The sequence below is a fragment of the Oryctolagus cuniculus genome, chromosome 20 (assembly GCF_964237555.1).
Source record: "Oryctolagus cuniculus chromosome 20, mOryCun1.1, whole genome shotgun sequence".
NCBI lineage: Eukaryota > Metazoa > Chordata > Mammalia > Lagomorpha > Leporidae > Oryctolagus > Oryctolagus cuniculus.
The window spans coordinates 47,212,881-47,343,908 of NC_091451.1; the positions used below are offsets into that span (position 1 = coordinate 47,212,881).

The 131,028-nt window shown below is 67.1% G+C and overlaps 7 protein-coding genes across 35 annotated transcripts; all 7 read left to right on the forward strand.

Moving 5' to 3' along the window:
• The first annotated feature begins 2,152 nt into the window (after window positions 1-2,152).
• PACS2 (phosphofurin acidic cluster sorting protein 2) lies at window positions 2,153-49,790 on the forward strand. Of its 13 annotated transcripts, none has more exons than XR_011384992.1 (25): window positions 2,153-2,417; window positions 23,383-23,470; window positions 25,947-26,036; window positions 26,515-26,640; window positions 26,901-27,063; window positions 27,404-27,477; window positions 27,636-27,716; window positions 28,986-29,045; window positions 33,766-33,923; window positions 36,884-36,974; window positions 37,145-37,219; window positions 37,630-37,772; window positions 38,539-38,674; window positions 39,649-39,753; window positions 39,847-39,953; window positions 40,531-40,685; window positions 41,005-41,115; window positions 41,412-41,520; window positions 41,914-41,946; window positions 44,846-44,888; window positions 45,637-45,679; window positions 45,962-46,097; window positions 46,932-47,016; window positions 47,220-47,333; window positions 47,833-49,790. XR_011384992.1 is itself a non-coding variant. In XM_070065465.1 (25 exons), exons 1-25 carry the CDS (start codon window positions 2,299-2,301, stop codon window positions 47,949-47,951), a joined length of 2,538 nt encoding a protein of 845 aa, XP_069921566.1. In that variant the 5' UTR covers window positions 2,157-2,298; the 3' UTR covers window positions 47,952-49,790. The 13 variants fall into 13 exon arrangements, 11 of the variants coding, with proteins under 11 accessions (XP_069921566.1, XP_069921558.1, XP_069921560.1 ...); XM_070065465.1 differs by having other exon boundaries at window positions 2,157-2,417; window positions 45,962-46,071; XM_070065457.1 differs by having other exon boundaries at window positions 2,160-2,417; window positions 28,989-29,045; window positions 46,790-47,016.
• A 203-nt stretch (window positions 49,791-49,993) lies between these two features.
• Window positions 49,994-59,033, forward strand: TEX22 (testis expressed 22). Of its 2 annotated transcripts, XM_070065471.1 has the most exons (4): window positions 49,994-50,177; window positions 50,474-50,668; window positions 58,624-58,752; window positions 58,837-59,033. In XM_070065471.1, the coding sequence occupies exons 2-4, from the start codon at window positions 50,513-50,515 to the stop codon at window positions 59,014-59,016; spliced, it is 465 nt and encodes a 154-aa protein (XP_069921572.1). In that variant the 5' UTR covers window positions 49,994-50,177; window positions 50,474-50,512; the 3' UTR covers window positions 59,017-59,033. The 2 variants fall into 2 exon arrangements, with proteins under 2 accessions (XP_069921572.1, XP_069921571.1); XM_070065470.1 differs by lacking the exon at window positions 49,994-50,177 and having other exon boundaries at window positions 50,211-50,668.
• Window positions 59,034-62,541: 3,508 nt separating this feature from the next.
• MTA1 (metastasis associated 1) lies at window positions 62,542-88,296 on the forward strand. Of its 8 annotated transcripts, XM_070065466.1 has the most exons (22): window positions 63,127-63,357; window positions 65,315-65,370; window positions 70,923-70,990; window positions 74,193-74,286; window positions 76,434-76,484; window positions 76,879-77,008; window positions 77,541-77,604; window positions 79,736-79,853; window positions 81,860-81,962; window positions 82,321-82,420; window positions 82,594-82,782; window positions 82,937-83,011; window positions 83,243-83,301; window positions 83,578-83,693; window positions 83,958-84,109; window positions 84,207-84,396; window positions 84,475-84,564; window positions 85,303-85,455; window positions 85,574-85,609; window positions 87,338-87,369; window positions 87,526-87,677; window positions 87,766-88,296. In XM_070065466.1, exons 1-22 carry the CDS (start codon window positions 63,257-63,259, stop codon window positions 87,914-87,916), a joined length of 2,280 nt encoding a protein of 759 aa, XP_069921567.1. In that variant the 5' UTR covers window positions 63,127-63,256; the 3' UTR covers window positions 87,917-88,296. The 8 variants fall into 8 exon arrangements, 7 of the variants coding, with proteins under 7 accessions (XP_051684138.2, XP_051684139.2, XP_051684140.2 ...); XM_051828178.2 differs by lacking the exons at window positions 63,127-63,357; window positions 65,315-65,370 and adding an exon at window positions 62,547-62,718; XM_070065467.1 differs by lacking the exon at window positions 85,574-85,609.
• Window positions 88,297-90,244: 1,948 nt separating this feature from the next.
• On the forward strand, window positions 90,245-95,205 carry CRIP2 (cysteine rich protein 2). 3 transcript variants are annotated; one of them, XM_051828182.1, is made up of 9 exons: window positions 90,245-90,285; window positions 90,472-91,153; window positions 93,581-93,742; window positions 93,826-93,883; window positions 94,033-94,173; window positions 94,260-94,328; window positions 94,402-94,496; window positions 94,708-94,765; window positions 94,854-95,205. In XM_051828182.1, exons 1-9 carry the CDS (start codon window positions 90,260-90,262, stop codon window positions 94,916-94,918), a joined length of 1,356 nt encoding a protein of 451 aa, XP_051684142.1. In that variant the 5' UTR covers window positions 90,245-90,259; the 3' UTR covers window positions 94,919-95,205. The 3 variants fall into 3 exon arrangements, with proteins under 3 accessions (XP_051684142.1, XP_051684144.1, XP_069921570.1); XM_051828184.1 differs by lacking the exon at window positions 90,245-90,285 and having other exon boundaries at window positions 91,020-91,153; window positions 93,648-93,742; XM_070065469.1 differs by lacking the exons at window positions 90,245-90,285; window positions 94,402-94,496 and having other exon boundaries at window positions 91,020-91,153; window positions 93,648-93,742.
• Window positions 95,206-99,783: 4,578 nt separating this feature from the next.
• On the forward strand, window positions 99,784-101,091 carry CRIP1 (cysteine rich protein 1). Of its 2 annotated transcripts, XM_070065472.1 has the most exons (5): window positions 99,784-100,169; window positions 100,503-100,597; window positions 100,668-100,725; window positions 100,867-100,913; window positions 100,990-101,091. In XM_070065472.1, the coding sequence occupies exons 1-4, from the start codon at window positions 100,130-100,132 to the stop codon at window positions 100,905-100,907; spliced, it is 234 nt and encodes a 77-aa protein (XP_069921573.1). In that variant the 5' UTR covers window positions 99,784-100,129; the 3' UTR covers window positions 100,908-100,913; window positions 100,990-101,091. The 2 variants fall into 2 exon arrangements, with proteins under 2 accessions (XP_069921573.1, XP_051684150.1); XM_051828190.2 differs by having other exon boundaries at window positions 99,909-100,169; window positions 100,867-101,091.
• A 1,041-nt stretch (window positions 101,092-102,132) lies between these two features.
• Window positions 102,133-108,044, forward strand: TEDC1 (tubulin epsilon and delta complex 1). Of its 4 annotated transcripts, XM_051828187.2 has the most exons (9): window positions 102,133-102,771; window positions 102,867-102,945; window positions 103,300-103,502; window positions 103,590-103,736; window positions 104,197-104,273; window positions 104,926-105,024; window positions 106,234-106,320; window positions 106,525-106,704; window positions 107,503-108,044. In XM_051828187.2, the coding sequence occupies exons 1-9, from the start codon at window positions 102,625-102,627 to the stop codon at window positions 107,645-107,647; spliced, it is 1,164 nt and encodes a 387-aa protein (XP_051684147.2). In that variant the 5' UTR covers window positions 102,133-102,624; the 3' UTR covers window positions 107,648-108,044. The 4 variants fall into 4 exon arrangements, with proteins under 4 accessions (XP_051684147.2, XP_051684148.2, XP_051684146.2 ...); XM_051828185.2 differs by lacking the exon at window positions 104,197-104,273 and having other exon boundaries at window positions 102,148-102,771; XM_051828188.2 differs by lacking the exons at window positions 103,590-103,736; window positions 104,197-104,273 and having other exon boundaries at window positions 102,134-102,771.
• A 7,507-nt stretch (window positions 108,045-115,551) lies between these two features.
• On the forward strand, window positions 115,552-118,477 carry TMEM121 (transmembrane protein 121). 3 transcript variants are annotated; one of them, XM_051828192.2, is made up of 2 exons: window positions 115,552-115,659; window positions 117,086-118,477. In XM_051828192.2, exon 2 carries the CDS (start codon window positions 117,258-117,260, stop codon window positions 118,212-118,214), a length of 957 nt encoding a protein of 318 aa, XP_051684152.1. In that variant the 5' UTR covers window positions 115,552-115,659; window positions 117,086-117,257; the 3' UTR covers window positions 118,215-118,477. The 3 variants fall into 3 exon arrangements, with proteins under 3 accessions (XP_051684152.1, XP_069921574.1, XP_051684151.1); XM_070065473.1 differs by lacking the exon at window positions 115,552-115,659 and adding an exon at window positions 115,863-115,927; XM_051828191.2 differs by lacking the exon at window positions 115,552-115,659 and adding an exon at window positions 115,957-116,582.
• Window positions 118,478-131,028: the final 12,551 nt, after the last annotated feature.

Consider the following 131,028-nt stretch of genomic DNA (forward strand, 5'->3'; position numbering starts at 1 on the left):
GTGGGCCGTCTGTGGGCAGCCTCTACGGCAGGCAGTCAGCAGCTTGGGATTCGGGGCTGCCCCTTGCCGGCTCCCTGGCAGGGTGCCTGTACAGAAGACCCCAGCTGCCATGCTGGCCACGGGGCTCAGGCTCTGTCGGGCGGGGGGCAGGCATGACATCCAGGCAGATAAATCAGGCGGGCACTCAGGCATCTGTGAATCTGCCCTCACGCTGCATTCCAACAGGCGAATTACTGCTGCTGTCCCAAGGAGCGTCCACCTTCATGGATGTGGCCTTCCTGCCCATGGCCATTCCATGCACATGGGGTCCTGGTCACCCCACCCCTTCTCCAGGCCGCTTGTTGGGCCTGCAGAGGCCTGTCCCAGCAAGGACGGCTTTCCCAGGGAGCTGAAGTGCTTAGGCCCTGGCTGCTGGAGAGCTACAGCCACCCTGGGTGCCATGCCACGCGGCACGCTGGCCTCCCCAGCGCTTGTCCCGGGCTGTGCAGTCTGCGGCACCCCTGGCGCGTGGAGAGGCTGGCCACGGGCTGCAGGGCCCTGCACCCCCATGCCCGGTGAGTCATCTTAGCCCAGGCTGAACAGACTACAATGCTCCCGGGGAGTCCTGAGTGCCTGGGCAAGACCACTGGGTCTGGGCTGCAGCCTCGACCCTGTCCCACGCTCGGGGTCAGCACATTTCCCTTCGACACTGCAGAAGCCTGGCAACCCGAGGCTTTTGCTCCTTAAAGCAAGCAAAGCCAGCCCGGGCAGGCAGGCAGCCGTCCTCCTGGGATCACCTCCACAGGCCTCCTGTCCAGCTGGCCAGAGAGGTTCCTCCTGAAGTGACCCTAAAGAAGCGGCCAGCCGCTGGAGCTGAGGGCAGCACCATCATACCACTCCCTAGCGCATGCCGGACCTACAGCAGGGCAGACCCTGGGTAAGCCAGGAACTCGGCTCACCAAAGCTCTGTCTGTCCACAGCCACATTCCACCCCCAGCACCTGGGCATCTGTGGGACCCGCCTGTCCACAAGGACCTGTGGAGGCACGGGGTGGGTTCCATGCCGCCCGGTCCACGCCCTGACTCCTCTCCCTGCCGTGGCTCGAGTTCGGGCGGCTCAGTTCCCTCCGGCACCGAGGCAGAGGGTGGAGTGAGCCCAGGTGCCCCTGCAGGGCGCACACCGGTGCCTGGTGCGGGCAGCTGCGGGCAGCTTCCTCACTGGGCGCGGGCGAGGCGCTGTCGCTCAGTCAGGCGCTCCATTCATCCCCAGCAGTCTCGGCCTTCCTTCCGGCCCCTGGCACTGCCCGCCACACGCTGAGGTCAGCGGACGCTGTCCCGCGCCCCGTCAAAGGCAGCCTGTCCACCATCTCTGAGCCCGGCTCCCGCACCCCCATCTCTGAGGTGCGAGACCCGCAGGCCGCGGGATCGGGGCCCAGGTCAGACGCCACGCGGTCGGCGGCGCCAGGACGCACGGGCCCTGCCGCCTCCAGCTGCGCCTCCGCGGGTGGGACGCAGGGCTCCCTCGTCCCCCTCTAAGCGGGGCCCGCTCCGGACGCGGGCCGGGCTCCGCACGCGGAGCTACCCCGCGCCGCGGTTCTGCCCAGTTCGTTTCAGTCGAACCGCGCGTCCTGGACAGCTGGACACGCAGGGTGGCTCGGGAGGCCTGGCCCTGGCCGGAGGGGTCGCGCGAGCAGGACACACGCAGGGCCCGGTCCCCGGCCCGCCCGCCCGCTCCCATTGTCTGCAGAGACCCTCGCGAAGCCGGCCGAGATAGGGCCGGGGGCCCCACATCCGCGAGGGCCCGGGCGGGCTGGGACGCACACCCCGGGGACCCATGGCCGCGGCCCGCGGACACTCAGCTGGGCGAGCCGCGGGGACACCGAGGGCGGCTCCCAGGGGGCGCGGCGGGGCGGGGCCTTTGCGCAGGCGCGAGGGCGCGCGCTCCCGCCGGCCAGCGGGCGGGGCCGCGGCGAGCGCGGGGGCGCGCGCCCGGCGCCTCACTTCCGGCGGGTTGCGATTGGCCCCCAGGCAGAGAGCGCAGGCCCCGCGCAGCCAATCGGCGCGGCGGGCGCGGCCGGGGGGCGGCGGCGGGCGCGCGCGTGCGGGCAGGCGGCCGGGCGCGCGCGGGGCGGGCGGGGCGGGGCGCCGCGGCCACAGCCTCGTCGCCGCCCGCGGGCCTGTCCGCCGCCCGGGCCCGGCCCGTCCCCGCTGCCGCCCGGCCATGTGACCGCGCCGCCGCCCTCCGCGCGCCCGGCCCGCCCGCCGCGCGCCCGCGGCCCGGCCGCAGCCCAGGCCGCCGAGGGAGCGGGGGGCCGGCGCCATGGCCGAGCGGGGCCGCCTCGGCCTCCCCGGCGCGCCCGGCGCGCTCAACACGCCGGTGCCCATGAACCTGTTCGCCACCTGGGAGGTGGACGGCTCCAGTCCCAGCTGCGTGCCCAGGTACACCGCGCCGCGCCCGGCACCCGCGCACCTGCCGGGGCCGCCCCCGCCGCAGGGCCTGCGCCGGCCGCGGGGTCCCCGCCCCGACGCGCGCGCCCGCGTCCCCGGGCGCACCTGAGGCTGCCTGCGGCGCCGGCCGGGCCGTGCCCAGTGCGCACCTTCGCACCTGCCCCGGTGCGTGCGTTTGGGTGGGCTGGGGCCGGCCTGGTCCGCCCGAGGCCGGGTGCCACGCGCGGGGCGCCCCGCAGGGCGCGCAGACGTGGGGCCGTGGTGGCACTGGTTCGTCCGACGCGGGTTTCGTGGGTTCCTGGTGTCGGGCTTCCGAGGCGCCCGGCCAGCCCCGGTCTGCACCATGGCCCTGCCGAGGCTGGGGCGTGCGCCGCGCACCCGGGACAGCGCGGGACGCGCTGCTGCCCGCAGGGTTGTGCCCGGCCCATGGGTTCTCGGACTCGCGGCTCCCGTTCCTCCCACTCAGTTTGAAACTTGTGTGAGTTCTCCGGGGCTCGTGGATGCCCCCCAATCGGGCCAGACGCCCCGCAGCCCTGCCCCTGGGACGGACTCGGGTCGGGACCCCGGCCGGCGCGCAGAGCGCGGCCGCCTTCACGCGAGGGGCTTCGGGCGGGCCTCTGGCCTTCAGCAGGGTGCCGGGCCGCGGGGCCTGGGCCGCAGGGTCCTGGCGCAGCTCCCGGTCCCGCCAGGGCCTCCGGGAGGGCTCGGATCCGTGTGGGACAGGACGGTCAGCATTAGCTGCAGGGTCGAGCCTGGGTTTCCGGACCCACCCCCCTGCCTCTCCTCTGGGGAATGCGAAGCCGACCCCGCGGCCCCCCCCATCCACTCCTTTGCCCCACTCCCCAGGCTTGTGCGGGTCAAGTTCGCCGGCTCGCAAGCCCCAGGGCAGAGCACGGCAGCTGGGTCCCAGGCTGCCCCGCGGGTGTTGAGAGCAGCAGGGGCGAGTGGCAGGGGCGGGACGCCTGTGGCCCGCAGTAGACCCCACTGGGTTCCGAGGGTTCAGAGAGCCCCCAGGGGGAGGGCATGTGGCTGGGCTGGCACAGCAGGCCGGACATCGCTGCCCTGGATGGGGTATGGGAAGCGGGCTGAGGCCTGGTTCTTGGGGTGGATCTGGGCACCCCCTCCCTGTGCTGCCGGCTCTGCTGTTGGGGCCCGCGAGGGGAGCCGGTCCTTGTCCCTGGCGCTCTTGCCACCCTCAGTTCCGGAGCTGTACTGCTGCTGACCACTGTGAACGTATCCGCTGCTGCATGGTCCTCTCGGGCCCTTGCTGTGTGTCCAGCTTCTGGCCACCCAGGAGCATGCTGCCGTGGACGCGGTTGGATGCGTCTTGCGCGGGAGCAAGTGCCCCGTGGCCTGCAGGGTCTCCGCCGAGCACCTGCCAGCTCCCCACCAGTCCCCAGGGCCGGGCTCCGGCCAGTGTTGGGTTAGGGTCCGGCCTCATTGCCAGGCCGCTGGGTGCACGGTGGGGCTGTGACTTGATTTGGATTTCTCTGATTACTACGTTAAGCCACATGTTCTTTGTCAGTGAAATTTCGTTCCTTTTTTTTTTTTCCCCGATTTTTCTCTTTTTTCCCCACTGGAGTCTGCAGTTTCTTTAGGGGACATTTCCCCCTCGATGTGTGTGTTGAAAACGGCGTCTCTTCCTGCTCGGGGTTCATTTGTCAGTTCTCTGTCCCGGCACCTGGGGCTGTGACCCAGACAGGGTGCAGAGCCCTGGTCTCCTCCCGCAGTGTCCTCGGCCAATTGCCGAGTGACGTTTGGATGTGGGGGCAGCATCGCTGGTTTGCACCTTTCCCCGGAGCCCGGCTGCTCCCTGCAGTTTGAGTTGTGGCACACGTGTGCCCCGGAAGGCACAGAGCGTGTCTCGTCACCCTCACTGTTCCTGCTGGCTCTTGCAGCTAAGGCTGTTAGAGTGACCTGTCCTGGGGTGTGTGTCTAAATAGATTTGTTTATGTGAAAGGCTGAATGACAGGGAGGTGGAGACGCAAACCCAGAGATCTTCGGTCTGCTGCTTCACTCCCCAGATGGCTGTGAGAGCAGGGGCTGGGCCAGGCTGACGCCCATGTGGGTAGCAGGGGCCTGAGCACGTGGGCCATCCTCTGCCCTCTGCGCTCCTGCTCCCCAGGTGCCTTGGCAGGGAGCTGAATCAGAAGCAGAGTTAGCCCCGGCTCAGCGCGGCACGTGGGTGTCCCAAGGGTGGCCTACCCTGGACGCCCACCCCAAGCTGCCAGTTTTGTGGTGGCTGCCTGGTGGGGGGTTGCAGTCTGCCCCCGCCGGGGGACCCCTGCTCTTCCTGGGGCTCGGGTCCCTTTGTTTGGTTAATTGGGCAGCTCTGATGAGCAGAAGTTCTAACGTTTTTATTCACTCACTTATTTGAGAGGCAGAGAGAGCGTTCCCCTCTGCTGGTTCACTCTCCAGGTGCTTGCAAATGCGGGGTGGGCTGAGCCCACGCCTGGAGCCTGGAACCCCATCCAGGGCTCCCGCGGAGGGGCAGGAAGCCGTGCGACTGGCCGGCCCAGGTGCCGCAGCAGAGGTCCGGGCTGGGCTCTCTTCCCTGGCCTGTCGCTGTCGGGTGCTGCCTGAGCGGCCTCAAGTCGTGGACGGGCTTCTGTGCGTGGTTTCTGGGAGCTTCCGCGCGGCTCATCGAGCCGTAACTCAGACGCCGCCTGAGGTGGGGCTGAAGTTCGGGCGTTTGGCCCCCGGTGGGGTTCTGTGGCTCCGCAGAGCCAGGTGGGGACAAGTGGCCTTTGTGTGACATCAGCTTGCAGGTCATAGTTCACGCCTGGCTTCTCCTAGCTGCCGCTGCCATTTACAAATTCAACTGCTTTAAAAAAAAAAAAAAAAAAAAGCTTTATTTGTGTATCTGAAAGCGAGCTAGCCGATCCCCCCACTGCTGCGACAGCTGGGGCTGGGCCAGGGCTCCCCTTGGGGGTGGGGCCCAAGCAGGGAGCCTCCAGGGTGCCTGAGCAGGGCGCTGGACTGCAGGCGGCGCCCCGGGCCTCTTGAGGGCGGGTGCTGGGGTGGCGCTAAGCTGCCCTCGGTGCGGTGCTCTGAGGCTGCGGTGTGGAGACGTTCGGGCTGCTTCCTCTTTGGCTGTGCCGTGGGCTCGCCGTACCCCGAGTGCTGGGCAGAATTCACCCTGGGACGCTTGGAGTCCTCCAGAGATTCCTGGTCAGCTTTCCTGCCGGCTGTGCGGCGCTTCCCGCCCTCAGTGCGGCTTGACACTGAGTTTGTCCATTTCATCCAGATTTTCAAGTTTATTGGCATAAAATTGTCCATATTCTTAAGGGTTTTTTTGGTTTATTTTCACTTTACTTGAAAGGCAAAGAGGAGGTCTGTCTGCTGGTTCACTTCTCAAACGTCTGCTACGGCCTCCGCGCTGGAGCCAGGAGACTGGAGCTCCACCCGGCTTCCCCTGGCGGGCGGCAGGGACCCGAGGAGCCGCCCGGCTGCCTCCCGGGTGCACTGGGGCAGGAAACTGGGGCCAGAGCAGAGGAGCTGTCGTGGGGTGCGGCGCCCCGGGTGGTGTCTCTCGGCTGCACCATGTGCCTGCAGCATCTGTCCTGGTGGCTTAATTTTATTGGCTTTTTCTTTTTTTAGAATTTAAACATTTTAAATTTTACTTAAAAGGCAGAGAAACAGAAAGGGGGTAGGGGATCTCTTATCTGCTGGTTCATCCTTCAGATGCCTGTAGCAGCTAGGCTTGGGCTGGGCCAGGGCCAGGAGCCAGGAGCCCGTTGGCTCTCCCACGTGGGTGCAGGGGCCCGAGCACCTGGGCTGCCCTCCGCTGTTTTCCCAGGCTGCCAGCAGGGAGCCGGGTGGGACTCGTGCCCCAGGAGCCAGGGTGTTTGGTGTGGAACCGGCCCTGGGGCTCCGGGGCAGTGGCCCCTCAGCTGGTGCTGAGGGTGTGGCCTCTGTGTGACCCCCCTGCTGGGGGTGGTGGCCTCTGCGAGCTGTGGAAGCCCTCGGCCCCCTTCCCTTCAGTCGTGTCTCCTCTCTGCTCCGCGGGCCTTGGGCACGGCCGGGGGGTGGTCAGCTCTGTCTCCCTGTGGGCACCGTCCCCTCACCTTCCCTGGGAGCACACGGGAGTCACTAGGGCTGTGTTTGGAGAGCAGCGTCCAGGTGTGGACGGTGCTGCGGGGCACATGGGGCTGTGTGTGTGAGTGGAGGCCTGGCCCATCGCCCTGGGCAGTGCTGGAGGCCCACGGGCACCACCGGCAGGAGTCAGGCTTGGAAAGCTACCCCGTGGCCGCCTCTCTGAACCTTTGCGGACACCCTGCGGCCCACGCCACTTCCGAGAGTGGTCATCAGGTGCCGTCTGGCCCAGCAGTGGCTGGAGAGCCGGTGTTGCGCCCCAGGGCCTGGCTCTGAGTGCCGCCTCCTGGCTCCCGACCCCAGCTGCCGCTGGGCATCCTGGGAGCAGCAGTGTGGCTCAGGTGCCGGCACGGAGCTCTGGGGAGGCAGCAGCAGGTGGGGGCTTTGTCTATCAAATAAATAAATAAAAATGCAGAACAAAGAAATGCTGCGCTAACAAGCAGCCGGGCCAGGTGCGACCCTCTGGCCAGCTGTGGCCTGGTGTTGGCTGACGTCCGCTCTTGTCCTTTCCGGGGAGGTTCGGTGGAGCAGGTGGCAGCCAGCAAAGGCCGTTGCATGGAGTGGCCCTGGTCGGCCCTGTGGTGGCGTGTGGAGCGGGCAGGGCAGCGTCAGACCTTGGGGGTCCAGACGTGGCGCAGCCAGGGTGATGGGTGGCTAGCAGGGAAGGGGGCGCTGCAGGCCTGGGAGCATCCGCCCCGGCCGCCGCCTCGGGCGTCCTCCCCCAGGGCCGCTGGTCCTTGGGAACTCACCGAGGTGAGTGAGAGGCGTCTGCCGGTGGGTGCGGCCGTGGGGACGGTGCGGGTAGCAGGGCGTTGAGAGCTAGCTCCTAGTGATGGCCTTGTGCAGGGGTCCACGAGGAGGCCCTGCTGCCTCCTGCCGTGTGGGTCCCCTAGGGTGGAGGTACCAGAGCCCTTGGGGCAGAAACGGGCAGTGGCGACGCCAGGCGGTGGGTGGGGCTGCCCTTCCTGCACTGCACGCGGCCTGGGACAGCGGTGCCTCCTGGGGCCTGGCTGTGCCATCTCTAGGGTCCAGCGGCAGCGCCAAAGCTGCATTGTCTGCACCCCTCCCCCGGCGCCTGCGCTGACCGGCACTCAGCCCCTCGGCCGGGCTCCTCCCCCCAGCTGTTCACTGTCTCTTCGTCCCGTCCCACGTCGTCCGTGTTAGGAGGGACTGTGGGGGCCAGAGGCCCCTCGACAGCTGGGGACGCCGTCAGCGTCTTGTGTCTTAGCGTCTTCTCCGGCTGCCCCGCAGCTGCTCCTGGGGCGGCTCCAGCGGACTCGTGGCGCACACGCCCAGGGCTACTTGCGTAGGAGTGGGAGGAGCGTGCCTGCGGGGGGCTCTGTGCCACCGGGTTGGGCCGGGGTCCCTGGTTCTGGAGGGGTTTGGGTGAGGGCTGTTGTACCGCCCAGGAGCCCCGAGAGTGCCTGAGAAGGCGGCCGGTGCCTGTGACCAGCTGCTCCTGCCGTAGCAATGGCTTCTGCCTCCTCCTGGGAGTGCCAGGGAGAGCGTCAGCTGGACACAGGCTGCGGGCAGCACCCACTGCAGGGCCCAGGGCAGGTGTGCGTGGGAGCAGGCCCCCAGGAGGGCCGCCGGCTGCCCTGCCCACCTCGCCTCGCCTCAGCCCGGGATGCTGGTGAGCCTCTGACACCAGCTCTGCTGGCTTCCAGCCGGGCCTCGGGGCTTCTGGTTTAGACCCCAGGGTGCAACCTAGTGGAAGGTCTTGTACTTGACAGTCGAGTGGGCCCACACGTCCTCCTGGGCACAGCCCGTGTGCAAGCGCCACACCCCTCAGAGGGGCTGGGCACTGTGGAGCAGCAGGGCCAGGGCTGGGCGAGGCCTGGCCCGGTGCCACCCAGCCCCGAGTGAGCCTGCAGAAGTGGAGTGGATGTTGGGGGGGGGTCAGTGCCAGCCAGACTGTCCCCAAAGACGGCCCAAGTGCTTGGTCCCCTGCACCCACATGGGAGATCCAAAGGAGCTCCTGGCTCCTGGCTTCGGCCTGGCCCAGCTCTGGCTGTCGGGGCCGTTCGGGGTGTGAACCAGCAGATGGAAGAGCTCTCTCTCTCTCTGCCCTGCCCCTGCCCCCGCCCCCATCCCCGCCCCCGTGACTCTGCCCTCAAATAAATAAATCTTTAAAAAAAAAAACAACTCCCCATCAGGGGCTGTGGGATGGTAGGGCAGGGGTCACCTCATGGCTCCTTGGACGTCTCCTCCAACTTCTCAGGCCCTGGGGTGGAGCCAGGGCCCCTGGCCCTCATTTGGCAAAGAGCACAGGGCCGTGGTCCCGCTCGTGCGGATGGGAGGGAAGTCTGGTGCCCGCCCCTCACTCACCCGCACACGCCCCGGCGCAGGCGCTGACTGAGCTGCTGCGCAGAGATGGGGCTGGCCTGGGGCCCCCGGGCCCCAACCTTTAGACAGACCAGGGTCAGGGGTCGGCTCTGAGGCCGTCCCCGGGGGACTCCCACACAGAGAGCCAGTGGCAGTGAGACTGGCGCCTGAACCAGTTTCCCCGTGGCCTGAGAGGGGTGGCCAGTGGATGTGCTGCCCGGCCTGGTCCCCTGCCCGCATTTGTCTTCCGTAGAAGGGGCTTTGGTGACAGTGGAGGAGAATGCCCACCGCCCCAGGGTCATCCCGAGACTCAGCAGGCCCTCAGGCTGGGCTGCCCAAGACTCGACATTCCAGTGGCCAGCATGGAGCGAGTATGGCCCGGGGCAGGGACGGCACGCGTGACGCAGACCCGGCCCGGGGACACTGTTGCTGGATGGCTTGGCGAGTTCTGCACATGCTCTGTACTGAAGCAGGGGCCAGTGTCCGGTCAGCAGGGTGGGGGTGGCCTGGACGCTGTCTGTGCTCCAGTGGGGGCGGTGAGGCCGCCGTGAGGGGACAGGTGCACGGTGGTGGGCTCCTGGCGTTCAGGGCTTCTTGGGGTCCCTTAGAGTGCTCGTGGGTCTCTCGTCTTTCTGGTTTCCTTCAGGGGTGAGCACGGGTGCTCTCTGCGCAGAGTCCGGAGTCCCAGGCCCTGGCTCTGTTCTCCACCAGGCTATGGAGTGTAATGGGACCGGGGCGGGGGGGCGGTCCAGTGCCCATGGCCCCAACGCTCCTCCCACGCCTCTGGGTGGCTGTAGCTGGACTTGGCATGTGGCTGCCCTGCAGCCTTCCTGGGGCCCCACCCTGGTCTCCCAGGCCCTGTGTGCCTGGCCCCGGACTTGGACATCTGCCCCTGATGATGGTCTCCTTCCCACTGGGGTGAGAAGCCCCTAGAACCTGCCTGCTGTCTCTGGGCAGCACCGTCCTGGACACCAGACTGGCTGAAGGTTGAGCTCGGACTCCCGGCTGAGAAACAGGGCCCTGTGCCGGTGCACACAGCCCCAGGGGCTCCTCGCCAGGGTTCACGGCTGGCAGCTGAGCAGGCCGTCACGCACCCGACTTGGGTCAGCGCAGCCTCGTGGCCCAGACTCTCACATGGGCGGGGCCCACTCTCACCCCCGCAGTCTGCACCACCACTCAGAGGCTCGCTGAGCACTGGGGGGCTGGGCTGCAGTCTCTGAGCGGCCCCAGGTGGCACAGAGCAGGGACAGGAAGCCGTGATGGGCAGGCGGAGCTGCCCTTGCCTGGTGAGGCGGTGGGGGTGGGAGGGTCCCTGTGCATGGGGTCTTCCTTCGGAGCTCCGATGCCCCAGGTCAGCCCTGCCTCAGCCTGGTGAGGTATCCCTTTGTCAGCCGTTGCCATCTGTGCGGTGAATCTTGCCTTTTGCCTCAGCTCCGTCCCCGAGGTCACCGCCATGCACATGGTATCCCGCGGCTCCTCCCAGTCTTGGCCTCACCCTTCGACCTGGGCTGGCTTAATTTTTTAAAAACAGTTTTTATTTATTTAAAAGACTAAGAAAGAGAGAGGTCTTCCATACAGTGGTTGACTCCTGGATGTCCACCGCGGCCAAGACCGGCCCAGGGACAAAGCCAGGGGCTGGGGAGTCCCACCCAGGTCTCCCATGTGGGTGGCAGGGACCCAGGCACTTCGGCCGTCCCCTGTTGTCTCCCAGGGTCTGCACTGGCGGGAGCTCAAGGCAGGCACTGCGGTGTGGGGTGTGGGGTGTGGGTGTCGAGGCTGCTGGGCCAGCATTCCAGGGTGGAGGAAGCGAGGCCTTGGGCGCAGGCCTCCTTACGGGGGTCCGTGGGCTCGGCCGTGCATATGGTGACTCCTTCCATGCACAGCCTGGACGCCAGCTGCGACGGCTTGGGACCTTCCGCGCCCACTGCGACTCCGCGCAGGTGCCTGGTGGTGCCTGGAGAATTGTCCCCTTCACTGGTGTGTGCAGGGGCGACTTCTTCCCAACTCTGTCTTCATCCTCCGCGGGCTCTGTGTGAGCTGTGAGCATTTTGCAGAATTCTCACTCAGCACCTGACCTGTCCCCTGTCCTGGGCAGCAGCCACTCGTCACCCCCACACCATGTTTCTGCAGAGCCCGCTGAGGGCTGCAGGTTTGAGAGGTTTCTTTAAAAAAACAACCACCTGAAAGGCGGAGAGAGAGGGAGAGACAGAGAGACTTCCCTCCTCTGGTTCACTCCCCGGATGCCCACAGCAGTAGCGCCTGGGCCAGGCTGAGGTCAGGAGCCAGGAACTCAGTCTGAGTCTCCCGCGTGGGTGGCAGGGACCCAAGCACTCGGATCGTCTCCTACTGCTGTCCAGGCCGTCAGCAGGGGGCTGGATGGGACGCGGAGTAGCTGGGACTTGAACTGGCGTTCCGGTGTGGGATGCAGGTGTTCAAGTGGCAGCCTGAGCCCCTGCCATGGGCCACCCCTCTGGGCTTTCTGAGCACCCTGCTCCCCCACGCGGGCCGAAGTCCTGCCACTGGTCCCCAGGTCCCCAGGGTCAGCCCTCCCCTCTCGGCTCCGTGGTCATCAGTGAGGAGCAGGTGGGCCTTCCCACCCAGAGCCAGGGTCTCGAAGGAGTGGGTGGAGTGTGGAGGCTCAGAGCCTGCTGGCGTTGACATTTGACGTGGTTTTGACATCATTGTGCAGGTGCAGGGAGTGGAGGTGGCAGGCGACCCCGGTGCCTGGCGCCCAGCTGGGAAGGTTGTGCCTGTGGCCCCTGCTCCAAGTGACACAAACGTGGGATGGGTGTGGGCAAAAGTCCCTTCCCTGCAGCCCGCAGACAGGTTCTGGACCTGTCCTGGGCAGGCTCTGGGGTCTGAGTCCCCCCAGTGTGCCCCCGACAGTCCCACCGCTCTCCAGCCCTCCTGCGGCTTCTCGCCTCTGCGGGCCCCGGGCCAGGCCCCGTGGAAGGGCACATTCCCAGCCTGCTCTGTGCGGCGGCCAGTCCTGGGGTCAGGGAGGGATGGAGGTGCCCTGCTCCCTGCCCCCTTTCACGTGTGTCCAGGTGGCACCACCCTGGTAGCGGCACAGTGCAGGCACTGTGTGGTCAGCCCAGAGACCCACCCCACTCCTACCACAGGTTGTTCTCAGCCGGGAACTCGGCACCCCGGAGAAGGTTCTGGCTCCTTGATGGTGCACCCTGGCAGGAGGACAGGTCCTCCCCGGGACAGGCCTGGGACAGGCTGGGCGTTGAAGATGCCCGTACTGGGGGCTGCTTCCTCCCAGGCCCGCCCCTAAGTGGGTGAAGTCCCTGCCCACCATTCGCCCTTGTGGGCCCTTGGGGGAGGGGTGGGAGGCAGATTTTGGCAGAGAAGTTCAGTTCCCGATGAAACCCCAGACTGGTGGCTGGCCTGGCCCCCACCTAGGCAGGGTCACCAGGAACAGTGGCTGTACACCCTGAGGTGAGCTGCACGAGACCAGGGACAGTGGCTGTACACCCTGGGGTGAGCTACCCAAGACCAGGGACAGTGGCTGTACACCCTGGGGTGAGCTGCACGAGACCAGGGACAGTGGCTGTACACCCTGGGGTGAGCTGCGCGAGACCAGGGACAGTGGCTGTACACCCTGGGGTGAGCTGCGCGAGACCAGGGACAGTGGCTGTACACCCTGGGGTGAGCTGCGCGAGACCAGGGACAGTGGCTGTACACCCTGGGGTGAGCTGCGCGAGACCAGGGACAGTGGCTGTACACCCTGGGGTGAGCTGCGCGAGACCAGGGACAGTGGCTGTACACCCTGGGGTGAGCTGCGCGAGACCAGGGACAGTGGCTGTACACCCTGGGGTGAGCTGCGCGAGACCAGGGACAGTGGCTGTACACCCTGGGGTGAGCTGCGCGAGACCAGGGACAGTGGCTGTACACCCTGAGGTGAACTGCACGAGACCAGGGACAGTGGCTGTACACCCTGGGGTGAGCTGCACGAGACCAGGGACAGTGGCTGTACACCCTGGGGTGAACTACGCAAGACCAGGGAGTGAGATCCCACCTCCGTGGCGAAGACGCCACGGTGGAGGCCAAGCTGTGGCTGGGGCTGTTCCCAGGGGAGACACAGCCACAGCCTCGCCTGCCAGGGCCAGAGTGTGGCGTGTCCAGCTCTGGACGCAGCTGTGGGACATCGGGGTCCCGACTTGTCTGTGGTGGGGCCACCCACAGGGCAGCGGCCGGCTGGCTAGGACGCTGCCCTTCTCTCCTCACTAGCAGGGAGCAGGCTTGTGCACTGGGGAAAGCTAAGCTCGGCCAGGGAGAGCTGGTGGCCAGCCCGGCCGCCCTGGCACAGCTTGGTGACAGCTCAGAGCCCTCAGCCCTGCAGCGTTGCACACAGACCTCTCGGCAGTCGCTCAGCCGCGTGTGGACAGCCCCGAGGACACCTGCACCTGGCCTGGTGCGTGGTCTTCCTCTGCCTGCAGGGCCGCAGCGTACAGAGGACGCCTGGCCAGCTGCTGGCACGGCTTGACTGCCTCGGGGGCGGACGTGCAGCCCCACGGAGGGCAGCTCCTGGAGACAAAAGGCCACGGTCTCCCTGCTGACGCAGTGCACGGTCAGCAGGTTTGGGGCCCACAGCTGTGGCCCTGAGGGCGGCTGTCGCTGTGCTGCCCCTCGTGCCAGACGGGCAGAGTGGGCATTGGGGGTCTTGGAGGGAAGTTGCTTTTGGGGATCTCATCTTCAGGCTCTGTGCTGCCACGGGCCCTCCTGGGGTCCCAGAGCCCCCTGTGTCTGGGGTCAGCATGGTTTTCTTGTGAGCCTACAGGTGCACTGCTCCTCTGTGGACACTGAGGGCTGGCCCGTGCAGGCTGTCACTGCCATGCAGTTGCCACCTCCTCGGAGGACAGTGTCGTCGGGGGCTTGGACTCTGCTTGCCTGCTGCTGGGCCGCAGGTCCTCTATGGCAGGGCAGACCCCCAACCTGGGCCCTGGGCCCTGACCCGTGTCCTTGGTGCTTTGTCCCTGTCTCCTGGGCGTGCTGTCCACCAGCGAGGCACATCCTACAGCAGTGTGTGACGCTTCCAGGAGGTCACCTCTGGCTGGGCAGGGGGAAAGGGCCGGCAGAGTCCAAGGGGCAGGGGAGGCTGGGGAAGGAGGCTTGGGGTAGGTTCTGGGTGGACCCAGGGACGCTGGGGAGGGGCCACCGTTGAGCCTGGGCTTTCTGTCTTAGAGGGAGCTTGTCAAGGACAGCAAAGGGTGGGGCCGGCATCCCAGTGCAGAGGGTTACGCTGCAGCCTGCAGTGCCAGCATCCCACATGAGCCCTGGTTTGAATCCCGGCTGCTCCACTTCTGATCCAGCTCCCTGCTAGTGCAGCTGGGAGAGCAGCAGCAGATGACCAAGTGCTTGAGCCCCTGCATCCAGGTGAGATACCCAGGTGGAAATCTAGGCCCCTACCTTTGACCTGACCCAGCTCCAGCCATTGTGGCTGTCGGGGAGGGAACTAGTGGATGGAAGATCTTTCTTTCCTTGTAATTCTGCCTTTTAAATCAATCTTAAAAAAGAAAAATGAGAGCAGAGGTGGAGAGGTGGTGGTCACACAGAGTGCTGTGCACACATGGTGTTTCACACGCAGACCTGGGCCTGTGCCCCCTCCTGGAGATAAGCAACGGCTGGACGCCCGGCCACAGCCAGCTGCCACTCCAGCTCGCACGGAGCAGTGTGGGTGCGCAGTGCTCTGGGGTGAGCAAGGCCTGAGTTTTCCAGCGTCCAGCGTCCTGGCCCTGCACGTGTGTCCAGTGCACATCTTGCCAGGGCCTTGCGACTCCAGTGATCCAGCTCTGCCTGACTCATGTCCTGCTCCGCTGTGAGATGGGGAGGACATCCGGACCTCTCCACGGTCTGTCCATCTCCCTCCCCGCCCCCGACTGTTTCTTAATCTTATTGTTTTCTTGTTGCATGGTAGCTGTAAAGTAACACACGGGTCACATGTATACGGTTGACTTTGTGATGTGCGGTACAGGGGTTAATGTACCTGGCTGGCATTCAGTGATGTGTACATGGTGAAGTGTATGTTAATGTGTGCACGGTTGGCATTTAGTGGCACACATGGTCATCAGCGTGTCCATGGTTGGCATTTAGTGGCACTCATGGTCATCAGCGTGTCCACGGTTGGTGTTGGGTGGCACTCGTGGTCGTCAGCGTGTCCACAGTTGGTGGTGGGTGGCACGCGTGGTCGTCAGCGTGTCCACGGTTGGTGTTGGGTGGCACGCGTGGTCGTCAGCGTGTCCACAGTTGGTGGTGGGTGGCACGCGTGGTCGTCAGCGTGTCCACGGTTGGTGTTGGGTGGCACTCGTGGTCGTCAGCGTGTCCACGGTTGGTGTTGAGTGGTCAGTGCTCAGTGGTGCTGAGTGGTCCACAGTTGGCACTGAGTGGTGTGCGGGGGTATTAGCGTGAACACGGTCCATGTGGACTGGTGCTTGCCCAGTCGCGTCCTTACCAGCTCCGCCCAACGACTGCTGAGTGAAGCCAGGGTCCCAAGGTTGCCGTGGCACACGCCGGGGAGGACCTGTTTCTTACAAGTCAGCCCTGTTTGCGGCGGCTGGTGGCCAGCAGGGGAAGCCGAGGACTGCACAGGTGCCTGGTGCCCAGGGAGACAGTCTCGCGTCTCCTCGCTGGCCCTGCTGCCACTGCGGGAGTGCAGAGGTGTGGGGGTGTGGGTGCTCAGGGGCGGTGGCTGGAAGAGAAGGAGGTGGCGTGCACATGGGGCGCGGGGCCCCGTCCTGGGAGGACTGAGTGGAACCCCCATTCCGACTGCCTGCCGCTCGGATCCCCTCCCCACGGGCCGTGCGCCCAGCTGGCAGGGCGGCTCTGCGCTCCAGGGGTGAGTGGATGAGGTGTCCGTGCACCCCGTGTTCCTGAGAGGCAAGGGGGTCGCCGGTGAGGGCCACTCCTTCCTCCTGCCCCGGTGCTCGTTGGTGGGAGCGTGGCCGGCCTCTGTGGCAGCTGGTCAGGGAGCAGCCACGTGCGGCAGCAGCTGCACTGGTGCAGGCTCAGAGGAGCCCCGAGCAGGGGCTGGGAGAGAGGGGTGCACCCCGGATCACAGCATCCCCACTTCCAACGGCCAGACTGGGAGACAGAGAAGCAAGGGGCCCCCATGGTGTGGCCCAGTGAGTGAGGGAAGCCATGGAGGGTGCTGGGGGCTGGGCCGCCGCCGCCAGGCAGTGTCGGATGAGGGTGCTGTAGGAGGCAGGGTGGGGGCGCCTGTGTGCTGTCCCGTCCCCGGGCTCTCTGGGCACAGTGTCTGTCCTGTGGTGCCAGGCCCAGCAGTGCACCGCGTGTGGGGTCTGCAGGGGCTAACAGGACTGGTCACCTCCAGAGTGACCTGGTGCTCACTGAGCACACAGGACTCCCCTAGGACCCCCTGCCCTCGGCTCTGGCCCTCAGCCTCTGGGTGTCCAGGTGCCCAGACCGCAGCCGGCGGCTCCGCCTCCCTCCCCCTCCCCCTCCCCCGTGTTCACAGCGGCTGCCTTGAGAAGTTGGGGAGGAAAGCACATGGGGACCAGGCTTGTGGAAGGGCGGGGACAGCAGGGCCGCGCTGCTCATGTCTTCGGGCTGTGACCACCGCCTGCTGCACCCCCACCCAGCTAGGACATGGGGAGGGGGCTGTGAGGGAGGGGATGGAGCTGGTGACAGCTGGTGGCGTCAGCCACTCGTCCACACGCATCCTCCTGATGGCGTCTTCAGAGGCAAGGGTGGGGACAGTGCCTCCCTGCACTCCTGCTCCTACGTCTCCTTATTTATTTATTGTAAGATTTATTCATTTATTTGAAACAGAGTTAGAGAGGTCTTCCATCGCTGGTTCACTCCCCAAATGGCCACAACAGCCAGGGCTGTGCCAGACCAGAGCCAGGAGCCAGGAGCTTCTTCCAGGTCTCCCATGTGGGTGCAGGGGCACAAGGACTTGGGTCTCTTCCACTGTCTTCCCAGGCCACAGCTGGGAGCTGGATCGCAAGTGGAGCAGCCGGGACTTGAACTGGCGCCTGCATGGGATACTGGCACCATAGGAGGCAGCTTTACCTGCTACACCACAGCAGCCCCCCCCATCTCTTTAAAGAAATTGGCTGATGTGTGTCTGGGATGTCACCGTGTGCCAGTGAGAGGACAACGGTGATGCCGGGTGTGGGCGTCTGCTGCTGCCGAATCCCTCACAGCCACCAGGGCCTCAGGCCTGGGCCCCGGCACAGGCGCAGGGCAGGTGGGCTTCCAGGCATTCCCTCGCGTTCTCCGAGAGGCCCTGCTGGCGCACGTCAGCTGAGGCGTGGGCCCTTCCTGGAAACTAGCCTGGGGTGAAGCACACAGGTGCAGTTGGCCAGGCCCTGCTGCACAGGGGGCTCTGCTGCCTCGGTGCCGCTGGCTGCGGGCTCCCGGGACAGATCTTAGGTTACGGCAGGGAAGTCAGACCTGGGGCTCCCGGGACAGACCTTAGATTATGGCAGGGAAGTCAGATCTGGGGCTCCCGGCACAGACCTTAGGTTACGGCAGGGAAGTCAGACCCGGGGCTCCCGGGACAGACCTTAGGTTACGGCAGGGAAGTCAGACCCGGGGCTCCCGGCACAGACCTTAAGTTACGGCAGGGAAGTCAGACCCGGGGCTCCCAGGACAGACCTTAGGTTACGGCAGGGAAGTCAGACCCGGGGCTCCCGGCACAGACCTTAGGTTACAGCAGGGAAGTCAGACCCGGGGCTCCCGGGACAGACCTTAGGTTACGGCAGGGAAGTCAGACCCGGGGCTCCCGGCACAGACCTTAGGTTACGGCAGGGAAGTCAGACCCGGGGCTCCCGGGACAGACCTTAGGTTACGGCAGGGAAGTCAGACCCGGGGCTCCCGGGACAGATCTTAGGTTACGGCAGGGAAGTCAGACCCGGGGCTCCCGGGACAGACCTTAGATTATGGCAGGGAAGTCAGATCTGGGGCTCCCGGGACAGACCTTAGGTTACGGCAGGTAAGTCAGACCCGGGGCTCCCGGCACAGACCTTGGGTTACGGCAGGGAAGTCAGACCCGGGGCTCCCGGCACAGACCTTGGGTTACGGCAGGGAAGTCAGACCCGGGGCTCCCGGCACAGACCTTGGGTTACGGCAGGGAAGTCAGACCCGGGGCTCCCGGGACAGACCTTAGGTTACGGCAGGGAAGTCAGACCCAGGGCTCCCGGGACAGATCTTAGGTTACGGCAGGGAAGTCAGACCCGGGGCTCCCGGGACAGACCTTAGATTACGGCAGGGAAGTCAGATCTGGGGCTCCCGGCACAGACCTTAGGTTACGGCAGGGAAGTCAGACCCGGGGCTCGGGGACAGACCTTAGGTTATGGCAGGGAAGTCAGACCCGGGGCTCCCGGCACAGACCTTAGGTTACAGCAGGGAAGTCAGACCCGGGGCTCGGGGACAGACCTTAGGTTACAGCAGGGAAGTCAGACCCGGGGCTCCCGGCACAGACCTTAGGTTACAGCAGGGAAGTCAGACCCGGGGCTCGGGGACAGACCTTAGGTTACAGCAGGGAAGTCAGACCCGGGGCTCCCGGCACAGACCTTAGGTTACGGCAGGGAAGTCAGACCCGGGGCTCCCGGGACAGACCTTAGGTTACGGCAGGGAAGTCAGACCCGGGTCTCGGGGACAGACCTTAGGTTACGGCAGGGAAGTCAGACCCAGGGCTCCCACTGTCGCTCTGTGGGGCGGGGTCTAGTGGGGTGTCCTGTTTGCAGCTGCTCAGCCCCTCGGGTCTGTAAACAGCAGCCGCGGTAACGTCCTGGCCCGGCCTCATGTCCACCCTGCAGCCCGGGACACTCCACAGGTCCCCACACCCGCTCTGCGTCCCGGGGAGCCGGCCGCCGTGGGCGTCCAGGGCACCTGCGCTCTCGCTCCCTCAGCTGCGTTGCCGGGGTGGCCGTCTGCCGCCCTGGTTCTGAGGTGGCCGCTTCTTCACCAGCACTTGGTTTTGGCTTTCTTGCTGTTTATCTTTTTTTTTTTTTTAAAGCCATTCTTTGGGGGCAAAACAGCATTTATTTATTCGAAAGGCACAATGGTAGCAAGAGAGGGAGAGACAGAAATGTTCCATCCGCTGTCTGCTGATTCAGATGCCCACAGCAGCCAGGTCAGGGCCAGGCCAAAGCCAGGAGCCAGGACTTCCTCCTGGGTCTCCCCTGCCAGTGGCAGGGACCCGCGCACTGGGGCTGTCGCTGCTGCCCCCGAGCGGCCTCTCAGGAGCTGGATGGGCAGCGGGAGCCCAGCACTGGAGCGTGGGACGCACTCCCAGGGCCTCGCTCTTGGTGAGGGCTGCTTCAAATATCTTGGTCACTTTGTATTAGGTGGCTGCTTTGAGAATTCTTTGTCGTCTGGACAAAACCCTTTGTCCAACACGAGGTCTGCAAATATTTCCTCCCACACTTAGCTCGTCTCACATAACAGGGTTTTTCACAGAGCAGAAGTTTTGCATTTTTAGAGCCCGAGTTACCGCTCGCTCTCTGTGTTCGTCTCTGGGCCGCTTTGTCCTCCCCGCGCTGTCCGGACTCTCGTAGGCTTCGAGTCTCGGAATTTGCTCCCTGTCCGTGCTGGGATGGCTGGCGTTCTTTGGCTTTCCACGTGTGATCCGTGCGAAGTCTTGCTGGGGCCTGACGGGCTTTTGCTGGCTCTGCCATCAGTGTGGGCACCTGAGCAGCCCGGCCGCTGGCACCTCTGGCACCTGCCGTCAGCGTGGGGGCGCCCAGCTCGCAGATAGATGGACGCACCGCTCCCTTGCCGCGTGTGCAGCTGCTGTGGGTGCACCGAGGCTGGTGTGGGCTGTGTGGCCCTGCTGAGCTCCTGGAGGGGCTGTTCTCACATACCCCGGCCCCGAGGCTCTGGATGTCTGCAAGGGGAGGGTTTATTTTTCTCCCTGCCCTCACTGCGCGAGGCCGAGGAACGGTTCCGGGACCATTTGCCTGTGCCTGGTCCTGGGGACAGCACGTAGTCCGTCGTTATTCAGTGTGGTATTAGCCCTAAGCTTTTGCTTTTCTTTGTAAGATTTGTTTATTTGAGGGCCGGCACTGTGGCGTAGCGGGTAAAGCTGCCGCCTGCAGTGCCGCATCCCATACGGGCGCTGGTTCGAGTCCCAGCTGCTCCTCTGCTGATCCAGCTCTCTGCTGTGGGCTGGGAAAGCAGAGGAAGGTGGCCCAAGTGCTTGGGCTGCTGCACCTGCGTGGGAGACCGGAGGAACTTCCTGGCTCCTGATTTCGGATAGCACAGCTCCGGCCATTGCGGCCATCTGGGGAGTGAACCAGCTGCTGGAAGACTCTCTGCTTCTCCTCTCTCTGTATAACTCTGACTTTCAAATAAATACATAAATCATAAAAATTAAAGATTTATTTATTTGGAAGCAGAGTGATAGAAGGGGGGGAGCTTCCATCTGCTGGCTCGCTCCGCAAATGGCTGTAGCACGTACGGCTGGGCCACGCTGGAGCCAGGAGCCTGGCACTCCACCTGGTCTCCTGCGTGAGTGGCAGGGGCTGGCGGGGTTCGCAGGGAGCTGGATCACAAGCAGAGCTGCCAGGACTGAAACCTGGGCTCCAGTGGGGTTGGGGGTGTGGCAAGCGCTGGCCGTGCTCACGGGCCTCCCACGATGGCCATCCTCACGGGCCTCCCACACTGGCCATCCTCACGGGCCTCCCACGCTGGCCATGCTCACGGGCCTCCCACGCTGGCCGAGCTCACGGGCCTCCCACGCTGGCCATACTCATGGGCCTCCCACGCTGGCCATACTCATGGGCCTCCCACGCTGGCTGTCCTCACGGGCCTCCCACGCTGGCCGTGCTCACGGGCCTCCCACGCTGGCCATCCTCACGGGCCTCCCACACTGGCCATGCTCACGGGCCTCCCACGCTGGCCGAGCTCACGGGCCTCCCACGCTGGCCATCCTCACGGGCCTCCCACGCTGGCCGAGCTCACGGGCCTCCCACGCTGGCCGAGCTCACGGGCCTCCCACGCTGGCCATGCTCACGGGTCTCCCACGCTGGCCATGCTCACGGGCCTCCCACGCTGGCCATGCTCACGGGCCTCCCACGCTGGCCGAGCTCACGGGCCTCCCACGCTGGCCGTGCTCACGGGCCTCCCACGCTGGCCATGCTCACGGGCCTCCCACGCTGGCCGAGCTCACGGGCCTCCCACGCTGGCCGAGCTCACGGGCCTCCCACGCTGGCCGAGCTCACGGGCCTCCCACGCTGGCCATCCTCACGGGCCTCCCACGCTGGCCGAGCTCACGGGCCTCCCACGCTGGCCGAGCTCACGGGCCTCCCACGCTGGCCATCCTCACGGGCCTCCCACGCTGGCCGAGCTCACGGGCCTCCCACGCTGGCCGTCCTCACGGGCCTCCCACGCTGGCCGTCCTCACGGGCCTCCCACGCTGGCCGTCCTCACGGGCCTCCCACGCTGGCCGAGCTCACGGGCCTCCCACGCTGGCCATGCTCACGGGCCTCCCACGCTGGCCGAGCTCACGGGCCTCCCACGCTGGCCATGCTCACGGGCCTCCCACGCTGGCCGAGCTCACGGGCCTCCCACGCTGGCCGTCCTCACGGGCCTCCCACGCTGGCCGAGCTCACGGGCCTCCCACGCTGGCCATGCTCACGGGCCTCCCACGCTGGCCGAGCTCACGGGCCTCCCACGCTGGCCGTCCTCACGGGCCTCCCACGCTGGCCATGCTCACGGGCCTCCCACGCTGGCCGAGCTCACGGGCCTCCCACGCTGGCCGTCCTCACGGGCCTCCCACGCTGGCCATACTCACGGGCCTCCCACGCTGGCTGAGCTCACGGGCCTCCCACGCTGGCCGAGCTCACGGGCCTCCCACGCTGGCCCTGCTCACAGGCCTTCCGCGCAGGTGTCCGCCGTCTCCTCCAGCCACGTGGTCACTCGGCCGCTGTCTCACTCCCCGGGACCTCGGGGCCTCCCTGCCAGCTTCTGTGATGGTGCCCGGGTCACTGGGTCCAGCATCACACTGAGAATTCTGGAAAGGAGCAGTTCCTAAGAAGTGGCATCGCGGTGAAATCTGCGCCTGCCTCGGACTGCCCGCCGTGGGCCGCTGGGCAGGAGGGCGCCTGTGTGCGCAGGGGCCACACGGCCGCTGGGGTCTGGGGCTGGGCCCTGCCTTGATTGCCGGCCTGGCTCGGGACGTGCTGGGAGGGGTTTCGGCTGAGCTTTCTCGTGAGCTGACGGCCGCTGGTGCTGGAAGCAGCTCGCCATCGCTCCTCCCACTCGCTGGGGCTGGGAGAGGGCGCCCGCAGGTGGAACGGGCAGTGAGGGCGTCCCCTGCACACGCACACGCAGGGTGGGGCCTCTGCCCTGTGTGGGAGGCCCTGGGGGCTCTGCGTGGCCGTCAGACCGCCAGGCCCTGGAATTCTGCTTCGTCCCTGACGGCGTTCTTGTCCCTGAGAGCGCACACGAGTGCGGCGTGTGCCCGGGCCGGGGCCGGGCGGGTCTCTGCACCCTGATTTGGCGCTCCCGCTGTTTGAGCTTCAGTCCTTTTGCCGAGGAGACCGGGCTTGGTCACATTCAACTCCACTCCAAACACGCGAAGCGTCTCCAGGGCTCAGACGCTGCACTTGGGGCGTTTCGGGGGCTCCCTGCTTGCCTGGTGCCCTGCGGGAGCCCCAGCCCCCAGCCCCCAGCCCCCCGCCGTCCTCTCGGGGTCTCAGAGACCGCCGGGGGCACCTTCATGTGCCTCCTGCCTGCTGCGGAGCCAAGGCACGCCCTGCTGGCCGAGGCCTCGTGTCTGCCCGGGCCGTCTCCAGGCTCAGTGCGACACAGATGGCCTCCTTGCTGACACCAAGTGGCCGCGACGGGCCTTTTATGAATGAGTGGACAGGTGCTGAGGAGCCCCCGGCCCGCCTGGCCCCCTGTGCCTGCTGCCTGTGCCAGGAGGTTGAGGCTGCTTCGGTATCCCGTGTTGCACCGCACGGCTGCTCAGATGGGTGTGGAGGCCCAGGCCTCTCCGAGGACGTGCCGCTGTGCCAGGCAGGCAGGACCCCCACCTGTGCTGCATCCACCCTGTGGCAGACGTCTGAGACCGGCCTTTCAGGAGGAATATGAGCCAGGCTACCTCTGGAAGGCTGGCGGGCGCTGCGTCGTCTTTGGAGCCCGTGGCTGTCCTGGTGTCTCACTGGGTCACGCAGGGCACATGGTCGGGCCAGCGCTGTTGGGGCGATGTGCGCCCACACAGGGCCGTGGGGAGTCCCCTATCACACACGGAGGCTCACTCCAGGGTGGGGGCATCTGGACCTGTGCTCCAGTGGACGCCATCTCCCTGGTCTGTGTCCTGCAGTCGGAGACACAGGGCAGCCTGGCGGGGCTGGGGGTGGGCACCTGGGGGGGCTGGGCACCAGGCTGAGCGCCTGTGCTCTCGACTCGCAGTGTGCAGCCTGGGGGGGCTGGGGCGGGCTCCTGGCGGTCCTGGCACCAGGCTGAGCGCCTGTGCTCTCGACTTGCAGTGGGCGGCCTGGCGGGGCTGGGGCGGGCTCCTGGCGGTCCTGGCACCAGGCTGAGCGCCTGTGCCCGGCAGGTTGTGCAGCCTGACCCTGAAGAAGCTGGTGGTGCTCCAGGAGCTGGAGAAGGAGCGCATCTCCGTGGTGATCGCCGTCAAGATGCAGGTGAGGCCCTGCCTGCGCCCAGGCCGCCTGCGGCTGAGGCGCACAGGTGCTGGCAGTGGGCGTGGCCATGCCCTCCAGGGAGCGCAGCTGCTCCCATGCACAGCCCCGCCCAGGGCACCTGAAGCCAGGCCTGCCCCTTCCTCGCACTTTGGAACCTCTCGAGTGGGAGACGTGGGAGGGAGGAGCAGGGAACTCTGGGAGGTGGCCCCACGCGGGGCCCCTGACCTCTCACAGGCCCTGTCCTTGAACTGTCACATTCGGGGTTCCTTCGAGGCTGTGTTGAAAGGAGACATGGGGGTCTGCCGTCCGCACCCCACGCCTCCTGGGACAGCGTAGCTGAGACCAACCCAGCTGTGGGCCACCTTGGCCTTTCCGAGGGCCACAGGGATGGCTCTGGCCCGTCTGCCTGGCAGTGCCCTGCGCATGTGTGGGGTCCGTGGGAGCTGACCTCGAGCAGGTGCGTGTGGGACCACCTTCCTCAGGCAAGGGTCTCAGTACCTGACCCCAGCCCTGAGCCCATGAGGACACAGCCCTGTAAGCAAATTACCCCCCCAGCACCACACGCACCCCTGCTGAGCGAGCCCACACCCCAGCATCACACGCACCCCTGCTGAGTGAGCCCATTACCCCCAGCACCACACGCACCCCTGCTGAGTGAGCCCACTATCCCCCAGCACCACACGCACCCCTGCTGAGTGAGCCCACACCCCAGCACCACACGCACCCCTGCTGAGTGAGCCCACTACCCCAGCACCACTCGCACCCCTGCTGAGCGAGCCCACACCCCAGCATCACACGCACCCCTGCTGAGTGAGCCCATTACCCCCAGCACCACTCGCACCCCTGCTGAGTGAGCCCACTACCCCCAGCACCACACGCACCCCTGCTGAGTGAGCCCACACCCCAGCACCACACGCACCCCTGCTGAGTGAGCCCACTACCCCCCAGCACCACACGCACCCCTGCTGAGTGAGCCCACACCCCAGCACCACACGCACCCCTGCTGAGTGAGCCCACTACCCCAGCACCACTCGCACCCCTGCTGAGCGAGCCCACACCTCAGTACCACACGTACCCCTGCTGAGTGAGCCCACTACCCCCCAGCACCACACGCACCCCTGCTGAGTGAGCCCACACCCCAGCACCACACGCACCCCTGCTGAGTGAGCCCACACCCCAGCACCACACGCACCCCTGCTGAGTGAGCCCACTACCCCAGCACCACTCGCACCCCTGCTGAGCGAGCCCACACCTCAGTACCACACGCACCCCTGCTGAGTGAGCCCACACCCCAGCACCACACGCACCCCTGCTGAGCGAGCCCACACCTCAGTACCACACGCACCCCTGCTGAGTGATCCCTCCCCCCAGCACCACTTGCACTCCTGCTGAGCGAGCCCACTACCCCAGCACCACATGCACCCCTGCTGAGTGAGCCCACTACCCCCAGCACCACACGCACCCTTACTGAGTGAGCCCACTACCCCAGCACCACACGCACCCCTGCTGAGTGAGCCCACTACCCCCAGCACCACACGCACCCCTGCTGAGCAAGCCCACCCCAGCCTCTTGGCAGGCCGGGCCAGCGAGTGCCCACCAGCCTGAGGGCCTCCTGAGCTGCAGCGGGTGAAGGCAGGGAGGAGGCCATGGTGGCGCTGCCCTGGGCATTGAGGTCAGGGTGCTGGCCACTGTCACACACCCGGGCCTGGTCTCCCCGGGCCTCCAGAACTGCAGAAAGCCACAAATGCGTTTGAACCTGGTGCTGTTGACCCGTCCACGCTGGCTTCTCAGCCCCTCCCTCCACTGCCTGTCTGCGGCTCTGCCAGGCCCTCAGGTTGCCCAGTGCACAGCCCCCCAGGCCTGCGTCCCCAGCCCACCCCACCCCCCTGCCTATCCTTTGAGCTCCGCGGCCCCTGCAGACCCTCAGACCCTCACTTGCTCCTCTCTGGGCTCCCTGCTGGCCACCTGCCCGGTGTGCCGGGCCGGGTGGGACAGGGGGAAAGGCACAGTGCTGCTCCGCCCCTCAAACCAACCTCACGGGGGTGCCAGGCTGGCCGGGTCCTGAGAAGCCGAAGCCAAGATGCGACTTGAGATCTGCAGAGGTGGGGGGACGTGGGGCCCCTGCGGCACTGCCGCTCCCCTGCCCCGATGAGCAGCTTATTCTGGGGTCCTGCCATGTCCGAGACAGCCCACCGCCAGCCCCCGGCTCCCGGAGTGTACTTTCAGGGCCTGGGGTCTCCGTATTTTAGGGTCTGTGCTGCGTGTTGCCTCTGGGAGGGGCCCAGAGTGTGCAGTCCAGGCCCTGTGCCAGTTGCTGTGTCCTTTAGGGAATGGCTGGAGGCCGGCAGTCGCGTTGCTGCTCTCCCACTGCGCAGGCAGGTGGCTACGGGTGGATGGGGCCAGCTGGTGCCCCCTGCTGGCAGTTGCAGAGAGTGCGGGCACAGCCGGCCTCATCGGAAGGTGCTCTGCTCCCCAGGGCTCCAAGCGGATCCTGCGGTCCCATGAGATCGTGCTGCCCCCCAGTGGACAAGTGGAGACCGACCTGGCCCTGACCTTCTCCCTGCAGGTGGGCCCGCGCCCGGGAGAGGGCGCGCGCGGGAGCACCTCGCGTGCTCTTCCTGAGGGCTTCCTTCGCTTCCTTAGATTAAGTGTTTCCTCGCATGTTCGTGATCAGAGCATAGTGATGGGGCCGCAGTCTGACGGCCGCGTTCAGGTCATCTAAGGCCTTCTGGTTCAGGGGAGGGGGAGGGGCTGCAGCCTTCGAATTCTGAGCGCGGGAGTTGAGCGGGACGGAGAAGTTCCAGGCTGCGCGGAGCCGTCGGGAAGGCCCAGGGCGGTCCCCTGCCGCCCGTGCACCTCAGTAGCCTTTGGAGGGCGAGCCTGGGGTCTCGCTGCTCAGCCTGGAGGGTGCACGGTGCTTCCCGCAGGAGCGCCTGCGACCCCACGTGGGCGTCGGCTCGCGCCCGGGGTTTCCTCGTCCCGGGAGCTGGGGTGGGCGCAGGGCTGGGTGCACCCCCAGCTCTGGCTGTGGCCTCTGCCCTCAGTATCCGCACTTCTTGAAGAGAGAAGGCAACAAACTGCAGATCCTGCTGCAGCGCAGAAAGCGCTACAAAAACCGCACCATCCTGGGCTACAAGACGCTGGCCGCCGGCTCCATCAACATGGCCGAGGTGAGCCGGAGAGTCTGCGGGGCCAGGGAGGAGCCGCCCTCGTGGCCACAGCGCTGCTGCGGGTCTGCGCTGGGCTCCCAGAAGTGCCCCTCCCTGCCCGTGCGCTTCCTCCCACGTGGCTCTCAGCACGGGCCCACGGCCAGGAGAGCAGGCAGGGTCCCGGCTCGGTGCTGAGCCCGGCGTCCCTGCTCCCCGGCGTCCGGCTGCGGGCTGCAGCGCCCCTGCCCTGGCGCTCAGCCTCTGGCCCTGTGCCTGCCCAGGTCATGCAGCTGCCCTCCGAGGGCGGCCAGGTGCTCAGCCTGTGCAGCAGCATCAAGGAGGCCTCGGTCAAGGTGGCCGAGATCTGGATCGTGTCCTTGTCCAGCCAGCCCATCGACCACGAGGAGAGCGCCATGCAGGCCGACCCCAAAGCCAAGTCCACGGGTAAGTGTGGCTGTCACGGGCCCGCCCCCCTGGGTACAAGCTTGGTGGCACAGCCACATCCGCGGGGGTCCGGGCTGCCCTGCGGCAGTGGCTCCTTGGTCATAAGACCCGTGTGCGGGGCCCCACAGTGCCACAAGGGTCCTGCACAGGGTGGGGCCCAGCGGGGTCAGCTGCCACCCTTGTCACAATCGGAGGCACCGCCCCTCCCCACCCCAGGGGCCCCGGTCAGCGCTCCGGGCAGGCAGACACGCCAGGCGGCCCCTCCTTGCCGGGCGGGCGCAGGGCGGCAGCGCTGGTGGCCGGGCCTGGCGGACGCTCAGGGAGCCCCGTTCTCGCACAGACAACTACTCCGAGGAGGAGGAGGAGAGCTTCTCCTCCGAGCAGGAGGCCAGCGACGATGCCGTGCAAGGCCAGGTGACTGGGGCTGGCGGGCGTCCTGGGCCTGAGGGCCCGGCTGCACCTGTGTGTGGCCCGTGCTGGGTGTGGCCTGCCTGGAGGGACCCCCGACCCTGCACGGGGTCCGGGGCAGGGCAGGACAGGGCAGCCCGTGGCCTCAGCGTGCGTCTCTGCAGGACCTGGACGAGGACGACTTCGACGTGGGGAAGCCGAAGCAGCAGCGGCGCTCGATAGTAAGGACGGCGGCCATGACCAGGGTCGGTGCAGACCGGTTTTGCTAACACTGGGGCTGGTCCGGGTGGGCAGGGGCATGGGTGTGGGCATGGGCGGCCCTCTCTGGTGGCCCCGGGGTTTAGGTGGGGAACCTGCCCCAGGTTGGGGCAGACCTCGGAGGCCAGGGCCAAGCGTTGTCAACCAGTGCAGAGCCCTGCTGCCCACCCCCACCAGGTACGTTCTGCCTCCGGCCCTGGCCGGCCACGAGGGCTCACCCGGGACCCTGGCACGCGGTCCTGGCTGTGGAGACAGCCGCTCGCACCCTTTGTGTGGGCCTCCCTGCTCCTGCTCAGGATCGAGCCCTCGGGCCCTGGCGACTCCAGGGCTGTGGTCAGGACCACCAGTCTTCTCCCAGAACCGTGGGTGGGACCAGTCCCTTCTCACGGCCCCACCTGGTGCAGGCACCGAGTGGCCACCACTACCCGAGCCCGGGGAGTGCACGGTGCTGTGGCCGCCCCCACTCCATCAGCAGCTGAGAGGTGCATGTGTGGTGCCAGCCCCCACTCGTAGGGTCAGCTTGGGAGCGGGACTGAGCCAACCAGCTGGTGTCCACCCCGACGGGTACACAAACAGCCCCTCTCTGCTGGAGTGGCCCAGGCCTCTGTGGGAGGCTGAAGAGGTGGCCGAGGGCAGCAGGGGCCACAGTGCCCAGTGCTCGTGATGTGCATGTCAGGGTACACGCGTCGCCCGAGCGAGGGAGGGGCCGTGTGCCCATGCGCCGAAGCGAGGGAGGGGCCATGCAGGTGCTGACCGGAACGAGGGAGGGGCCATGCAGGTGCCGACCGGAATGAGGGAGGGGCCGTGCGCGCCATCGGCGGGGGGGGAGCGTGCGCGCCATCGGCGTGGGTGGGGCCGTGCGCACCATCAGGCGAGGGGGGGGCCGTGCGCACCATCGGGGGAGGGGAGGCCGTGCGCGCCAACGGCGTGGGTGGGGCCGTGCGCACCATCAGGCGAGGGGGGGGCCGTGCGCACCATCAGGCGGGGGGGGGGGGGGCGTGCGCACCATCAGGCGAGGGGGGGGCCGTGCGCACCATCAGGCGAGGGGGGGGGCCGTGCGCGCCATCAGGCGAGGGGGGGGGCTGTGCGCGCCATCGGCGTGGGGGCGGCCGTGCGCGACATCAGGTGAGGGGGGGCCGTGCGCACCATCAGGCGGGGGGGGGGCCGTGCGCGCCATCAGGCGGGGGGGGGGGGCCGTGCGCACCATCAGGCGGGGGGGGGCCGTGCGTGTGCTGACGGCGCCGCTTGTCTTGCAGCAGCAGAACTTCAAGCAGAAGGTGGTGGCGCTGCTGCGCAGGTTCAAGGTGTCGGATGAGGTGAGGAGCGCCCTCTGGCTGCCGGGTGGGGTGCGGGCCTCCTGCTGGGGCTGTGCCTCACCGCTTTCTCTGGTGGAGTCCCCAGGGACCCCTCCCACCGTGGGCGTGCCGGGGGCTTTAGCCTTCCTTGTCCCTGTCACTGGCCCCCAGATCTCCACGTTGAGCTTAGCCTGCGTGAAACAAAACCTCGGCCTGTTTTGAACGGCCAGAAGCAGCCGCTCCCTGGGCCCTGGGCCCGCGGGGGAGAGGAGGCACCTGGGCGTGGGGTCCTGAAGCAAGGTCACCACTCAAGCTCCCGACAGCCGCACCCCTGGAGGCAGCAGGGTCTGGGGTCAGCTCCCAGCAGCTACGCCTACGGCTGCTCCTCCCGGGCACACATGGTGGGTGGTCTCCAGCCTGCCTTTGCCCTGGGCGGTGGACCAGGCGCCCAGCCTTTTGGCTCAGCTGAGATGGGGCCTTCCTAGGTCCACGTGAAGAGGGGACATGCAGCCTGGCTACCCCCGCCCCCGCCCCCGCCCCCCGAGTGCTTGCTGCTGCCTCTTGACTCTGGCACTCTACTTGCCTGGCCAGCTGGGCCAGACTCCTGAGCAAACCCCAGAGCTGTGTCCTGGAGCCACCACAGAGCCGTGTCCCAGAGCCACCCCAGAGCCGTGTCCCAGAGCCACCCCAGAGCTGGGCCACAAAGCAAGCCCAGAGCCGTGTCCCGGAGCCGTGTCCCAGAGCGCGCCGAGAGCCGTGTCCCGGAGCCACCCCAGAGCTGGGCCACAAAGCAAGCCCAGAGCCGTGTCCCGGAGCCGTGTCCCAGAGCGCGCCCAGAGCCGTGTCCCGGAGCCGTGTCCCGGAGCCACCCCAGAGCTGGGCCACAAAGCGCGCCCAGAGCCGTGTCCCGGAGCCGTGTCCCAGAGCGCGCCCAGAGCCGTGTCCCGGAGCCGTGTCCCAGAGCGCGCCCAGAGCCGTGTCCCGGAGCCGTGTCCCAGAGCGCGCCCAGAGCCGTGTCCCGGAGCCGTGTCCCGGAGCGCGCCCAGAGCCGGGCCCCAGCACAAACTGCACTGACACAGCTTGGCTCCAACTGCCAACTCGGCCCTGTCGTGGGGAGCTCAGTGGCTACAGGGGCAGGAGTCTGTCATTGGCTTGGCTCAGGCTCCCACTTGCAGGCGGCAGTGGCACAGGCGGCGCACGCCTTCCCTGAGCAGCACCTGTGTGCCCTGTTGGCCCCGGAGCCTGGCACAGGGGGCAGTCCTCCTGGCCACAGCAGCTCCCTGCCCGGGTCGCAGCCGTCTCGGCCTGTTCCCACTGCTTTGGCAGACGGCCTGGCTGGGGTGAGCTGTGGACAAAGGACGCACTGCGGCCCAGGTGTCCGTGCTGCCTCCTGCGTGGCAGCCCTGCAGCCGCCTCGGTGCCATCACCTGGTGTGGGGGGTTCAGCCTGGGGGTCCTGGGGGAGACGCCTGTCCCTTGCCTGAGGCTCACGGGAGCAGCACAGCCACAGCCCAGGGCAGAGCGCACAGGAGCGCACCCCTGGGGGAGCCAGCACCCCTGGGGGAGCCAGCACCCTGGGGGACCAGCACCCCTGGGGGAGCCAGCACCCTGGGGAACCAGCACCCTGGGGGACCAGCACCCTGGGGGACCAGCACCCCTGGGGGAGGCAGCACCCTGGGGGAACCAGCACCCCTGGGGGAGCCAGCACCCTGGGGAACCAGCACCCTGGGGGACCAGCACCCCTGGGGGAGCCAGCACCCTGGGGGACCAGCACCCTGGGGGACCAGCACCCCTGGGGGAGGCAGCACCCTGGGGGAACCAGCACCCCTGGGGGAGGCAGCACCCTGGGGGACCAGCACCCCTGGGAGAACGAGCCTGGAGCTCACTCCTCGGGGCCCTGTGCCAAAGCTGAGGCTGCGTTGTACTTCCCACTCAGCACAGACGGTGCTGGTGCCAGTGCCCGGGACACAGGACTGCCTTCAGCAGAGCTCTGAGTGCTGACCCACAGAGCACCTGTGCAAAGATGAGCTGGGGGCGGTGCTGTGGCGGAGCGGGTAAAGCCGCCAGCTGCACTGCTGGCATCCCATATGGACGCCGGTTCAAGTCCCAACTGCTCCACTTCCAATCCAGCTCTCTGCTGCGGCCTGGGAAAGCAGTAGAAGATGGCCCAAGTCCTTGGGCCCCTGCACCCATGTGGGAGACCTGGAAGAAGCTCCTGGCTCCTGGCTTCAGATTGGCACAGCTCCTGCCATTGCAGCCAATTGGGGAGTGAACCAGTGGATGGAAGACTCTCTCTGCCTCTCTGTAACTCTGCCTTTTAAATAAATAAATAAATCTTCAAAACAAAACAAAACAAAAACAAAAAAACAAGCAGTGGAGCTGGGCATGGGTCACGCTCCATGTGCGCAGCCTGACCCTACGTAAGTCCCACACTGGCCGCCGAGAGGCCGTGTCCGTGGGCAGCCGCGGCCTGGGGAGATGCGCTCTGGAGCCGGACGCTGTGGCTGCATGGTGCCGGTTGTGCACTCAGAGATGGCAAGTGCTGCGTGCATCTGACCACGGTTCTAAAACAGGAATATGCTCTCAGGAAGATTTAAGAGAAAGCGCAGAAAACAGAAGAAAAAGAAACCAGAGGATGTGCACGTATTTGGGTGCCACATATCGAGTTAGGTGGAGAACTCTCAAAACCCAGTAAGAAAACATCCCCAAGTTACAAACCAGCAAGAGTCACGCAGCGGATGCAGCGCTGGTGAGGGAGGGGAGTGGCGGCGCCCTGCCATCCCCCACCGTCCCCCACCGTCCCCCACCGTCCCCTGCTGTCCCCTGCCGTCCCCCACTGTCCCCAACTGTCCCCTGCCGTCCCCCACCGTCCCCCACTGTCCCCTGCCGTCCCCCACCGTCCCCAACTGTCCCCCACTGTCCCCAACTGTCCCCTGCCGTCCCCCACCGTCCCCCACTGTCCCCCACTGTCCCCTGCCGTCCCCCACTGTCCCCCACCGTCCCCCACTGTCCCCTGCCGTCCCCCACCGTCCCCCACCGTCCCCCGCTGTCCCCTGCCGTCCCCCACCGTCCCCCGCTGTCCCCTGCCGTCCCCCACCGTCCCCCTCCATCCCCTGCCGGCCTGCGCCGTCCCCCCGTCCCCTGCTGCCCCGTGCCATCCCCCACTGTCCCCCACCCCTCTACTTTCCCCCGTCATCCCCCACTGTCCCCCGCCGCTCCCCACTGCCCCCCCACTGCCCTGTGCTGTCCCCCACCGTCCCCCACCGCCCCCTGCCGTTCCCCACCGTCCGCTGCTGTCTGCATCAGGAACCCAGCCTGAAAATTAATGTTTAAATGCAAGGGCTCCAGGCCAGGGCTTGACAGAGCGTCTTCTGCAGGTAAAGTTTACATAAAGCAGAGTGCAGAGTGGTCCAGAGGCTGGGGTCAGGGCTGAGTCTGCGCCCCTCTGCAGGGCCATCAAGCCCACACCACGGGGAAGGACACTTGTCTCTCTGACAGAGGCTGCTGGGACAGCTGGATGTCCACGGTAGACAGCGGGGCTGGACCCTTCCTCACCGCACATCCAGAAACCAGCCCAGCGTGGATCGGGGACAAAAACCCAAGCCAGTGTCTCACTGTGCAGGGGGCAGTGATGTCACGCACGTGGCCATAGAAGGGACCAGAGAAAAATAAGTTGGGCTGTGCCGTGTTGAACACCCGTGTTGCGTGCCCGTGGGAGGACACCTGTCTGCTGTGCATGCCTGGGGCTGGCTCACCCCCTGTAGTGCCGGCATCCCACATGGGCACTGGTTCGAGTCCTGGCTGCTCCTCTTCCGATCCAGCTCTCTGCTGTGGCCTGGTAAAGCAATGGAAGATGCCCAAGTCCTTGGACCCCTGCACCTGCATGGGAGACCAGGAAGAGGCTCCTGGCTTTGGATTATGGCCACGTAGGGAGTGAACCAACGGATTGAAAGACTTCTCTCGCTCTCTGCTTCTGCTTCTCCGTGACTCTGTCTTTCAAATAAATAAATCAAGCGAAAAGGAAATGAGTCATGCAGCTCAGAAGCAGACAACGGCTCTGGAGAGACGTCTCTCCAGGGCGGAAGTGCGTGTAGCCACCAGTGCCTGGCTGCTGCCGCTGGCCGCCGGGGAAACAGGCCTGCTGGGGGCTGGCTCTGGAACACGTTCAGAGCAGTGACCGACGCTGCTCGGGACGTCCTGTCCCACATCGCATTACTTGGTTTCAGTCCCAGCTGCTTGTGTGACGCCAGCTTCCTGTGGTGGGCCCAGCGCGTGGGTCCCTGGAACTATGTGGGAGACCTGGATGGAGCTCCTGGCTCCTGGCTTCGGCCTGGCCCAGTCCTGACGGTTGTGGGCACCTGGGGAGTGGGCCAGCTGTCTCTCTTTATCTCAGACACTTCTGAGAAACACAAAAGGGGAAGCAAGTGCTGGGGCTGCGCCGTGCACTCCCTGTAGGAGCCCCAGCCCCAGCCGAGTGCACCCTTCGAGGGGAACCAGAGTGAGGGCGGGGAGTGCACTGAGCAGCAGCCCCACGGTGGCTGCCAGGGCCAGGAGGGAGAGGTGTTTTACGTCTGACCTTGGTGGCCACGCTTCACACCTGAAGGACTGGCCAGAGCAGGCGCCCAGCCAGCCTGCGCCTCGGGCCACAGCTGTGCCCGCAGGGCCTCGCGAGACGGCTGCTGTGTCAGGAGCAGGCGGGCAGCCTGAGAGGAGGCTCCTCACCTGTGCCCGGCCCCCTGCAGGTCCTGGACTCGGAGCAGGACCCCACGGAACATGTCCCCGAGGGGGAGGAGGACCTGGACCTGCTCTATGACACGCTGGACATGGAGAACCCCAGCGACAGTGGCCCTGACATGGAGGACGACGACAGTGTCCTCAGCACCCCCAAGCCCAAGCTCAGGTGGGACCGCCCTGGCACCTGGCTAGGAGGGAGCCCACCCCTGCGCACCAGGCCACCTGCCCGGCCCTGGGGCCACAGCAGGCAGACAGGAGGTGGCCTGGGGCTTCCTGTCCCCCCGGGCGGTTATGGGTAAACTGAGCTGGGCAGCTCCCCATTCAGGCCAGGCGAAGGGAAGGCCGTGCGGGGCGTGGGGAGGGGCCTTGGGGCGGGGCACCAGAGACCCACAGGGCAGCCAGTCTGCAGTTTCTGTGCAGGGCAGCGTGTCCTCCGGTGAGTGGTGGCAAAGCCTCGGGAGCCCATCTGCCTTCGGGAAGGTTCTGTCTGGAATCCACAGGGAACGTGGAGGCAGATGGCTTCCTGGCATTTTGGCTAAGACCGAGGGACAGACGATGGCATGGGGACGGGGGGCTGTGTGCACTGTCACAGGACAGGGGCTGCCGGGAACCTCTCCCCAAGGATGGGGGGGCAGGAGGCGGGGCTGGCTGAGGCCGGCCTGGAGGGAGGGTTAGGCTGTGGACTCAGGAGCCCAGGTCAGCCACGTCGCTGGTGTTCCCAGGCTGCTCTTTCCTGTGCCGAGCTCCGAGCTCCGAGCTGCGCTGTGCGCTCGTGTTCCCCGCCCCGGCCCCAGGCGGACGGTGGAGCCGCACCTCCAGTGTCGGGCGGTCCAGTCCCTTGTCACCGCAGCGCGCACCTGCGGCAGCCAGCTCTGAAAGGGGAAGGTTATTTAGCTTGCAGTGTGGGAGGTCGAGTCAGAGGCCGCACTGGCTGGCCGTGGTGAGGTGGCAGCAGTGTGGGAGGTCGAGTCAGAGGCCGCACTGGCTGGCCTTGGTGAGGTGGCAGCAGTGTGGGAGGTCGAGTCAGAGGCCGCACTGGCTGGCCGTGGTGAGGTGGCAGCAGTGTGGGAGGTCGAGTCAGAGGCCGCACTGGCTGGCCGTGGTGAGGTGGCAGCAGTGTGGGAGGTCGAGTCAGAGGCCGCACTGGCTGGCCGTGGTGAGGTGGCAGCAGTGTGGGAGGTCGAGTCAGAGGCCGCGCTGGCTGGCCGTGGTGAGGTGGCAGCAGTGTGGGAGGTCGAGTCAGAGGCCGCACTGGCTGGCCGTGGTGAGGTGGCAGCAGTGTGGGAGGTCGAGTCAGAGGCCGCGCTGGCTGGCCTTGGTGAGGTGGCAGCAGTGTGGGAGGTCGAGTCAGAGGCCGCGCTGGCTGGCCGTGGTGAGGTGGCAGCAGTGTGGGAGGTCGAGTCAGAGGCCGCACTGGCTGGCCGTGGTGAGGCGGCAGCAGTGTGGGAGGTCGAGTCAGAGGCCGCACTGGCTGGCCGTGGTGAGGCGGCAGCAGTGTGGGAGGTCGAGTCAGAGGCCGCGCTGGCTGGCCGTGGTGAGGCGGCAGCAGTGTGGGAGGTCGAGTCAGAGGCCGCGCTGGCTGGCCGTGGTGAGGCGGCAGCAGTGTGGGAGGTCGAGTCAGAGGCCGCACTGGCTGGCCGTGGTGAGGCGGCAGCAGTGTGGGAGGTCGAGTCAGAGGCCGCGCTGGCTGGCCGTGGTGAGGCGGCAGCAGTGTGGGAGGTCGAGTCAGAGGCCGCGCTGGCTGGCCGTGGTGAGGCGGCAGCAGTGTGGGAGGTCGAGTCAGAGGCCGCGCTGGCTGGCCGTGGTGAGGCGGCAGCAGTGTGGGAGGTCGAGTCAGAGGCCGCGCTGGCTGGCCGTGGTGAGGCGGCAGCAGTGTGGGAGGTCGAGTCAGAGGCCGCACTGGCTGGCCGTGGTGAGGCGGCAGCAGTGTGGGAGGTCGAGTCAGAGGCCGCGCTGGCTGGCCGTGGTGAGGCGGCAGCAGTGTGGGAGGTCGAGTCAGAGGCCGCGCTGGCTGGCCGTGGTGAGGCGGCAGCAGTGTGGGAGGTCGAGTCAGAGGCCGCGCTGGCTGGCCGTGCTGAGGTGGCAGCAGTGTGGGAGGTCGAGTCAGAGGCCGCGCTGGCTGGCCGTGCTGAGGCGGCAGCAGTGTGGGAGGTCGAGTCAGAGGCCGCGCTGGCTGGCCGTGGTGAGGCGGCAGCAGTGTGGGAGGTCGAGTCAGAGGCCGCGCTGGCTGGCCGTGCTGAGGCGGCAGCTGGCGGCACGGTGGGCGGGAGCCGCTGCGGGAGCACACAGGGACGGAGGGGAGCTCCTCAGTTATTCTTCCAGTGCTGCTTTATTTTCATCTGCGAGAGAGCGAGAGAGAGAGCGCGAGCGAGCGCGCTTCCGTCCACCGGTTCACTCCACAAATGTTCCAGCAGCCGAGGCTGGGCCAGGCCACAGCCAGGAGCCTGGAGCTCCGGTCTGGGTGTTTGGCATGGGTGGCAGGGGCTGAAGCTGTTGCACTGCCTCCAGGAAGCGTCAGCAGGAAGCTGGATCGGAAGACGAGCGGCCGAGACGTGGGCCGGTGCTCTGATGCGGGACGTGGGCTTAACCCGCGGCACCACCACAGCCGCCCCGACTTGCAGGACGGTGCCCCAGGCACGCGCAGGCGTGTGGCACAGCAGTTAGGCTGCTCCGGGCGCCGCGTCGCGTGTCCCTGTGCCAGCTTCACTTTCCGGTGCGGTTTCCCGCTGACGTGCACCCTGGGAGGCAGCAGGTCTCGCCCAGCTGCTCGGGCCCCTGCCCCCACATGGGAGATCTGGGTGGGGGTTGCTGGCTGCAGCCTCTTGGGTCCCAGCTGTTGTGGGCGTTCGGGGAGTGAACCAGCAAATGGGAGCCCTCCCTCCCTCCCTCTGTCTCTGTCTCTCTCGCTCCCCGTGTGTGAGTCTGTCTATGTGTCTCCTTATTTCTCTCTTTGCCTTTCAAATAAAGTAAATATAAGTAAGTAAAATGGAACTCAGCTGTCTCCCGCCAGCCGTGACCCAAGGGCCCCTGCTCGGCCTCTCCTGCTAGTGGCTGCCCTGGGGGCTGAGCCTCCAGCCCCAGTGGCACCTCACGGGTCCTGGCAGACACAGCCTCTTCCCCGGCCAGGCCCTACTTCGAAGGCATGTCCCACTCCAGCTCGCAGACCGAGGTGGGCAGTGTGCACAGCAGCAGGAGCCACAAGGAGCCCCCGAGCCCCGTGAGTGCAGCCCACGCCTTGTGCCCGTAATTCAAGTCACGGGGCCGTCCCCCGGGCTGGGTCGGGGGGGCCTGACACCCCCAGCACAGCCTGGGCTCAGGGTCCTGCCAGGAAGCAAGGCCACCTCGGCAGCCGCAGCTGGTGGACCTGAGTCCTGTCTCGTGCCCCAGGCCGACGCGCCCGAGAAGACCCGGTCCCCGGGAGGCAAGCAGCCCAGTGACAGCGTCTCCGACACCACAGCCCTCGTAAGCCCCTGCACTGGGCCCCAAACCCAGGCCTCACACCCCCTGCCCTGAGCACCGGCTGTGCAGACGCAGGCTCAGTCCTGGTGTAGCCGCCTGCCCGCGGCCAGGGATGCCAGGTCCACCCCCACCTCGGAGCCCTGGCAGGCCCCACGGCACCTGCTTTTGTCCTGCTGCCCTTGTTTGGGGTCTTGGGTCAGGCGGGGTCCTCAGCAGCTCTGGTGCTGGTCTCCCGGTGTCTGGGCCCAGGGCTCTGTGCTTGGAGGCTGAGGTCAGCCAGGCCCCCACGGGCAGCCTGTGGCCGTCCACATGCAGGGAACTGCAGCCCAGGAGAGCCAAGAAGCACCCAGCAGGGGAGCGTGGTGGGCACGGCGGCCCAGGGCCTGTGCGCACGCTCCCCCCTTGCTTGGCAGAGCGTGCCAGCCCCTCGGGAGCAGCCAGGGCAGGCCGAGGACAGCCCCGAGGCCGAGACCCCCACCCTGGACGTGTTCACCGAGAAGCTGCCACCCAGCGGAAGGATCACCAAGACCGAGTCCCTCGTCATCCCCTCCACCAGGTGATGGGGGCCCCATGCTGGTGGGGGTGGGGGCTGCGTGAGGCCACAGCAGCCTGTGCTGGGGGTGGGTGCCCGTGGGATGGGGCCTGCAGGGAGCCGAACTGGAGCGGCCAGGATGCCATATGGGCTCTGCCATGGGCTGGCAGGGAGGGCAGGGTCCCGGCCCTGGTCAGCCGGCCTGAGAAAGGGACAGGACTGGGTCCTGGAGCTGCGCCTCCGTCAGCTGTGTGTTCGTGGGTGTCCAGTGCCGGCAGGTAGACAGTCTTTCTCGAATGAGCACAGGTGGCTTCCTGGGGGGTTCCCCAAGGGTTTCTCAGGTCATCTGCCCCCCACGACCCTGCCCAGGTCAGGCCAGAAGTAGTCTCTGAGCAGCGTGTATAGGGATGGCCAGGACCACTGCTACTGCCCCGTGCAGCCCCCACCCTGCCCAGCCTCTGCTGGCCTCACCCTCTCCAGCCTGGACTCCCAGCTTCTGCTGATACCCACGTGACCCCTCCCTGAGTGGTTAGAGATATGCCCAGCTATTGTCTCCACTGGCCTCGGGCCGTGTGATGGCCTTGGTGCCCAGCCCTGGCCTGTACCCCCATGCAGGACAAGAGGTTGAGCTCAGCTTTCACCTTGAGCCACAGGCCCCTGTGCCCTCCGACGAGAAAGCCGAGCTGGGGGCCAGGGTCTGACCCGGGGCCCTGGTCTTGCAGTGCTGCCGCCCCCCAGGGTGAGTGGGCCCAGGCCCCGGGGCCCCCATCCCAGTCTGTGCTCATCCCAGCAGGTCCGAGGGGAAGCAAGCCGGCCGCCGGGGCAGGAGCACGTCGCTGAAGGAGCGGCAGCCGGCACGGCCGCAGAGTGAGCGAGCCAACAGCCTGGATAGTGAGCGCTGCCCGGACACGCGGAGCCAGCTGCAGGTGCAGGGCAGGGCCTCACACAGCTGGAGGGCTGCAGGCTGCCCTGCCCCTCCCTGTCCGGTGTCTGAGGGCTGGTGTGGACGCCTTTGTCCTCTCCGGTGTCCGAGGGCTGGCGTGGACGCCTTTGTCCTGTCCGGTGTCCGAGGGCTGGTGTGGACGCCTTTGTCTGGTGTCTGAGGGCTGGTGTGGACGCCTTTGTCCTGTGCAGTGTCCGAGGGCTGCTGTGGATGCCTTTGTCCTGTCCGGTGTCCAAGGGCTGGCGTGGACGCCTTTGTCTGGTGTCCGAGGGCTGGTGTGGACGCCTTTGTCCTGTGCGGTGTCCGAGGGCTGGTGTGGACGCCTTTGTCCTGTGCGGTGTCTGAGGGCTGGCGTGGACGCCTTTGTCCTGTCCGGTGTCCGAGGGCTGGCGTGGACGCCTTTGTCCTGTCTGGTGTCCGAGGGCTGGCGTGGACGCCTTTGTCTGGTGTCCGAGGGCTGGTGTGGACGCCTTTGTCCTGTCCGGTGTCCGAGGGCTGGTGTGGACACCTGTGTCCTGTCCGGTGTCCGAGGGCTGGTGTGGACACCTGTGTCTGGTGTCCGAGGGCTGGTGTGGACGCCTTTGTCCTGTGCGGTGTCTGAGGGCTGGCGTGGACGCCTTTGTCCTGTCCGGTGTCCGAGGGCTGGCGTGGACGCCTTTGTCCTGTCTGGTGTCCGAGGGCTGGCGTGGACGCCTTTGTCTGGTGTCCGAGGGCTGGTGTGGACGCCTTTGTCCTGTCTGGTGTCCGAGGGCTGGTGTGGACACCTGTGTCCTGTCCGGTGTCCGAGGGCTGGTGTGGACACCTGTGTCTGGTGTCCGAGGGCTGGTGTGGACGCCTTTGTCCTGTGCGGTGTCTGAGGGCTGGCGTGGACGCCTTTGTCCTGTCCGGTGTCCGAGGGCTGGTGTGGACACCTGTGTCCGGTGTCCGAGGGCTGGTGTGGACGCCTTTGTGTCGCAGATCCCCAGGAAGACCGTGTACGACCAGCTGAACCACATCCTGGTCTCCGACGAGCAGCTCCCCGAAAACATCATCCTGGTCAACACCTCTGACTGGCAGGGGCAGGTAGGGGCGGGGCCCTGGTCCCCAAGGTGCTGGGGGCTGGGGCGCGGTGGGCCGGGCCGCGTGCCGAGGGTCACGCGTGTCTGCCGTGCCCAGTTCCTCTCGGACGTCCTGCAGAGGCACACGCTGCCTGTGGTGTGCACCTGCTCTGCCGCGGACGTCCAGGCGGCTTTCAGCACCATCGTCTCACGCATTCAGAGATAGTGAGTCGAGCCCGCACCCTCGCCGGCCGCGCCTCCGCCCGGCTGTCTGTTCCCGAGGCGCCCACGCGGGCCCCCACGGCCCAGCCAGCCTGCGGGGGGCAGGCTCCCCTCCTGCCTGGGGAGTCCTGCCCCTGGGGAGTCCTGCCCCTGGGGAGTCCTGCCCCTGGGGAGGGTCCTGTCCTGGGGGAGGTCCTGTCCTGGGGAGGGTCCTGTCCTGGGGAGTCCTGCCCCTGGGGAGTCCTGCCCCTGGGGAGGGTCCTGTCCTGGGGAGGGTCCTGTCCTGGGGGAGGTCCTGTCCTGGGGAGGGTCCTGTCCTGGGGAGGGTCCTGTCCTGGGGGAGGTCCTGTCCTGGGGAGGGTCCTGTCCTGGGGAGGGTCCTGTCCTGGGGAGGGTCCTGTCCTGGGGGAGGTCCTGTCCTGGGGAGGGTCCTGTCCTGGGGGAGGTCCTGTCCTGGGGGAGGGGTCCTGGCAGCTGCACGAGGGGCAGGTGCCTCAGCACAGCCTCCCAGGACCGGTGCTGGAGGCCCCGCGCCCAGGCCGGCTCCGCTGAGCGCCGCCCCCTCCCCGCTGCCGCGCAGCTGCAACTGCAACTCCCAGCCGCCGCCGCCCGTGAAGATCGCGGTGGCCGGCGCGCAGCACTACCTCAGCGCCGTCCTGCGGCTCTTCGTGGAGCAGCTGACCCACAAGACACCCGACTGGCTGGGCTACATGCGCTTCCTGGTCATCCCACTGGGTGAGGCCCCAGCGTCGCACACTTGGGGTGTTTTGGACGTCGCTGTAGTGGGGGGGAAGCTGCCACGGTGATCCTGCAGCAGTGGCTGGGGGCGGCCCGAGCCAGCCCTGCGTGGCTGCGCCGCGTGAGCGCCTGGTGCAGCCCAGGTCTGCGGACGGGCAGGTGTCACTCTGCCGCGTCACAGCTGCTGGCGGCCGTCCCCAGGGGAGGTCCTGGCCCCCTCGAGGGGGCTGCACAGATCCTCAGCAGGGCAGGTCGGGGGTGCCCAGGGAAGGGGGTCTGTCGCGGGTCTCACGTGACGGCTCTCCCCGGCACGCAGGCTCGCACCCTGTGGCCAGGTACCTGGGCTCCGTCGACCACCGCTACAACAACTTCTTCCAGGACCTGGCCTGGAGGGACCTGTTCAGCAAACTGGAGGCCCAGGGTGCCGGTGAGGGCCCCCCGCCCCTTGAACCTCTGCCCGGAGTCGCCAGGGCCAGCACATGGCCAGGGGATGGCAGGGCTGCAGCTAGGGGCTGCCCTCTCTGGCCTGGGCCAGAGCTTGTGGGGTACATGGGGCCAGTTTGGGAAGAGGCAGGGTGCAGAGCCGGGGAGCTGCCCTTCAGGACTGGGGAGGCCTTGTGGCCCTTTGCCGCCCTGGGCGGTCATGGGGCCCTGGTGTGGTTGGCAGGGAAGCGGGAGGCCCTGGGCCGTAGGCCCGACCACTGTGGCCACCTCCTCTTGCAGTGCAGGACACGCTGGACATCGTATCCCGCGTCACACAGTACATCTCGGGGGCCAACTGCGCCCACCAGCTGCCCATTGCGGAGGCCATGCTGACCTACAAGCAGAAGAGGTAACACGGGGACCTGGGCCCGGGCCTGGGGCGGCAGAGGGAGCTCTGGTCTCGCCCTGCGGCGTGGGCTGGGGGCACAGGTCAGAGCAGGGTGAGCCTTCTCCGTGTGTGCTCAGGGCCGAGAGCCAGTGCCGCGTGTCGGCACTGCAGGCCTGGCGTTCGCGGGGGTCCGCGGTTTCAAGAGTCCACTCTTGTGGGTTGGCCGTCCTGGTGCCTGCTGGGATGGGAGAGCACAGGGCGGGGCTGGATCTTTTCTGGGGGGTGCCCGGTGGGCAGTGCGTGAGCCCACTGCCCCTCTGTAGCCACCTCAGCAGCCGTCGGCGAGGTGCCGGGGGCTGCACTCCTGAGTGTGTGCTAATCGTCTCTCTTCTCTCTTGGTGGCTTTCTGCAAAGGAAAAAGCACTTTCATTTTGACTTTACCCTAAGGTACGCTCCCTGGCCCGCGCCCGCCCGTCTGCCCCGGCTGGTCTTCAGGCTTGTTTAGCAGTCACCGCCCGGTGTCCCTGCCTCCCAGCACAGGCCCTTCAGCCGGGCGAGGCCAGGGCAGAGCTGAGCCCCCACTGGGAGGCCCCCAGGCCCAGGCCCAGCTGCAGTGGCGTTCCCGAAGCCAGGACGGGCTCCAGGCCGGGGACTGCAGGGCGGAGGTCGGGGCTGGCTGGAGGACATGACAGTCAGTGGCCACGCCTCGAGCTGCCTGCGGTGCTGCAGAAAGTGCCCCCTCACACCCGAGCAGGGGTGTGCAGAGGCGGCAGAGGCGCACAGGATCCCACAGTGGCTTCTGCGGCTCCACTCGGAGATGCGGCCTGGCACTGAGCCCCGATGGGGTAAAGCCCTGGATCACAGAGGTGCCGCCCCAACCCCAGATGTCCCCCACACCCCCACTGTGCTGGAGGGGCCACTGGCCCAGGGCCTGCTAAACAAGCCTTCGCAGGTCCCAGAAAGACCAGCCACAGCCCTCCCTGCCGCCGCCGGCCACAGCTTCTCTGTGCAGCAAGCAGGGCTGAAGAGAGACCCTGACCCTCCGCTCCGACCCTCTGCCTCCTGCCCTTTCTCCATGTTACAGTGGTGACACCGGCCCCCCCCGGGGGAGTGGGGGCCCGGATACCCTGGGTGGAGTCCACTGAAGACTTAGTCACTGCACCAGAAAAAGTGCCGTCCACCAGGGAGTGGAGGCCAAGCAGGGGGCCCAGAGGGGGCTGTGAACATGGCCCCTTGAGCCCGTCTCAGGCCCCTCCCCACCCCGGCTCACCCGCCTGCGTTCTTCCTGTAGCCTGCCCGCGCTGGCACAGGGACGAGGCGCTCGGCCCAGCAGCTCCTTGGGTGCCTGTACCTCCATGCCGTGGCTGGGGCTCCGGAGCCGCGGCCAGGGCTGTGATCCTTAGCCACTGAGCACGCCAGCCCTCCAGGAGCAGGCGTGTGCTGCAGGCGTGGGCGGCCCTCTGTCCAGGGCTGGGGAGCTGAGTGGCAAGCCGGTGTCACCCCTGTTGCTGTGTCCAGTGCTGGGTGTCGTCTGCATGGCCCAGCTGCAGCTTGGCTTTGAGTCCCAGCCGTAGCCCCGTGGCCATCGTCTGCGATGCTCCACCCCTGCCATGTGCTCTGCTCAGGGCCTGTGACCAGCGGCTGCCCGCCTGGGTCGGGGGGCTTGGGGGGTGACCTCCGCCTGTGACGAGCAACTTCCCACCAGGGTCGGGGGGCTTGGGGAGGGGTGACTGCCTGTGACGAGCAACTTCCCACCAGGGTCGGGGGGCTTGGGAAGTGACCTCTCCTGTGACAAGTGGATGCCTACCAGGGTCGGGGGGCTTGGAGGGGGGTGACCTCCCCCTGTGACGAGTGGCTGCCCACCAGGGTCAGGGGGCTTGAGGGGTGACCTCCCCCCTATGACAAGCGGCTGCCCACCAGGGTCGGGGGGCTTGGGGGGTGACCTCCGCCTGTGACGAGCAGCTGCCCACCAGGGTCGGGGGGGCTTGGGAAGTGACCTCCGCCTGTGACGAGTGGCTGCCTACCAGGGTCAGGGGGCTTGAGGGGTGACCTCCCCTATGACAAGCGGCTGCCCACCAGCGTCAGGGGGCTTGGAGGGGGTGACCTCCCCTGTGACAAGTGGATGCCTACCAGGGTCGGGGGGCTTGGAGGGGGGTGACCTCCCCCGTCCTGGGGACCACCGCCCTGCTTGCCTTCTGTAGCCTCCTGGCCGGGAGGACCTGGCGCTCACAGCTGTTTCTCAGCCCCTGGGTGTCCCTGCTTGAGGGTGGGGGTGGGCAGGGAACGTCCTCAGCTGCCACAGGGCCGAGGCAGGGCCCAGCCGGGATTCGCAGGTTCTTGCTTATTTGGAAGGCGCACAGGAGGGCAGGTTTGTCTCACCCAGCTCTGCTCAGCACAGGAAGGAGGCTGGGAGTTCACTGCTCCTCAGGGCCCCCCAGGCATCTGCCCAGTCCCCTGCGTTCTGGGCTGGCCCCGGGAGAGACACTCGTGCAGCTGTGGGCACACGTGAGGGCACTCAGGCCACGCACTGCCCCACCCCAGGCTCGGGGACGTGGGGACGCTGACCGTGGGAGCGGTGCGCAGGGCAGAGGGCCGGGCTCCAGGCGGGGGCGGCTCCCCTGCTGCCCCCAGTGGCCTGGCACCCGTGATCTCAGCACCACACGCGTGTGCACGAGTCTCCGTCTGCAGGCGGCAGGCTCCACGCTGGGGAACGGACACGGACGTGGAGCTGCGTGCTGGCCCCACGCCCTGCAGACCAGCCAGCGAGGAGCCTGCTGCAGCGACGGCCCCCGCGCAGCTCCCGCGTGGCCAGGTGCACTGGCCAGGGACCACGAACAGGTTTTCACGTCCGCGTCTTCTCCGTGGTGGTGCAGATGCTGGGCAGGGCGGAGTCCAGACCAGCTGTCACCACCCACTGGGCACCAGGAGCTCTGGCCCTTCCTGTGCCTGGGTGTGAGTCTGGTGGGACGGCACCACAGCCAACGCTGGGCCTCCAGAGCTCGCACCGATGTTACCCAGACGGCCTGGGAGGAGACCTGGGGAAGCCCCCCCGCCCCGGCTGAGCTGGGAACCAGGCAGGATGGTGGCCACGCGGGACTGGGCTGGTGCCCCATGCAACAGACTCGGGTGTGGGGCTCTGTTCGCTGGCCACCCCTCGCCACCTGCGGGCTCCCCGGTCCCTAGGTGCTCGCCCTGGGCCCAGGCAGTGTCACGGGAGACCCGAGCGTGGGCTGGAAGCCAGGCTGGGCTCAGGGTCGGGAGAATGCCGAGCCCACCTCGGTGCTGCAGCCTGGGGTGGGTGGCGCATGCCCCCCAGAGACCCTAACTGTGTTCTCTCTGCTGCTAGCCCGGATGAAGAGTCCTCCCAAAAGTTCATTCCCTTCGTTGGGGTGAGTACCACCGGGGAGAGACCCTTGCCAGACGTGCGGACGACACTAAGGGCTGCTCTCAGAAGCAAGCCGGACTGGGGCCCTGAGCTCGCCTGGCTCGGGTGGGGAGTGGGCTCGAGCCCTTGGTTCTCCAGTTCTGCTGGGGGCTGCAGGTAGACGCACAGGCTGAGTCTGGGTGGGACGTCCGATGGCACCAGCTCCAGGAGGGGACCACAGTCCTTTGAGAGCCGAAGGCTATGGGAGCTCCCAGGGGTGCTGCCCCCCCATACCCCTGTGTCTCACCCTGTCGGGTGGCCTCCCACCAGCCGAAGCGTCTGCTGTGAGACCTACACGGCAGCCTGACAGGTGGAGCCGCCAGGCCGGGCAGGGCCTCTGGACCTGTTTCCCCACAGTGCACCGTGCCGTGGCTGGGTCCCTGGTGCAGGACCTGGGGACCCTCTGGGAGGAGTGCCATCTGTAGGGCACAGCCCACTTGAAAGAGCTCTGTGTGGTAGCGACTGCCCGTGCTCAGCACCCAGGCCCGTCTAGCAGCTGGCTCGCTCCACACTGCACAGTACGCGTGCCCGTAGCTACCATGCTGGGCTTTGCTGGCCACACAGCCCTGCGGTCAGTCCCACAGGCAGGAGGGGCAGGTGCAGATGCAGGCACGCGGGAGCCGGCCAAGCAGGGCAGGGCAGGGCAGGGCAGGGCAGGGGGACTGGCCAGCACCTCTGTGGCCCCCAGCAGCCGGTGTCCTGTTGCCTTCTAGGTTGTGAAGGTGGGCATTGTGGAGCCATCCTCCGCCACGTCAGGTAACCCCGACCCCCTCAGGGCCGTGTGAATGGCACTCAGGACACTTCCCAGGGTGTAGGTGTCCTGGGCCAGGAGCCTCGTCCCTCTGGTCTGGGGGACCAGCCCAGCCCTTGGGCCTGAGAGCAGCCCTAGGCTCCTCCCGCTCCACTGCCGCGGGGTGCAGCCGGGAAACCTGCCCTCCCACCCCACCCCACCTGCCCCAGGCTCCCACGGCTGGGTCCGCAGCCCTGGCCACCAAGGTAGAGCAGCAAATGGGCTCACTGGTGCCTGTGACCCTACAGGTGACTCAGACGACGCGGCCCCCTCAGGCTCCGGAGCACTGTCCTCAACCCCGCCGTCCACCTCTCCCGCTGCCAAGGAAGCCTCCCCCACACCCCCCTCCTCCCCGTCGGTGAGCGGGGGTCTCTCCTCCCCCAGGTAAGCGATGCCTGGCAGGCAGGGCAGGCAGAGGCCCTGGCTCGCTGCCTCCTGGTGTCTTGCTGAGTGTGGTCACAGGAGATGCGAGGGGGCCACACAGGGCTGGGGCGGACATTGGGCGCAGCAGGGAAGCCCCTCTGGGGACGCCTGCATCCCACGTCAGAGCCTGGGTTGGGTTCTGGCTCTGCTTCAAATCCACTTCCTGCTGCCGTGCACCGGGGGGCAACAGTGATGGCTCAAGGGCTGGGTCTCTGGCGCCCATGTGGGAAACCTGGACGGAGTTCCTAGGTCCTGCCCAGCCCTCGTGTTCCGGGCATTGGGGAGTGAAGCAGCGGACAGGTCTCCCTGTCTCCCTGCCTCTCTGCCTCTCACGTGGAGGGGCCGACAGCAGGAGGAGCAGGAGACGGGGTCTGCAGATGGCCGCGTGGGGCCAGCTGTCGCACCACAGTGAGCTGACTCAGTGGGCAGCAGTGCGGGGGTGCAGGCTGTCGCTCCACAGGGGCCAGGGCCCCGAACACCTGCCCTGGCTCCCCCGGCCTCTGCTCTGGGCCCTGCAGGCTCCAAAGGGCAGCTCAGGGTCAGGTGGGCATCGTGCGGTGCACACAGAGCTGCAGGCAGGACCGAGTGTCCCAGGGCTCTGGGACACCCGGCCAGCAAGAGCGCACAAGGGTGCCAGCTTCTGCCTTTCCCAGCCAGGGCCTCGGCGCCGAGCTGATGGGGCTGCAGGTGGACTACTGGACGGCAGCCCCGCCCGCAGACAGGAAGAGGGACGCGGAGAAGAAGGACCTGCCTGCCGCCAAAAGCACGCTCAAGTGCACCTTCCGGTCCCTGCAGGTCAGCAGGCTGCCCAGCAGTGGGGAGGCCGCAGCCACGCCCACCATGTCCATGACCGTGGTCACCAAGGAGAAGAACAAGAAGGGTGAGGGGCCTGCGTTGGGCAGCAGGAGCGGGGCGACCTGTGGTACAGGACAGGAGGCCAGGCTTGGCCTCAGCCCCAGAGGGCAGGGGCCCCAGCCCGAGGCTGCCTTGCCCCGCTGCGGGCTGCTCCCGGGCCAGCCGGCTTGCTGCCCGGGCTCTGGCCAGCCCGCTGGAGGACTGGGTGACCGTGCCTTCTCTTCCCAGTGATGTTCTTGCCCAAGAAGACCAAGGACAAGGACCTGGAGTCCAAAAGCCAGTGCATCGAGGGCATCAGCCGGCTCATCTGCACAGCCAAGCACCAGCAGAACATGCTGCGGGGTGAGCCGCCGAGGGGCGGGGCTGTGGGGGAGCCGGCCGAGGGGCGGGGCTGTGGGGGAGCCGGCCGAGGGGCGGGGCTGTGGGGGAGCCGGCCGAGGGGCGGGGCTGTGGGGGGAGCCTGCCGAGGGGCGGGGCTGTGGGGGGAGCCGGCCGAGGGGCGGGACTGTGTGGGGGAGCCTGCCGAGGGGCGGGGCTGTGGGGTAGCCGGCCCCTCCTGCGGCCTCGTGGCTTTGTCTGCTTGCTGTGCACCTGGGTCTGCACCCCAGTCCCTGCCGGTACTGTCCAGGGTCTCCCCATCCGTGTGAGCCCCTGCCAGGCGGCCCGCGGGGGTCGGGCTTCAGTGGGGGGCGAAACCGGCAGTGTCTGCGGTGGGGGGAGAGCAGGCTAGAAAGCAGCCCTCGTTCTCTGGGGTCCCCGGGGTGTCGGTGCTGAGCTGTGGGCAGTCCTGCTGCCTGCCCGCTGGGTGGGGTGGCCGGAGCTCAGGCGCCTTCTCCCACAGTCCTCATCGACGGCGTGGAGTGCACGGACGTCAAGTTCTTCCAGCTGGCCGCTCAGTGGTCCTCCCACGTGAAGCACTTCCCCATCTGCATCTTTGGACACTCCAAGGCCACCTTCTAGCCCAGCCACCCCGCGGCCAGCGCAGGACGGAGGGGCCCGCGCCCAGAGGGCGTCCAGCTGACCGCAGACGGGCCGGGAGACAGCGTGTCCTAGGGCGGACGTGCTCTGCCTGCCGGCCGGAGCGCCTGGCCAGGGGCTGGGAGGGCAGCCGCCCAGAGGCTCGCAAGAAGAAGGGCTTAGCTTTCGTGTCCTGCGTCCTCAGGGAGCCCAGGGCAGGCGGAGGCCGCGGAGCTCGGTGGCCAGAGGCTGAGGGCCACAGGGCATGGACCGCCCTCAGCAGCACCCGTGCGTGGCTCCCAATAAACTCCAGCCTGGCGGTGGAGGTTTTCTAGGAACAGGGTTTGATGCTTTGAATCCGTGTCCTAACGCAGCTGCCAAGCATGCTGCCCCGCGCAGGGCCCCAGGGAGGACAGGCGCCTCTGCCCGCCGCCCGGACCGCCAGGGTTTGACAAATCGCGCTGCAGTCCCAGAGTCCAGCCTGGGAAGCGGGAGGCAGTGGGGGTCAGCCTGAGGCCGGCTCTGCCTGCCTGCGCCTACCCCCACCCCCCACCCCCAGCCCTGCCAGCTGGGAGCCTCCAGGGCCAGCCACGTGGCATCGGAGTTGGTTTGGGATGATAAGGACAGGTGAACAGGGATGTGTGTGTGCGTGTGTGTGTGCACGTGATGTATGTGTGCGTGCATGTGTCTGTGTGTGCATCCATGTCTGTACACACGTGCACATGTGTGCCTGGCTTCTGGCACTGTGTAGCCAGGGCAGGCTCGGGCAGGTGGGTGAGGGGTGTTGGATCTCCTCCCGGGGACTGGCCGCCCGGCCCTGTGCATTCCCTCCCAGCAGGAGAGCGGCACCCTGACCTGCCCATACCTGCCCTGGCAGATGGGCCTGGGGCACCTGCCCAGCGCTGCCCGCGCCCCAGGGCCCCGGAGGAAGAGCCGCCGGGTTGTGGGCCTCGCGCTCCTGGGCTGCCGATGTCCCGTTCTTCCCGGGAAGTCCCTGCTCGCTTGCTCCCATTCAGGCGGCTGCAGGGCCCGAGACTGGTCATGGCAGCTGGGGTGGCCGCAGCCTCTGGGCAGAGCACCGCTTTGCTAAAAAGCCCCAGCTCTTGTTGGGCTCGTGCTGTGACTGACCGGCGGCCAGGGCGCTCCCCGGGGAGGACACTGGCCTCCCTCCCTCCCCCCCCCCCCCCCCGCCGGCTTCAGAGCCCTGCTGCACTCTGGCGTCTCTGCAGAGGCCAAAGGTCACAGTGGAGGGGTGCTGACAACACCCTCGTCAGGGGGTTGCCCCTGCGGCTGTGAGGGGTCGCACGGAGGGACCCTGGGCCTGAGGCTCCCGGTGGGTCCCCGGCCTACCTCCCGGAGCACTGTGAGCAGCCAGGGTGACTGGCAGCTGGGGGCTGCGGGGACGAGAGTGAGGAGGGGTCACAGGTGCAGCCCCGCCACTGCCTGCCCAGTCCCACCTGTGGGCCAGGGTCCTGGCGGTGCTTGGAGGAGCTGGGAGGAGGAGGGGAACCCTGGGTGAGGGCTCACTCCCAAATAGCACGCGGTGACCACCCTGGGCCTTCCCCCAGAACAGCTCAGAGGGCCAGGCCTGCCCTGTGCTTGGGAGGGGACTGAGGGCTGGGGTCACTCTGACCTGACCACCCCAGCCAGTTCCTTGCGCATCGTTTGGTTTCTAGGGTGTGTGTGTGTGGCTAGTTTATGTGTGTGTTTTTTTTTTTTTAATGGAAAACAAGATTAATGTAAATAGCTTTTGGGGGAACAGATCCTAAACTGTCACAAACGTGACCACGTGGATTTGACGGTGCTGATGCTACACTAATAAACCGCAGGGGCACTCCCGGACCGCCTGTGCCCCGCGTGGTTCTTGCTGGGGGCCTGGCCGGCGCCAAGCTCGCCTCCCCCCGCCCTGCGTCCTGGCCTTGCTCTCGGGGCCCCACGCGGGTTCTAGGGGTCTAGGGGCACCGGGCGACCCTCGCGTCCCTAAGGCAGAGGCCCGGGACAGGTGGCGCACACCGAGGTCGGAGGGCGCAAACTGAGCATGCGGGGCGCGCGCGACAGGCGAGGCCAAGGCGCAGGTGCGACGCCGGCTGAGGCACAGTTGCCGGGCGACACCTGCCTTGCGGGCCCGCCAGCCAGAGCAGGCATCTGTCCTCTGTCCCCTGTCCCCTGGGCCGGCCCCCACTGTCCCTCCAGAAAGGGCGGGCCTTGGGTGCGGTCTGGGAGGTGGAGGTGAGGTCACAGTGCACAGGGGCGGGCGGGGGTCCCAAGAACGGCCACTGAAAGCTGAGGGTCCGAGGGGTTGCCCTAGGCTGCGGGGAGGGGGGGCAGGGGGCGGGTCCCTGGACGAAGGGTAGTAGGGTCAGGGGGCGTGGCGTCCGTTTGGTTGGGGCGCTGGCGTGGAGGAACGTGGCCGCGAGCGCTGGGGGCTACCCTGGAGGCCCCGGCCCGGGACCCGCGGACAGCGTCTGAGCAGCGGCCGGAAGACCGTCTACCCGAGGAGCCGCGGGGTCCTGCTCCTTCCCCAGAGTCGCAGCCGTGCGGACCTGCGGCCTGCCTGGGCAGAGATGGACATCAGGAAGGCGGCCCCCGGCGGCAAGAAGGCAGAGGTGCAGCCCCCCCGGGAGCCCGGGCAGTCCGCTTCCTCCGTGCCCAGGACGGCTGCCTGGGGCCCGCCCGGGGCCCAGAGCAGCGCTCAGCAGGGACTGCAGATGCAGGATTGGGTAAGCAGGACGGAGCCGGGCGCGCGGCTGCTCTCCGCAGTCCCCAGGAGCTGGCCCCGCGACCCTGGCGGCCTAGCGGGCCTCAGGAGGATAGAGTGGGAGCCGCCCATCTGCCTCCCGCGAGCGTGGGCGGCTCCCTCTGCTGGGCACTGCGGAGCAGCCAGCTGAGGCCAGGAGTAGGGCTCCGGAGAGCTGCCCGGACCCTGCCCACAGCACCCCCGGGCCTCCCCATCGGGAGCGGTCAGAGGGAAGCTGCTCACGACAGCTCCAACCTGGACCTCAGGGCGGGGGCGGGGGCGGGGGTGTGGTGCTCTCCACCAAGCCCCACCTTGCTGGGCTGAGTCTGCAGTGTCTGCCTTGTGTCCCCTTGCCAAGGGGCCCTCAGGGGTCGCCTCCCAGGAAGCCTCTGGTTGGCTAACAGGGGTCCTGAGCCCGCCCTCTCCCAGCCTGGACCCCAGGCATCCGGAACAGTGCCAGACCAAGGTCCCTGACCCCCAGCCTTCACAGCAGGGTGGGACTGAGGAGGGACCACGCCTGCATGGGGGGAGGTGGCAGCGCAAGCCTGGTCCCTGACTCCCAGGCCCTGCTGGGCGCACAAGGCCAGTCCATCCTTCCTCCTCCCCTGGCTGTGCAGGAGCGGGGCTGAGAGGGTGTGACTGTCCCACAGGGAGGGGTGCAAGAGCTGTGCAGAAATCGGTGCTGTCTGGCTGGCGCTGTGGCGGAGCAGGTGAAGCCCCACCCTGTGACGCCAGCGTCCCATATGGGTGCTGATCCGAGTCCTGGCTGCGCCACTTCCCAGCCAGCTCCCTGCTATGGCCTCGGAAAGCAGCAGAGGGTGGCTAAGTGCTTGGGCCCCTGCGCTCACGTGGGAGACCCGGATGAAGCTCCTGGCCCAGCCCTGGCTGCTGCAGCCATTCGGGGGTGAACCAGCAGATGGAAGATCTCTCACTGGCTCTCCCCACCCAATTTCCCCTGTCCTCTGCCTTTCCAACAAATACATTTTAAAGAAATTGGTCTCGGCCGGCGCCGTGGCTCACTAGGCTAATCCTCCGCCTTGCACACCGGGTTCTAGTCCCAGTCGGGGCGCCGGATTCTGTCCCAGTTGCCCCTCTTCCAGGCCAGCTCTCTGCTGTGGCCAGGGAGTGCAGTGGAGGATGGCCCAGGTGCTTGGGCCCTGCACCCCATGGGAGACCAGGAGAAGCACCTGGCTCCTGCCGTCGGATCAGCGCAGTGCGCCGGCCGCAGCACGCTGGCCATGGCGGCCATTGGAGGGTGAACCAACGGCAAAGGAAGACCTTTCTCTCTGTCTCTCTCTCTCACTGTCCACTCTGCCTGTCAAAAAAAAAAAAAAAAAAAAAAAAAAAAAGAAAAGAAATTGATTGGTCTCTTCGGAGGCAGGCTGAAAGCTCTAGAAGCGAGGCTCTTGCACTCGGCTCACAGGAATAAACCGGAAAGGTGGGGGCGCTTCCTCTGTCTTGTAAAGATTTGGAAGGCAGAGACAGGGAGCCTCCATCTGTGGTCCACTCCCCAGAGGGCTGCGCCGGGTGGAAGCCAGGAGCCTCATCTGGGTCTCCCACGCAGGTGCGGGGACCCGAGTGCTTGGGCATCTTCCATGGCTTTCCCAGGCGCGTGAGCAAGCAGCTGGGACTGGAAGTGGTGCTGTGTTCCCAGATGCCGCGTGCCAGGCGGCGGCTTCACTGCGTGTGCCACAGCACTGGCCCCTCGAAAGGAACTTCGGTGACAGCCCTGCGGGGCCTTGAGCAGCAGGACAAGAAACCCAGCCTGGGGGCTCCAGGGGCACCGTGCAGCTGCTGATGGGCGACACAGGCAGAGTTCAGGGCAAAGGGGCCTAGGCCGGTGTTGGGCGGTGAGGACCGGGCCCAGGAGCAGCACAATGATGGGAAACCAGGAGGCCGCCCACCTGCCTGCAGACCCCAGTTACGCTGTGGCGCTCTGTGCAGAAAGCCGGGGCCACGTGTCCCCCACGAGAAGCAGGCTGAGCGCAGTGCGGGAGAGGCTGAGTTGCAGCACATCCGTGAGTTCCGAGCCCTGGACGAGACCTTTCGTGAGCACGGGGTCCAGGTGGCCCGGATGAGGGCGATGCTGTGGCCCGTGTGAGACAGCAGGCTGCCGTGAGCAGCGGCGAGAGGAGGCACCAGGCCGCGCGCTGCTCCACAGCGGGAAGGGTGGCCCTTGCAGGAGGCAACCGTGAGGGCTCCAGAGGCCGAGTCCCGGCCCACACAGGAGCCCTGGGCTGTGTTCCATGCACGGGGGTCTTCCTGCTCCAGCCCTGGCTGTTGCTGGCATTTGGGGAGTGAACCAGTGGGAGGGAGATGTCTCCCTCTGCCTCCCTCTCCCCCTTTCCTTCCCCCTCCCCCTTTCCCCTCTCCCTCCTCCTCCCCCTCCTTCCCCTCCCTCTCCCTCTCTCTCCCCCCTCCCCCTCTCTGTCTCCCTCCCCTTCCCCTCTTCCCTCTCCCTCCCCCTCCCCTCCTCCCTCCCCTCCCTCTCTCTCCCTCCCCTCCCCCTCTCTGTCTCCTTCCCCTTCTCCCCTCCCTCCCTCTTCCCCTCCCCCTCCCCCCCTCCCCTTCCCCTCCCTCTCCTTCCCCCTTTCCCCCTCTGCCCTTCTCCCCCTCCCCCTCTCCTCCTCTCCCCCCTCCCCCTCTCCCCTCCTTCCTCTCCCTCCTCCTCCCCCTCCTTCCCCCTCTCCCCCTTCCCTTCCCCCCTCCCCCCTCCCCCTCTCCTCCTCTCCCCCTCTCCCACTCTCCCTCTCCCCTCTCCCTCCCCCTCCTTCCCTCTCCCTCCCCTTCCCCCTCCTTCCCTCTCCCTCCCCTTCCCCTCCTTCCCTCTCCCTCCCCTTCCCCCTCCTTCCCTCTCCTTCCCCCTACCCTTCCCCCTCTCCCCTCTCCCTCCCCTCCTCCCTCCCCTCCCTCTCTCTCCCTCCCCCTCTCTCCCTCCCTCCCCCTCTCTGTCTGCTTCCCCTCTCCCCCTCCCCCTCTCCCCCTCACCCCTCTCCCCCTCCCCCTCCTCTGTGTGTGTGTGTGTGTGTTCATAGCTCCCCCCCACACACTGTTCAAATAGGTAAAGGGTGGACTGAATCAGCAGCACCTGTAGGCTGCATTGTGACACAGTGGGTGCCACCGTGACGCCTGCACCCCGTGTTGGAGTCCCGGCTGCTCCATTTCCAATCCAGCTTCCTACCAGTGTGTGCAAAGGCCGTGGAGGATGGCCCGAGTGCTCGGGTCCCTGCCCCCCGTGGGGACCCGGATGGGGCTCCGGGCTCCTGGCTTCTGGCTGGCCTCTACAGAGAACCAGCAGATGGAAGAGCCTTCTGTCTCCTCTGTCCCACAGCCTTTCAAATAAACATCTTTTTAGGAAAAGCCTGGAGATTCTGGATACACTGCGGGGGGAGGGGCAGGGCAGCCATCACCACAAGGGCGCCCGGTAGCGCCATGATGACAAATCCCAAGTCAAGAAAAGGAAATTGTCATAAACATCTGAACAGGCGATGTTTGCAGCCAATGGCTGCCTGCCGGGAAGGGCCACACGCGCCAACTGAGAAATAAGAGCAGGAGTGCAGAGACTTGGGACAGAGGATCGCCCTTCAGGGCCCGCCCGGCTGGGGCGGAGAGCTCGAAGCCCTCCCTGCGTGCTGCACGGCGCTGCCGGCGCTCCCGAGTGTGCCGGGGCCTCTCAGCCACGGTCCGGGTGCCGGTGCCGGTGCCTGTGAATGAAGCTGCCAAGTTTCCCAGAAGTAACTGGGTGCGACCCGCATTCTTAAAAAGCAAACTCGGCAGGAATCTGGAACATTTGTTCTGAAGGTGCGCAGCACTTGTGGCCGTGAGCATCTGTTGCTGCCTGAGAGACCTCAAGGCTGGCGGCATCAGCAACAGGTAAAGCCGCCGCCTGTGCTGCCAGCACCCACAGGGGCGCTGGTTTGAGACCCAGCTGCGCCACTTCCAATCCAGCTCCCTGCTAATGCACCTCGGATAGCAGCAGAAGATGGCCGGAGTGCTTGGGCCCCTGTGGCCACTGGATGAAGCTCCTGGCTCCTGGCCTCAGACTGGTCCAGCTCCAGTCATTGCCATCATTTACAGAGTGAACCGGCAGATAGGAGACCTCTCTCTCTCTCTCTCTCTCTCTCTCTTTCAAATAGAAAATAAATATATCTTTAAGAAAAGGATATGGGGCCGGCACCGTGGCTCACTTGGCTAATCTTCCACCTGTGGTGCCAGCATCCCAAATGGGCGTCAGTTCTGTCCCGGTTGCCCCTCTTCCAGGCCAGCTCTCTGCTGTGGCCCGGGAGTGCAGTGGAGGATGGCCCAGGTGATTGGACCCTGCACCCCATGGGAGACCAGGAGAAGCACCTGGCTCCTGGCTTCGGGCCGGCGCAGCGCCAGCTGTAGCGGCCATTTTGGGGGTAAACCAACGGAAGGAAGACCTTTCTGTCTCTCTCTCTCTCTCTCTCTCTCTCTCTCTCTCTCTCTCTCTGTCTATAGCTCTGTCAAAAATTAAAAAAAAATTAAAAAAGGAAAGGAAATTCCCCGAGTTCAGTAGCGTAGACCAGCGTCGTCTCCGCCTGCAGCCCAGGGACTGGGAGCTGTGGAGCAGGTGCTTCGGTCGTCTCAGGTCGCAGTCCTCTGAGAGCTTAAAAAGTGGGTGACTCTGGGAAGGACAGGGTGACGCAGGTTCTTTCCTCCTCCACTGCCCAGGTGGCCACAACAGTGGGCTGGGAGCCCCAAACTCCATGGGTGTCTCCAGCAGGGGTGGCTGGGGCCTCTGATCTGCTGCCTCCCAGCTGCACCGGCAGGGAGCTGGGTGGGCTGCGGGGAAGCCGGGCTGAGTGGCAGCTTGGCTGCAGCGGTGCTGCCGGGCGCCACCTGCCCCTCGGCTGCGATCTTGAGTGAGGCGGGGCCCGTGCTCTGGGACGGCCAAGCACCTGCCACCCTGCCCAGCACAGCAGCCTCACGGGCACCCTCAGGATGGCGGCTGCCGTGGGGGAGCGGGAGTGGGAGCCACACTCCAGCACTGTGCAGTGTCCTTCCCTACTTAGCTCAGGCGGGGGGGCTCCTTGGTGGCCTTGAGGCTGGGCAGCACAGGTGTGACTGCGACTTTGATCTTGAGGACTGTGCCCCTGTGGCGCCAGACACAGACCTGAGGGCACCTTCACGGTGTGACAGACAGGCGCCTGTCACAGAGGGCGGCAGTGTGTGTGCAGGGGAAGGCGTGCGCACCCAGGACCCTTTTACAGAGGACAGGAGTGGTGGACATAAAGGTGCATTTGCCCTGCTAGAGGACGGGCCTCTGATGGATGAGGAAGTGGGGAGGGGGACCGGCACTGACCCGCTCAGACTCCCGGGCCGGCACCACTCACCCACCACTGTGCCTGTGGGCGGGGCTCAAGCGCTGTCCAGGGCAGGGGAGGGCTGCGGGGGTACAGGAAGCCGCCCTGGGCCAGGTGCTGTGACAGCCTCAGAGTGGGTCAAAGCAGCCGCCTGGCCTGAGCAGGAGGACCCGAGTGGCTGGAGCGGCCCCCCTCAGCCTGGCCCCCCACGCTTGAGTGCCGCTTTGCTTGGGTGAAGAATCTGCAAAAAATCCTTGTCTTTCAGGTTTTTTTTTTTTTTTAAGATTTATTTATTTGAGAGGCAGAGTTAGAGAGAGAGGTCTTCTTCTTCTTCTTTTTTTTTTTTTTTTTTTTTTTACAGGTAGTGTTAGTGAGAGAGACAGAGAGAAAGGTCTTCCTTTTCCGTTGGTTCACCCCCCAAATGGCTGCTATAGCCGGTGCGCTGTGCCGATCCGAATTCAGGAGCCAGGTGCTTCCTCCTGGTCTCCCATGCGGGTGCAGGGCCCAAGCACTTGGGCCACAGCAGAGAGCTGGACTGGAAGAGGAGCAGCTGGGACTAGAACCCTGCGCCCCAACCGGGACTAGAACGCAGGGTGCTGGTGCCGCAGGCGGAGGATTAGCCTAGTGAGCAGCGGCGCTGGCAAGAGAGAGACGTCTCCTATCCACTGGTTGACTCCCCAAAAGGCCACAACTGCCGGGGCTTGGCTGATCTGAAGCCAGGGCCAGGAGCTTCTTCCGGGTCTCCCACACGGTGCAGGGGCCCAAGCACTCGGGCCATCGTCCACTGCTTTCCCAGGCTGAAGCAGAGAGCTGGAGAAGCCAGGACACGAACCGGCGCCTGTGTGGTGTGGCAGTGAGGCAGATGGGCTTGCCCACTCGGCCACAGGCCGCGCCCTGGGGGGGTTTAAGGCACCCCCCACCCTGCTGGCCTCGGCCTCCCTGCTATGAAGGCTTCGGGGCTGCTCCTCCTCTCACCTGTGTTCTGCTCTGTGCTTCACCGGCTCGGCGGGCGTGGGGGGGGGGTCTCCTTTACCTGTGGGCCCTTTCAGCCTGGGGCCCTGTTCCTTCAGCTCCGGGAAGAGCGTGTCGTGTGTGCATGTGTGTGTGTGCGTGTGCAGAGGTCAGTGTTGGACCTGCATCCGGGTCTCCAGGTGGGTGTGGGGGCCTGAGCACCTTCAGCTGCCTCCCCAGGCCACAGCAGGGGCCTGTCTGCCCAGGCTTGTGTTTTGGGGTGGGCCTCACTGTTGGGGGTCTTCCCCAGAGGCCGGTTGGCATCTGTGGGCAGGGAAGTGGAGGAGGGGCTGAGCCCTGGGGGCTCAGTGTCACATCCCTGCTGGAGCCCACTCCTTGTCCCCATGGCCTTCCCCCCACCCGCCTCCTTGTCCTCTGAGAACGGCGGTGATGGTGTGGGAGCCGCTTCCTCGCCTGGCTGGTTGCTCTGGGCTCTGCCTTCCACAGCCGCTGGTGGTCCCTGGGCAGAGCCCGGCTCCCTCCTGCTCAACCTGTGGTCTGCAGCCCGGCCAGCCGGAGCTGTGGGGGCTCAGCCTTGGCGCCCTAGCCTGGAGGCCGCAGGCCTCTGCTCTGCAGCCTGTCCCCTCCTGGAGGAGCATCTGTCTGCACCCAGTGCCAGGCTGCACTGCCGCAGCCCATGATGGGAGGGCAGGGGCTGCAGTGTGTGGCACTGACTTTTTGAACGTAGTTATTGTCTCAGTTTGAGAGGCCACAGGTCGCGGAGCGAGGGGTCAGCAGGCTCAGCTACAATGCCCGGCACACAGTGGGTGTCTTACAGGTGGAGGAGGGGCAGGTGCAGGAGCCGAGAGGGTCAGTGTCCAGAGAGGACCCTTCTGCTGGGCCCCCACATGGGCATGGCCAGCTGAGCCGTCTGCAGGCCCACGCATAAGCGCTGCCTCCTGATCTGGGACCCCACCTCCTGCATCAGCCTGGGGTGGGGAGGGGCTCCGAGTGCACAGGGAAGGGTGGGTGACCAGACCTCCAGCACCTGTTCCTCTCGAGGTCCCCCCACTTCGCAGCTCTGTGCACGCGAGGGCTTTGTGCTGCTGAGACTGGCTGGCTGCCTGCGCTCATGTGTGCCCAGAACCCACCTGCCTCGGCCTCCCCGCCTAAGGCCCTGAGTGTTTGGACCCCTGCTGCCTCGGGCTGTGGCCCAGTGTTCAGGCTCCGTGAGCGGTGAGCGCGCCTCCTGGAGCCCTTGCTTCTGGTGACTTTGGGGGTGCACCCGGACCCCTAGCTTCGGGCAGCCTATTTTAAATTTTGGGGTCATCCTGCAGGCCTCGCCCAGCCTCCTCCCGCCTCTCTGGTGCCTGCTCTTTTGTCCCTGGGGATTCATGAGTCTCGGTGCTTTGTACCCAAGCCCTCCCCCACTCCGCGTTTCCAGGGGCGCAGAGCAGGCCGCCTCCCCAGTCCTGGTCGGGGGTAGCTGCTGGACCGCGAAGCGCGGGTCCGCGCACGGAGCCCCCGCGGAGCAGCCACCCCGCCGGCCGCAGGAGGCCCCGCGGGTCCCGGGGCGCCTGCGCGGACCGCGGCGGGCGCGGGGAGGGGCCGTGCGCCCGCCGCCCGGGCCTGGCCGCGCAGGACCCCTGCCCTGTCCCCGCAGGTGTGTGAGCCGCCGCCGCGCGGGCGCCCGAGCCGCCACTGGAGCGTCAGCATCGACGAGCGCCGGCGGCTGGCCGTGTTGGGCGCCCGGGAGAGGCCGGACGTCGCCAGGGACGCCTCCCGCTGCACGGTGCGCTGGCGCGGAGGCCTTTGCCCCTCCCTGCGGCCGCGCTTCCCGGCCTCGCGCGCGCCTGACCCCTTCTGCCACCCGCAGGACATCGCGCAGATGGTGGCTGAGCTGGTGTCCGAGGACGTGGACAGAGACGTGCTGCTCCCCCAGCCGCCGCGCTCCGCGGCGTCCACCAACGCCTTCCAAGCCTTCCTGACCCGGAGCGCGCCCTTCTGGCAGCACGCGACTGTCCAGGCCCGGACCTCGAGGCCGCCCCCCCCTTAAGAGCCCGCTCAGCCCAGCGTCTGGCGTCCGGCGCGTTTCCTTGGGGCCTAGGGTGGGCAGTGGGCAGCCCTGTCTGCGTGGCACCAGGGAGCACTGACGGGGGTGGGGGGAGCAGCAGGACAGAGAGGACCTCTGGGGACCCTCCTCCGCCCTCCTCCTCCACGGCTGCACAGGGGGCGGAGCGCTGAGGGGGGTGTGGGGGAAGCTTGACCCCCAGGCAGCCGAATCCCGACCTCCTCCCCAGGGGGAGGCGGTCCAGTGATGACTGCCCAGGGTCTGTGTCCTGAGGCCCTGCTGCGGGGGGGTGTCTGGCCCAGGGTCCCTGTGTGCCCATCTCAGAGGCTCCCTGGAGAAGGCCACACCTCCCAGCCTCTGCCATCAAACCTGGTGGTGGGCGGGGCCGGCGGGGCCCAGGCCTGCGGTGGTGACTTGTCTGCAGGTGGTGGCCCTCAGACGCTCCGGGGCTGGAGGGGACGGGGGGGGGGGGGGGGGGCGGGGGTCCTGCAGTCAGTGAGTGCCTCTGCAGACACTGGGACCCCCTACACCTGCCTGCCTGCCAGGGCCCACACCCCTGCTGGCCCTGGACACTGGATTCCCAGCCCCACAGGAGTCCCCTGCTCCTGCCTCCCTCCCCTCCTCCCCCCATGTCTTGAGGATGGTGCTGCCTCCTCTAGGAAGCCTTCCAGGGTCACACAGCTGGTGCTGCTTCACCCCATCTCTCTGCAGCGTCCTGCTGGAACCTCTCGGGCCCCCTGGGGCTGACCATAGAGACACGGCCACTGTGGGGACGTCCTGAGGGATGGGGGAAGGAGGTGGGGGGCGTTGGGCAGGGCCCCAGAGGACATCAGGGCCCCACTCCCCTCCTCGGGGGAGTAGAGTCGGGGGCCTGGCGGGGCCTGTCCTGCCAGGTCTGGTCTCACTTGGGCACCCCCGAAGCTGGGGTCAGTGGTGGGGCACTGGGATGGCCCTGAGGGCTGCTTTCAGGGAACCTGCCCCTGGGCAGCAGCAGCTGACCCCAGCGCCCCTCTGCCGCCCTCTGGTGGTGGAAGTGGCCACCCTCCTCAGTAGGAAGGCTGGGTCTCTGGGACCACTGACAGCACCGGTTCTTCCAGCAGAGTGTGGTTCTGGGGACGGGGATGCCTGGAGACTGTTTTGGTGTCACAGCTGGGTTTGTAGCTGCTGCCAGGACACGGTACCCAAGGTACCTGGGCGAAGATGGCGATGCGGGCAGAGCTGTGTCCCGTGAGTGCTCAGGGAACCCCACTGGACCATGCCCAGTTTGAGGCTGACCGGCGTCACCAAGCACAGGCTCTGGGCACAGTCCTGTGGCTCTCGGGCAAGGAGCGAGCTGCTCCCACAGGATGGTGCCTGGCGGGGGAACCCTGGGACGGAGCGGCCGGGTCACCCTAGGATATGCAGAACGGGGCTTCGCAGCTTGTGGAACCGAGAGGAGCTGGAGACCCAGCCAAAGTCCACGGCACGGTGTGGTGAGGGTGTTGCCTCTGCCCGCTGCTGCTGTGTGACCACACGGCCGTGCCGGCCAGCCAAGCCTGCTCCCCAGACGCGGGGCTGCTGCTCGGGGGTCCTCGTGGAGCAGGGGTCCCCTTGGCAGGCGCCCTGAGGCTGGCCCCATAGCCCACTGGCCCCTGAGTGCCCCGAGCCACCAGCCACACTGGCTCTCTGGGAGAGGACACCTGTGGCCTCCTCCAGGGCCACTGGGTGGTGGTGCCCAGCGCCGCCGTTTGTTGGCTTTGCAAAAATACTTGTTTACTAGTAAACTAAACGACAGAGCCAAGGACGCAGTTGGTAGGGGCTAAGCCCCCTCCTGGGACGCCCCCTCCTGGGACGCTGGCCTCAGGCACCCTCAGGCACCCGCAGGAGCGCTGATTTGAGTGCCGCTGCTCCTCTTCTGATCCAGCTCCCTGCTAATGTGCCTGGGCCTCTGCACCTGTGGAGACCCGCAGGCGGCTCCCGACTCCTGGCCCGGCCCAGCCCCAGCCCCAGGCCATCTGGGAGTGAACCAGCAGATAGATGGAAGATCTCTCTCTGTGTAACTCTGCCTTTAAATATATAAATAAATCTTAAAAAAAACCTCACAGTTCATAAACACACACCCAGAATTTGATCACTATCACTGGAGTAACGGCTGTGAAGATCGCTCCAGATATTTCTGTGTCTAAAGGTTTTATTTATTTCAGAGGTAGAGCCACAGGCAGAGGGAGAGGCAGAGAGAGCATCTCCCAGCACTGGGTCACTCTCCGGATGCCCACAAGGGGCTGGGGCTGGGCCGGGAGCTGCAGGGGCTCTCCCACGGGCTGGCGGGGCCCAGGCACTGTCCAGGCCTCGTGCCGGGAGCCAGCTCTGAGGCTTGGACGCTCTCCCGAGATCTGAGCCCCTGCGTGTTGAATTTGGGCACCGAAGACCCCAGGACCAGCGGCACTCACGCCTTGCTGGGGCCGCTTGCCCAGCGCGTGCACAGCTGCCTGGCTCTGGCCATGACTGAGGGCAGGGCCGTGGTGTGGGGTGCACCTGGGTGCCACGTCCCTCAGGAAAGCGCCCGACTGGGCAGCGGCCTCTGGGCACTGCCCTCTGTGGCCTCTCTCCAGCGGCTGGCCTGGCCCTGCAGCAGGCCTCTCTCCCTCAAGCTGGGAGCAGGGACTGCTGGTCGCCGCCTCCGGGCAGCTTCCGGCGGCGGCCCTGGGCCTTCGTGGGGGGGGGGGCTGGTGGAGGGGCCCTTGGGTGCGGCTTGAGGCCTGTGAGCAGGACGCGGGTAGCGTCCCACCTGCTCCCCCCACCCAGGCAGCTCTTCGGCCAGCCGTGAAGGAAGCACCCCGGGTCCCACCCAGCAACTCAACTCCAGGCCCGCTGGCCGCCTCTCCAGGACTCCCACCCCAACGGCCCTGACTACACCAGCCCCGGGGCCCCAGCCTCCCTCCAAGCGTCAGCTCCCCATCGCGCCCCCCAGGCCGGACCTCGTCTCCCTCCCACCGCAGCCCGGGCCGTGCGACCCTCAGGCCTTCCCCGAGCGCGGGGCACGCAGTCACGTTGCGCCGGGCGTTGCGGGAAGCCCCGGTGCGGCGCCCGCTTGGCCCCGCAGAGCGCAGGGAGCGGCCTGCACCCCGGGCGAGACCCGGCCGCCGAGTCCGGGGCTGCCCGCGGGGGCTGCCCGCTGAGCGTCGGGGACACAGAAGGCTCAGCACTGGCGCCAAAGGCTGGGCCCCGCGGGGCGGCCGCCTCCAGGCCAGACCTGAACCCCCGAGCTTCGGGGCAGGCCGGCAGTCGTCCCCGGGGGTGCTGGGGGTGTAGACCCCGCCGGGGCAGGCGCGGCGGGAGGCTCCGGCCGGGGCGCGGGGGCGAGCTCCGCCGGGCAGGCGCGCGGCCGCGGCGGCGCGGGGTCGGGTAACGGCCCGCGCGGTGGGCGGCGGCGCCCGAGGCCCCTCCCCGTGCGGCCGCTCCTCCCCTTCCTCTCCCGCCCGCGCCGCGGCCCTCCCGTCCCTGCGCGGCCTCGGCGGCCTCGGCGGCGGCGGCGGCGGCGGCGGCGGCAGCGGCAGCAGCGCGGCCCCTTTAAACCGCCCGCCCCGGCCCGCGCCGCCCCCGCCCCAGCCTCCATTTTCCGGCCGCCCGCGCCGCGCGCCGCGCCCGCCCGCGGCCCCGCCGCCGCCGCCGGCCCGGACATGGCCGCCAACATGTACAGGGTCGGAGGTAAGGCCCGGCGCCGCCTTTATGCGCCGCGGCGCGGCCCCGCCGCCCCCCGGGCCCGGCCCGCGCCCCCGCCCCGGCCCCGCGGCGCGCCGCCCCTCCCCCACCCGCCCCCGCGGCGCGGCCTCGGCCGCCCCCGCCCCGCCGCACCCCTCCGCGCGGCCCCCGCCCCGGCCGCCCCGACCCAAAATGGCCCCGGGCCGGCCCGGCCGGGCCGGTGGGCGGGGGTGGGCGAGCTGCCCGGGCGGCGGGGGCTGGCCCACCTGTTGGGCCGGGGGCGGCTGCGGGGTGCGGGCCGGGAGCCGTGCGCGGCCCTCGCCGGCGCGGGGGCCTCCTCCGGGGCCCGGCCTGGCGGGAGCCCCCGAGCGGAGCACGTGGCCGGGCTGGCGCGCGCCGCCGCGGGAGTTCGGGGGCGTTGGGCTGTGGGGGCGCCGGGGCGCCAGCGCCGCGGAGCCGGGTTTCTCCGGGGCTTGGGGGCGGCCTCCCCGCGAGCCGCTCCTGCAGCTGGGCCTGGGGCCGTCCCGTGGGGGCCGCGCTGGGGATGGGGGCTCGTCAGCGGGGACCCTCATCCCCAGTAGCCTCCAAGTCACCCCAAACTTTTCGCTGCCTCCTGCTCACCCCAGCCCAGCGAGGCAGCGCCGGGTGAGGCCTGGGCGGGGGGCGGCCGGTTCTCCTTGGGCCCGGGCCTCGCCCCAGTTTGCGTGTGCGTGTGCGGGCGCGGGCGGCTGCGTGGGGTCCCGCGTTGTGCCTCAGGTAGGCCCTTCCCAGCCCGGGGTGGCGCCCCCCCGTCGTGAGCCGCCCTTCCCACCGCGGAGTGACCCCGCAGGGCAGGCATAGCTGTGGAAGTACCCCCCGATCCTGTCTGCACCCCCCCTTCTCCACCGAGGCCTGAGCCGGACATGGAGTCTGGGTTGAGCGTGGTCCAGCCAGGCCAGCCCTGCAGCCTGGGCCCGGTGTGCCCGGGGCCCTCTGGTGTTCGGGGTGGGCAGTGACCAGCTCACACCTTTGCCCGCGGGGCCCTGGGTGGACACAGGCAGTCCACACTCCCTGCCAAGATGCTGGGGGACAGGGGCCCTTCGTCCACCTCCCTGGCCCACGCTGCTGCCCCAGGGAGCTCCTGGCTGGTGACTCCCAGCCCCAGTGGAGGGACGAGTGAGGGAGCAGAATGGCACCTCCCAGCTTTGGTGGCCATGCCATGCGGGGGGTGGGGGGGTGGGCTCTGGAGGGAAGGACCCCTGCCCAGGCCCCCAGCCCAGCAGGCGGGACACCTCCTGCCTGGGATGTGCCTGGGGAGCTTCTCCCTCTGCCCCCCCAGTCCAGGCTGGACCCTGTCGTGGTGGCCCCTGCACAGCGTGCCTCAGTTTCCCTGTGCCCTGCAGCAGCTCCCCAGGGCCCACCTGGGTGCCTTGAGGGCGGGGTGGCTTGGATCTGGAGCCCACGGTGCCGGGTGGAGCCAGCTTCTACTTCCTGTCTGTGGCTGGGGTTGCAGAGCCTGAGGCAGAATTGGGGTCGTGGCCCCAGGAACCCCAGAGGTGGGCCCCATGCCATCTACACGGAGCCGCACATGCCGTGTGCCCATGGTGGACGGCTGTTGGCATCTCGGCTCAGCATTGCCTGAGCCCCCAGGTGGGGGACAGGAAGGCGCTGCCCCTCTGACAGCGGGCCTCTCGTCCTGCCGTGGCCTGGGGGAGTGGCCAGTGAGGGACCGGCCCTGGGCGGGGCCTGTTCCTGTGGTCTTGTCCTGGCCCAGCCTCCTGGGAAAGGCCAGGCCCATGGGCCTTTCAGAGCGCAGAACTGGGGTCTCAGTGCGTGGGACATACGTGCGCTAGAAAGTTCTAGCTGACATCACATTGCCCGGAGTCCTGTGTCTTAGCTGGGGGGCTGCAGGTGCCACGGCCAGGTTTTGTGCCAGCTGCCTAGGCAGAGAGGCCTGGCCTTGGACAGGGGCCCTGGCCGGGGTCAGGGTTCCTGGACCTCTGGGCAGTCTTCTGCCAGTGTGATTGGCGTGTGTCCCGGCCGCTGTACCCACCGCTCCTGCAGTTTGGGGTTCTGTTCTCTGTTCCCCCACCCTGGGCAGCTTTCGCTCGGTCCTGATGTCCTGTGCTTGCAGAAGGGGACAGGGCCCGGAGCTGCAGGGGCGTGAGGCCGCGTTGGGCCCTGCTTTTGCACCCTGCCTCCTGCTGGTGCGTGGACTTCTTTTGTTGTAGCCCTGGTGTTTATTTTTCCATGGACGCTCTTTGGTCAAGTAAGGCGTTCCCCAGGATGGAGACCCCGCCTGGGACAGAGACCGTCCCCTGTGTGGCTGTGGTCGCCCCGCCCCCTGCACAGGGGCGGCCTCTGGAAGCTGCTGGCCCTCCTCCCTGGCAGCGAGACGCGGAGTCTGCCGTCCACAGTGGGGACCTGGGACGTGGGCCGAGGGGCACGGGCGGACCTGGGGGTCTGTCCGGGGGGACAGCTGCCAGCCTCCGTCTGGGCGCCCCTACCCCCAGCAGCAGGGGGCCTCTGTGCCTGCTTTGGGGCTGTCTTATTGTTTTAAGAGAAACATTTGGCCGCTGAGCTCTTGGGTTAATAACAAAAGCAATTGGAGCGAATGGTCTAGGAAGCAGTCTCTGGCCGTGGCCGTGGCCGCTGGACGTCATACTCCGAGCCCAGCAGGTGAGGAAGGACTGTTCTGGGGACCCTGGCACCCAGTGTGCCTTCTCTGGAGGGTGTTCCTCCTCGTGTCCCGCTGCCCCTCGCCTTGTCTTCCTAGTGGCAATAAGGCAGAGCTGGACAGGGGCGTGGGGGTCACAGCCCATCCCCCAGGCCCGAAGGCCCAGCTCTGCACCTCCTGGTGCCAGGCTGTGCCACAGCTGCTGCGGGGATGAGCTGGCCGGGGAAGGACATGGTGCTGCCCCCCCTGAAAGCTGCTTAGCAGCCTGTGAGTGCGGGTCGCGGCCCCTGACCCACTCTGCTTTCTGTCCCTGACTGGGCTCTGCAGAGGGCCTGCATCTGGCTGACCCCTGGCCGGGGCCACATGCTCTCTTGCAGAGATGAGATTCCTGGAGCCGGCGTTGTGCTGAGGGTCTCGGTTCTGCTGCCGTCCGCCCTGTGTTGACCACAGCACAGCGTGGGTGAACGAGGGGCTGTGGACAGCCAGGGAGCACGGCCCGCAGGCGTCCCCCCAAGAGGGGAATGTGGCTCAGGTGTCCTGAGCTCTTGCTGGGGCTGGGGAGTGGCAGGTGGAGATGCTGCACCTGCGCGCAGACGCTGGGCCCAGAGCTCCTGGGTGCTTTGCCCTGCTTTTCCCGGGTCTGCTCCGTCGCAGCTCCTGCCAGTAAGAGCTGCTGTGTGTGAGTGAGGGGAGAGGTCTGCCACCCACTGGTCACTCCCCAAATGGCCGCATTGGACGGGGCTGGGTCAGGCCGGAGTCAGGAGCTTCATCCGGGTCCCCCATGCACCTGGGTCAGTTTCCCTGCTCTCCCAGGACGTCAGCAGGGAGCTGGGTCTAGCCCGGGCTCCTGTGCGGTGGCAGCACCACAGGCCCCTTGGTGAGGGTTCTGGGCGTGTTCTTCACGAACGTGCACAGTTGTGTGGTTTTTGGCAAATGTGCATGGGTATGTGACCACCACAGGTCCTCATCACGTGCCAGTAATGCCACGAGTGCCCCGTGCCTCTCCCAGCAAACATGGGTCCATTTCCTGTCCCTGCAGTTCCCCGGCCAGGACACCGTGTCGGAGTGGAGTCCCACAGTCCCAAGCCCCTCTTGCTCCCGCGTGTGGCTGCACACAGGCGGCGTGGGTGAAGGTGCCCATGCTGGCCATTGTTGGGTCCAGCGGCTGCCACCCACCATGATCCCGCCAGGCCCTTGCCGGCAGCCACGGAAGCACCTGTGCCCGTGTCTTGGGCCATCCCCACGGAGGAGGCTGCACGCACCTTTGAGCTGTTGTATTCTTTGTGATGTATTTTCACTTCTTGAAAGGCAGAGCGGCAGAGAGATCTTCCATTCTGTGGTTCATTCCCCAGATGCACACAGCAGCCAGGGCTGGACCAGGCCCAAGCCAGGAGCCAGGAGCTCTGGCCAGGTCTCCCGCGTGGGTGCAGGAACCCAAGCACGGGCTCCCCGGCGTGGGTCGAGGGCCCAGAGAGCTTGTGAGTGGCAGTGCTGCAGCCGACGGCGCTCGTGCGTTTTGTGCAGCTGAGAACTGCCCAGGCCGGCGTCATGTGCTGTGCACCTCTGGTGCGGGCTCTGCCTTCATGGCCCACGGCCTGCTCGAGTCGCGGGGGCTCAGCCCAGCCAGCCCAGGGGCTGTGGCTCCCCCGACTCGGCTGTGCTCTGTGTCACTGACCTGTTCTGTGGCTTGCTTTTCTCAGAAGGTTTGCAATTGGCTCGCTCATTTCTGTGAAACAGGATGAATGGAGGTGGGTGGGGGCCACGCAGAAGCCGTCGTGGGAGACGGCGTGGCCGAAACCGCTGTTGTGGCCCGGGCAGCCCTCTGCCTGTCTGGGTGACACGGGAAAAAAGAAACTTTCGTGAAATGTAGACTTCAGCCCCCGCCAGTAACGCCTGGTGGGCAGAACCGAACGCGCGCGGTCACTCGTGTTCCAGGCGGGGCCTTGCACGTGTGATGGGCACGACTGGTGCCTCTGAGCACGGGGAAGCCAGACCGTGCTGCTCATTCTCAGCCCAGCACACAGCAGTCCCTGGTCCCCAAGCCTTGGGCCTTTCCCCTGGCCAGCCACGGTCCGCCCTCCAGGGGACGCTCTTGCCCAGGCAGCGCCGTGAGGCTGAGGCGGAGGTGTGGATTCCAGGTTGTCACTTGGCGCTTCTGCCTGCCCGGTGACAGGTCGGGGTTTCCGCCATCCCTGCCTTGGCTGTGATCACCTTGGGCAGACACTTTCCTTGGGGTTCCCTGTTTGTCACAGGGCACGTTACAAAGGACACAGCCGTGCAGGGTGGGGCTCCCATGCCCCGTGGTGCAGCCCTCCACAGGGTCCCAAGCCTCACTGAGCAGCTGTGGGTACAGTCCCCGACTCGGCCTCCAGTCCCCTCACCTCCCCAGGGGCTCTCCCGGGCTGGTCTCAAGCCTCGTCCTGCCTCTGCCTCAGCACATGGAGCCAGGGGCCAGGGCAGAGGCTGAGGGTCTGTCTGCACTGTCCCCGCCGCAGCTCTGCTTCCGCAGGTGAGACCCTGCGTGCGTCACTGGCAGGTGCGTGCGCCACCCCTGGTGTGGTGGGGTCTCGCTCCTCGGCTGGCAGGGCAGCATGGACTGGGGCCCAGAGTTCCCGAGTGGGGAGCCGGTGGGAACGCGTCCAGAGAGGCTGGGCAGGCGCTGGGCAGGGCCGCGGGACGTGGCTCGGCTGCAGGACGACTGGGAGCCCAGGTGCCCGTTCCTCCCCATCCGACCGTCAGTCCCGAGGATTTTTGTCAAAGTTTCTTGACTTTATCATGAGCAGCTGGACGACTTGCTGTGTCTTATTGTTTATTTTAAATGATTTTTTCTTTGAAAGGCAGAATTACAGAGGGAGAGAGGAAGGTCTTCCATCCATCCTGTGGTTCAGTCCCCATACGGCTGCGATGGCCAGGTTGGAGCCAGGAGCTCCATCTTCTGCTGCCTTTCCAGGCCATAGCAGAGAAGCCGGAACTCAACTGGTGCCCGTGTGGGAAGCTGGTGTCGTAGGTGGTGGCTTAGCCTGCTGTGCCCTAGCACCAGCCAAGGCTGAGTAGTGTGAGAAGAATTGTTCACCACGGTCAGCCACCACCAAGTGAGCTCGGCAGCTTGTCCGCGCCTGGCCTGCTGCTCAGGGATCCCTGGTGGCCGCAGCCGCCCAGGGCGGGGAGTGGGCTCATGGCAGGCTGGCCTGCAGGGCCGCTGCCAGCTGAGCACTCTCGCTTCCGCCGTGCCTGGAAGCCGCTGGTCGTGGGGTGAGGGTCTCAGACGCCCTTCAGGTCCAGAGGTGTGCTGGAAGGGGTCCCGGAACTCCGCGCAGCTGTTGGGCACGTGGCTGCAGTTGAAGGCGGGAGACGGTTCGGGGAGACCAGTGTGGGCTGCAGGTGCTCTCGCCCGGTGCAGGTTCCCAGCCTCAGGTGGTGTCAAGGTTTCTGTATTTGAAGGGGAAAGTGACAGAGAGGGAGAGAGGTCTGTACCTGCTGGCCTGCTCCACAGATGACCGCAGTGGGTGGAGCCAGAAGCTCCGCCAGGTCTCCCGTGCAGGTGCAGGGGCCCAAGCCCTTGAGCACCACCCGCCGCCTCCCGGGGTGCCTTGGGAGGTGGCTGGGACGGGAACTGCTCTCACACAGGATGTGGGCGCTGCAGGTGGTGGCTTGGCTGCCTGTGCCCTCGTGCTCATCCTTCCAGTATTAAAAACCTTTTTGTGGATTTTTTTTAAAGATTTATTTATCTGAAAGGCAGAATTATGGGGTGGGTGTTGGAGATCCTTTGTCCCTTGGTTCACTCCACAGATTGCCACAACGACCAGGGCTGGGCCAGGCTGAAGCCAGGAGCTTCTTCCCGGTCTCCCACATGGGTGCAGGGGCCATGCACTTGGGCCATCAGCAGAGAGCTGGGTGGGAAGCGGATGTGGCCATGAGGTGAGACGTGCACCAAGAGCCTTTCTCGGGAGCAGGGCTGGGGTTTCTCTGACCGCCCCGTGACACGTGGGTGGTGGCCCTGTGGTCTCTGCTCTGGCTCTGAGGGCTGGAGCAGCATGCGTCCCGATCAGCTCGGGCAGTCTGCCTCTCAGGGCCCCTGCTGAGCTCAGAGGTTCGGGGGAGCTGCAGGGGAGCTGGCGTTGGCTGTCGCCACACCCCGACCCAGTCACAGCGGAAGCCCCTCGCCCCTGGGTGTGTGGCTGCCGTGGATTTGTCGGCTGGTGCTTTGGATTGGCCACTTGGGTTTCACTCTTTCCATCATGGCCGTCTCCTGCTTCCCCTCCCTCGCCAAGGCATGACTGGCACCACCACAGCGCTCGGCCTGGCCTCCCTGCCACGGTGCTGGGTGGTGGCCGGCTTGTGAGCTCTCGCCTCCGTGAGATGCACAGACCCCGGCCTCCCCACAGGGGGATGTTCTAGATTTTGCAAGGGTGGGTATATGGGGTTTAATTTGCTGTGTCTGGGCCGTAGGAGTGAAAGCTTAGGTTACTGATGGAGAGCTTTTTGGAAAAGCTTTGTTGAGACGTAATCTGTACGTGGTGAGACGTAATCTGTATGTGATGAGACTTAGCTGAGCAGAGAATCCAGCAGCTGTTAGTGCTTCGTTTTATTTTGATTTATTTGGAAGTTACAGAAAGGCAGAGCTGGGAGTGTGCTCTTCCATCTGCTGGTTCACTTCCCAGATGAATGCAGTGGTCAGAGCAGGGCGATCCAAAGCCAGGAGCCAGGAGCTTCTTCCAGATGCAGGGGTGCAGGGGCCCGAGCACTTGGCCATCTTCCACTGCTTTCTCAGGCCACAGCAGGAAGCTGGATTGGAAGTGGAGCAGCCGGGACTAGAACCGGTGCCCACCTGGGACGCTGGCGCTGCCGGCGGCCCCGAGCTGTTGCACAGCGTGGCCTCAGTGCAGGGCCCTCCTGCCACCTGGGAGGGAACCTGGCTGTCACTTCCGTCCTTTCCCAGTTGCCCTTTGGCTGGTGGGCAGCCCATGGGTTTTGGTAGCACCGATTGGTTTATTCTCCCCTGGGGGCACTGGTGCCAGCAACACAAGATGCCCCCAGCCACCTCGCAGAAGCTCACAGCACGGCCCTGACCTCTGCTGGACAGGGGCTCCTTTGGGTGCTGCCCTTGCTGGGGTTTGCTCCCTGTCCCCTTGGGAGCACTGGGCCGGGGGTGGCTGCACCTGTAGCCCTCACCCGCAGAGCAGGTGTGAGGTGGTGGCTGTGACCTTGCCTTCCTGGGCCTCCCCACAAGGAGAGGTGTCACCTGGTGGCTGGTCCCAGGGGACCTTGTGGACGGCACTCTGATGTCCCTGTGCTTGGATGAGGGTGACTTTGTCTGGGGGCTGCTCTGCCCTGTGAGTTGTGTCTTTGGAAGGAAGTTCGGCAGAGCTGCGGCATGGGGGTGAGACCAGTGGGAGCCAATAGGGCGGGCCTTGCAGGAAGGCGTCCCCAGGGCTGTGGGCAGGGGAAGCCCTGCACGCTGCTGGGCTGGGTCCCTGCGCCTCCCTCCTTGGGTGCCTCCCTGCTCCTGCCTTGGTGCCCCGGAGCTCCGAGTGACGCCCTCTCCTGTTCACAGACTACGTCTACTTCGAGAACTCGTCCAGCAACCCGTACCTGATCCGGAGGATCGAGGAGCTCAACAAGGTATGTGGCTCCTAGCGCTGGCCCTGCCCAGGGACCCAGTGTGGATGACCGCCTCCGGTGGCTCTGTCTGCTGGCCCACTCGGGGCCACAGCTGGGCTTTTGGCAGGCATCTACCAGGGATGGCCTCGGGCCACCTGCAGACCCGACACTGCCTCCTGGAGGGGCCGGGGTGCCCGGGAGCAGAGTGCAGAGAGCAGCACCCCGTACCCCTGGCCTCGCCGCCTGCCGCTGGGCTCAGAGCCACAGCTGCAGGCCCTGGCACGTGGGCACTGCTGAACCAGGAGCTCTGCCCAGCACAGCCCCAAGGGCTGTGTGTGTGTCTGGGTAGCTAGGTGTGTGCAGGCTCCAGCTGGTCGGGGACCAGGGCCTTCCTCCCGCAGGAGCTCTGCACGTGGACCCTGGCCCATGCCAGGCCGGCCTTGAGCTGCTGCCTACCTGGACCTCGTGGTGGTGGCAGAGTCCATTGGGGATTTTGGGGATGGGACAGGATGGGCTGCCTTGGGCCTGGCTGGGGGCTCTGGGGCATCGGGTGCAGCATCTGCCTCCACCCTGGGTGGCTGGGCCAGGCAGCAGCAGGCTCCTCCTGGCGGGAGGTGGGGGGCTGGCTGGTGTCCTCAGCTGGAGCGAGAGCCCTCCGCAGCCGCGACCCCGAGTGGTGGTGTGTGTGATGGGCACCGGGCGTCTCCAACTCCCTCTCGTCTGCACTGGCGCTGTGGCCGGACTGGGGCCCAAGCCGGCTGGCCCTTGCCCCTCCCCAGCCTTGGTGTGCAGGGGTAGCTGCGTGCCTGTGCCAGGGCTGGCGGAGGCTACGGGTTGCCGCGAGGGGCACGGTGAGTCCCCTGAGGGCCCTGTGGCTGCTGGAGCCAGCGCCCTCGCAGGAGGGCCCTGTGCCAGGGTTCCAGGCTGGGCAGTGTCCAGGGGCCCCTGGGTGGCCGCAGCAGATTGACCATGGACTCTGCCCTGTGTTGTCTCACCAGACACCCCTGCCGTAGCAGGAGGGAAGGGGTGGGAGGGGAGGCTCGGCCCATGCCGCGGGGCCCAGGTCCCGAAGCTGACCGCCCGTGGTGGGTGGTGTTGGGTGCAGTGGTCCCTACGCCGCTCCCATACCTGGGGCAGCAGGTGATGGCTGCCACCCACACTTCAGCCTGGCCTGGCCCTGGCTGTGGGTGTCCAGGGTGAGCCAATGGGTGAAGCAGTGATCTCTGAGTGTTTCTCTGTTTAAAAGGTTTTCTTTTAATGAAGAAAGTCTGTTGAGTCAGCTCCATCAAACCCCACCCCATACGGGGCCGCGGGTGCACAGGGGCCTGGGTCTCCACTCCCTGACAGCAGTCCCGTGGCCTCCCTGTGACAGCAGAGCCACACGCCCCAGAGCCGCAGCCGGGCCGGGGACAGAGCTGCTGCAGGGCACAGAAGCAAACAAAGCAAAGCAAGACCCGCTGGGGCTCTGGGAGGAAGGGCGGTAGAGCGTGGAGCGAGGCTCTGGAAGTGCAGCTGGGTGCAGGGGTGAGGAGGCTGCCGGGGGCGTCCGGGAGCTGTAGGACGAAGCACACGGGGACCTTGGAGACACAACAGTCAGGATTGTACAGGGTTCCAGCTGCAGGCAGGAATTTTCTTAAAGAATTTATTTGAAAGACAGAGTTAGAGTGGCAGAGGCAGAGACATCTCCCAGTCCCTAAATGACCGTAACAGCTGGGGCTGGGCCAGGCCGCGTCTCCCATGTGGGTGCAGAGGCTCAAGCACTTGGACCGTCCTCCAGTGCTTTCCCAGGCCGCAGCGGAGAGCTGGATTGGAAGCGGAGCAGCTGGGACTCCAGCTGTTGTCCCTATGGGATGCTGGCCAGGCAGGTGGCGGCTGGACCTGCTGCACCACAGCGCCAGCCCCCAGCCCTGCTATTGAGAACCGGAGACCTGGAGACGCCCACAGGGCTGCCCTGGGAACTGGTGGTGTCGCCCGGAGTCTCCTGGCTTTGACGTCAGCTACAGTGCTTGCATTGCTTGCCCCCCCCCCTTTTTTTTTTTTTTAATTTACTTATTCATTTGAAAGGCAGAATGGGAGGGAGGGAGAGAGAGAGAGAGAGAGAGAGAGGTCTTCCAGCTGCTGGTTCACTCTCCAGATGGTCACAATGGCCTGCCCTGCGCTGATCCGAAGCCAGGAGCCAAGAGCTTCTTCCAGATCTCCCACGTGGATGCAGAGGCCCAAGCACTTGGGCCATCTTCTTTTTTTTTTTTTTTTAAAGATTTATTTATTTGAAAGACAGTTACAGAGAGAGGTAGAGACAGAGAAAAAGGTCTTCCATCCACTGATTCACTCCCCAGATGGCCACAACAGCTGGAGCTGCGGCGATCCGAAGCCAGGAGCCAGGAGCTTCTTCTGGGTCTCCCATGTGGGTGCAGGGGCCCAAGTACCTGGGCCATTTTCTGCTCTCCCAGGCCATAGTAGGGAGCTGAATTGGAAGAGGAGCAGCTGGGATTAGAACCGGCGCCCATATGGGTTGCCAGTGCTTCAGGCCAGGGCATTAACCTGCTGAGCTGCAGCGCTGGCCCCAGGCCATAGCAGAGAGCTGGAACCGGCGCCCACTGGGATGCCGACACAGCAGGTGGCAGCTCTACCTGCTACACCACAGCACTGCCCCCACCTTGTGCACCATTTTTTAAAAAAACCTTTTGTGCTCCACTCTGGTGGCTGGTGTCCAAGCGTTGTAAGGGTGAGCTGAGCCCGGTGGCACAGCAGAAGCGTGGCTGATGGGTTTAGGGCCATCAGAGCTGTGGGTGCTCAGCTCGTGTGGCCCTCATCGCACACAGACGGCGAGGGGCTGGGCTGCTGCGGGTCCCCTTCAGCCTGTGCCTGTCCTGGCACCTGCTTGGCCCACGTGGCCTGGCTGGAGGGCCAGTGCTGTTCAGAGTCGCCTCTGAGGCTTTCCAGGGCCGAGCCGGGCCAAGGTGGGTGGGGTTGGCAGGCTGCTGGGGCGGGGCTCCTGGAGCTGGTGTGACCCCCCCGCCCCTCGTGTTCTGCCCTGGGCCCCGGGCGGGGGGCGAGTCCTTGGTGCATCAGCTCCCTGGGGTTCTCTCCCTGCCGGGGTCCCCGACCCCAGGGGCCTCAAGGTGCCTCGGGGGTCTGCTGCGTGTGTGCTGTGCCCGCCCCTGGGGTCACGCCTGGGGCCTGCAGGAGGGGCGGTGCTCCTGACCTCTGCTTGCTGTTGCAGACGGCCAGCGGGAACGTGGAGGCCAAGGTGGTGTGCTTCTACCGCAGGCGGGACATCTCCAGCACGCTCATCGCCCTGGCCGACAAGCATGCCAGTGAGTCCGGCGGCCCCTGGCCTGGCAGGGAGGGCTGGGGGTCCCAGGGCTCCGCCGCGGCCACGGGAGGCCGCCTTCTGCTTCTTCTGTTCTCTCCTCTCTGTCTGCCCTCGGAGCCCTGGCTGATCACTCGTGAGCTGTCGCCCCGCTGGCCCTTCTGCGCTCACTGAGTCCCTGCTGTCGTGGGCTGGAGCCGGGCTGCTCCTTTTGGGGCCTCCGGAAGGTCCCCAGGCTCCGCCCGTGGCAGGGGGGCCAGGCTCAGCCTGGACTGGACTCACTGGCTCTTTGCATTTGCTGAGAGGGTCCCTCCTGTCGTCCTGAGAGCGGTGTCCCTCTTGGGGTTCATTCTGGTGAGCCCCGAAGGGGCATGGGGAGGCTCCCGCGTGTCACCTGCCACAGGTGCTGGACTGGTGGAGTTGCCCCTGCTGGGGGTGCGTGGCCGGGAGCAGGGCGGCCTGAGGCCCTCGTCTGCGGACCATGCCGCAGGCCACAGCGGGCCTTTCCTGCTGAAGGCTGTCCGGGGCCGCTTGGTTCTGTCACTGGGGTGGGACCTGCGCGTGCCCGGGTGGCCTTGCAGGAGGGTTGGGCAGGGCTTTCTTGGGCGTGGGGTGAGGTGAGGCGCTCCGTGCCGTGGGCCCAGCCGGCGTCTCTGGCGCTGGTTGTGAGTGAGCCTCTGCTGGCGGCTCAGGGAGGAGGTTGTGGGGCTGCTGGGCTCTGTGTCCTGGGCAGGCCCCCAGTGGGGGAAGGGCGGAGCAAGCTCTTGGCCGAGCCCCACAGGCTGCAAGCTTCCGGGGAAGCATCCGTTTGGCCCAGGGCTGGGTCTGGCTTCGTGGAGAGTTGGGCTTGTAGGTGGTCCCCCAGAGGTGGGGAGCCTGAGGAGTGGGGGAAGCCGGACGCTGCCCTTCGTCCCCCAGCCCGTGAGCTGCACGGCCCAGCAGTGTGGCTCCCGGGGCTGGCACAGTGGCTCCTGCTCCTGCCGGGGCCTGTCCCTCCCCATGGGCAGCTGGCCAGGGCTGGGCTAGCCATGGCAGCCTGTGCGTCCTGGTGGGTAGAGGGCCTGGGTGGACTGAGGGTACCGTGGCTCCCCCTGGAAGCTGGTCAGGGCTGGAGGGAGCCCCAGGCCGTGCAGCTCTGGTTGCCAGAGAGGCAGGTTTCCCAGCTGCGGCTGTTTCCTTGGAAAGCTGTCGCAAGAGGCAGGGTCTGTGTAGGACTCTCATCCTGGGCTTGTGGGGGGGGGGGCATGAAGGTTTGAACGGAGATCCTTGACCCCTGCTCAGTGCCCAGCGCAGGCCTCAGGCAGGAGGCCGGACCCCTGCAGGCCTCGTCCCCGATAGCCTCTCGGTCAGGTTGTGGTCGGAGCCTTCCCTCCTCCCTCTGAAGCAAGGCACGGTGACACAGGAGCCCAGGAGAGGGACTGGGCATTCCCATGGCCAGGCAGGACCTGGGGAGGGCTCCTCCCTCCTGAGGCTGTAGTGTGGCTGTTTCCTGGGCTGGTGCTGGGTGTGGGGTCCCAGTCTCCAGTCTGCACCCAGCATGGGGAGGTGGTGTGAGGCTTGCTGGGGGTGTACAGACCCGGGTGCCATCCTTAGCACACTCAGGGGCCCTGGACTGCTGGGATGGGGGCTGCTGTAGCGTGGGGAGGGTCTCAGCAGAGCTCCTGAGTATGGGCCAGGCCTGCCTGGAACAGCCCCAGATTATCCAGATTGATTGAAATGGCAAAAGTCTTGTTTTTCCCTGAGCTGGGCAAGGTGTTAGGACTTCCTGCAGCCACCACTAGGGGCAGCAGAGAGCCATCAGGCTGCACTGATTGGGGAGAGGGACAGAGACATGACCGTGGCCTCCAGAGGGCATTCTGTTGTTTAGTGCAGGGCAGGGGCCAGCAGCCTGGGTGTCCAGGGGCAGGCTCTGGAGGTCTCGCTCCCAGCTGGGGAGGTGGGAGTGTGTACAGGAGGGGTTCTTAGTGACAGCTTGTCAGGGCTCTGCCCGAAGGGGCTGGGGCACTGGGGTGGGCTGGGGCCCACTAGGAGGCCTGTGGCCCCCGTGTCCGCCCTGCCCCCTGGCCACGCAGCCCTGGGTCAGGCCCGGGCAGGGAGAGAGTGGCCGCGGCGCTGACACTGCCGCCTGGGCGCTGTCTGTCTGTTGCATAGCCTTGTCAGTCTGCCATAAAGCCGGACCGGGCGCCGACAGCGGCGAGGAAGGTAAGAGCTGCCCTCTGTGAGGACGCATCCTCGCGCCTGCCCCGGGCGGAACCTGCGCAGGCCGCCTGCATGCAGCCCGGCCCCGAGGGTGTCCTGCAGCTGCAGCGGGCCCTGCTGCGGCCATGCGGGGCCGCCTGGCCACGGGGCTGGGACACGTGGCACCTGCTGCTCACCGCGGTGCCAGCCGCCTGGCAGCTGCTCCTCTTTCCTCCTTTCCTGCTGCTTCCTCTGCCAGCGCCGGACTCCTGTCCCCACCTCCTTCCCCTGATGCCCAGGGGAGAGCCCAGCCTTCAGGGTGCTTGGACAAGAACGGGCACTGTGGCTCCTTGGGGTGGGCAGGGGCCTGGGGCCACCCTGCGTGGGCAGGGCGGTCCTGAGGGCTCTTGTCCTACAGGGGAAGCAGAGGAGGAGGCCGAGAGCCCGGAAGTGGAGGAGGAGCTGCCCGACCGGCTCAGGCACCAGTTGCGGCACCGAGAGCTGTTCCTGTCTCGGCAGCTGGAGTCGCTGCCTGCCACCCACATCAGGTGCACACCTGCCCCTCCCCCCCGTCAGGTGCACACCTGCCCCTGCCCCCCCGTCAGGTGCACACCTGCCCCTCCCCCCGTCAGGTACACACCTGCCGCTGCCCCCCCCATCAAGTACACACCTGCCGCTGCCCCCCCATCAGGTACACACCTGCCTCCGCCCCCCCCCGTCAGGTGCACACCTGCCCCCCCCATCAGGTACACACCTGCCTCTGCCCCCCCTGTCAGGTACACACCTGCCCCTGCCCCCCTGTCAGGTATACACCTGCCCCTGCCCCCCATCAGGTACACACCTGCCCCCGACCCCCCATAGGTGCATACCTGCCTCTGCCTCCTGTCAGGTGCACACCTGCTCCCCCCATCGGGTACACACCTGCCCCTGCCTCCCCTGTAGGTGCACATCTGCCTCTGCCCCCCCGTCAGGTACACACCTGCCCCTCCCCGCATCATGTACACACCTGCCCCCCCGTAGGTGCACACCTGCCCCCGCCCCCCACACCTGCCCCTCCCCTCACATCCTCCTCTTCCACAGGGGCAAGTGCAGTGTGACGCTGCTGAACGAGACGGAGTCCCTCAAGTCCTACCTGGAGCGGGAGGTGAGACTCAGCCTGGCTTGGGCAGGTCCAGCCCTGCCCACCTGCAGCACCCACAGAAGGCCAGGCCCTCCCTGAGGGGGCGTGGTCAGTGCAGGAGGCCCAGCTGGTCCCAGGCAGTGGACAGATCTGCACTGGCTGCCTGCACCCCTGCTGACCTGGGACAGCTGGCACCTGAGGCAGGTGACTGGAGCACCTGTGAGCCGTGGGGATTGCTCGCCACATCACCTCCTGGGTGACGGCCCGGTGTCCCCAGGGCAGTTCACCAGCACGGTTTTCTGAGGCACACAGAGTCTGGAGTAGCCAGGGTGTGGGTCAGCACCTAGGGGCAGGTAAGGGGCAGGCCCAGCGCTTAGCCTCTCCCAGGCCTCTGCCTGTCTGGGCTGAACGTGTGGCCTGAGGGCCTTGTGTCCAGCAGCCCGGGGTGACACGTGCAAAGCCTAGAAACAGGAGTGCCAGCAGGGACCACGCGTGCGTGGGCGGCCGTGCCCAGAGGCGAGGTCAGTGGGGTGCCCTGGGGACGTGGCAGAAAGGCATCCGTGGAGCAAGGACAGTGAACGGGGGCCGGCGGGCGATGGCCGTGTCAGCGTGTCAGGACAGCCCGGGCAGGTCCGAGTGCTGGCTCATGCGTGCTGAGTGCTGGGAGCCCTGCCCTCGCGTGGGGCAGCCGTGCAGGGAGAGCGCAGAGGCGGCGGCAGCGCCATGGACGGCTGACGTGGTGGCCTCAGCAGCCGTCACCAGGTCAGGTCATGTTGCAGGCGTTCCAGGGCGGCCAGGCCGAGGTGGACTCCGTGTTTCTCACCCGGCGACTCAGCACTCTGCTGAGCGGGGACGCGTGGTGCAGCGAGGGCCGTCATCAGGCCTCCCCGAGCCGCTGACTGGCACCCTGCAGCCCGAGCACACCCTGCGCCTGCGCCTGCGCCGTCACTACTGCGCTTCTTGCTTTGCCTTCCCTCCTTCCTTTTATTTAATTAAAAAAAAAAAAAAAGATTTATTTGAAAGGTGGAGTTAGAGAGACAGAGAGGTCTTCCATCTGCTGGTTCACTCCCCATATGGCCACGACAGCCAGGGCTGGGTCAGGCCGAAGCCAGGGCCTGGGACTTCGTCTGGCAGGGAGCTGGACCGGAGGTGGGGCAGCCAGGACTGGTTCTGTCTGCTGGTTCACTCCTTAGATGCCTGCGAGAGCCAGGAGCTCAGTCCAGGCCTCCCACGGGGGTGCTGTGTCCAGGCCTCCCCCGGGGGTGCTGTGTCCAGGCCTCCCATGGGGGTGCTGTGTCCAGGCCTCCCCCGGGGGTGCTGTGTCCAGGCCTCCCACGGGGGTGCTGTGTCCAGGCCTCCCACGGGGGTGCTGTGTCCAGGCCTCCCCCGGGGGGTGCTGTGTCCAGGCCTCCCACGGGGGGTGCTGTGTCCAGGCCTTCCACGGGGGGTGCTGTGTCCAGGCCTCAAATGGGGGTGCTGTGTCCAGGCCTCCCACGGGGGGTGCTGTGTCCAGGCCTCCCCCGGGGGTGCTCAGTCCAGGCCTCCCACGGGGGTGCTGTGTCCAGGCCTCCCACGGGGGGTGCTGTGTCCAGGCCTCCCACGGGGAGTGCTGTGTCCAGGCCTCCCATGGGGGGTGCTGTGTCCAGGCCTCCCACGGGGGTGCTGTGTCCAGGCCTTCCACGGGTGCTGTGTCCAGGCCTCCCACGGGGGGTGCTGTGTCCAGGCCTCCCACAGGGGTGCTGTGTCCAGGCCTCACCCGAGGGTGCTCAGTCCAGGCCTCCCATGGGGAGTGCTGTGTCCAGGCCTCCCACGGGGGTGCTCAGTCCAGGCCTCCCATGGGGGGTGCTGTGTCCAGGCCTCCCATGGGGGGTGCTGTGTCCAGGCCTCCCACAGCGGGTGGGACCCAGTTCCCTGAGCCATCACTGCTGCCCCAGGGTGCGTCAGGAAGCTGGGCTTGAGCCGGGTGTGGGGTGGCGTCCCAGCTGCCGTGCCGTGCCGTGCCGTGCCTGCGCCTGCTTTGTGCATGGATCTCTTGCCTGACGCGCCCTCCACACCCTGCCCCGTGTCGGGGGGCAGAGAGTTCCCCAGGCGAGGGTGGGGCTCCCAGCTGTGGGCCCCACAGACCAAGCAGGGGCTCCTGTGTGTGCTGTTTCAGGATTTCTTCTTCTACTCGCTGGTCTACGACCCCCAGCAGAAGACCCTCCTGGCGGACAAAGGAGAGATTCGAGTGGGAAACCGGTACCAGGCCGACATCACTGACCTGCTGAAGGAAGGTAGGGCGCAGGGTGGGGCCCGCGGCAGGAGCCGGGGCAGAGTGTGGCCCTGGACTGTCCTGCATGGCAGGAGTTTGTCTCCCTAAGAAACGAGGAGACAGGGAGTGAGGTGCTGGTGGGTGGGTCGCTCCCCAAGCACCTGTAGGTGCCGGGAGGGACCCCAGTACTTGAGCCATCACCTGCCATCCTGTGTCTCGTTGGGCAGCTGTGGAGCCTGGAAGGGCCTGGGGCACCTTGGCTGGCACCAGGGGACTGGGCTCGAGGGTCTAGGGCCTCGTCCCTCTGGTCTCCAGCTCCCTCCTCCAGCACTTCCGCCTCCTGTTTCTGTGCACGTGGCCGGGACCTGGCTCTCGTGGGCTGGCTGCTTGCGGTGTGTTGGCTGTGCAGCAGGGCTGGGATGCTGCACCATGGCCCAGAGTGGCCGGTGAAGGGTTCCCTCAAGTCCCTGTGCACAGGGCCCGCCCTCGCCAGCCTGGGGACCCCGGCCCCAGCCCCGTCCCCGGCAGCATCCTTGCCTGCTGGGCTCACTGCTTGGTCTCTTCCTGAGCTGCAGGCCTGGTGCAGAGCCTGGGCAGCCACGTCCACCGTGAAACCCACGCCAGCTCCCACCTGGGGAGAACTGCGTGGCGACGCCCTGACCCGAGGGCCTGGGCTCGGCTGCTTGCGTGCTGGTCAGGAGGGTGCTGGGGCTCCCCAGAGACCGTGGAGCAGCCACCCCCAGGACCCCTTCCTGACCACAGAAGGCCTGAGCCTGAGCCGCAGCCACGAGGGAGGGGCCTCCTGCCTCTCTGCAGCCCCACCGCCTCCTGAACCTCATGGGCCGCTAGTCCAAGGGGCATTGGCCTGGCTGGCAGGAACGAGGCTTCTAGAACCTTCCACAGCTCCTTGAGCCACATCCTGTTGAAGGGATGCAAAACCGTGCTTGTGCCTGGCCAGCGGCGAGGGCTGGGCTGTGCTGCTGCCGCCCTGCAGGGTCGGCCTGAGGCCCTGGGAGTCCTGGCGCCAACAGAGGTCTCAGTGGGCAGAGGAAGGAGATGCACCCATGATGCTGGACACGGGCCACGCTTCTGCGCGGACAGAAAGCCCCAGTTCCTCCCCCTGCAGCCCTTACGGTCAGCCCCCCGGGCCCACTGGGCCCACATGGACCCTTCCGTGGCCAAGCCTGCTCAGCCTTCAGGGGCTGCTGCCCTGTGAGAAGGGTCAGATTTTTTTTTTTTTTTTGACGGCAGAGTGGACAATGAGAGAGAGACAGAGTAAAGGTCTTCCTTTTGCCGTTGCTTCACCCTCCACTGGCCGCTGCGGCTGGTGCGCTGTGGCCGGCATATCGCGCTGATCCGAAGCCAGGAGCCAGGTGCTTCCTCCTGGTCTCCCATGCGGGTGCAGGGCCCAAGGACTTGGGCCATCCTCCACTGTACTCCCGGGCCACAGCAGAGAGCTGGACAGGAAGAGGAGCAGCTGAGATTTGAACCGGCGCCCATATGGGATGCTGGCACTGCAGGCGGCGGCCCCACCCACTGTGCCACAGCCCTGGCCCTCTGGTTTTGTTCTTTGGAAGTAAAAGGTTGTTTCATCAGAACCCTCCCGAGAGCTCCCAGAGGACAGACCAGCCCTGGTTGTGTGTAGGTTAGCGGTGCTGGAGCTGGGCTCTGCCTGTTACCACACTGGGGTGCTAGGTGAAGGCACCAGGGGGCTGTGATGGCACAGCCGAGTGCGTCTGGATCAAAGTGAGGGCTGGGAGCTTCTGCTGCCTCTCTGGTCACACTCTGGAGCCACCAGCACCGGGGTCCGCGTCCCTGGTGGGCTCTCCCTTGGGCCCATGTGGGTCTCTGTCCTCTCACTGTGCCTGCAGCCCCAGGGTGCTGTCTGCAGATGTCGGAAGCCACAGCCCGAGTGCCTGTGTGCTGGCCACCCCGCATCGTCTGTGCTGTGGGACCCCAGGGAGCAGGCAGGCCCGTGGCTCGGACCTTGGCCCTCTGTGGTTTCCGCAAGTGCACGCTTCCCTGTAGGTGAGGAGGACGGCCGTGACCAGTCCAAGCTGGAGACCAAGGTGTGGGAGGCCCACAACCCACTCATAGACAAGCAAATCGACCAGTTCCTGGTGGTAGCCCGGTGAGTTCTGGGTACTGGAGAAGGGACCTGGGGTCCTTGGTGTCGGGGAGACCGTGTGGCCTTGGCTCTGAGGTCGCGGCGAGGCCCACAGCCTTGCCTCTGGGCCCTCACCTGGCATCCCCAGGAGGCTCAGCTGACCCAGCCCACCTGGCCTTTTGGGTGCTCCGCTGGGAGGGGCTGGGCTGTGCAGCCGGCCACATGGCACACAGGCCGTGGCAGCCACTCCCCAAGTGTCCTGGTGGCTCCGCAGATGCTGTGGCCACTGTAGTCTGTAGACTCCATGGCAGCCATGCCCTGGGAGTGGCGGGCGCTGCCCCGCTCCTAGGGCTCTGAGGGTCAGCCTGTCTCCGTCCCCCAGCTCGGTGGGCACCTTCGCACGTGCCCTGGACTGCAGCAGCTCCGTGCGACAGCCCAGCCTGCACATGAGTGCCGCCGCCGCCTCCCGAGACATCACCTTGGTGAGTGTCCAGCACCTGCCCAGGCGTGCAGGACCTGGGGAGGACCCAGCTTCGGTCAGTGTGTGTGGAGGCTGTGGCCAGGGGCCCTCTCCAGGAGGTACCGAGGGCGTGGGGCCACGATGCAGGTTCAGGTAAAAGACCCCGGGCCCCTCGCCCCTGCTGTGTCGCCACAGTTCCACGCCATGGACACACTGCACAAGAACATCTACGACATTTCCAAGGCCATCTCGGCCCTCGTGCCGCAGGGCGGGCCCGTTCTGTGCAGGGATGAGATGGAGGAGTGGTCGGCGTCGGAGGCCAACCTCTTCGAGGAGGCCCTGGAGAAGTACGGGAAGGACTTCACGGACATCCAGCAGGACTTCGTGAGTGCCCCGGGCGGTGGGCGGCTGCTGGGCCTTGGGCAGGGGCCCTGGCCTGGCCGTGTCAGTGTTGGCAGCGGGGCTTGGGTGGGGGTCTCGGAGGGGACGGGGGGGCCGCAGCGGGGCTGCCCCCGTGATGCACTGTCCTCTTGCCCAGCTGCCATGGAAGTCGCTGACTAGCATCATCGAGTACTACTACATGTGGAAGACCACCGACAGATACGTGCAGCAGGTGGGCCCGCGTCCCCCGGCAGCTTTGCGCCCCGTGAACTTGCTGCGTGCTGTAGAGCCCCTGGGTGCCCCGGCAGCCCTGGCTGAACGTTCCGTGCCAGGGCTTTGCGTCTCTGGGGTCCCAAAGTCTTCCCCAAGAGAGCCAGCTCCCAGGGCCCCTGCCTCGCTGTCCGGTGTCTGCGCTGCAGCCCCCGTCCAGCCTGTGACCTCTCTGCCCCTCTTTTGCTTTAAGAAACGTTTGAAAGCTGCTGAAGCAGAGAGCAAGCTGAAGCAAGTCTACATCCCCAACTAGTGAGTGCTGCCTGGGGCCTGGGGCCGCGGGGCCGCCTTCCCTCAGCGCAGGGGACCCTGGCCTGGGTCTGGGGGGCGGGGGCCACATCCCAGAAGCCCCTGGCAAGTCAGCCCTCCCAGTTAGTGGGGTGGCCAGTGTGGGGAGGCTGGGGCCCTGGGTTTGGCCACTGAGCTTGCCTTGGTGCTGGGCCCATGAGAGCCTGGGGAGCCGTCCTCAGCGGCTGGGGGCATCCTCAGTCCGGATCCTGTGACTTTTCCCCTTGCCTCCCTCTTAAGCAACAAGCCAAGTCCAAACCAGATCAGCGTGAACAACGTCAAGGCCAGCGTGGTGAACGGCACAGGAGCGCCGGGCCAGAGCCCTGTGGCCGGCCGGGCCTGCGAGAGCTGTTACAGTAAGTGCCTGGTGCTGGCCGCGCCCTGCGGTGCCCAGCGCGGCCCTGAGTGCCCATGCCCGTGCCCCTGCCTGGGAGGGCCCCCAACGCCCGGGGCTGCCGCAGTGCTGGGGTCTGGTGGGGGGGGGTCTGAGGTATGTGGGGGTGCCCCCGGGTGGGGAGTCCTGGGCCCGCTGGGGGGTGTGGCGGGGGGCACCGTGGAATGCTCTCTGCATCGCTGGTTCTGCTTAAGAATCCGTCTATTTCCAACTTTGTTGTCCGTAGCCGCACAGTCTTACCAGTGGTATTCTTGGGGTCCCCCTCACATGCAGTGTCGTCTCTGCGCGTCTTGTTGGACGTATTGGAAGAAATACGGTGGCTTGAAAATGCCAACCCGGTTAGACGGAGAGCGGCCAGGACCAAACCGCAGTCACACGGTAAGCAGGAGGCGTGCCGGCCCCAACCCCGCCTGCCCGCTGCCGCCGCGGCCCCCGGTCATGGCGCTGTGTCGGGGCCTCGCGCCCCCTTCCGCAGAGTCCCCACGGCGTCCCAGCCCGGAGCAGCGGGAGCCCCAAGTTTGCCATGAAGACGCGGCAGGCCTTCTACCTGCACACCACCAAGCTGACCCGCATCGCCCGGCGCCTGTGCCGTGAGATCCTGCGGCCCTGGCATGCTGCCCGCCACCCCTACATGCCCATCAACAGCGCAGCCATCAAGGCCGAGTGTGAGTGCCCGTCCCTGCAGATGCCGAGGAGGGCGGGATGACCAGGGCGCAGCCTCACCCCGCCTGGTCCCCTCGCAGGCACTGCCCGGCTGCCGGAAGCGTCTCAGAGCCCGCTGGTGCTGAAGCAGGCAGTGAGGAAGCCCCTGGAGGCTGTGCTGCGGTACCTGGGTAAGTCGGGGTCGGGGCATCCCAGGTACGGCCCAAAGGCAGCTTGGACGCTGGGCCCTGGAGCCAGGAGACCCTCACCCACTACCCTGCCCTTGTCCCTGGCCCTGGGGTCCTTAGGAGCCCAGGTAGCTCAAGCTGCTGCCCTGTCCCCCCCCCCCCCCCCCCCCCGGTGCAAGGCCTCCTCACCCCTGCCCCCAGGGTCCAGGCCAGGGCAGGGTGGCTGCTCGCTGCCCACAGGGAGGTCTTTCCCAGAGCAGAGCGCCCCTAGGGGACGGCGGCCAGGCCGCTGCAGGCCCTCTGCTGGGAGAGAGCGAGCAGAGCACTGGGTGGGAGGGGCTTGGGGCCCTTCCTTCCTTCTGGGAGGGAACATTCCGGAACCGTGAGCCAAGTACCCTTCATGCAGGCAGAAGTGGCTTCGGCATTGCTTGCTTTCTTGGGTCTTGGGCCCCAGGGCCGGGCTGGCAGGCGATCAGCTCAGTGTTGGGCCAGCAGCCAGGCCTCTGCCATCAGCGCCGGTGGCCTGGACGTGAAGGCGGCCTGATGGGCTCTGTGTTTATGGGGCTGCGTCTGGATGCTGTCAGCTACTGGCCATCACCCAGGGGAGAGGAGCTTACCCCAGCAGGCCACTGCCCCAGCCGCCCAGGGAGCCCCATGGTGTGGGCCTGCCAAGGACCCCCGAGTCCCCAAGGGGCTGCCTCCATCAGGGCGGCGGCGACCCTGCCTGTGCTGTCCCCACAGAGACGCACCCGCGCCCTCCGAAGCCCGACCCCGTGCGGAGCGCCTCCAGTGTCCTCTGCAGCCTGACGCCGGCCAAGTCGGCCCCTGTCATCAACAACGGCTCCCCCACCATCCTGGGCAAGCGCAGCTACGAGCAGCACAACGGGGTGGACGGTGAGTCCGGGCTGCCGGCGCCTGCCGGCCCTGGGCCCCACGCGGCCCCACGCAGCCCCACGGGCGCCGCGGCCCCGCTGACCTGTCTTCTCTCCTCTCTGTCCCTTGGCGCTGCCAGGCAACATGAAGAAGCGCCTCTTGATGCCCAGTAGGGGTAAGGCCCAGGGCAGCCGCTCGCGGCCGGCCCGTCGCCACGCTGTGTGTGCTGTGCTGCCCGCGTGTCAGCCCCAGCGGGTGGCTCAGGGCACGTGCGGGGGCAGGCCGCGTGGCTGGGCCACAGCCAGTCCCGACTCCCCTGGCCTCATCTGTCACTCGGTGCAGCACCCGGCAGCCCTGGGGCCCTGACCTCGGCCCTACCTGGCTCTGTGCCATGCTGGACTGTCCCTGCACGTGTGCCCTGGCGCCCCCGCCACCCGCCCGTGCTGTCTGCCGTCGCGCTGTGACTGCCGCATGCTCTCGGCCCGCGCCTGTGCGTGGGCGTGGGGCTGTCCCCGCTGTGCCTGCAATGCTGCCTGGGCCTCGGGCTTGTGCACTGGCTGGGGTGGGGGCTTCAGGACCCCAGACCCCTGTAGGGGAGGAGTAGGTAGACTTGAGCCCAGCTGCTGGCCAGGCACCCGGCCAGGGAGGGGCAGCAGGCAGTGGGCGACCCCTCACGCTGCCTTCTCTGGGCTGCCGTCGGGAACCTGCAGAGCACTGAGCCCTGGCTGTCGCGTGCCGACTGCAGCCGGGGCGGCCAGTCCCTCTGGACACGAGGATGCCCTGGCCCCCGTCTCCTTGTGTGGGCGCCCCACTGCTGCCCGTGCTCGAGGCTGGCTCTGGGGTCTGCACCCCCTGACGGGAGCCCTGGGAACACGAGTGGGCGTGCGTCCTTGTCAGCAGGCCTCTGAGCTCCCAGCTTTGTTTCATAAAAAGCTTGGAACAAACAAGCTAAATAAAAGTCTGTTTATTCCCGCTGCATTTTCCAAAACTCAGGTCCTCCGTCCAGCTGTGGCTTTGTACCCCGTGGGGCGGGGCGGGGCCCCTGGAGGGGAATGGCCGGGCCTGGACTGGGCCTCAGGGCTGGCTGGGGTGGCGGGGTTGGTGTCCGGCGTGGGCTGAGTGCTGTGGAGCCTCCCTCACTAACCGCCCACCCGCCTGCTGCCTGCTGCATCGTGTCCCGGGGGCCACCCGCGCCCGCGCTCACCTAACTCTGTCTCCTTCCTCCCGCCAACCCGCCACCCTGGTAGGCACTTACCTGGGTAAGTAGCTCTGGGGCTGGGCTGTCCCTTGGCACAGGGCCTTGGGATGATAGCACGGGGCCATGGAGCCGCTGCTCTGGGCCCGCCCACCCAGCTGAGTGTAGCAGCTCTGGGGAAGGCCTAACCAAGTCCCAGGCTGGTTTGCAGGGAATTGGGAGTGGGGGCGCACACAGGCTTCAATTTTTAGGAGAGAGCTTTTGCCCACGAACACCCTGGGGTCTTGCTGGGGGGTGGGCCGCCCCAGCACCAGCTCTGGCTCACCCATGCCTTGTAGGCCGGTGGGGGGTGGGGGGATCCCCTTCCTGACCCAGCTCCAGCAAAGTCTCCTGGGTGCTCTGGTCCTAGGCCTCATGGCTGGGCCAGCAAGTGTGAAGGCCCCGGCCAGTGAGGCATCTTGAGCCCTTGGGGAGAGGCCAGGTGCAGCCCGGCCTTGCGGGGCCCAGCGGCGGCCAGCAGAGGTGTGACTGCCCTGGCTGTGCTGAGTGCAGCCCTGCTGGCGTCGCCCAGGGTCCGTGTGCACGGAGCTGGCTGTCAGCTCTCAGGCCGCCTTGCCGCCTGCCTGGAGCCTGAGCTGACCTAGAGGCCCGTGGGGGGTGTCCCCTGCTCTGGGGGCCCAGCCTCAGTTGGCTCTCCTTTCCCGTTAGGTCTGGCAAACCATGGACAGACCCGGCACATGGTAAGAGGTGCCACGTGGGGTAACCGCGAGCCTGGCCAGGCTGGGGAGAGGGACGGTAGTAGGCCGTGCCCAGGGCCCCCTGCCACCTGGGCGGAGTCTGCCCGAGTCCCTGGGGGCCTGGCTCCTGGGGACCGCCTCACTCCTCATCTGCCGCAGGGACCAAGCCGGAACCTTCTGCTCAATGGGAAGTCGTACCCCACCAAAGTGCGCCTCATCCGGGGGGGCTCGCTGCCCCCGGTGAAGCGGCGGCGGATGAACTGGATCGACGCCCCCGACGACGTGTTCTACATGGCCACCGAGGAGACCAGGTGGGGCCCTGCCCGGGCGCCTGGGCGGGCCGGGCCGGGGTGGCCGCCGCGCCCGCTGGGCCTCACCGCCTGCCCGTGCCGCCCGCAGGAAGATCCGCAAGCTGCTCTCCTCCTCGGAGACCAAGCGCGCCGCCCGCCGGCCCTACAAGCCCATCGCCCTGCGCCAGAGCCAGGCCCTGCCGCTGCGCCCGCCCCCGCCGGCCCCGGTCAACGACGAGCCCATCGTCATCGAGGACTAGGCCGCCCCCCAGCCCCGCCCAGCGCCCCACTCCCACCCTCACCTGCAGACGCGGCCCGCGCGCCATTAACTTATTCCGAGAATGCCGAGCAGTTGTTTTTAGCTTTGTGTTGACTTCCGGCTGGAGCGGAGCAGAGGGGCCGGGCCTGCCCGAGGCGGGCCCTGCGGCTTTGTTATGTTCTGTTGAAGGTGCCATTTTAAATTTTATTTTTATTACTTTTTTTGTAGATGAACTTGAGCTCTGTAACTTCACCTGGAATGTTAGATCGGTGCGGCCGGTGGCGGCCGAGCTGCCTGTTGGGGTTGGCCCCCTTGTCTTTTCAAGTAATTTTCATATTAAACAAAAACAAAAAAAATCTCATAAAAAGAAAAAAAAACCCACCCAGCCCTTCCATCGTCTTTCATTCCCGGCCTCAGCCCCAGGGAGTGGGCCGAGGGCGCCCTCGCCCGTGTCCACCTCCCCGGCCGCGGGGCCGCGGGGCCGCGGGGCCGCGGGGCCGCGCTGAGACTGCGCCCTGCGCCTGGCTGAGCTGTGCCCCAGCTGGAGCCGAGGCTGCCCCCGCTCCTTGCACACCTCACCTGTGAGGGTTTCCTCAGACCTCAGCAGGCCCCCGGGCCTGCCGTGCACCCAGCCTCACTGGCCTGGGGACAGGTGCAAGCCAGCCCCAGGTTTCTGTTGGCCTGGGCTCCTCAGTTCCCCCGGAGTGCTGTCCCCTGTGCCCCACCCCCAGCCCACTTGAGCGCCCTGTGATACGGGAATCAGCCTGGGGATGAAAATAGAAACCACTTGGACCGTCCTGCAGATAGGTGTGGGGGGGGGGCAGCAGGCAGGGCGGCCCCAGGAAGGCTCAGACCCTGGGGCCCTTTCTCACACCAGGGTTTGGTGGAAGGTCGGGGGTCTCAGCTCCTGCTCAGGGGAGACCCCAGCCCCTCGTCCTCCAGTGCCCATCTGCTCATGTAGGACCCGTGTCCCCCCGGGGCTGGCCAAAGGGCTCCTGAAGACTTGGGTTTGGGCTGTGAGGTGTCGCCAGATCCTGGCCACTAGTCCCGTCCCATGGTGGGTGGAGCCAGCCTGGACACCTCTGCTGGCAGCTGCCCAGCCAACCCAGCCCTGGGGCCCCCGCTTGTGACTTGCCGAGACAACCGCAGGATGTCAGGCGGCTGTGGTGTGGCTGCTATGTGCTGTCCTCACCCAGCTGTGCCCTGTGCCCGCCCTCTGCATACCAGGAGCCAGGCCTGCAGCCCTCTGGCCTCCGGGTCAACCGTGCCCCTTCACACCCGCCTGGGGTAGCCATCAGAGGGCCTTGGCCTGGACTCCAGGACGGCAGCTGGGGGCAGCCGGGAAGGGGCTGGACGTGGCTGTCTCCAGCCCTCTTTTTTTTTTTTTTTTTTTTTTTTTGACAGGCAGAGTGGACAGTGAGAGAGAGAGACAGAGAGACAGGTCTTCCTTTGCCGTTGGTTCACCCTCCAATGGCCGCCGCGGCCGGCGCGCTGCGGCCGGCGCACCGCGCTGATCCGATGGCAGGAGCCAGGAGCCAGGTGCTTTTCCTGGTCTCCCATGGGGTGCAGGGCTCAAGCACCTGGGCCATCCTCCACTGCACTCCCTGGCCACAGCAGAGGGCTGGCCTGGAAGAGGGGCAACCGGGACAGAATCCGGCGCCCCGACCGGGACTAGAACCCGGTGTGCCGGCGCCGCTAGGCGGAGGATTAGCCTATTGAGCCGCGGCGCCGGCCTCCAGCCCTCTGTGCCCTGCCCACTTCCAGGTCATCTGGCCGGTGGCAGGGACTGTGCCTTTGTTGCCTCCCCCATCCCCTCTGCCCAGGCTGGGCCCCTTGGGCCCCTCCCACAGGTGGTTTTCCATAAGGCACCTGTAGCCGGCCAGCTCTGTCCTCACCCTCCTGCAGGTACCACAGGTGGAGTGGAGTGGGTGGGGGAGGGGAGCTGGGAGTTGGCATCAAATGGGGAGCAGTGGGCTCCTGAATCCACCCTGAGCAAGGGGTGGGCAGTGAGTGGCTGGCCACCCTGCCAAGGGACTGGCTGAGGGGCCCCTCCCTTGCCTTTGTTTCCCAAGCCTTTGCTGGCTCCAGTCCACAGGTGCAGGGGGAGCTGGTCGGGCTGGTCAGTCGGGCTGGGGGGGGGGAGCACATGTTTCTGGGCTGCTGTTGCCATGGCAATGGCAGTGGCTGCAGGATGCATGTGCAAGGAGGGGGCCAGGCCAGGGCCACAGAGGACACGCCCTGCACCCGGGATCTGAAGAGGTGGCAGAGACCACTGGGGCCCCAGCCCGCAGCCCAGGCAGATGCAGCAGGGTGTGGCTGGCTGGAGTCCCTGCCCACCGTGGCCATGGCTCCTGGAGTGCCTGCGAGGAGGTGGGAACACCAGACCCCTGCCAGCTCCAGGATGGAAGGCAGGGGGCGGCGAGAAGGACCAGACTGGCCCCTGGTTGAGTTCCCTCACTCGGCGCCCTGGGGGAAGTTGCTTTGCTCCCGGGGCTGGAGGGGCAGGGCTGGGGCGAAGGCTGCCCAGTGAGTCTCCGCCCACGCCCGCTGCCCCAGGAGTCGCCAGAGCCGGCTCTCCCCGGACGCCCCCACTGTGGGCATGCTTGCGCAGCCACACCAGCGCGCTGGACGCCCCGGCCCGGGTGTCCGGGTGTCGAGGCGCGGACCGCCCAGCCTGGAATCCGACTCGGCCGTTGCTATGGAAACCGAGCAACAAAGGGAAGCGGGCCGCGCGGCGCGGCGGGGTTGGGGGTGGGGTCTCACCGGCGCCAGGGCCCCCTCCCCGCGACGGAGCGCGGCCCGGTCGCCGAGGGCCGGCCGGGGGCCCCAGGCCCGCTTGCTAGATTCGGGAGCCAGGATCAAGGCCTGCGCCCCCGGCCCAGGACCTCGGGACGGACCCGGCCGGCAGCCCCGACGTTGCCATGGAAACACCCGGGGCCGGCGCCTGCAGACGCCCCCTCGGACGCCAGGGACGCGGGGTGCCAGGAAGGGCCCGGCGCCCTCGCTCCTGCCGCGGCAGGTGCGCCCCCAGCCTCGCGGGGCGCCCCCGGCAGGCGGCGGGCTGCTGAGGCCCCGCCCCGGCCGCCGAGCCAATGGACGGCTGGCGGCGGGGCGGGCGGAGGCGCGGGCGCGGCCGCAGGCGGCGGCGCGGAGACGGCGCGGGCGGAGGGCGCGGGCCGACTGGGCGCACCGACAATGGCTTCCAAGTGCCCCAAGTGCGACAAGACCGTGTACTTCGGTGAGTGCGGGGGTCCAGTACCGGCGGGGCCGCGCCCGCAGCGCTCTGCGACCAGCCCGGGGCCGCGCAGCCCCGCGCCACCCGCGGTTCGCTCGGGTGCGCCTGGCCCAGCCCCGGGATGAGCGGCACGAGGGTGGGGCCGCGGCGACGCGGGGGCTGCCACGCCGGGACCGCGAGGCGACCGCTTGGGATGGGGGCGTGGGTCCTCGGGGCGAGCCCAGGGCTTGCGAGCGCGCGGGCCTCGCGGGCCATCGCGGTCCCAGTTGCGCGCGGGGCGGGGTCGGGCGGGGCCGCACGCTCTGGAGCCTCCAGCGCGCTCGGGTTGGTCTAGGCCCTGCCCCCTGGACCCTGGGCCCGCCGTCCCTTCGAGGGGCTGCATGGCTCCGAGCAATGACTCCCCGGCCCCCGGCCTCCACTCTGACCTCTGCCTGAGCCGCCGGGCTGGGTCCGGGCTCTGAGTCAGTCCCAGCGGGGGCGACCTTGGCTTCGCGCGTGTCCCAACCCGCTGTCGTGCTTGGCGCCGGACCTCCCGGAGTTTACACGGCTGTGGGCTGTGGGTGCCGTACAGGTGGGGAGACACACCCGTCTCCACGAGCTTTAGAGGCGCCCAGGACCCCAGCCTCCTCAAGGTCAGAAGGGCCAGACTGGAGGCCTGCGGTGCCCCTGGGTAGGGAGCCCCCTCCCCCCAGGTGCTGGGCGCTCACTCTCCTTCCCTGCGGCCCTGCGCCTCCTGGCCCACCCTCTCAGCCGCTTTGCCCACTGAGCCCCAGTGCCTGCACAGAGGGTGAGATGGAGGACTGGGAGGGCCGGGCCGGGAGCAGTGGCCGTGTCCAGGATGTGAGGGAGGCGGCTGCACAGAGCCCGAGGAGGAGCAGCAGGAGGGGGTGGGGGTGGCGGGGAGGAGGCTCCCTGTTGTTCCCCCGACCGGATTTGCCCTGGTGCTTCTGGTGTGGCTGGGAGCCGAGGGGCTTCCGGCCACCTTCTCTGGAGCCTGACCGAGACTCAGTCCCTGCCCCAGAGAAGAGGGCTGTCCTCTGCAGGGCCCTCCTGCTGCCCCGCTGCCCATGGCTTTGCCCAGGCCAGGCCAGCTGGGGGCTCTCTGGGGCCTCGGCCAGCAGTGCTGCCCACAACCCGGAAAAGTGCCCTGCCTGCTGGGCGTCCGCTCACTCTCCCGAAAAACAAAGGCTTCTGTCAGCCCTGCTGGCTTCTTTCCTGCCCGGGGGGCATGGGGTGGGAGGCGGGGGTTGGAGTCCTGCCGGCCCCCCAAGCACATCGCACCCCTGCGGCTCATACCTGGCAGAGCCTGGCCAGGGCATCCCAGAGTGACCGAGAGCCTCAGCTCTGCGACCCCTCCCTCCCAGGTCTAGAGACCCAATCAACAGTGTTCCCAACCCGCGCCTGGCGCGTGTGGCCATCGACCCACTGTGGTTCTCAGGGTCAGCTCCCTGCCCCCACGTGGCCCACGTCCCAGGGCTGCCCCGAGCTACAGTGCTGACGGAGGACCAAGCTCCCGCCTGTCCTGGCTGGGACACAGCAGGGGCCTGGTGGCCCGGGTCCCCGCCCTGTCCCTGACGGCCCAGCTGGTGCTGCCCTGGTTGGGTGGTTGCCAGGGGGACCCCACTCCTGTCTTGTGGTCCCTGTGGGGTGTGCTGGGGCCTCTCTGAGACCTGGAAGAGCTGTTTGTCCTGGGCCCATCCTGGCAACCTGAGAGCCCCTCGGCCCCAGCCCCGCCCAGCCCTGTCCCTGGTCCCCAGCCCAGCCCGGTCCCCAGCCCAGCCCAGCCTAGCCCTGTCCCCTGTCCCCAGCCCAGCCCGGTCCCCAGCCCAGCCCTGTCCCCTGTCCCCAGCCCAGCCCGGTCCCCTGTCCCCAGCCCAGCCCCAGCCCAGCCCGGTCCCCAGCTCAGCCCCCCTCCCCTCCCCTCCCCTCCCCTCCCCTCCCCTCCCCTCCCCTCCCCTCCCCTTCCCTTCCCTTCCCTTCCCTTCCCTTCCCTTCCCTTCCCTTCGGAACTCGGCTGTGCTCCAGCCCCTCTTCCTGCCTCTTTCTGCTCCACCCTTTTCCTGCCTTGCTCCTGCAGGGGGTGGGTGGGAGGTCCTGGCTTCCGCCCGCTGGGAGGTGGCCCAGCAGCCCTGCCCGACTGGGAGGTGGGGGTGCTCACCCTGGCCCTCAACAGCTGGTCTCAAGCTTTTGCCGCCAAAGTAGCAGCTTGGGACCAGGACGCTAAATATAGACCAGTGGGGTCGAGCAAGGGCGCCCCAGGGCCAGCCCGGCTCTCACAGGGGTTGTAGGAGGCTCAGTGGCTGCGCGGGTGAGGGGCAGGTGTGTGTGTGGGGCACGTGTGCAGGGCACAGCCAGGTGTGCATTCCTGCAGAGGGGATGCCAGGTGGAAGGTGGAGAGAAGCTCCCAGGAGGGTGTGTGTGTTCGGGGAGGGGCTCGTGCTGCAGGGGTGGTGCGGGAGAGCAGAGGGAGCCGGCCCCGACGTGCCCCCGCCCGCAGCTGAGAAGGTGAGCTCCCTGGGCAAGGACTGGCACAAGTTCTGTCTCAAGTGCGAGCGCTGCAACAAGACGCTGACGCCAGGCGGCCACGCCGAGGTGAGCCCGGGCCTGGGCCTGGGCGGGCGGGCGGCCGGGGGCGGCGCCACCGTGGCCCTGCGCTCACCCGCGCTCCCCCACAGCACGACGGGAAGCCCTTCTGCCACAAGCCCTGCTACGCCACGTTGTTCGGGCCCAAAGGTGAGGCCCCTGCCCCGGCCCCCTGCGCCCTCGGCCCACTCACACCCCTCCCCGGAAGCCCTCGCAGCCTTTGAAGCCCCGGCCCCCACGCTGAGAGCCGGGTGCGGGATGAGGCCGCACGCGGCCACCCACACACCTGCCACCCGCAGGCGTGAACATCGGCGGTGCCGGCTCCTACATCTACGAGAAGCCCCCGGCCGAGGGGCCTGCAGTCACCGGCCCCATCGAGGTCCCCGCCGCTCGACCTGAAGAGCGGAAGGCGAGTGGCCCCCCCAAGGGGCCCAGCAAAGGTGCGCCGGGCTCGGGGAGGGCCGGGCTCAGGGCGGCCGGGGCGCAGCCCAGGGCGGGCCCCCGCTGACCCCACGTCCGCCCCCAGCCTCCAGCGTCACCACCTTCACCGGGGAGCCCAACGTGTGCCCTCGCTGCAACAAGCGAGTGTATTTCGGTGAGTGCCGCCCCGCCCACCCCCGCGCCGCCGCTCCGGGGCGCGCGCGGTAAGCCCACTCCCTCCTGCGCAGCCGAGAAGGTGACGTCGCTGGGCAAGGATTGGCACCGGCCATGCCTGCGCTGCGAGCGCTGTGGGAAGACGCTGACGCCGGGCGGGCACGCGGAGGTGTGCGGGATGCGGGGCCCGGGCTGCAAGGGCGGCGGGGGCTGCCCCCTGGTGGCTGGAGCGGAGGCTCGCAGCGCGCCTGCGGAACCGCGCCCGCGCTGGGCACTTCGGGGCCGCGCGGGAGAGGGGCGGGCCCGCGCGGAGGCTCCCTGGCACGGGCAGGGCGCAGCTTCGGGGAGGCGGGCGCTCAGCAGCCTGTCCCCTCCTGCAGCACGATGGCCAGCCCTACTGCCACAAGCCCTGCTATGGAATACTCTTCGGACCCAAGGGTGAGTGTGGCCTGCAGTCCCGGCCTGGAGGGTGTGGTGCGCCACGGCACAGCGGTTTCCCCCTTGGCACCACAGCCTCTTTCCACAGGAGTGAACACCGGAGCAGTGGGCAGCTACATCTACGACGCCCCTGAAGGTCAAGTGCAGCCCTAGGCACCAGCCAGCCTCAGGAGCAGGGCCCCTCGGCCTCGATCCCTGCTGGGCCCTGCCTGGCCCAGCGTCCGCCTGCCAGCTGGTGGGCGCTGGAGCAGGAGGGAGCCACCCCCTGCCTGCCCTTGTCCCCGTGGGTCCCCGGAGGCTCTCTCTCTCCTGCCACCTCCTCCCATGTTATTTATGCCCCCCCATGCTTCACAGCACCCCTCACAAGCACCCCCCACCCTCACGTGGGCCACACCCAGCCGTGCAGACCTGTGCTGTCAATAAAGTGTGGGAGGACAGCAGGGCCTGTGTGTGTGTGTGTGTGTGTGTGTGGCAGGGGTGGAGGCGGGGGCACCCTGTTCCCAAGGTGAGGGCGGAGGGGCATCCAGAGTGGGTTCCCATGGGCGGGGGAGGAGCTTGGGCCACGTGGGACAGTGGTGCCAGCCCTGGGACCAGGTGAGGGGCTGGGCCCAGCCAGAGACCAAAAGTTGTGGGCGGGCCTGGACAGCGGGGGGTTGGGGTGGGGTGCAGGTGACAGAGGAGCCTGTGCAGAGGCCGGGGAGCTGGTGAGGAGGGACGAGGTGGGCTGGGTCACCCGAGACAGTTTGGAGGGGCTGGTGCAGTCCCCAGGGGGGTGGGCAGCTTTGGTGGGGGAGCCTGCCTCTCATGGGTGGGGCAGGCCCAGGCACAGAAGGAGGGGGTCAGCCCAAGAGTGAGGGCAGGGGGCTTCAGCTCCTCCCTGCCCAGGTGCCCTAGCTGCTGGGTTTGCAGTGCTGAGGGTCATCCCTGGCTTCCCCAAGTGGCGCCTGGGCAGCCCCCTCCTCACTCTGCCTCTCCACCTGCCCTACCTGTGATGTCCACTAGAGGGCAACCTTGATCTTCCACTGGGAGCTGGGCTGGACCTTCTTCCCTCTGCCCTTGGCCCCGTAGGGACCCCCAGCCTGAGCTCATGCTCCCACCCCCAGATGCTGGCCCCTCCTACAGCAAGGGGCACCCAAGCCTGCTCACCCCTCACCCCAGTGCTGCAAGGCACTGTCACACCTCCAGGGCCTCCACACAAGTTCCTCCCTGGCCAACCCTGCCCGCCCCCCTCCCCCCCGGCCTGCACAGACAGGTCTGGACGCTGGGCCTAGTGTCCTGTGAGCAGCCATCCATGTCCTTGGTTGGGGGGCGGGGGCGCCGCGGGGCTGGTTCTAGCATCTCCAGTGGCACCACCGCCCTCCTGGCAAAGTCGGAGCCAGGCAGCCTGGCCAGCTCCCCGAGGCTGGAATGTGCCAGAATGTGGGCCTGTGGCAGGAGCAGGGGGGCTGCAGCAGGTTCAGGCAGGTGGGGGCTCCGCTGGGCTCCCCTCCTCGTCCCCTCCCGCCTGGCCCAGGCTTCCGGGTGGGGGTTCGTTTTGGTGAGCACCCCGGGTCTCCACCCTCAGCGATGGCTGCCTGTGTGGCCTGGGATGCTGTCTGCCCCGGGGGTGGGAGGCTGCTGAAGCACAGCCGGGCCCCTCCCTCGGGAGCCTCCAGTGGAAACTATGTCTCCAGGACAGGCAGTGGGCACTGCGCCCTCCCCTCCCCTCCTCCCCAAAGCCTGCGTGGCCAGGGCCAGGGCAGGCGCACATTTGTGTGCGAGGAGGGAGGGCGGGGGTCTCCGAGGGCTGAGAAGCTTCGGCCAGGCTGGGACAGCAGAGCCCCACCCCAGCCTGGCCCATTTCCTGCTGGGGGTGGCTGACGTGTTGCCATGTTTGTTTCTAAGGGTTGTCATGGAAACCGGGGCGGGTGCCGCTACTGTTTGTCTCTGGGCGTTGCTGGGCAGCCTTGGTGGGGGTGGCCCGATGCCGACACACTGCCAGGCTCCCTTGGCACCAGCTCCAGGAGGGCCCCCTCCCTGTTCCTGCCAGGTGCTTCCTCGGTGCCCACAGCCCTGCTTGGAGAGGAGCAGGAGCAGGTGCACCCCTCCTGGAGGCTGCACCCTCACCCAGGCAACCCAGGCCTGGCTCCCAAATGTCATCGGCCCCCCACTCCCCTTTCAGAGACTTTGGGAGCCAAGTTGGGGAGCACAGCCGACCTCTCCCCACCGGGTCAGCCTCCGCAATCCGGTCCCTCACTTCCTGCCACCTCTGTGGGGTTGGCTCCCTTCCCCGAGTCCCAGGCTCCAGCCTATGCCCAGCTTCCTCCGGGCCAGCGACCCCAGCCTCAGCACCGCCTGCCCCAGACTCCCCCAGCTCTGCTCCCCCTTCCGACCCCACCCGGCTCAGGCCCCCCCCCCCCCCCCCCCGTCCTCTAGCGCCTGTGGGTGGCCTGGTGGGTCGGTGTCAAGAGACTGCCTCGGGCTCCTGGGGGCTGGCGTGGGACCAGGACACCAGGTACGAGCTGCACTTCTCCCGAGGGCCCGGCTGGCGCCGGGCTGGGCTCAGAGCCGCAGACAGCGAGGCCGCACCGGCTGGGCAGGTGAAGCCGGAAGTCAAGGCAGTTGTGGCTGGGCTTGGCTCCAGGAGACAGACTGGGCACCAGGCCCTAGGCAGGGAGCGTACCCTGCTGGGGACGAGGCTGGCAGAGGGAGCCCCGTCCCTCCGCACCGCGCTGACTGCTGTGGTGCCTCTCCCCTGGGCCTGCAGGTGAGGCCTGGAAGGCCAGACCCCTCCCCTCCCTGTCCCCAGCCTCCCCCCACCCTGGGGTCCGGCCTCAGCCAGTCCAGACGGGGTCCCAGGAGGCAGAGCTGCTGAAAATAGGCTCTGGGAACTTGTGCTCAGCTGAGGGGAGGGGTGGGGAGGGTGGACCCTGGGGAGCCCGAGTCGCAGGCCAGGCCTCAGCCCGTTTTCCATTGCAGAGGGCATGGGGCTGGAGCAGCCGGGGCGGGGCGCAGGGGCGGGCAGCTTCCACCCCTGCATACTGATGGGGCGGGGCCCCACGGCGCCAGGTGCAGCGCTTCCCTGTGGGGCCGGGTCAGCAGGCACTTCGAGGCCATCCCCGCTGTCTGTGGATGTCCCGGAGCCGCATCCCAAGGGGAGGAGCGGGGGGCGGAGGAACCCGAGGCACCCGGTCGGTCTGGGCCCCCAAGGTGTCCCTATGCATCCTGGTGCAGTGCAAGGCCCTGGAGTGGCTTCCGGGGGGCTCTGTGTCCTCTGCCCCCCAACTCCCACTTCTGTGACACATCCCAGCTGCCCCGGCAGAGTGGGAGGGGGACGAGGAAGGCCCAGTGCTGCTGGCCCAGGAGGTGGCCACGGGGCCTGCCTGGCTGAGCTCAGAGGGCGTGGGGCTGGGCAGGGCGGCCCGGACAGGGGCCTGGTGGAGGAAGGGGGCTGTAGCCACCCCCGAGGTGGGGGTTCCAGTGTTGGGAGGGTTCCAGGGATTGTCTCCGTGAGTCTGTGTATTTGTTGATGCGTGTCTCTGTGTGTAGATATGTCTGTCTTTGTAAGTCTGTCTCCGTGTGACTCCGTGTGAACCAACAAACAGGGCACAGCCCAGGGCCCTTGGCCCCACTCGGCACCCCCCCCCCCATGACCATGGCAACGGGAATAACAGCAGGGAAGGCAAGGAGGGAGTCATCACCCCCGTTTTCAAGGGGGGGCTCCCCCTGGGCAGGGCAGAGTGTGGGGGAAGGGGCAGGATAAGGGTGAGGGCATTGCTCCCTCTGGCCCCAGCCCAGGTCCCCGTGGTGAGCGGCTATCATGTGTGGTTGGGTGGAGACAGGAACGGATATCTGTCTTAGAGACTACGCACGTGCCCACACCCACACAGGCACGCCTGGAGGCAGCCAGACACACGGGTGTGTCCAGGTGTCTGTCCCCGGAGCCCCTGGCGCACAGCGTCCTGGCAGGGTGTGTGGAGTGGAGGCGGCCAGGCGGCTCCTCAAGGCTGCCCTGGGCCTTGCTGGCCTCTGCCCCTGCCCTGCTGGTCTCTGCCTCGCCTGGGAGCCAGGACCTTGGCTGAAGGGCGGGCGGCTGGCCTTACTGCAGCCAGTCCAGGTGGCCCCTTTGTGCCAGGTAGGGAAGGCAGGTGGGCAGCGCTGTGCGTGGGCCTCAGGCCGGCCAGGCGGGGACAGAGCCCAGACGGGGTGGGTGGCTCCAGTGGGCCCCGTGGAACATCTTTCTGCAGAGCTGAGGACTCCAGGCGCTGTCAGGGAGGGGGCACTCTGCCCTGGACACGGGCGGGGCCCTGAGAGCTCCCCTCTCTCCAGGCAGGGTCTGGGGACTGCAGGCACATGGCCCCAGATCAGGCCTGGAGGCTGATGGGGGGCTTTGGGAAGGTAAGCCAGGGCTGGGTGCCTGGAGGGCCCCTGGGGCAGCCGAGGAGGGGCGTTCCCTGGACAGGCCCAGAAGTGACGTTGTTTGCTCCAAATGGGTGTGTCCAGGGCAGATGAGGACACTGGTAAGGGGGCGGCAGCCGTCCTAGAAGCAGGACGGGAGGCCCCCCCGGGGGGCGCTGTGATGTGAGAGGGTCTCAGAGAGGGGGTGCTAGTTGACCACCGCCCTGGGGAATGCACCAGGCCTGCGGGGTGGGGGGAGAGGGGAGAAGGGGCCCTGGGCAAGGGCTCAGCTCCAGCAGGCCAGGACAGAGGCGCAGCCCCAGGCCGGTGGTCAGCCGGTCAGCCCTTGAGGGTGCAGAGGGCGGGCCGTCTCTGCCTGGCACGGGGTGGGTCAGCCTCACCTCACCTGGGTGAACTCTTCCCCCACGGCTCATCCTCCTCCTCCCCCCAGGCCCAGAGTCCGCCCTTCTGAACTCCCCCGCCCCGGGATATTCCCGCTGCGGCCCGACGGGCTTCCCCACGGAGGGGGGCGGGGCCCCGCGGGACCTGGGGCGGGGCGGGCCTTCCGTAAAACGCTCCCGACCCTCTTGGTTGGGAGGGGGGCAGAGTCAGAGCGTGCGCAGAATTTTCACATTTCTGAAGTGACCTGTCCAGCCTCTGGCAGGTACGGGATGGGGCTGGGGTGGCTTCCTGCTCCGAGACGGCCGGCGCGGCCCCCGGTCCCTGGACGCGCCGGAGCAGCCCCGCCCTCCGGGCTCTGCGCTCGGCCCCGCGCCGTCACCCCGGGGGCGGGCGGGGACCACATGACCTTTTCTCGGCCCGTCTGCCTGGATCCGAAGTCCCCGGGGTCCAAGTCCCCGGCTCGGGGGCGGGGCGCGGGGGGCGGGTCTCCAGGGGGCGGGGTCCCGGGCCCCTGAAAGGCGCGGACCCGGCGGGACGCACCCAGTCTTGCGCCCACAGTTCGCTCCCGCCGCCGCAGCCGCCGCCATGCCCAAGTGCCCGAAGTGCGACAAGGAGGTGTACTTCGGTAAGCGCCCGGGGCGAGGAGGACCGTGGGCACCCCGCAGGAGTGTGGCGCGGTGCCCTCCGCCGCCGCCGTCTCTGCTGTCTGGCTCCCGCCTCTTCTCGGGCGCGCAATGGGCAGGAGCGTGGGGCTGGGCCCGCCCGGAGCAGAGCAGAGACCGACGCCCGGGGCGCGGTCCGGGTCCAGGGCGCGCCGGCCGTGCAGGAAACGGAAAGTCCCCGCTGCTCCGGGGAGCGCGACCTCCCCTTGCTCCTGCTGGACTGTGGCCGGGGAAGGGGCTGGACTGCCGGCCGAGAGCTCCGGCCGGAGCTCAGGGGCTCCCCTGCTTCTCTGCAGCCGAGCGGGTGACCTCCCTGGGCAAGGACTGGCACCGACCCTGCCTCAAGTGTGAGAAGTGTGGGAAGACGCTGACTTCCGGGGGCCACGCCGAGGTAGGTGGGTCGGGGAGGGCGCGCGGCAGGAGTGGGGCTCTGCCCTCACCGCGCGGCTCTCTTCCTGTAGCATGAAGGCAAGCCCTACTGCAACCACCCCTGCTACTCAGCCATGTTCGGACCCAAAGGTAGGCCCCCCCATGCCTGCACGGCCACCCCAGCGGCCTGCTGCCCCGCGACCCTGCGCCCGCCCTGGCCCTGAGCTGACCGCTGCCCTGTGTCCCCGCACCTGCCCTGCGGCTGAACTGACTGCTCCCCCGTCCCTGCAGGCTTTGGGCGCGGCGGAGCCGAGAGCCACACTTTCAAGTGACCCCAGGTACAGCCCTGCAGCCTGCCCTGGAGCGGGGTCAGGTGGTGGAACCCTGCTCACTTCCCCTTGTCTGTCTGCACAGGTGGTGGAGGCCCCTTCGCCATCGCCCACTGGGCCACACCCCCAGATGCCCAGGGCTCCCGCGTAGCCCCCTATGCACTCAATAAACCTGAGCACTTGGGAAGACCGTGTGTGTGCTTGTGCGCCGAGGCATCGACACCCCAGGGCCTGCCAGGGCACCCGCTCGCCCTCCTGGGGCCGCCAGGTGCAGGCCCCTCAGCCATCCGCAGACCCACAGAGGCATCCTCCGGCCCCGGCCGGCCACAGGGTCAGCAGGAACTTGCCAGGGGCGGATGGGCGGTCAGAGGGTGAATCAGCCGCGGCTTCTGGGCCCCTCGGAGGAGCGGCTGCCTCCCGCCCTCTCCCCACTTCCTGCCGCCCCACCCTTGTCCCCACCCCCAGGCCAGCCTTTCTGCAGAGGCTGTGGCTCCGCCACCGCCCGGAGGCCTTTAGCGCATCTCCTTCCCGGGGACGGGGACGCCTCAGGAGGCCTTTAGCCCGTCTCCTTCCACGGCGCGGCACTGCGCACTGCAGACCCGCCGCGCGGCAGTACTGCGGGGTTGGTTGGACACCGTCCTCATGGGAGCGGGAGCTGCCCAGGGGGCTCCCTATCTTCATGGCCCTCACGACATCCCAGGGGTCTCAGCCCAGAGGTCTCAGCCTGGACTCTGGTGGGTGGGCTGCAGGCCCGAGCTGGAGGAGGACGCGGGGTCCTGTGCGGGCAGTGCGTGGGATCAGGGGTCTGCGGGAGTCACGTGTTTGGGGCAGAGGGCAGGCAGGTGCCCTGGTGAGATCTGGGTTTCCCGCTGGACAGCACGGGGTCCCCAGCCCACGCCCGTGTGGCTCGCAACCTGGACTCGGAGTGACCCGTGGGGGGCTGGGCGGGGGCGCGTCCCAGCCGGAGGCAGCGCAGGGAGGGCCGCATCTGTGTCCCCAAGGCCGCAGGGTGCGATGCGGGCTGCTAGTGGGAGGGGCCCAGAAAGACACCGCCTTGCGCTGCGGACGCGGGAGAAAAACAAAAACGGCAGACAGGCAGTCAGGAGACCCAAGGCCCGGCCAGGGGCGTGGGTGGCGGCCAGGCCGGAGGTCCCGAGTGCTTCGCACCGCCTCCCGCCCCTCGTCCCCCCCCCCCGCGCCGCACCGCGGAAGGGCGTCGGTCCGCGCCCCGCCCCGTGTCTGCCCTGCGGCGGCGCCCAGGCCACCCCATGCAGGAATCCAAGTGGGGCCTTCGCTCTCGGGCCCAGGGCGACCTGTCCGCGGCCACATGCCGGCGTGGGGTGCAGCCTTCCGGGAGCCGCGGGCCGCCCCGTCTGCGGAGTTCGCGCCCTGCGTGGAGCCGCCGCGACGCCAGGGGGCGCCCTCGAGCAGTGGCGAGGGGGCCGCGGAGTGGCGTTCGGTGGGCGGGGACTGGGCGAAGCGGGCGTCGGGCTTCGCCGCGATTGGTCCGCGAGGGCGGGCTCTTTGGAGCAGGCAGAGCGACGGCCCCGCCCAGAGCCCGGAATGACCTACTCATAGGTCAGACTACGTAGCGCTCAAACGCCAGGGGACGGCTCATTGGGCCAGGGCCGCGGGGGCGGGTCCCAGCTGGCGCGGCGATTGGTTGCCAGCCTCAGCCCGCGACAGTGGCGGGCCCTCTGAGGCACCAGGTCCTGGCTGCATGGGGAGGCGGCGGCGCCGGCTGGCCGGGGCGGCCGGGGTCGGGGCGGGAGCCCTGCCCGAGGCCATCGCCGCGCTGAGTCAGTCGCTGCCCGCTGGACCCAGCCCCGAGGTCTTCCGCCGCGCCAAGTTCGACCGTCCGGAAGCCGTGAGAATGGCGAGGCGGGCGGCCGGGCCAGGCGGGGCCAGGGCTGGCGCAGGAGCACTTGGCTCCGCTCACCGCTCGCCCTTCGCTTTCTGCAGGCCTCCGCGCTCTGGCGGCTTCTTTTCCACGTGCTCTCGCCGCTCGGCGCGGTCGGTGCCTCGGCCTCACTCGGTCCAGGTAAACCCCACCCTCCGTCCAAGCGCCGCCCCACAAGTAGCGTGGCTCCGCCCTCGGCGAGCCCGCCCCGGCGAGCCCCTCCCTCCCGCAGAGCCCCGCCCACCCCCGGCGAGCCCCGCCCTCCCACAGAGCCCCGCCCCGGAGAGCCCGCCCTCCCGCAGAGCCCCGCCCACCCCGCTGTGCTCAGCCAGCCCTTGGCGCGCGGGCCACACCTCCTAAGGGGTCTGCTGCGACCCCGGCAGCCCCTGGGCACCTCATCCTGGCGCGCGTCCCTGATTGTCAGAGCGTGTCGTGCGGGGGTTTCTTGGAGGCCTGAGTGATGTGGGAGCCCCCTGAGCTGGTGACCTTCGGCAGAGGCGCGCGCTCGCTGGGTGAAGTCAGCACTCAGCTCCCAGGGCTATCAGAGGCCGGCGCTGGCACGACTTCCCGAGGACGGCTCCCAGGGCAGCCGGGAGCTGCTGCTGGCCCTGTCCTGGCTCCTGGCCCGTGGACCCCTCCTCGAGCGGCTGCTGGCCCAAACTCGCGTGCGGCTGGGTGACGAGGTGCCTGCGCTGGAGGTGGGTGTGGCGCGAGCGTGAGCCCCGCCCAGTCCCGCTGTGTCCACGGTCTCAGGGCCAGGCTCTGCACTTCCGTGCCCCCCGCAGTGTGAGTCCCTGGCCTGGCCTGGCCCGGGCGTGGAAGCAGAGGGCCCCGTGGACGTGCGCCGTGTGCAGTGGCTGCTGGGGAAGCTGCGGTTGCGGTGGCGAGGCCTGGCCTCCGGGCAGCGGGAGCACAGTGCCCTCCTGAGCAAGGTAGGCCCGCGGGCCAGCTCCGTGTGGCCGTGGCCTGAGGCTGGTGGGGCCCAGGACTTCACAGAGCTGGGCAGTGGGGAGCAGGTGTCCAGGAGGCAGGCTGGAAGCGGGGTGTCAGCGAGCCCATGGGGTCTTTGGTTTTGAAGATTTATTTATCTGAAAGGCAGAGTTAGCGAGAGAGGTCTTGCTCTGCTGGTTCACTCCCCAGATGGCCACCACGGCTGGAGCTGGGTCAGGTGGAAGCCAGGAGCCAGGAGCTTCTTCCGGGTCTTCTTGTGCACAGGTCCAAGTCCCTGGGCCATCTCCCACTGCTTTCCAGGCCATAGCAGGGAGCTGGGTCGGAAGTAGGGCAGCCAGGACTTGAACCCGTGCCCACAGGTGGCGGCTTTACCTGCTACGCCACAGCGCCGGCCCCTGGGCTCGGCCTTTATAAAGAGTTATTGACTTGTTTGAACGGCAGAGCAACAGAGAGCGAGTGATCGAGCGAGGAGATTTTCCATCTCCGGCTCACTCCTGGACGAGGCCAGGTGAATCCAGGTGGGTGCAGGAACCTGCATGGGAACAGAGGAGCCGGGACCCAAAGCGGCGCTTCACTGTGGGTGGGGGTGACCCGCTGGCCACAGCCCCTGCCCCCGGGCTGCCGCCTCCTACCCAGAAGTCACTCGCGTGGAGTGGGCACCCCTCCCCCACCGCAGCCCCGGGGGGGTCGCTGATGGGGGTGACAGACTCCTCTGGGTGCAGCTGCAGGGGCACTGGTGCCCAGGGGTGTGCCTGGTGTCCCGTGAGGGCTGCCGGGCACTGTGCCCTGCTCCTGGCCTTGGCTGCAGCCGCTCCACCTCGCAGAGCCTGCCCCCTGTTAACCTGTGCTTCACCTCTCTGGGGTCCCCTTGCCTCCAGGTGCTCTGCTGCCCCCAGGGCTCCCTGCCCCCAGGGCTGTGCTTCCCCTGAGGCCTGTGAGGGCCTTGGAGACTGGCGCTCCCTGAGCCCAGGGCGAAGCACTGTGCCCGGCCGTGCCCTGGCACTCCCCGGGGAGCTGTGGGGTGGGTTGCAGGCGCCCTCTCCAGGCCTGGCCAGCACCAGTGAAGCGGTGGGCCCTCTGGACCCTGTCCCCTCCCCTGGGGGTGATGGGGTCTCCGAAGGCTGGGGTGGGGCCACCCCCTCAGGCTGGTGTTTGCACCGGCTGTTTCAGATCCACAGGTATACCTACGGCTGCCATGGCAACCACAGCCTCGGCCACCTGTCTGTCACGGAAACAGAGGCGCTCAGAGACCCAGAGAACGGCCGGCAGGTGTGCGCTGGCTGGGGGCAGCAGGGCGGCCAGGGAGGACGAGCGTGGCAGTCGGGCTTCGAGCTGTGGGTGTCCCTGTGGCTGCCACACTCGCCAATGCCACCCACATTCCTGTCTGTGTCACGCTCGCTGATGTCACTCATGTCCCTGTGTCTCTGCCACTCGCCAGTGTCACTCATGTCCCTGTGTCTCTACCACATTCGATGTCACTCATGTCCCTGTGTCTGCCACACTCGCCGATGTCACCCATGCCCCTGTGTCTCTGTCACACTCGCTGTCATTGCTGCCGTGGGCCATGCAGGTGTCCATGGGCCCCTCCAGCCCCGTGGACCTCCTGTGCTTGTAGGGTGCAGAGCAGAGGCTGTGCACAGGCGGGGTGTGAGGTGTGGAGGGCCCTGGTGTGGGTGCACAGGCGGGGTGTGAGGTGTGGAGGGCCCTGGTGTGGGTGCACAGACTGGGTGTGAGGTGGGAGTGAGCCGTGTGGAGGGCCCTGGTGTGGGTGCACAGGCGGGGTGTGAGGTGTGGAGGGCCCGGGTGTGGGTGCACAGGCGGGGTGTGAGGTGGGAGTGAGCCGTGTGGAGGGCCCTGGTGTGAGTGCACAGGCGGGGTGAGGTGTGGAGGGCCCGGGTGTGGGTGCACAGGCGGGGTGAGGTGTGGAGGGCCCGGGTGTGGGCAGGGACGGCCACGTCACCCAGCGCCTCTCGTCTGGAAGGAAGGTCGGTGTGCTGTGCAGAGCCACAGGGACGTGCTAACCAGGGGAGGGGCTGTGGGCGTGGCTGCTGGTGGCCGGGGGCCGGGCACCAAGTGCTGCTGCGGGCACGCTGTGTCTGCTGGGCCAGCAGCATGGGCCACGTGGCAGCTCCCAGTCCCCACTCCCATCTTCCCACAGCCCCTGGGTGCCGTCCTATCAGCGGGGGATGGGGGGGTGTTCTGGACCTAGCCCCCAACCCGCGGGACTCACAGCAGGGGTAGCGTGGGGGGCCTTAGGCGGGCCTAGAGGGGAGGCCCAGCTCTGGCCGGCTGGTTGGGTGGGGCCAGCTCACTGCAGGAAGGACCCTGGGGCCCCCAGGGAGACTGCTTGGCTGGCCGCCGGCCAGCTAGCCTGGTGTGCAGCAGCGGGGGCTGGAGGGGCGCATGGGCGAGACCCTGGGGCCGTCCTGTCTGTGCTGGGCCCTGTGTGAGGTCTCGCCCGGCCGTGTCTCTTGGCAGCTGCTGCAGGCGCTGGAGAGGGAGAATGCGCGCCTGGAGGCGGCCGTGCGGTGGCGGGCGTGCGAGCTGGTCTACTGGCAGTGGATGGTGAGGAAGCCCCGCCCCCCCGGGGACCCACCCCTCAGTGATGCCCATGGGGGCACCTCTGAGGAGGCCGTGGGCTTGTCAGGGTCAGTGGCCTCTGCACCTGCTGGGTGACTGGCCTTGGGGGCCACCTCTGTCCCCTGGGCTCTGGGTCCTCGTCCCTGCTGGCTGCCCCGCGAGTACACGGTCACGAGGGTCTCTCTGCAGGACACCGTCCTGGGCGCCTGCCCCCCGGAGGTCCCCGCCGCAGCCTCACAGCCCACGTCTCTGCCCAGGATCCCTGAGCACAGGGCCGGCGAGTTGGAGCTGGTGGCACGGGAGCTGCAGGGCCTGCAGGAGGCGCTGCGGGAGGCAGCGGAGCCCAGGCGCGCGGCCTGGGAGGCCAGGGTGAGCCCCTTCTGGGTGGGGTTGGAGCGCTTGGCCTGTGCCCTTATTTTTTGTTTTTATTTGAGAGGTGTAGAGACAGAGAGACAGGTGGAGTCTGAAAGGGCACTCCCATCCGCGGGGTCGCTCCCTAAATGCTGGCCGTGACCCCTGGCCGTGACCTGAGTGGGGAGCTTGGCACCCGGTCTCCCACTGGGGCGGCAGGGTTGTGACCACTGGGGCCATCGCCGCCGCCGCCCAGGTAGCAGGGAGCTGGAGCCAGGAGTGGAGCCGGACCCTACCCCGGCGCTTCGCTGGCATCTTAGTCACCAGGCTAAGCAGCTGCGGTGGGAGTCCCTGCCGCCCCCGTGGTGCCTGACCCGGTGTGGGGTCTGAGCTCCTGCAGCGGGTCCTCCAGTGCTGTCTGTGGGCCCGGCCGGGCCATGTCTTTGCCGCTGGTGGTCACTCCTCCCCCTCGGCTGTGGCCTGCTGGAGCCAGGCCGCTGCTCACAGCCCATAGCGAGTTGGGGCTTAGCAGGTGGTCCTGGGGAGACCTGAGGCCAGAGGTTGGGGACCCTGTCCCTGTTGGGATCCAGGGGTCCTGGGGACCGGCTACTGCTGGCTTAGGGTGGAGCAGAGCCTGGGATGGGGGCCTTTAGCGCCGGCCCACAGTCCATTTGCTGTCCTCCAGGTGGGAGGTGAGGCCTGAGTCCTCGCAGGGGAGCCGTGGGGCTGCAGGGTGGCCGGGTCCAGTTGCTGGGGCCAGGGGAGTGTTGGGCCTGCGGCCAGCCGGGGTCTGCTGAGGCCGGCGTCCTGTTGCAGGTCGGCGGCCAGGGCCAGGGGCCGCGGGGGAGCTTCTCTCGGCGGGCTGTGCAGGAGGCCGTGCAGCAGCAACTTGCGGCCCTGCAGCGGTCCTGGGAGCAAGACCCTGGCCCTGCCCGGCCCCTTGGGCCCCACCGGCTGGTGAGAAGCAGAGACGGGACAGCAGCAGGTCAGGGCCTGCAGGCAGCAGAGGTCATCGGGATGCTGAGGAGCCAGGAGGCCTGCCTGGAAGCGGTGCTGCACCAACTCCAGGGCCAGTGTCGGCAGGAGCTGGCCAGGCTGGCAGGAGCCCTGCCTGCCCTTGTCTGGATCCCACCGCCTGGACGCTGAGGGCCTGCAGTCCTGGCCGCCTCGTGTGGGCGTCAGGAGCAGAGACGGGGCAGCAGCTGTCCTGAGTGGCCAGCAGCACCCTGGAGGGCATGGGCTGGGCTCCAGGAGTGGGTGGAGACTTGCCTGGGGTCTGAGCACTGAGGGTCTGTGGGAGGGACTTGGAAATAAATGGTGGGGGCCTCCCTGTGCAGGAGGCCCCGGCCCCTGCTGCCCCCCTTCTCAGGTTCTCTGTCTGGGGGTCGGGGCGAGAGCCGAGTGCAGGCCCTGGGAGGCAGCCCCGGGGCGGTGCTGGCCGAGGCCGGCAGGGTGCAGGGAGCTCCTGCAGCATAGGGCGTATTGGGCCCTCAGCACCCTGCACAGGCCTCCCCTGGGGGGGACAGTCTGGACAACCCATCTCACCGCACACCTGGGACATTGATGGGCCTGGTGTGCGGGTGCACTGGGGCGGGGGTGCGGGCAGGCGGCTGTGTGGGTGCACTGGGGTGGGAGTGCAGGTGGGTGCACTGGGGTGGGGGCAGGTGGCTGTGTGGGTGCACTGGGGCGGGGGTGCGGGCAGGCGGCTGTGTGGGTGCACTGGGGCGGGGGTGCAGGTGGGTGCACTGGGGTGGGGGCAGGTGGCTGTGTGGGTGCAACTGGGGCAGGGGTGCGTGGCTTTGTGGGTGCACGGGGGCAGGGGCTGGCGGCTGTGTGGGTGCACTGGGGTGGGGGCGGCTGTGTGGGTGCACTGTGGCGGGTGGGCGGCTGTGTTCTTCCTGGGTGGTGCCTGTGGACAGAGGAGCTTTGTTCCAGAGGCTGCCTGGTGAGCCCAGTGCAGCTGTGACAAAGGCTGCTCTGTCTGGGGATACAGCCTTTGGGCACCGCAGACCCTCTGGGAACACGTCTTGTAGGCTCGGCGGCCGCCTATGCCCCCTGGAGTATGGGCTTGGGTTTCAGCCTCCTTCCCTGGGGTGGACGCGTGGTACAGCCCGGGTTCTGGCTGTCTGTCCCTGGGCACAGGTCTCAGGAGCACCGGGTCGCAGGGGCTGGGGGGGGGGGGCGGCCTGTGCCACACTCCCTGCCCTGGAGCCCTGCCCCCAGCTCTCCTTGCCCCTTCTGCCCGTGGGCTCCAGCTCTGCTCCACGCCCTGGACACAGCCTTGGGCCTGACATGCAGCACCTGCCTTGCCTTTGAGCCCCCGCCTGCCGTAGCTGGCACACCTGGCCCTGAGAACCTGTTTACAGAGTCCCAGTGCTGCTCCAGCCTGCGGCCTGCACAGGGGCACGCGTGTGCATGTGTGTGCGTGTGTGTGCGTGTGTGTGTGTGTGCCTGCTCCTGCGGGACCTGGGCTGCTGCAGCCCCAGGGCGTGACCTCAGTGTTCCGCGCCAGTCTGGGCCCCAGGGAAGCCCCACGTCCAGGCCTACGGGGCTTCTCTCCCAGGCTGCCCTGGACCTTGCCCAGGGCCTCCATCTCAGAGTCCGCCATCGTCACAGTCGCCCCCACTGCCCAGCCCCTGGAACCTCCTGTCTCGGGTCACAGCACCTTGGTCCCTTCCTGCCATCTGGCACAGCTGGTTCCAGGGCCCCACACGGGTCAGGCTGGATGCCCACAGGCGCCAGGTGCCAGGCCCAGCCGTGGGCAGTGGGGGCGGACACCCCTGGAGGAGGGCGCAGCGTCCCACGTGTGTTCCCACAGAGATGCGGAGCAGACGCCCGAGCCGGGAGCTGCAGGGGACCAGGTGCACTGACCGCAGACGAAGCTCAGAGGACTCGGTCCCCTCCAAACTGGGCACTTCAAGTTTTTGTTTCTTTACTTTTGTTTTTAAAGATTTATTTATTTGTTTGAAAGGCAGAGTTACAGAGAGGCAGAGAGAGAGGTCTTCCATCAGCTTGTTCACTCCCAAGTTGGCCGCAATGCTGGAGCTGTGTCAATCCGAAGCCAGGAGCTTCTAGGTCTGCCACATGGGTGCAGGGGCCGAGGACTTGGGCCATCTTCCACTGCTTTCCCAGGCCACAGCAGAGAGCCGGATCGGAAGTGGAGCAGCCGGGACTAGAACCGGCGTCCCTATGGGATGCTGGCGCTGCAGGTGGCGGCTTTACCTGCCATACCACAGCGCTGGCACTTTGGTTTTAAAGCAACAGTAAGTGAAAACAAAGGTTAACGCAGATTATTTGACATCTGATGGTCACTTCTTGGTCTCCACAGTCCCCTCCCAGCAGGTTAGGATCGACTTCACGTGGTGGGGGCCGGCCTTGGCTCTGGGCAGGCTCTGTGGACGGCCGGCTGACCAGGACCAGGGCCTTGGAGGCCTCCTGCAGCTGCGTCTCCCCACAGATGCCCAGCCAGCGGCCACTGTGCCCCACTGGTGTCCAGCTGTGGTTGTAGTTTTTTGGTTTGTTTTTAATATGAAAGGAAGAACGAGGGAGCCCCCCTACCCACTGGCTCGCTCCCCAGTAACCAACGGGTGGGACTGACCCGGGGAGGAAGCTGGGAGCCAGGAGTTCCACCCAGGTCCCCCATGGTGGCTGGGGCCCTAGTACAGGAGTCCTGAAGGCCGCCCTCCAGGGCAGATGTTGTGGGCAGGGAGCTGGAAGTGGGAGTGGAGCGTGGCGTTGAACCAGGCCCTCTGACGGGGGACATGGTGTCCAGCCGTGTCGTCATCACCAGGCCTGCCCCAGGAGCTGTGTTTTTAAGTGGACTTTTGGAGAAACTTGGTTGGTGGGGCACCGTGGGCTGTGGATAACTCACAGGGAGCTTCTGCCCAGGTCCACGGCCCCGTCCACCTGTGTGCTCCTGAGCAGCTGTGGCCAGCCTGGGGTTCATGGCCCCGCCTTTGTGCGTCAGTCCCAGCCCCTCTGCGGCCCCTGTCCTGCCCTGGCCACACTTGACCTGTTCCTTTGCCTTCCATGAGAGGGTCCACGGGGGCTGGTGGAGGGGCAGCCCCTGTCCTGGCAGGTGGCTGTGGGAGGCCAGAGTGGCCCAGAGGGGGCAGCAGCAGCGGAGGAAGCTGATGCCTGGTGTGGTGCTGCTTCCACGACCCCAACCGCCTGGAGTGGGGCGGGGCTGGCTGGGGAGCGGCAGGGCCTGGGGGTGCAGCCTGGAGTCCCGGGAGGAGGGAGGGGGGGAGGCCTTCGGGGACCAGCACTGTGCCTGTCACCCCAGAGACGGGAGGGACTGGGGGCCTTGCCTGACTGCAGGAAAGGTCAGAAAACACCCAGGAGTGCTGGTCAGGGACCCCAGGGCCTCTTCCTGGAGGGCACTGACCTGGGCAGGATCAGGCCCCGGGGGTCACAGGTTTGGGCTCAAGAGAGGACTGTTGCTGGCATCTAGGGAGTGAACCAGTGGGTGGAAGAACTCTGTGTCTCTTCCTTTCAAACAAATACAATTTATTTTTTTAAAGATTTATTTTATTTATTTGAAAGACAGTTACAAAGAGAGGTAGAGACAGAGAGGTCCTCCATCCACTGGTTCACTCCCCAGATGGCCGATCTGAAGCCAGGAGCCAGGAGCTTCTGGGTCTCCCATGCAGGTGCAGGGGCCCAAGCACTTGGGCCATCTACTGCTCTCCCAGGCCATAGCAGAGAGCTGGGTGGGAAGCGGAGCAGCTGGGACTCGAACTGGCATCCATATGGGATGCTAAACGCCAGGGCTTTAACCCGCTGCGCCACAGTGCCGGCCCCTCAAACAAATACAATTTAAAAACATGAATTGTTTATTTCTGTGGGCGCCAGTTTGAGTCCCGGCTGCTCCACTTCCAATCCGGCTCTCTGCAGTGGCCTGGGAAACCAGTAGAAGATGGTCCAAGTCCTTGGGCCCCTGCATCCATGCTGGAGACCCAGAGGAAGCTCCTGGCTCCTGGCTTCGGACCGGCACAGCTCCGGTTGTTGCAGCCAATTGGAGAGTAAACCAGTGGATGGAAGGCCTCTCTCTGTCTCTCTCTGCCTCTCCTTCTCTCTCTGTGTAGCTCTGACTTTAAAATAAATAAATAAATCTTAAAAAAAAAAAAAAAGGCAGAGTTACAGAGAGAGCGCGAGCTTCCATCTGCGGGTTCACCTCCCCCCCAATCCATGGCCACAACGGCCGGGGCTGGGCCAGGGGCTTCTTGCAGGTTTCCCGTGGGTGCAGGGCCGACCCGCGAGCCCTTGCAGGTCTCCCGTGGGTGCAGGGCCGGCCCGCGAGCCGTCGGCTGCCTTCCCAGTGCTTTAGCAGGGAGCTGGGTCAGAAGTGCAGCAGCTGCTGGCGGGAGGCTGCACTGTCTTGTTTCCTTTTTTCTTTTTTAAGATTTATATACTTATTTCAAAGAGTTATATCTAGAGAGAGATCTCCCTCTGCGGGCTCACTCCCCAGATGGGCACAACTGCAGGCCCAGGCCCAGGGTCCAGCCTGGAGCCTGGAACCCTGGGCGCAGGGGCCCTAGCACTGGGCCGTCTTCCTCGGCTTTCCCAGGCCATCAGCAGGAAGCTGGGTTGGGATGGGAACAGCTGGGACTCCGGCTGGCACCAGCACCCATGTGGGATGCTGGCGTCACAGGCAGCCTCCCTCCCCACCATGCTGCAGCGCCGGCCCCGAACAGAGGCTTGGTTTTCCGGTTAAGCAGCCTCGTATTTTTATGGTTACTGTCTCTCTGTGTCTCATTAAACACCCCTTCCAACACAAGGTACTAGAGACCTGTGGTCCCACAGCACACGCGAGGGTTGGGGTCCTCCAGCTTTGCCCTTTGAGACGTGTTTCCACGCACGCGTTATCCGTGGTCCCCACAGCACGCGGGAGGGCCAGGTCCTCTGGCTTTGTCCTTTGAGACGCATTTCCACCCACGTGTTATTCGTGGTCCCCACAGCACGTGGGAGGGCCAGGGTCCTCTGGCTTTGTCCTTTGAGAGACGCGTTCCCACCGGTGCAGCACAGGCCGCTCTCTTGTGGTCGGCCGGGAGCCACCGGGCTTTCTTTTTTTTTTTTTTTTTTATTTTTTTTTTATTTTTTGACAGGCAGAGTGGACAGTGAGAGAGAGAGACAGAGAGAAAGGTCTTCCTTTGCCGTTGGTTCACCCTCCAATGGCCGCCGCGGCCGGCGCGCTGCGGCCGGCGCACCGCGCTGATCCGATGGCAGGAGCCAGGAGCCAGGTGCTTTTCCTGGTCTCCCATGGGGTGCAGGGCCCAAGCACCTGGGCCATCCTCCACTGCACTCCCTGGACACAGCAGAGGGCTGGCCTGGAAGAGGGGCAACCGGGACAGAATCCGGCGCCCCGACCGGGACTAGAACCCGGTGTGCCGGCGCCGCTAGGCGGAGGATTAGCCTAGTGAGCCGCGGCGCCGGCCACCGGGCTTTCTTCCCACGGGCGTCCGGAGCATCTGTGGAGTGGGCTGCTCCGCTGCAGGGCGGCTTTGCCCACGGACAGCGCATTCCCAGCAGCACACCTTTGCCTTCTGGTCCCGCTCCTCCACGGGCTGTGACCTGCCCCCGTCCTCCTAGAAACTCCTGTCCCACAGTGCACAGTGGGTGCTGGCCGCAGCTCTGTCTGGACTCCAGCTCCCTGTAACGCACGCTGTGGGACGTGGGTCCCCGTGGGAGACCCAGGCTGAATTCCTGAGTTGTGGGCACCTGGGGAGTGACCCAGTCGGGGAGCTCTGCTCTGCTTGTCTCTGCCTTTCAAACTAAAAAAAGTAAAAATTCTAAAAAAGGAAGTGCAGCTGGTTTATACTCACTGAGCTATTAGAAACAGTCTTGCTAAGCTCACTTCCTCAGTCTAAATCCTCATCTCCCAATTCCTTTCTCTTAAGATTTATTTATTTATTTGAAAGACAGCGTTACAGAGAGAGGTAGAGACAGAGAAAGAGGTCTTCCATCCGCTGGTTCACTCCCCAGAAGGCCACAACAGCTGGAGCTGCGCCGATCTGAAGCCAGGAGCCAGGAGCTTCTTCCGGGTCTCCCATGCAGGTGCAGGGGCCCGAGCACTTGGGCCACCTTCTACTGCTCTCCCAGGCCACCGTAGCAGAGGGCTGGGTGGGAAGTGGAGCAGCTGGGACTTGAATCAGCCCGCATATGGGATCCTGGCACGGCAGGTGGCAGCTTTACCTGCTGTGCCACAGTGCCGGCCCCTGGATTTCTTTTCGACTTTTGGAAGTACACAGCTGTGTCACCTGGAAAAGCAACAACAGTTCAACGCTTACGTCTGCAGTTTTAATTCCCTTCCCTGCCCCTGTGAGGAGCAGGCTGCCTCCCCGGCTCCTGGGCAGTGCTGTGGGCACCTCTGCCCGTTTCTGCCTTGCAGGCTGGTCCCAACTCCTCGTTGCCAACGTTGCTGGCTGTGCAGGGTTATTGCAGATGCATTTTATCAGATTACAGGAAATCCTCCTCCATCGTTCACCTACTGACAGCTTTTTAAAATAAGTCACGAACGGCCACTGAACTCTATTAAATGCCCACTCTCCATCTGTAGGTGTGATCGTGTTTTCCCGGAGTTTGTGAATATGAGGAATTACATTTCCTGGTTTAAAATTACTCATTGAGAGGCAGAAACAGGGGTGGGGTGGGGGGCAAGAGTGAGATCACCTATCCTCTGGGCCAGGCCGAAGCTGGCAGCCAGGGACTCCATCTGCGTCTCCCCCCTGGGTGGCAGGGACCCAGGTCCTTGAGGCACCATCCACGGCCTGGACTGGAAGCAGTGGTCCTGGCTCACCCCAGGACTCTGAAAGGGGCCGCGGGCGCCCCCAGGGCATCCAGCTGCTGGGCCCCGCACCTGCCCCAGGCTGGCCTTTCAACTTCTGGATCCGCAGATCTGTGTTCTTTCCACGCGTCCGTGTCACGCACACAGCACAGGCCCAGAGGCCTCCCCGGCACTCATCTCTTTCTTCAAGTGGCTGCCCGCCGCCCCTGCGCTGTGTCTGGGACCATCCTCCCCACCTCGTGCGCGTCTTTCAGGCCCCAGCAACGCTCCTGTGGGGTCCCTGGCGTCAGCATTTGCAGCACCATCTTACAGCTGAGTGGGCCGGGAAATCAGGAGCTCAAATCAAGGCTGGCTCAGGAGCTCAAATCAAGGCTGGCTCCTTCCAGAAGCTCCAGGGCAGAGCCGTGCCCTGCCTTGGGCACCTCCCGCAGGCACCTGCTCCCCTTGGCTCGCGGGCCTGCGCCACCCTCCGACTGCCTTAGAGCAAGCTCAGGAGGTGCTCCCATGGCAAAGCCCCTTTGCCATAGACGTGGGGCTGGCAGGTCGGGGTGGGGGTGCCTCTGCCGCGTGGACACCAAGCCCTGGGCACCCAGGGCTCTGCGCACCTGCCCTTCCTCCAACCCTCCCAAGGCCTCCCTGCCGGCTGCTTCCTGCGCAGAGGCTGCCTTGGGGTCCTGTGGACCCTTCTCAGGGACTCGAGCCCAGTGGACAGCTGGGGTGTGGCCATCGTGGCCATGCTTGCCTGGGGCCACCCGCAGGGGCGCAGGGCAGACCTGGGAGGGAGTTGGCTCCACCCTTCCCAGCGGTGGGATGCTGGGTGTCTCCCTTTGACCCTCGGACTCCGCTTCTGGCTCCCAAAGGACGTCTCTGTGCTGGGGATGGACCCGCCGGTGGTGCGCGGGGGCTCAGCAAAACCAGTTTGGGGAGTGGCGGTTTCAGCCGCAATCCCGGCTGCCTGGCGCTCAGCTTCCCTTCGCTGCGCCCTCTCGGGAGGTCCCGGGAACCTGGATTTCTTCCCATAGCAGGCAGAGACCCCAGCCGCACGCTGGGGCCAGGGCCCAGGGCTCCCGCCGTCGCCGGCCTCGCGGGGCCAACCGCAGCGAGCCGGGCGGCCAGCCCCGCCCCCCGTCGCGGCCGGCTCGCCGGGGACAGCGCTCGGCTGGGACCCGGTCCGGCCGCCTGTGCGGGTGAGTGGGATCCCCGGTGTGGGCGCGGCGCAAGCTCAGGGCTGCGGGTGAGCGTTGCGGCGTTCGGGCCGCGAGCCACCTGCCCCCGCCGCGCGCTGCTGTCGCCGTGGCAACCGGAGCGGCCGCGGGCGCCAGGACCCCTCCCCGCCAGCCGGGCGCCCGGCCGAGGGGCGCGGGGCGGGGCCTCCGGGCCGGGGCGGGGGCGGCGCGGCCGGGCGCAGAGGCTCGGGGGCCGGCGGGCGCGGCGCCGCATCTGGCCGGCGGCGGGGTAGGCGCGGGCTGGGGGCCGTGGGGTGGCCACGCAGGCGTCGCCGCCCGGAGCGCGGAGCGGGCCCCGGTCTCTCCTCTGGCGCGCCCGTGGGGGGCTACGCAAGGGTGGGGGACTGGGCGGGCACCGGAGGCCGAGACCCGCGAGTGCGGTCCGGGTAGCCAGGGTCGAGGCCCTGGGCTCCGGTGGGGGGTGGGGCGGGATCCGTGCGGTCGCCGGCGCACCTCGGTCCAGGGTTTGCCGATCGAGGGAGGGAGGCCGCGGCGGCGCGGCGAGCGCGCGGGAGGAAGAGGTCCGCGCGCAGCGGGAGGAGGCCCCGGTGGGCGGGAAGGGGCCTGAGGCTTCCCGGTCAGGCTACGCATCCGGGGGGCGTGAGTTCGGGGCGTGTCGCCGCGAGCCGCAGCTCGGGACCTGGAGCCAGGAGCCAGGAGCCCAGGCTCAGGGACCGCGGAGCCACTCTGTACTCGATCCGGGGGGCTCCGCCCCTTACGTGGCTGTGGGGACCCCCTGGAACCGGAGGTGCCGGGTCCCCGGGGGCCGACCGAGCGCTCTACTGTCAGGGCTGACGTGAGACCTCGTGCCTTTGTCTAGACAGCGGGCGGACCCGGCCCGCAGGCCTGGGGGCTGTGCGCGCTGCGGAGGGGCCCGGCGCCAGGTGTGCGAGGGCCAGGGCAGTGCGGGGCGGAGGGAGGGGGTGGGGAGGCGCCGGGCGACGCTCTGTCCTGGGTGGGAGCCCTGCCCAGAACCCGAGTCCCATCCCGCGATGCCGCCCCGGGGCTCCGGGGCCTCCCCGCTCCCCGCGGAGCGGACCCGTCTCCCCGGGGACAGCCGCAGCCTACCCGGCCTCCGCCGGCAGCCCGGGGGAGGGACGGCGGCGCGGGCGCAGCAGGGACCAACGCCGGGGCTTCGGGGACGCGCGCGGCGGCGAGGAGCCACTTCCGTTCCATTTCCTTCCTGGCGGTGGCGGGAAGGAGGTCTGGGTTCGTCAGGTGGGCCTGCAGCGCCCCCTGGAGGCCCCGCGCCCGGGCTCCGCGTCCTCGCGCGCTCCCCGGGCTCCAGGCGCGTCCACGGCGCGGCACGCAGGAGGCCCCGCGTCCAAGGCTGGGGGTTGGCGGCCCGGCCCCGCAGCCTGACCGGGTCTCTTCTGGTCTCCCGCAGGTTCCGAGCTCGCCGGCCGGCAGCGGCGGCGCCCTCCGGGCAGCTGGACAGGCCCTGCGCCCGGCCGCGCCTCGCCATGCCCGCGGGCTGAGCGCTGCCGCGCGCGCGCGCGCCGCCGCCGCCGCCACCCCGGGCCTTGTCCCGCCTGGCGCGGGGGTCGCGGCGGCCGACCATGGTGCTGCCGCCCCCGGACCGGCGCCACGTGTGCCTGACCACGCTGGTGATCGTGGGCAGCATGGCCGTGATGGACGCGTACCTGGTGGAGCAGAACCAGGGCCCGCGCAAGGTCGGCGTGTGCATCATCGTGCTAGTGGGCGACGCGTGCTTCCTGCTGGTGCTGCGCTACGTGGCCGTGTGGGTGGGCGCCGAGGTGCGCACGGCCAAGCGCGGCTACGCCATGATCCTCTGGTTCCTGTACATCTTCGTGCTGCAGATCAAGCTGTACTTCGTTTTCCAGAACTACAAGGCGGCGCGGCGCGGCGCGGGCGACCCGGTGGCGCGCCGCGCGCTGACGCTGCTGCTGTCGGTGTGCGTGCCCGGGCTCTTCCTGCTGCTCGTGGCGCTCGACCGCATGGAGTACGTGCGCACCTTCCGCAAGCGCGAGGACCTGCGCGGCCGCCTCTTCTGGGTGGCGCTGGACCTGCTGGACCTGCTGGACATGCAGGCCAGCCTGTGGGAGCCGCCGCGCAGCGGGCTGCCGCTGTGGGCCGAGGGCCTCACCTTCTTCTACTGCTACATGCTGCTGCTCGTGCTGCCCTGCGTGGCGCTGAGCGAAGTCAGCATGCAGGGCGAGCACATCGCGCCGCAGAAGATGATGCTGTACCCGGTGCTCAGCCTCGCCACGGTCAACGTGGTGGCCGTGCTGGCGCGCGCCGCCAACATGGCGCTCTTCCGCGACAGCCGCGTCTCGGCCGTCTTCGTGGGCAAGAACGTGGTGGCGCTCGCCACCAAGGCCTGCACCTTCCTGGAGTACCGGCGCCAGGTGCGCGACTTCCCGCCGCCCGCGCTGGCGCTCGAGCTGCAGCCGCCGCCGGCGCCGCGCCCCGCCCCGCCCGCGCCCGCGCCGCTGCACGGCCCGCCCGGGCGCCCTCGAGGGCCCTCGCCCGCGCGCGAGGCCCTGGACACGTGACGGGGCCGGCGCGGGACAGGGTGCGGGCGGGCCGCCGTGGGGCCAGGTGCGGGAGGCGCCCGGGCCGCTTCTTCATCTCAGGAATCCTCGGAGCGCGGACCCTCGGCCCCCACCCGGCTCTGAGGGCGCGCCTCTGCGCCGCCCGGCCCGAGCGGAGGTGGCCGGGCCCCTGCCTGCTCTACCGGGAGGGCCTCGGGGGCGGAGGCCCGGTCCCTGCGCCGGGCCGCTGTTGTTTTAAAGACTCGTGTTTCCAGTTTCGTATCCATGGCCGCTCTGCCTCGCCTGCTTCCTGCGTCGGAGTTGAGCGCGCCAGGCGCGGGTGGGTGATGTGGGCGGGGCTCTCGGGAGCTCGGGGCATGCGCGAGGGGGTGGGAGACTTTCCAGACCCTGCCCCAGAGGTTCTCGGTGACCCCAGCCTCACTGCACACCCTCCACCCCGGCCCGGCACCGGAGCCTCCACTCTGGGCCGCTGGGGACATCGTGGACACCTCCAGCCCCGGTTCTTCTCCCCCTTGTGGGTTGTCCCCTGGCGGGAGCCTGGCCGTGCCCCTCGCACGGGGCGGGGGGCAGCGGAACCCCAGCCAGCGCAGCACAGCGCAGGGAAGCCCATCTGTACGTGGTCTCTCCCCTGACGTCCACTCCGGCTGGACGCACCAGGCTCAGCAGGGTCAGTGGTGTCTGGGCGGGGCCCCTGGTTGAGGCTCGGTGCTCGAAACACTGCCCACTGCGCTGGCCTTCGGGCCTCTGGGGCCCATAGGTGCCTGGAGTGGGTTGTGTGCTGCGGGCCCCCCCTGTCGCCCCCAGCCGACAGCAGTGGCTGTGCTCAGGGACGACCTCCCAGCTGCACCATTGTGAGAGCCCAGAGACAGAGGCCCCCAGAGGCCACTGCCTCCCGCCGTTCTGCTTGACCCTTCCTCAGGGGCTCCTGGTGGTGTTGCCTGCGGGGCTGGCGTCCACACCCCAGGGGCACTCAGCACCCCGACCTGGCTTCCTCCCTCCCATGGCAGATACCACTGCCCCACACACCCCAGCCCCCCCAGCTGGCTCCTGCAGGTCTACACTGAGGGTCTCTGTGACCAGCATGGCGGGACCCTGGTTCCCCACTGTCCTGGCTGGCTTTAGTGGCACCCCACCCCCACCCAGGGATCGGGACAATGTACAGGCTGCGCCCGTCCCTGAGTAGCTGGGTCCTGGCGCCCCTGTGGCCATGGTGTGGAGCTCAGCTCCGCCTCGCAGTGTGGGAGCCAAACGCCCCAGGGTTCTGTCCTCCGGGGTCTTTGCAACAGGGCAGGGCAGCCGCACTCCAGCCACTTTCCCCTGGGGCACGGGAGGGGGACTGTGAGGACCTGGGGGCCACTGGACATGGGGTGAGGCTGAGCAGGGCCTGGGGCGCGGGAGGGGGACTGTGAGGACCTGGGGGCCACTGGACATGGGGTGAGGCTGAGCAGGGCCTGGGGCGCGGGAGGGGGACTGTGAGGACCTGGGGGCCACTGGACGTGGGGTGAGGCGAGGAGGGCCTGGGGCGCGGGAGGGGGACTGTGAGGACCTGGGGGCCACTGGACATGGGGTGAGGCGAGGAGGGACTGGGGCACGGGAGGGGACTGTGAGGACCTGGGGGCCACTGGACATAGGGTGAGGCTGAGCAGGGCCTGGGGCGCGGGAGGGGGACTGTGAGGACCTGGGGGCCACTGGACGTGGGGTGAGGCTGAGCAGGGCCTGGGGCACGGGAGGGGGACTGTGAGGACCTGGGGGCTACTGGACGTGGGGTGAGGCGAGGAGGGACTGGGGCGGGGTGCGGGTCCTGTGAGGGGCTGGGGGGAGTTGGGAGGGACGTCGAGAGGGTCCTGGGGCTGGGTGGGAGATGACAGGTGGTTGAGGCCTAGGCCCCCTCCCCCCGAGGCACCTCTAGGTCTTGGCAGGGTGGGGAGCTGAGGGCCGTGTCAGGTGCCATTCCACTGTAGGCAGAGACCCTACAGGCTGGGGGCGGGGCCAGATGCCAGGCCCCGTCCCTCTCCTGGCCTGAGGGACATCCTCAGGGGCCTTTCTGGCCCCCACCCAAGGTCAGGTGCCTCCTGGAGCTGTTCTGGAGAGCCCCCCGCAGGTGCCAGGGTCTTCTCCCCAGAGCTGAGACGCCCACCGAAGCCGAGTCCCAGCACCTGGTCGTCGGTGCTCCGGGCAGGTCCATCTGGGGCAGCACCCGGCCTGCTGCTGGCTTCAGGGGCTCTGGGGGTGCTGCTATCTGAGTCGGCGCCCAGGCCACATCACCTCGCGACCCAGCGTGGGGGCCGGGCACCCCTGTGTCTCCCAGGACGGCCTCTGCGCCCCCCCAGGGCAGGGGGTGTGGGTCGCTCTGCTGTGATTTGGCCTTGGTGGTGACCTGAGCCTGCCCCGGGCCTGGGTGTGGGGCGAAGGAATTTGCCACTCAGTGGGGCGGGCAGCTCGAGGTTTGTGGGGGGCGAGGAGGTCCCGAGACGCACACACATCATGCACTGCACAGACCGCGCACACTGCACACACACTGCACACACACACTGCAGACTGTCCTCTGTACACATGCCACACAGTGCGCCCTGTATACACTGCACACTGGGCACACGGCATATGCACTGGGAACGTGGCACACAGCATACACACTACACACACCACATACACTGCACACAGCACACACACTGGGCACACGGCATGTGCACTGGGAACATGGCACACACATGGCACACAGCATACACACTGCACACAGCACACACACTGGCACACGGCATGTGCACTGGGAACATAGTGTACACACATGGCACACAGCATACACACTACACACACCACACACACTGCACACAGCACACACACTGTGCACACGCCACACACACTGGGACCACACACTGCGTCCTGTGTGCATTGCTGACATGAGCGCCTGCTTCCTCTGACGTCACCCCAGTGACTCCAGAAACACTTGGCAGCTGGGCCCCGGTCTATCCCGCAGAGGCTGTGCGCCCACAAGTCGAGTGTGAAGGCCATGGTCGTGGTCAGCTCCCCACTCAGGTTTCCACACGAGGCAGCCAGGGGCCATCCAGCTTCCTGTTGTCGTGTGCTCGCCCCCCCCCCCCGGGGGATTCCAGCGGCAGAACCCCAGAGGCTCCTGGCCCTTGGGGGCCAGCCCCTGCCAATGGCCCCCGAGAGGAGAGAGGATCTAACGACGGCCCCCTTGGCTCCCTTCTGGGTCAGCCTGCCCTCAGCCGCGGGCAGCACAGGTGCCGTCTGCACGGGGCAGGCACCCTCTGACATCGAGGGTGGAGAAGGGCGGGCCCTGCAGCAGAACAGCCTTGCTGCTCTCACCGCTCAGCAGCTGGGCCCCTCCCGAGAGACCCCTGCAGTCCATGCTGCCGGGCGCACACGTGCAGCAGTGCTAGAGCGCCACAGCCGAAGCCCCAGCGCTCCTCCCATGGCTTCCGCGCCTCTGCTGCCTGCTGGGGTCAGCCCAGCCAGGTGGGGAGGACAGCGCCCCCAGGCCGGGCTCAGCCTGGGGTGGTGGCTGCAGCCAGAGCAGGGACAAGCCTGGAGGAGCCCAGGGAGGAGACGGGCAGCAGTGGCAGCAGCGCTGGGACTGGGCCGATGAGCGGGGGCTGTGGGCGCCCATGGGACGCTCACCACCAGCCATCATCGTGGAGGATATGTTGACCCACTGACTGAGAGGGACGGAGCCCAGGCGGCGGCTGTGCTGGGATGGCTAGCATCCCCTCCGCAGTTGAGGCTGAGGCCGGAGGCCGGGAGCAGTCAGGAAGGGCCAGAGCCCCGGTGCTGGGGTGTGGCAGGGCACGGTGGCGGCAGCTGGAGGCAGGGGCGGCCGGGCTCTGTCCTGGACTCCTAGCCCCCAGGTGGCGAAACGAGTGTTTGTGAGGTGCCCCATCTGCAGGATTTTTAAAAAGATTGATATATTTATGTATTTTTAGAAGATTTATTTATTTACTTTAAAGGCAGAGTTACACAGAGAGAGAAGGAGAGGCAGAGAGAGAGAAAGAGAGAGAGAGAGAGGTCTTCCATCCGCTGGTTCACTCCCCAATTGGCTGCAATGGCCAGAGCTGCGCTGATCCGAAGCCGGGAGCCAGGAGCTTCTTCCAGATCTCCCACGCAGGTACAGGGGCCCAAGGACTTGGACCGTCTTCTACTGCTTTCCCAGGCCACAGCAGAGAGCTGGAATGGAAGTGGAGCAGCCAGGACTTGAACCAGCGCCCACATGGGATGCTGGCACTGAAGGCAGTAGTTTTACCCCTTACGCCTGGCTTCAGTCCAGCCAGGTCCCAGCCATTTAGGGAGTGAACCAGCAGATGGAAGATCTGAGTTTCTCCCTCTGCCTGTCTGTAACTCTGCTTTTCAACTAAATTAAAAAAAAATTACAAATAATTGTAGGCATCATCATTCTTGGGACCATGTTCAGTGCACAGTATTATTATTATGATCACTATTTTTAAAGATTATTTATTTGAGGCCGGCGCCGCGGCTCACTAGGCTAATCCTCCGCCTTGCGGCGCCGGCACACCGGGTTCTAGTCCCGGTCGGGGCGCTGGATTCTGTCCCGGTTGCCCCTCTTCCAGGTCAGCTCTCTGCTGTGGCCAGGGAGTGCAGTGGAGGATGGCCCAAGTGCTTGGGCCCTGCACCCACATGGGAGACCAGGAGAAGCACCTGGCTCCTGCCATCGGATCAGCGTGGTGCACCGGCTGCAGCGCGCCGGCCGCGGAGGCCACTGGAGGGTGAACCAACAGCAAAGGAAGACCTTTTTCTCTGTCTCTCTCTCTCTCTCTGTCCACTCTGACTGTCAAAAAAAAAAAAGATTATTTATTTGAGAGGCAGAGGCAGAGAGAGAGAGAGAGAGAGAATCTTCTATCCACTGGTTCACTCTCCAATTGGCCACAACAGCTGGAGCTATGCTGATCTGAAGCCAGGACCCAGGAACTTCTTCTAGGTCTCCCACACATGTGCAGGGGCCCAAGGACTTGGGCCGTCTTCTACTGCTTGCCCAGGCCATAGCAGGGAGCTGGATCTGAAATGGAGCAGCCGGGACTTGAACCGGTGCCCATATGGGATGCCAGCACTGCAGGTGGTGGCTTTACCTGCTACGCCACACCCAGGCCCAGGACATTATTGTTTTATTGTTTACATATCTAGTTACTTAATTTGCTTTTAAATTTTTTTAAGAGGGAGAGGGAGTGAGCCCCCAGCCACTGGTTCACTCCACAAATGCCCACGACGGCCGGGGCTGGGCCAGGAGCTCCACCTGCGCCTCCATGTGGAGGGCGGGACCACAGCACTTGAGCGTCACCTGGGGCTGAGTGAGGATGCACACGGGCCACATGCTTGGGCCAAAGGCAGTCACTGGGGGTCACTGGGCATCAACTGGGCACCACTGGGTGTCACTGGGCACCACTGGGTGTCACCGGGTGTCGCTGGGCACCACTGGACATCACTGGGCACTACTGGGCGTCACTGGGTGTTGGTGGGCACCACTGGGGGTCACTGGGCACCACTGGGCATCACAGGGCATCACTGGGGGTCACTGGGTGTCACTGGGTATCGCTGGGCATCACTGGGGGTCACTGGGGCATTGCTGGGCATCACTGGGCGTCACTGGGCACCACTGGGTGTCACTGGGGTGTCTCTGGGGCATCATAGGGGTATCACTGGGCATCACTGGGGTGTTCCTGGGTGTCTCTGGGGCATCACTGGGTGTCACTGGGCATCACTGGGGGTCACTGGATTCTGGCTTCTGCCCTAGTCTCCACATCTCCACGTGGACCTCACACTTCCCTGCGCTGTCTGCTGTCCCGTGGTCCTGGCCCTGGCTGCGTTGGTTCTGCAGCCTCACCCTCGGCCCAGAGCTTGGCTCCGGTGCTCCAGCCTGTGGTCCGATCTTTCTGTCCACAGCATCACCGCCTGTGAGCAAAGGGGCTGACTGCACCTCACGCAGTGAAGAAAGGCAGAGCCAGAGACGTTCTCTGGCTCACTTCCAGGGGCCCCAGGAGCCCAGAACTCAATTAGGGGCTCCCACGTGGGTGGCAGGGACCCAGCCGGTCGGCTCCCAGGGTCTGAGTTAGTGCAAATTGAGAGCTCGACACACAGCCAGGGCCCGACCCCCAATGTGGGACGTGTGTGGGCGTCTTGACTGCTGCATCAGTGCCCGCTCCTACCAGAGCCAGGGTAAGGCCCCTGGCTTCGTGGTCAGTGTGTCCCCCCCATCCCCCCGCCGGCAGCCGGAGTCTCAGAAGATCCGAGGGCTTGACTGGGAGAGCAGACACTGCACGGGGACAGGGCGTGTTCAGAGGCTGAGTGGGGGGAGGGCCGGGCCGGGGTCCCCACCCGCCGGGGGCGTCCTCCGGTCCCTCTGGCTCCCGCGGTGCCCTTGGTCTCTGCTGCCCTCATGGCAGTGCCCTTGTGCGGATGCAGTTGTGGGAGAAACCATCAGGTGAGGCTCACCTGCCGTCCGTCAGCCTCACCCTTCGTGCCGGGGACCCAGCGCCGCCCTGCCTGTGTAGGGGCAGCCGAGCCGGGGCACTGGGGGTGGCTGAGCTGGGGCTCCGGCAGGTGTCCCGGCGGCCAGCAGCACCTGCAGCACGTGTACACGTCATGCACGCGTGGAAGGGGTTTGCTCATCGCTGAGTGTGGTTGCACCTTTCTCCCGCCTGCCTGGTGCTGGCGCCTGCCTGGTGCCGGTGCCGTCTGGGGAGAATCGCGCGGCTTCCGGCGCTTGTCTCGTCCCGTCGTGGCCCTGACGGAGGCTGCGGCTGAGCCGGGCATCCAGGTGCCCGTACAGGTGCGCCCAGCAGTCCCGTGAGGGCACGTGCCCGAGGGTGGCCCCGGGACGCCTCCTAGGAGGAGGTGCTCCTCTTCTGCGGCGAGACGGGGTCACACAGGTGAGTGGGGCCGCGAGCTGCGCAGAGGAGAGCAAGGGTGGCCCCAGAGGGGACGCAGGGCCGCTGGCAGGGCGGTGGCGGGAATGTGAGGACCGCCCGCAAGGCTCACCTGGCCGGCGCAGGAGCAGTGTCGCGGCGTGGCCACCAGAGGGTGCCCGAGCTCCACACAAAGGGGCAGAGCCGGGAGGAGGCCGCACCGCGGGGTGCGGGAGACGCCGAGGCTGCGCGGGCGGCTTGTGATGCATTCGGTGCTAAGAGCCCGCGATTAAAAACGCGTCTCAGAACAATGGCAACACGCACAGCTTTCACTCCGGCAGGAAGAAGGATCACCTATTCCGTGGAAAGCAGGGAAAACACAAAATCCCTCGAATGCAAAGCAGCGTGACGTCAGAACCCGAGTGACGCAATGCGGCCGCCCTGGCCAGCCGTTAGGAGATCCTCGCAGCCCCGAGACCACCCCGTAACTAAAGCACAGCGCGCGGCTCTAGGAGACCCGGGGGCAGGGGCGGCGGGGATGCTCCCGCCCCCGGAAGTAGAGGACCTGGGCACTAGCGCTGCCCCCGCCCCCGTGCACAGAGGTACACGTGGTGGATCACACGCGCACAGCACACACAACACACATGTGATGTGCACACACGCACCATGCAATACGACGCAACAGAGTGCACAGTGCACACGCACACCACACGCACACACATGTGCAGCAACGCATGCGATGCACACACATCCACACGCACGCGTGGCACAGACGGCTGCAGAGCTCACTGCCCTGGGCGCCTGGGCCGGCGCTGCCGCCTCCCGCACCCCCCCCCCCGCCTCTCCTTGCCCCCTCCCGCCTCCCCCCACCAACACCCTCTGCCTCCCCTCTGCCCCCCTCCCCCCACCAACCCCCCCACCCCGCCTCCCGCTGCGCTCTTGGCCGGCACACCCCAGGCTGGATTAAGGGCACCCGTTTCACAGGTCAGATTTGGGCGTTACATCCTGAGCTGACTTTGCCGTAGAACGTGCGGGATGCACCCAGGGTCTTTGAGACCCGCTCGCTGAGACGCAGGGTCTGAGGGCGATCGGGAGCTCCTGCCGCCAAAGCCGCACTTTCTCACGGTGCAGAATTCAAGACGCCAAGCCCCGCTGGACTCCGACGGAGCCGCCTCTTCCTCTCTTCCTGGTGCCAGCTCGACTTTTATAAGATTTATTTATTTACTTATCCAAAAGGCAGCTTGACTGGGAGAGGAGAGAGGAGACAGAGAGAGAGAATCTTCCATCCGCTGGTTGGCTCCCCAGGTGGCTGCAACAGCTGGGGCTGGGCAGGCTGAAGCCTGGAGCCAGGAGCTCCATCTGGGTCTCCCTCCCTTGAGTCGGTGCTTGTGTGGGATGCTGGCATCGCAGGCTGGGCTTAACCTGCTGCGCCACTAGCCTACCCGTGCATCAACTATTTCAATGCTCACAAAATTGCCTGGGGCCGGCGCTGTGGGGTAGAAGCCTACACCCCTGCCTGCAGGGCCAGCATCCCATATGGTTGCCGGTCCGAGTCCTGGCTGCTCCTCTTTTTTTTTTTTTTTAATTTAAGATTTTATTTATTTATTTGAATGGCAGAGCTACAAAGAGGCAGAGAGAGAGGTCTCCCATCCGCTGGTTCACTCCCCAAACGGCCACAGCAGCCCGAGCTCGGCCGATCTGAAGCCAGGAGCCAGGAGCTTCTGGGTCTCCCACGTGGGTGCAGGGGCCCAAGGACTTGGGCCATCTTCTACTACTTTCCCAGGCCATCGCAGGGAGCTGGATCGGAAGTGGAGCAGCCGGGTCTTGAACCGGTGCCCATATGGGATGCCAGCACTGCAGGTGGTGGCTTTACACGCTTCGCCACAGCACCGGCCCCTGTTAACTCTTTCAAATCAAGGATGAAGTCATCACTTCATATCTGAAGTCATCGCTCGGATCCCCCGTGCCCACTGAGTGCCAGTCCCGGGAGTCAGATTCTGTCAGGCCCTGCGGATGGCCCAGGGACCCGCGTCTCTGCTCCCCTCTGGAGGCCCCACTGCCTGCCTGGTGCGGGAGCCTCAGCGTGCGTGGGTCCCAGCCTCTCCCGCCGCCAAGAGCGCTGGGAAGCCACCCCCTGGCGTCCTCCTGGGGCTGGTCCATGGGGGCTGCTGGGCCCTCACGCACAGCTGAGCAGCCCGGATTCACGTGGAAGCAAAACCAAATGCGGGGAGCGTGGGGTGCGTCCTCCGCGCGCCCCGCAGGCCGCCTCCAGCCCCAGGGGCCATCGCAGCGCAAGTCCCCTCTTTCCCGGGACTCCTGCCGCGGGCCCAGTCCCCTGCCAGCCCGAACTGACCGGTCAGCCGGGGGCACAGGGGGACGGCGCTGCGGCCGCGCCTGGCGGCACCGGGGGGCTCCGCGGCTTTCCTTGGCCCATTCTCAGGTGCTTTCATCATCATCATTATTATTTTTTTACATTTGAAAGGCAGAGCGCGCCGGCGCTCCTGCCCCGAGTCCGCTCCTGGCGCTCGCGGGGCGCCCTGCGTTGTCCCGCTCGTGGCCGCCAGGGTGCGCACGCGGGCGTCGCCAGCCGCTCCGCCGGGCGCGGGCCTCCAGGGCCTGATCTTCGGGCTGACCGCCGCTCTGGGGGGCTCCGGGGAGGACGCGGCTCTCTGCGGCTTGCTTCAGGCGCAGACCCCAGCGGGAACCCAGCGCGCTCTGGCTAGTGGCGCGGACCTCCGGCTTAGAGCACGCGTGCAGGCGGCCGAGGCCCCTCCTCGGCGGCGTCCCTTGGGGAACGGCCTTCCTCGAGCCCCACGCACCCTCGGAAGTGGCTCGTTGCGTTAAAGGAGGCGCCCGGCGCGAGCCGAACGGAGCCCCCGCGTCCTCGAGGCCGATCCGGGGCGCGCAGTGGTGCAGCGCGGCCACCAGGGGGCGCCCAAGCGGCCTCACCCGCGCGCGTCCCGCGCCAGCCGCGCAGGTGGCACCTGCCAGGGATCCGGGCCCCTCCCGAGCCTGACCTTGCCCCGTCTGTACCCACAGTCTCACTAGCGGGGAACCCCTGCCCTCGTTCCGAGGAACTGCGCCTCCCACAAGGAGCTGCTGGGGCAGGGGTGCAGGCAGGTGGGGGACAAAGGGGCGCCCCCCAGTTCTGCCGACGCCTCTCACCCTTGCCGTTGGAAGCCCCTCTGTCCTGCTGTGGCCAAACGGCCCTCATGTAGAGCCCCGGGACTCCCTGCTGGCCGGGAAACTGGGTGGGGGCCGGGACCTGCCGCCCGCTAACAGTGGACACGGAGTGCAGGGGACGAGAGAGGCCACGAGGGGGCGCCCGAGCCTCGAGGGAGCCGCCAACTGCCACCTGGTCCCGGACCCTGCCCGGCTCTGCCCCCGCCCTGTTGCCCGCCCTGTCCCCTCCGCCCTCCGCCCTGCCCTCCGTCCCCTCCTTCCGCCGCGCCTGGGCCGCAGTCCAGCCCCGGGCTGTGGAGCGGCTGCCGGCGGCCACACGGGGGCAGCAGAGCCCTGCCGGGCTCGGGGCTGCGGCTCAGCGGGCGGCGAGGACCCTGCGCGGCCGCCTCTCCCCGCACAGCCCCCGCCGTGCTGGCCCTGGGCCCAGCATCCCGCGTGCTGAGAGCGCACCTCTGCCTCGTTAGGCCCTGCACGCGGGGAGGGGGCACCGCGGGCCTCGAAGAGGTGTGCGGAAGCCCGCGAGCCGTGTCCCTGTTCCAGCTCCCGGGCACGTGGCGCCCCCAAGAGCCCCCAGCCCACCCTCCCCAGGCCCTGCCCCCAGGAGCCGCTTGGCCGCCCAGGGTCCCCTGCCCGGGGTTTCCCAGGGCCGCGGAGCGGAGAGACTCTGCCGCCGACGCCGTCGGACCCTAAGGGTGGGACTTGGCGGGGCTCGGCCGCGTGGGCCTCCACTCCCCGCACCCCTGTTAAACCCATCTAAAGCACCGAGTTCCCACGAGGCCGCCAGTCCCATCCCGCACGGCCCGGCCCGCGCCGGCTCCTGGCTCCTGGGGCAGGGGCACCGAGTGCCGGCCGCCGGGGTGGGCTGGGGGGTCTTGTCCGCTGCCCGGGGAGACCCGTGGTGGGGTTCGGAGCTGGCGCATGCGGGAAGGGAGACCCCAGCCTGCAGAGTTTGCATCTTACAAGGAAACGTTTGATCCCCGCGGAGAGCGGAGGTCGCAGAGCGCGCCCTGGCCAAGCCCTCACGCCCCCCGCCCCGCCCCCATCTCTGATGAGACCCCTGCCCTAGTGCCTGCTGCGGCTTCTGGTGCACGGCTTTTTGTTTTGTTAGTTTTTCAGTTTTATTTATTTATTTGAAAGGCAGAGCCACACAGCCTCCATCTGCCGGTTCACAGGACTCCATGGGGGCTGGGACCCGCACCCCGCCCCCCGCCCCCCGCCCCGCCGGCAGCCCAGCTGGCTGGGAGCGCAGGCAGGACTTGGTCCCCCGCGCTCGATTTGGGGTCGCGGGCCTAACTGCTGCCCAGGGCCTCCTGAGTGGTCTCAACAGTTTACAGTCGTGGAATTCGAGGTTAACGTCTGTAACACAGGAGAACACACAGTGTGACCGTCCTAAGTGGCCTTCTGTGGGGTGGGCCGGGGAGTTTCATGGACTGTGGGGCTGGGGGCAGAGCAGGTCTGAGGGCCAGGGGAGACCCCAGGAAGAGCTGCTCCCCAGGACTGCCCCCCTGTAGCAGTCCCTCCCTGCCACCCTCTGATGGATGTGGGGACAGCACTTGTGCCCCCAGGGCTGCCTCACCTCCCCCATCCCCCCCCCCCGGGCTATCTCACCTCCCCCATCTCACCCTCCAGGGCTATCTCACCTCCCCCATCTCACCTCACCCCCAGGGCTATCTCACCTCCCCCCATCTCACCCCCCCAGGGCTGCCTCACCTCCCCCATCTCACCCTCCAGGGCTATCTCACCTCCCCCATCTCACCTCACCCCCCAGGGCTATCTCACCTCCCCCCATCTCACCTCACCCCCAAGGGCTATCTCACCTCCCCCATCTCACCCCCCAGGGCTATCTCACCTCCCCCCATCTCACCCCCCCAGGGCTGCCTCACCTCCCCCATCTCACCTCACCCCCAAGGGCTATCTCACCTCCCCCCCATCTCACCCCCCAGGGCTATCTCACCTCCCCCCATCTCCCCCCAGGGCTGCCTCACCTCCCCTGACCTCCAGGGCTGCCTCACCTCCCCTGACCCCCAGGGCTATCTCACCTCCCCCATCTCACCCCAGGGCTATCTCACCTCCCCCATCTCACCCCCAGGGCTATCTCACCTCCCCCGTCCCCCCAGGGCTATCTCACCTCCCCCCATCTCACCCCCCAGGGCTATCTCACCTCCCCCATCTCACCCCCCAGGGCTATCTCACCTCCCCCCATCTCACCCCCCAGGGCTATCTCACCTCCCCCATCTCACCCCCCAGGGCTATCTCACCTCCCCCCATCTCACCTCACCCCCAAGGGCTATCTCACCTCCCCCATCTCACCCCCTAGGGCTATCTTACCTCCCCCATCTCACCCCCCCAGGGCTGCCTCACCTCCCCCATCTCACCTCACCCCCAAGGGCTATCTCACCTCCCCCATCTCACCTCCCAGGGCTATCTCACCTCCCCCCATCTCACCTCACCCCCAAGGGCTATCTCACCTCCCCCCATCTCCCCCCAGGGCTGGGTGTCTCTGTGTGTGTCTGCATGTGAGGCCTCACTTCCCCTGACCTCCAGGGCTGCCTCACCTCCCCTGACCCCCAGGGCTGCCTCACTGGGATTCCTGGTCCCCCCTTCCCCCCCCCCCCCCAGGACCCTGGCTCGCTCTTTCTCTTGGGTCATAAGCTCATCAAGCGTTTCACACCCCGTCCTCATGCCGCGCCCGACAGGACACGGGGCTGCCCTCACAGAATGGACTTTCCTTTCCCTCCCAGAGACAGGGCCGGCTGCTT

Coding starts and splice junctions, on each gene's coding strand:
- TEDC1 (XM_051828185.2), top strand. CDS start 102,625: ATGGGGAGGCGGCGGCGCCGGCTGGCCGGGGCGGCCGGGGTCGGGGCG. Junction 102,772..102,866: donor AGTTCGACCGTCCGGAAGCC/GTGAGAATGGCG, acceptor CGCTTTCTGCAG/GCCTCCGCGCTCTGGCGGCT. Junction 103,737..104,925: donor ACAGTGCCCTCCTGAGCAAG/GTAGGCCCGCGG, acceptor CGGCTGTTTCAG/ATCCACAGGTATACCTACGG.
- MTA1 (XM_070065466.1), top strand. CDS start 63,257: ATGGGGGCTCGTCAGCGGGGACCCTCATCCCCAGTAGCCTCCAAGTCA. Junction 65,371..70,922: donor TCATACTCCGAGCCCAGCAG/GTGAGGAAGGAC, acceptor TCCTGTTCACAG/ACTACGTCTACTTCGAGAAC. Junction 85,610..87,337: donor CCTCTTGATGCCCAGTAGGG/GTAAGGCCCAGG, acceptor CTTTCCCGTTAG/GTCTGGCAAACCATGGACAG.
- CRIP1 (XM_070065472.1), top strand. CDS start 100,130: ATGCCCAAGTGCCCGAAGTGCGACAAGGAGGTGTACTTCG. Junction 100,170..100,502: donor CGACAAGGAGGTGTACTTCG/GTAAGCGCCCGG, acceptor GCTTCTCTGCAG/CCGAGCGGGTGACCTCCCTG. Junction 100,726..100,866: donor AGCCATGTTCGGACCCAAAG/GTAGGCCCCCCC, acceptor CCGTCCCTGCAG/GCTTTGGGCGCGGCGGAGCC.
- TEX22 (XM_070065471.1), top strand. CDS start 50,513: ATGGACATCAGGAAGGCGGCCCCCGGCGGCAAGAAGGCAGAGGTGCAG. Junction 50,669..58,623: donor GACTGCAGATGCAGGATTGG/GTAAGCAGGACG, acceptor CTGTCCCCGCAG/GTGTGTGAGCCGCCGCCGCG. Junction 58,753..58,836: donor GGGACGCCTCCCGCTGCACG/GTGCGCTGGCGC, acceptor TGCCACCCGCAG/GACATCGCGCAGATGGTGGC.
- TMEM121 (XM_051828192.2), top strand. CDS start 117,258: ATGGTGCTGCCGCCCCCGGACCGGCGCCACGTGTGCCTGACCACGCTG.
- CRIP2 (XM_051828182.1), top strand. CDS start 90,260: ATGGCTCCTGGAGTGCCTGCGAGGAG. Junction 93,743..93,825: donor CGCCAGGCGGCCACGCCGAG/GTGAGCCCGGGC, acceptor GCTCCCCCACAG/CACGACGGGAAGCCCTTCTG. Junction 94,766..94,853: donor AATACTCTTCGGACCCAAGG/GTGAGTGTGGCC, acceptor CTCTTTCCACAG/GAGTGAACACCGGAGCAGTG.
- PACS2 (XM_070065455.1), top strand. CDS start 2,299: ATGGCCGAGCGGGGCCGCCTCGGCCTCCCCGGCGCGCCCGGCGCGCTC. Junction 23,471..25,946: donor TGATCGCCGTCAAGATGCAG/GTGAGGCCCTGC, acceptor TCTGCTCCCCAG/GGCTCCAAGCGGATCCTGCG. Junction 27,478..27,635: donor ACGATGCCGTGCAAGGCCAG/GTGACTGGGGCT, acceptor GCGTCTCTGCAG/GACCTGGACGAGGACGACTT.